General features: G+C 41.5%; 15 protein-coding genes and 1 long non-coding RNA gene across 24 annotated transcripts; 7 read left to right on the top strand and 9 right to left on the bottom strand.

The window, feature by feature from the left end:
- Positions 1 to 1,789: 1,789 nt before the first annotated feature.
- LOC127773913 (uncharacterized) lies at positions 1,790 to 7,590 on the bottom strand. The gene is made up of 13 exons (XM_052300147.1): positions 7,236 to 7,590; positions 6,336 to 6,409; positions 6,089 to 6,172; positions 5,928 to 6,008; positions 5,128 to 5,208; positions 4,917 to 5,009; positions 4,242 to 4,418; positions 4,091 to 4,158; positions 3,912 to 3,963; positions 3,757 to 3,810; positions 3,585 to 3,674; positions 2,592 to 2,658; positions 1,790 to 2,300 (listed from the first exon to the last, which is right to left on the bottom strand). The coding sequence occupies exons 1-13, from the start codon at positions 7,375 to 7,377 to the stop codon at positions 2,209 to 2,211; spliced, it is 1,155 nt and encodes a 384-aa protein (XP_052156107.1). The 5' UTR covers positions 7,378 to 7,590; the 3' UTR covers positions 1,790 to 2,208.
- A 1,270-nt stretch (positions 7,591 to 8,860) lies between these two features.
- LOC127773920 (60S ribosomal protein L30-like) lies at positions 8,861 to 10,681 on the bottom strand. The gene is made up of 5 exons (XM_052300161.1): positions 10,563 to 10,681; positions 10,334 to 10,439; positions 9,392 to 9,493; positions 9,198 to 9,266; positions 8,861 to 9,109 (listed from the first exon to the last, which is right to left on the bottom strand). Exons 1-5 carry the CDS (start codon positions 10,581 to 10,583, stop codon positions 9,069 to 9,071), a joined length of 339 nt encoding a protein of 112 aa, XP_052156121.1. The 5' UTR covers positions 10,584 to 10,681; the 3' UTR covers positions 8,861 to 9,068.
- A 147-nt stretch (positions 10,682 to 10,828) lies between these two features.
- On the top strand, positions 10,829 to 17,525 carry LOC127773921 (uncharacterized). The gene is made up of 8 exons (XM_052300162.1): positions 10,829 to 12,592; positions 14,053 to 14,588; positions 14,671 to 14,725; positions 15,622 to 15,732; positions 15,828 to 16,060; positions 16,502 to 16,709; positions 16,900 to 16,959; positions 17,090 to 17,525. Exons 1-8 carry the CDS (start codon positions 10,904 to 10,906, stop codon positions 17,264 to 17,266), a joined length of 3,069 nt encoding a protein of 1,022 aa, XP_052156122.1. The 5' UTR covers positions 10,829 to 10,903; the 3' UTR covers positions 17,267 to 17,525.
- Positions 17,526 to 18,483: 958 nt separating this feature from the next.
- LOC127773919 (histone H3-like centromeric protein CENH3) lies at positions 18,484 to 20,999 on the top strand. 2 transcript variants are annotated; one of them, XM_052300159.1, is made up of 7 exons: positions 18,484 to 18,689; positions 18,815 to 18,840; positions 18,959 to 18,986; positions 19,525 to 19,658; positions 19,751 to 19,825; positions 20,262 to 20,337; positions 20,695 to 20,999. In XM_052300159.1, the coding sequence occupies exons 1-7, from the start codon at positions 18,584 to 18,586 to the stop codon at positions 20,745 to 20,747; spliced, it is 498 nt and encodes a 165-aa protein (XP_052156119.1). In that variant the 5' UTR covers positions 18,484 to 18,583; the 3' UTR covers positions 20,748 to 20,999. The 2 variants fall into 2 exon arrangements, with proteins under 2 accessions (XP_052156119.1, XP_052156120.1); XM_052300160.1 differs by having other exon boundaries at positions 18,485 to 18,689; positions 19,528 to 19,658.
- A 1,729-nt stretch (positions 21,000 to 22,728) lies between these two features.
- Positions 22,729 to 26,052, bottom strand: LOC127773916 (ABSCISIC ACID-INSENSITIVE 5-like protein 2). 2 transcript variants are annotated; one of them, XM_052300156.1, is made up of 5 exons: positions 25,794 to 26,052; positions 24,615 to 25,604; positions 24,245 to 24,316; positions 23,271 to 23,326; positions 22,729 to 23,170 (listed from the first exon to the last, which is right to left on the bottom strand). In XM_052300156.1, the coding sequence occupies exons 2-5, from the start codon at positions 25,461 to 25,463 to the stop codon at positions 23,152 to 23,154; spliced, it is 996 nt and encodes a 331-aa protein (XP_052156116.1). In that variant the 5' UTR covers positions 25,464 to 25,604; positions 25,794 to 26,052; the 3' UTR covers positions 22,729 to 23,151. The 2 variants fall into 2 exon arrangements, with proteins under 2 accessions (XP_052156116.1, XP_052156115.1); XM_052300155.1 differs by lacking the exon at positions 23,271 to 23,326 and having other exon boundaries at positions 25,794 to 26,046.
- Positions 26,053 to 29,019: 2,967 nt separating this feature from the next.
- LOC127773918 (ADP-ribosylation factor 2) lies at positions 29,020 to 32,244 on the top strand. Its single transcript, XM_052300158.1, has 7 exons — positions 29,020 to 29,198; positions 29,752 to 29,912; positions 30,440 to 30,510; positions 30,837 to 30,956; positions 31,298 to 31,416; positions 31,724 to 31,805; positions 31,929 to 32,244. The coding sequence occupies exons 2-7, from the start codon at positions 29,765 to 29,767 to the stop codon at positions 31,932 to 31,934; spliced, it is 546 nt and encodes a 181-aa protein (XP_052156118.1). The 5' UTR covers positions 29,020 to 29,198; positions 29,752 to 29,764; the 3' UTR covers positions 31,935 to 32,244.
- A 4,271-nt stretch (positions 32,245 to 36,515) lies between these two features.
- LOC127773917 (non-specific lipid transfer protein GPI-anchored 12-like) lies at positions 36,516 to 38,711 on the top strand. The gene is made up of 3 exons (XM_052300157.1): positions 36,516 to 37,002; positions 37,461 to 37,547; positions 38,366 to 38,711. The coding sequence occupies exons 1-3, from the start codon at positions 36,606 to 36,608 to the stop codon at positions 38,512 to 38,514; spliced, it is 633 nt and encodes a 210-aa protein (XP_052156117.1). The 5' UTR covers positions 36,516 to 36,605; the 3' UTR covers positions 38,515 to 38,711.
- Positions 38,712 to 40,245: 1,534 nt separating this feature from the next.
- Positions 40,246 to 50,195, bottom strand: LOC127774263 (uncharacterized). The gene is made up of 19 exons (XM_052300509.1): positions 49,587 to 50,195; positions 49,079 to 49,168; positions 48,819 to 48,894; positions 48,353 to 48,412; positions 48,174 to 48,243; positions 47,959 to 48,063; positions 47,079 to 47,703; positions 46,443 to 46,633; positions 46,241 to 46,349; positions 45,891 to 46,039; positions 45,275 to 45,501; positions 44,878 to 44,933; positions 42,930 to 43,369; positions 42,771 to 42,828; positions 42,530 to 42,634; positions 42,230 to 42,287; positions 41,575 to 41,750; positions 41,335 to 41,404; positions 40,246 to 41,227 (listed from the first exon to the last, which is right to left on the bottom strand). The coding sequence occupies exons 2-19, from the start codon at positions 49,109 to 49,111 to the stop codon at positions 40,932 to 40,934; spliced, it is 2,904 nt and encodes a 967-aa protein (XP_052156469.1). The 5' UTR covers positions 49,112 to 49,168; positions 49,587 to 50,195; the 3' UTR covers positions 40,246 to 40,931.
- A 2,210-nt stretch (positions 50,196 to 52,405) lies between these two features.
- On the bottom strand, positions 52,406 to 55,422 carry LOC127772893 (NADH--cytochrome b5 reductase 1-like). Its single transcript, XM_052298884.1, has 9 exons — positions 55,179 to 55,422; positions 54,813 to 54,954; positions 54,627 to 54,717; positions 54,395 to 54,472; positions 54,183 to 54,263; positions 54,004 to 54,093; positions 53,304 to 53,369; positions 53,040 to 53,126; positions 52,406 to 52,900 (listed from the first exon to the last, which is right to left on the bottom strand). Exons 1-9 carry the CDS (start codon positions 55,297 to 55,299, stop codon positions 52,808 to 52,810), a joined length of 849 nt encoding a protein of 282 aa, XP_052154844.1. The 5' UTR covers positions 55,300 to 55,422; the 3' UTR covers positions 52,406 to 52,807.
- Positions 55,423 to 56,885: 1,463 nt separating this feature from the next.
- On the top strand, positions 56,886 to 59,573 carry LOC127775145 (E3 ubiquitin-protein ligase SIRP1). Its single transcript, XM_052301458.1, has 2 exons — positions 56,886 to 57,157; positions 57,922 to 59,573. The coding sequence occupies exon 2, from the start codon at positions 57,966 to 57,968 to the stop codon at positions 58,935 to 58,937; it is 972 nt and encodes a 323-aa protein (XP_052157418.1). The 5' UTR covers positions 56,886 to 57,157; positions 57,922 to 57,965; the 3' UTR covers positions 58,938 to 59,573.
- A 1,446-nt stretch (positions 59,574 to 61,019) lies between these two features.
- LOC127774143 (uncharacterized) lies at positions 61,020 to 65,245 on the bottom strand. 4 transcript variants are annotated; one of them, XR_008017709.1, is made up of 4 exons: positions 63,864 to 65,245; positions 62,260 to 63,780; positions 62,029 to 62,152; positions 61,020 to 61,895 (listed from the first exon to the last, which is right to left on the bottom strand). It is a non-coding gene; the product is annotated as an uncharacterized LOC127774143 (long non-coding RNA). The 4 variants fall into 4 exon arrangements; XR_008017711.1 differs by having other exon boundaries at positions 61,020 to 62,152; positions 62,260 to 62,571; positions 63,623 to 63,780; XR_008017708.1 differs by having other exon boundaries at positions 61,020 to 62,152.
- A 225-nt stretch (positions 65,246 to 65,470) lies between these two features.
- LOC127774140 (myb-related protein 2-like) lies at positions 65,471 to 68,554 on the top strand. 4 transcript variants are annotated; one of them, XM_052300423.1, is made up of 7 exons: positions 65,471 to 65,612; positions 65,688 to 65,892; positions 65,964 to 66,040; positions 66,121 to 66,178; positions 66,254 to 66,341; positions 66,419 to 66,488; positions 67,038 to 68,554. In XM_052300423.1, exons 2-7 carry the CDS (start codon positions 65,688 to 65,690, stop codon positions 67,773 to 67,775), a joined length of 1,236 nt encoding a protein of 411 aa, XP_052156383.1. In that variant the 5' UTR covers positions 65,471 to 65,612; the 3' UTR covers positions 67,776 to 68,554. The 4 variants fall into 4 exon arrangements, with proteins under 4 accessions (XP_052156383.1, XP_052156386.1, XP_052156382.1 ...); XM_052300426.1 differs by having other exon boundaries at positions 65,685 to 65,892; positions 66,269 to 66,341; XM_052300422.1 differs by having other exon boundaries at positions 65,685 to 65,892.
- Positions 68,555 to 68,592: 38 nt separating this feature from the next.
- On the bottom strand, positions 68,593 to 69,727 carry LOC127774142 (uncharacterized protein At5g19025-like). Its single transcript, XM_052300427.1, has one exon. The coding sequence runs from the start codon at positions 69,681 to 69,683 to the stop codon at positions 68,958 to 68,960; it is 726 nt and encodes a 241-aa protein (XP_052156387.1). The 5' UTR covers positions 69,684 to 69,727; the 3' UTR covers positions 68,593 to 68,957.
- An 11,027-nt stretch (positions 69,728 to 80,754) lies between these two features.
- Positions 80,755 to 83,399, top strand: LOC127772694 (uncharacterized). The gene is made up of 5 exons (XM_052298648.1): positions 80,755 to 80,964; positions 81,528 to 81,674; positions 81,820 to 81,946; positions 82,123 to 82,185; positions 82,361 to 83,399. The coding sequence occupies exons 1-5, from the start codon at positions 80,919 to 80,921 to the stop codon at positions 83,010 to 83,012; spliced, it is 1,035 nt and encodes a 344-aa protein (XP_052154608.1). The 5' UTR covers positions 80,755 to 80,918; the 3' UTR covers positions 83,013 to 83,399.
- A 2,005-nt stretch (positions 83,400 to 85,404) lies between these two features.
- Positions 85,405 to 86,785, bottom strand: LOC127774632 (uncharacterized). The gene is made up of 2 exons (XM_052300913.1): positions 86,521 to 86,785; positions 85,405 to 86,286 (listed from the first exon to the last, which is right to left on the bottom strand). The coding sequence occupies exons 1-2, from the start codon at positions 86,732 to 86,734 to the stop codon at positions 85,973 to 85,975; spliced, it is 528 nt and encodes a 175-aa protein (XP_052156873.1). The 5' UTR covers positions 86,735 to 86,785; the 3' UTR covers positions 85,405 to 85,972.
- Positions 86,786 to 109,225: 22,440 nt separating this feature from the next.
- On the bottom strand, positions 109,226 to 110,442 carry LOC127774337 (uncharacterized). Its single transcript, XM_052300562.1, has 3 exons — positions 110,135 to 110,442; positions 109,956 to 110,017; positions 109,226 to 109,747 (listed from the first exon to the last, which is right to left on the bottom strand). The coding sequence occupies exons 1-3, from the start codon at positions 110,238 to 110,240 to the stop codon at positions 109,613 to 109,615; spliced, it is 303 nt and encodes a 100-aa protein (XP_052156522.1). The 5' UTR covers positions 110,241 to 110,442; the 3' UTR covers positions 109,226 to 109,612.
- Positions 110,443 to 112,783: the final 2,341 nt, after the last annotated feature.

Below are 112,783 nucleotides of genomic sequence, written 5' to 3'. Positions count from 1 at the left end.
GGTGGGCCTCTAAAGTAATTCCTTCTACATTATTTGCATTTGAACTTAGCTGGCATTTGTACTTTCGAATACTAAGCTAAGAACGATTGGGAGTATGGGGAATCTTTGGATAATGTCCATGTTTGCTGTCTCAACTCTAGAGCATGTATTCCTTTAAATAAATTGTACATTTGCGCGTTAACTACTTATACAATTAATGCACTTCAAGTTGCAAATTTTTTTTCTCATGGGCTATTAAATTTGCTAATAGTGATTTGCATGTATGGACTGATGGATTAAGAGGTTCTTCGAAAATAAAACAAATAGCTGGTGTATGATTGATCTGGTATGCTCAGAGTGCGATTTAGTTTATGCAGATTAATGGTGAAATATACATCAACTTGAGCTTTGGAAGTTGAGAGGTTTCTTCCATGTAAGTCCTCACTACTGACCACATGAAACTTGGAAGTTGGAACTGCATGTATTTCCATCTTTGACCAGCAATGGTTAGTCACAAGACAAAGTAGAGATGAAGTTCATGATAATTTTGGATTAACAAATTAGCTACCACATTGCCACTAAATTTCTTGCCAAAACAACCCAGTTACCCAGATGCGTATGCAGAAGCACTTAAATTTCAATTCTGAAAAAAAAAAGTCCCCGGCTAACTATAACTGAAATGTTCTTGGGTCAAATCATAGAATGGTGGGTGTCCTTTTGGGTTGCAGTTTAGTTTACCGTTTGCCCCCTTTGTTTCTTTTGTGATTTTCCGTAAATTAAAATTGAGTATAAAACAAAGCAAATCATTGCATTGTTTGTAAAGTAAATATCATTTTGAACCAAATAGTACATGTAGAAAGCAGCAAGCATGAACTTCCTGAAAAAAAATTATTTATGCAAATCTTTGAGCTTCCAGAAAGCTGCTTTCCAGCAGAAGGTTGGTTCAAACAGCCTAGAATTTAGACCATTCTGTAGGGTAACCCAACCTAGGAAAGGGCTCCCAAAAGATCAAAAGTTTATCTTAGGACTAAATTCGTAGCTTCCTGAAAAGCAAACCTAAAAGACAAACTCACATCACTCTACAATTGCTTTGTTACCCTTCATTCAATGTACTTTTTGTTAAGACATCTTTTTTTTTCTTTTACAGGCACTTGCCTTGGTAGATTAAGTTGGTTTTACTCTCCTGTATATCAGCAGCAAACTGCAGTTCCATGAAGAAAGCTGGAGATTATAGGAGAAACTTCGCCTATGGATCAAATTACTAAAGATTCACCAATTGCAGTGAAATCTTTATATGATAAATATTATGTTGTAACCTCGTGGCCACGCAATCTCTTCATTGACCATTCTGATGAGGGTTCATGTGCAGATCAGTCGATGCGAGTTCTGATTTGTTCTTCTTATCCATTGAACTCTAGAGATTTGGATTGTGCATATGACCTGATGAAAGTACAAGGTGAATCAGATTAACAATAATTTAATCGTAATATACTCCTTAATTCTATCTTCTTACTTAAACTAAGAACATGATAGTTAATTAATCGTGACGTATCTGATCAAGTATGTAGTTTAATAGGAACTAGGTCAACTCACTCGTTGATTAGAGATTCAAATCCTTTGTATATCGAACAACTTGGCAAATAACCACAATATATATATACTATTTAAAAAATGGTTTGTATCTCTACTAATGCTCACAGAGAAGCCAAACTGCAATTTCTAGTTCTTCCTGAATAAATTGCAAGCGTCAAACGATGGCAGAAGGACGTGACACGAAAATGATCAAATTGTCTCTTTGAACACCCTGAAGTTACAAGAAATGGGTTATATCTCTACTAATGCACTCAGATGAAGCAAAAAAAAAGAACAAAAAAAATGTAAGTTCTAGTTCTTCCTGAAAAGAAATACAGAAAACGTCAAACAGTGTTAGATGGCACACGCAGTGGTAAAATTGATTTAATCTATCCATCTCATTTCGCCAGTTTTGGCCACTCAAAAAGAGTCTCACTGAGACATCAAAGCACTCCCCCAGGCCCAACGCTATGATATTGTCTTTTTTTACATGTAAACGAGTTTTTGATCAACTAATGTGCAATATCGTCAATTCTGATGGCCTTAGCAAAACCTTCCAGCAAAGCAACGTCTTCAGGTCTTAAGCAATGGATCCTTTACAAGCCACGGAACTTGGGAACTTGGGGAACATGAGGGCCAGTCCATGTTTCAGGTAAATCATCTGTACTTGCCTAGCTCCATTTTTTTCTTGAGTGCCTTCTGCCCGTGATATATGAACGAGTCAATGATGCCGGAGACGGTGAAAACCCCTGAGGATACAAGGCAGACAAAAGTTTAGTGACTTGCATCCATACTAGGTTTGCTACATTACTTATACACAGGCACATAGATAAACAGAGCCAATTCCTTCAACGGTTCATCACTTAGCAAATAGTAACAAACTAATTATAAACTTTGTCAAATAAGCATTGGAGTTTTCGGTGAAATGTATAAGAATTATAAGAATTTGTTAGTGAAGACTGAAGAGATAACACTCATTCACTACAATAGAATAAAAAAGATTAATCAGTTTGAGAATAAAATAGAGGTAATGCTAATACCTCCCACTATAGCACATAGGTTCGTCAGATAGTGGAGCAGGGAACTATTTTCTTCTGTAAATATTACCTGCAAAAACATAAGGTGGAGAACTAAGATTTTAGTGGGTCACAGAACTAAAGAGTTAAAACTTAAAAGTCCTTTCAATCTGATAAGAGAATATGAGAATTAGTTAATCGTTATATTGATACGAAACTGTATGTTATCCACATGTATAAGTTTTGACTTTTAAGTACTAGCAAAATGCCCAAGCTTTGCTATGGGCAGAAGAAAAACAATATCATAATATGTAAGAAAAATATATATTTTATCAAATATCTTAGTATCAATTGTTTGTTTATTTCATTATCTGCTATTCACTTGTTTGAACCAAATATTGAACTATTCCACAATATTAGAAAAATATCAGGGGACAATTTGTAAAAACTGCAAAAAGCAATAGTGGGGTGGCAAATTCCCTGCCACCACCACTAGAGGCTTTTGAATGAGTATAGACATGCACTGTCAATTTTGTATTCAAAGTGTTACGATGCATATGCAGACATTTTTGGAGCCATTCAGCAAATAATAAAAATAATAAAAGGATAATACCAAATTTTATGCTAGGATACTCCTAACAGATATATCTCATCAATGAACTGATTATTTTAGCTACTGACTAGTATAATAACTAACTTTAGAAACTCTCCATGACCTAAAGCCTACAAATTCCAGTTTGGTCCTGCAGTGTCAGAATAGATAAAGGTGAAACAAAGGTATTGTAGACTTCTCTTGTGTCCAAAGTAATTAAATAGTACTGAATAATAACAGATGGTGAATTTGGAGCATTCTGCATGTGCAGCAAGAATGGTCACACCAACACAGCCAGCCATTCAACAGATGAGCTTGGCAACACATATCCACAGGTTGAGAAGATGAGTAGAGCAAGCTAAGATAGAATCATAAAAGAGAAAAATGAACATGACTACATACGAATTTCTCTCCATTGTTATTACCTTTATGGGTGAGAAATCATAGAAGAAAAATACTCCAGGCTGGGGTTTGGGGCGAATATTCCCATCTCTAAAATGCTCTGTTACTGAGAACTGTGAATGCAAGTAACAATAAGATCACTAGGCTTGGAAAAAAAATATAAAGTATAAACATGATTCAATAAACTTCACCAACTTGGTTGGAATGAATCTTGCGCCCTCTTAGATCAGTGTAAATTGTAGGAACAACCTGGTTAAGCAAAACCCAGTAAGTTTCTTTTCAAATGATGGTTTGTAGCAGAAACAACTGATACAAATGTAAGCACGTAAACATGGATAACAAGAGCTCACTTTTATGAAGTATTGGTATGTCCCATCTGATGCTGGTTGTGTCCACTGAGCACTGACGTTCATGAAATTTGTTAGGACATGAGGGTACAAAGATAAAAATTGAAAAAAGAAATATATAACTAGGAGAATAAGTGCAAGGCTATAATTATATGCTCAATGAGCTAGAGCTATGGACGTACCCATCAAGTGGATTAACAACACCAGGGAATTCTGTCCCAAAAGACAGTTTATTTATTTTGTGTGTGATCTGGTAAAATTATACACAAACATATCAGAAACACTGAATAAAAACACTTTTAAGGAAAAGGAACATTTATTGGACCTACTTACGTTGAAACCATGCTCAAGTGCCGACAGCTCAGGCACATTTATATTTGACTCATAAAATCCTTTGCCTGGAGCAAAGTGGAAGTTCCCTGCAACTTTGCTGACATCTAAAAAGCCATGTACATTACAACCTTCACCTTGTTGAGTTTTAACTCTTTCCACAAAATCTTCTCTGGTGCACTGTCATGCCCAAGGAAAACAAATCAGTAGGGCGGAAGTTCCAGTAAATAGTAGGAGAAATGACGTCGCCTCACTCTTTTCACTCATAAATGAGCCCTGCCTTGCAAAGCAAAAGCATGAAAGAGAGGTGTGCCACACTAGCTTGTCACTAGACACAAGTATACTAGTATAGAAAGGCTAGAGTATACGCGCAACAGGCATCTAACTATACGGTATGCCACTACGTCAGGAGTAGGCCATTTTTGTTGTTCTAATTGGTTAGTGGAGAGAAACAAGGCAGATATGGGACTGAGGAATAAAATCATTTCTCAGGGACTTCCAGTAATAGTGGCTTCTTAAGAGATACTACCTCTATATAGACTATATTAATTATCTTGCAATCTTCAACATTATTTGCCATACATATATTTTCCAAACTTAAACTAAGCCCAAGAGAACTCAACGGAAATCTAAACAATGGATATATCTAGGTAAACCATGCCAAAATAACTAATATACCTGGTCAATCAGATCAGGATTTGTAAGGGCCCATCCTTTCTTCTTATATGCTTCCCTAACTTCTTCACAAGAATTACAGCATTGTTCATCCGACTGAAGTCCAGAAAGCCATCCGGAGTTAGAATGTAACAAAGAACAAGGTAAGTTCAGAAAGCTGAAATAATAAGAGGTATAAACAAAATACATTCCCATTAGAAAAGATTGTGCATACCTCCTCAGCACCATAACACGTGCCACAGTATTCTTCACCTTTGCTGAGTCTTCCTCCATGTTTTTGCAATGGACTCTCTATCTATACAAGGCAGCAAGAAGGAAATGTTTTAAGTGGATACTGGAGTATGTTTTCAGCATATGGACAGTCCACAAACGGTTATATTCTAATCTGTAATATTATACATGCTATGCTCACGTTATGTCCTCATGTAAAAAATAAGGTATTGACAATAAAAATATTCAAGTACTTAAATTTCCACTTGTTTTCCAACAACTACAATGCTGTACATCGTAGGGAAATATACTAGGTCACCAAGAATAATTTGTACAGACGACTCTAGTTCGATATTTTAAATCTATACTTTCTATAAAGTTATAGCTCACTAAGTCTAAAGCTCAACATGCAACAATGTCACATCATCACCCACTAGCAATTATTACATATTTAAGACATGCAAGCATACAACATCATCTGCAATTTATTTAATTCTACAAATCAACATGCAAGCATATCTAATCACCACCCCTCACATCATTTGCACAATAGTTTAACAAATCTATCTATCATTTTTATAATATGTTATGTTTCACATTAAAGCGCGGATATCATTTGTTTGTTTCATGATAAGTACCGATAAACCCTGATGTTTCATTATTTTTTTCCTTTTTACTGCTATCTTGATTGTCGAAAAATATATATTGAGAATTGTTTGGTAATTCCCGCAGCAAAGCGCGGGGAATCACTTAGTTTATTAATGAGCTCAACCTCAAAGTGTAACTAAAGCAGTGATCACCAACCTTTGCTCCACCAATGCCTTCTTTTCTAGCCTCAATGACATTACCATGTGCGTCTAATCGCCTCTTTTCTATATCATGCCTCTACAACAAACAATGGAATAATAAGATGGACAAATCAACACATACAAAGAATTAGAAGATGATATAGCATAAGTGCGTACAATGTCATGATGCTGCTCTCCACTAATATCCATGGTATCAACACTGAGAAGGGTGCAGGGAACACTCGGAAAAGTTACGTCAAACTGCAAAACAGTTTTAGCATTAGAAGTTAACAGGAAATATTCACACCTAGTTCCCAACAGATTGTAAGTGAATAGCATACAAAAGAGTATGCATTTTATACTAGAAACAATAGAAGTACAACATATGACAAGAATCTAGTTTAACAATCAAATAAATACTAACATTAACTCGTAGCCTTTCCCCTCTTGATGTGTCAACCACTAGCTTAGTCTCTGTTGCTGAATAAAAATATGACCCTGCAAAAACATTTTATGAAAGAACCTTCTCACTACCAGAATTTTTTTAAAAAAATAAACACTAACAAATTGCACCAAACAAAAAGAGCATAAAAATTCGACAACTTGTAACCTCTTGTTCTCCAAAGTAATGTAAGGCCATGCTGGCCAAATAAAACAGAACCTTTGCAACAACAGACTTTACTCAAAAGGTAACTTGAAAACGGCATAATCCTTGTGACGACCTAATTTTGCACGCATGATCCAACATGCAGAGCCAACAACACAAAAACTTACCCTTCACGAACCAACAGTGATAGCAGCACATAAATCCAAGTAATAGCAGAAAAAAATAAACTAATTTATCTTCCTCAGAGACGCAGGAACTCAGCCAAAAGCATTCCTGAACTTTTCAGGAATCTCACACCCGAAAAGGAAAAAGAAAAAGAAAAGAAAAATCGCGCGCAGCATACATCACCATTAGCGTCAATGCCCATCGCAACATGCCCATCTTTAGTTCGTTACCCTGACACACCGCAAAACCTGTCTACCTAAAAGGGCACCTTCTTCTAGAAATTACCAAGAGCGCGGTCAGGTGCCCCTGGAAATATTCCAAACATTCAAGCATGCAGCAGCAGCAGGAACACGCCCACCGCATCATTGAATTCAAATCTTACTCTAAATCCCCATCCCCATCGACAACTCGAAATCCGACTTTGACCTTGTTGGCAAGAACCAACTCCTCGAATTCCAAGCCACATCGAGCCATTACGGCCACCGATGGGAGAGTACGCGAACAGCACACAACATCCGCGCGGCGGCGGCTGCTTCGCGCACACACACTTACGGGTCTCGGAGACGAACAGCAGCAGCATGACGACGGAGGCGACGACCGTGACGACGCCGCCGGAGAGCGTCCGCTTGTAGAAGTCCTCGTTCACCTTGGGGTACGCGTCCAGCCCCTTCAGCTTCTGCAGGAACCCCTCCATCTCCCCTCCACCTCCACCTCCCCACCTCCGCCACCGCCGCTAAGTCCACCGCCTCAGCTGCACGCCGAAAACGAGCGAGCGAGCCAAACCCCTAGCCTCCTCCCGAGCCCGATCCGCGCTCCCCTCGCCGGCGAGGAGTGGTTTGACCGGCGCCGCCGCGTCGCCGCCGGGGAAGAGAGAAGAGAAGATGATTACGAGGAGGAGGAGATGTGAAAGCGGCCGCGGTAATGGTGGGATTTAGGACAAATTTCTCGCGCACTCGGGGACACGTGGCGGCGCGGGATTGGGTGGAGGGGGCGGAAATGCGTTGGACTTGGTCCGACGTGGCAGGTCGGGTTCGGGTGGGAAGCGGTTGGGCTGGTCGAACCAACTCCCGCATCACGCACCGGCAATTATGAGAGGAGATTAGGGAGCCGCTATATTTGGGTATTGCGTATTATTATGGCAATTAAACTCGTATATTGGTTGCTCTACTTCATATATTCCATAAATTTTGTCAATTTTTTGTGCTATATTTATGTTTTGGTTTTGGGAATGTGAATTTTGTAGGTAACCAAACCATGTTAATGAAATGGCATAATACTGTGCCAGGTGTGGATTCTGCTGGCCGCTAGAACCTTCCGTGATGGTCAACATTTGTTTCCTTTCTTTGGTCCACGATTTATGGCTTATTCAGTTTGCTACCATTTTCAATCTTACCAAGTTTTGGCACAGTTAAAAAAAAGTTGCTATATTTAGTTTGTTGTCAAATTTTACTAAACACATATAAAATCTTGTCAAAATTTGACAACCTTGCCAAAATTTTGGCAACCTTGCTAAAATTTGACAATACTAAAATTTAGAAAGGTTGAAAATTGTAGCAAAATAAACAGACCCTTAGTTAATAGGGAAGACCACTATGAGCCCATGATACTACCAACTACGGCACACTAGTAGTACAAAATTACTAATCCCGTGATAGCTAATCTGTGTGCCCAATTAGATGGTGTTGACCTGCTCACATCAACTTATCAGTAAACACGTGCCTTGTTCAAACAAAAAATGTTTCACAAAATTAGTTTTGTTAGATGCACTTCTAACACTACAACAATATATAGAAACTCACTTAAATTAACCTAATAAATACACACGTACTCCTAGCATTAAGTACGCTCGTATCACAAACGGATGAACCTTACAATCTGGGAGATAGGCATTATTACGTCACGGAATATAGAAAAGCATAAACAAAACAGCAGCTGCTAAACGGCGATAATCAAATCGACAAGCAAACGTGGAAGCCACACTACGTTTCCAGATTCTCCAGGAGCAGAAACCAAAACGGCAATCAGCGAATCACACCATGGATAAAAAACAAAGCAAGTGATTCGAAGCTTCGAGATAGTTAACAACCATAGTCTAGCTTTTGAACCACATAAGCAAGGAAGCAAACATCTTGGATGATGCTCTTTGCTGATGCTCACATGCTGATGCTCACAGAACAGCAGGAGAATAAACTTGCTCAATATATAAATAGAGATCTCATCAAACAAAACCATAGAAATGCCTTAACAACAATATGGAGTATTATCTGTATGGCAGATCCCAACTCAGCATAGCAAAATTACACAACTAAAGATAACCAAGAAACAGCCATTGGCCATGTAAGCACGTCTGAACCCTACATCTCAACTAAATAGGTAAAAACTTCTTCACTGGGAGGCAGGGGTTGTGTTGATGATGTCCGAGTCACCTGAAACAGGGAAAGAGGCGAATATATTCAGTACTTCTGAGGGTGCCATAGAGGAAAATATATGTAAGTGATGTCGGTAGCGACGAACCAGGGTCGATGATGCTGAGGCAGCACACCCGGTAGTACTTGCCGCAGGCAGTTCCAAGATCAACATTGTCTGAAAGCGAAGGCACAGTAAGACATACAATACCAAACTATATCATGGAAAAACCGTGACATGTAGATGAATACAGATGCTATCACACAAAACATAAATGGTTCGGAAGGATGAAACAAACTTACTTCCATGGAAATGGTGAACGCTAACTTTTCCCAACATGGCGTAATACTCAATCTCAGACTTCCTGAGTGGAGGGCAGTTGTTTGCAAGGATAATCAGCTTCCCTAAACATAAAAAAGATGTGATTGATGTCACAATCAGAAACCACAACACATGAAACCGACAGAGTCAATCTATCTGAAATTTCCTACACGTTATAACTGCAAATTCATTCAACTCGAGAAATTTAAGTTCAAGGGAAGTTTGCATTTAACTTTCTTAACTAATATCAACAAGCAACAAACACAATAACAAGGACCACACATCAAAATACAAATACAACCTGAGTTAAATGCACCGTATTTTACACATATGTACAACAGAAAAAAAGAATATGTCATGTGTAAGCAGGTAACTGAACATATAAAATCGATAAAACCATTTCAGACATCACACTATATAACATGATCTATGCTCCGTAAACAACAAATGTTTCAACCTCCAGTTGTCCCCAGACTAATGGAGATCATGGAGAACTATTAACTAAGAGGTTGGTATTGTTATAGGGTACTGTATTCATCTCTAAGACACCGCAAAAGCAAGCCAAAGAGGTAAACTTCAGTCCCATTCATTCAAGACAACCGCAATGCAACTCAATTCACAACGCATCCCAAATAATTGCAACCACAATCCATCTAAACTTAAATTTACAGCCGATCAACTTCCAAAGGATTTACAACAATTCCACCCATAAATAAACATAAGACAGTCCAATCTACCCGAAAACTATCGCACAAACTAACACGCAGGTCTATAGGCAGACTATGATTAGCTAGCAACGCATCAATCAATCATAACACTCCCACCTACCCTACAATTCGGATTAAGCGAGCAAACTAATCAATCAACATCCACTAACACTACCAGATCGAACAAAACAACAAAAAATCGGGCGGGATCGATACCCTTGGAGTTGCGCAGCGTCTTGAGGACGGTCTTGTAGCCGAGCGTGTACTTGCCGCTCTTCATCACCAGCTGCAGCTTGTTGTTGATGTTGTCCGTGCTCTTCTTCTGCATCATCGCCACAACCCACCAATCAGAAACCAGCAAAAACATCGCAACGAAATGGTGAGATGCGCAGCGGGAGAGCGCGACGAGGAGGGGGAGGGAGGCGCAATCGATCAGGAACCTTACCGCCTTCTTGGTGGGAGCCATCGTGATCGAGCGGCCGCGGCGACGACGACGAGAGCGGCGGAGCGCGGGTGGCTTCTGCGGCGGCGGCGCGAATGGGCGGCTGGTTAGGGTTTAGCTCGACGCGGTGTATATAGGTGCCGCCTCGCTGCCGAAATTACGCATTTGCCCCTGGGCCTCCGTCCTCTTGGGCCGTAAAATTCACAGATGGGCCTTCAGTAAAGGTGGGACCCATATGTCATTTGCCTCCTTTAATATTGGTTTGCTCCTCTCGATTCGCGAAAACCCTAATTACCCCCAGCTTCGCCGCCGCCGTCGTCGCCGTCGCCACCGCAGCGGCAGCCATGAAGCAGAGGAGGGAGGAGGAGAAGAAGAAGAAGGACATCCTCGCGGGCTCCGACGATGAGTCCGATGGAGGCGGCGGCGAGGAGGATCTCTCCAAGATCCAGATCAACGAGGAGTACGCCCGCCGCTTCGAGCACAACAAGCGGCGGGAGGCGCTGCAGCGCCTGGAGGAGCGCAAGAAGAAGGGCCTCGTCCCGCCGGAGGAGGAGGAGGACGACGACGACGACGACGAGTCCTCGTCGGACGACGATGACGCCGCCATCGCGTCCCGCCGCGTCGACCGCCAGATGTTCGAGGTCATCCGCCGCATCCGGCGCGGCGACGCCGCCATCCTCGACGCGAAGGCCAAGATGTATTCCTCCTCGTCGGAGAGTGAACCCGGCGACGAGGAGGGGGAGAAGCCCAAGAAGACGAAGAAGGAGCGGCCCCTGTACCTCAAGGACGTGAACGCTCGCCACCTGCTCGAGGAGGGCCCCGAGTTCGCGGCGCAGGCTAGCCATGGCGGCCACAGCAGCAGCAAGTACGACAAGATCGCCTACGACGAGCAGCAGAGGAAGGGGCTGGAGGCTTTCCTTGCGGCGGAGAAGGCGGCATTAGGCGATGGCGATGGCGGGGAGGATGATGACGATTTGTTCCAAGTGAAGCCGAAGGGTGGAGATGGTGGTGACAAGGAGGATGATGACGAGGAGAAGAAGGAGACTGAGCAGATACTGATTGATATTTTCGGCAAAGACGAGGAGCTGGACGAGAACAGCAAGTTCCTGAAGAAATTCTTCCTCGAGAGGCCGTATCTCGAGACGGGCAGCGAGAAGAAATACTCTCCGGATGATATCCAGGAGGTATCGGACGAAGAGGAGCATCTCATAGAGCAGGAGGATTATGAGACCAGGTATAACTTCCGGCATGAGGAAGCAGCCGCGACTGGTGCGGATGTAATGGACAGGGTGATGGGGCATTCGCGGTTTGTCGAGGGTTCTGTGAGGAAGAAGGAGAGCAGCAGGAAGCAGCAGCGCAAGAACAAGGAGGAGCGGATAGCACGGGCCAAGCAGGAGCAGGCAGAGGAGTTGAAGCATTTGAAGAACTTGAAGAAGAAAGAGATCGCCGAGAAGCTTGAGAGGATCCGGATGATTGCTGGAATTGATAGCGATGCAGCTTGCAAGCTCGGAGCCGATGACTTGGAGGAGGATTTTGATCCTGAGGAGTATGACAGGAAAATGAAGGAGACATTCAATGACAATTACTATGAAGCAGATGATGTTGATCCTGAATTTGGGAGTGGTGAGGAAATTGATTTGGAAAAACTAGACTTTGACAAAGAAGATGAACTGCTTGGGCTACCCAAGGACTGGGCTCTTGATGGGCAAGATGGATCGTCTGCAGCAGCTGAGGGGGCTTCTCAGAAAAAGAAAGGTGGAAAAGATATTGCAAATGGTGAGGGGACAAATCAGAAAATGAAAGGAAAAATTTCTTTGAAGGACAAGGTGGAGCTTGAGAAGGAGATGGAAGAGTACTACAAGTTAGACTATGAGGACACTATTGGAGATCTGAAGACTAGGTTCAAGTATAAGCAAGTTAAGCCGAACAGTTTCGGCCTGAGCACCTATGAGATATTGGCATCAGATGACAAGGATTTGAACCAGTATGTATCCATGAAGAAGATAGCTCCTTACAGGGAGGCAGAATGGAAGGTGACGCATCATAAGAAACTGATCAAGGATTCGATCCTTGGAGGACAGGATAAAGAAGGCAAGAAGGTCAAAAAGAAGAAGTCTAAGTCTGAGGAAGGCCCTGCTTCATCAGAACCAGAGAAGGAGCTGCCGAATGAACAGGAGGAACAGGAGGATGCAGATGGCAAGGCAAAATCAACCAGAAGTGAACGAAGGAAGCGTAGGAGGAGGGAGTTGAAGATGACCACCGAAAGGCAAGCAGCCTATGGAAAGATAAACCCTAAGCGTCACAAGAGCCATTGAGCTTTGGAGATTCGGCATAGTTCATCTAGAAAATTATTATTTTTTTGTTTATGTGATGCATTTTTGTCTGGGCGTTGTCCTTGTGGAAGCATCTGTTTAGGGCATTCATGATATATCTGGAGCTGTGAACCCGTTATTGTCACAGTGGTAACATATGGTTCTATGGAAGTTTTGCTTACATATTGTAATTTCATGAGCCATATAATCTTTTTGTTTTTACATTTGCCTCTGCAATTTTGGTTTCCTTATCGATTTCTATGATGAATGGTTAAGTTGGAAAGAGGAAACTCATGCCAGAGTGAAGATTTGTCAATTTGTATGGCACAAATGTCTATCAAAATGATTCATTTGTTCCTCTCCAGCCGTTTGACCAGACCATACCTGGCCAATTTACATCTTGTGTTAATTTGCATGAGGAGAGCTTACCTTCCATGTTTATGATGTTGTCAGCTACAGTGGAATTGTGCTTACAACTGTGTAAGACAAAGCAGTAAACTACAGTTAGGCCTCACCGAGTGAAGACCAATTCAGAGCAGCTCCAAGCAGTGGCAACCAGGTCAACAAAAACTATTTTGGCCTGTCATCTTCTTCCAATCATCTCATTTCTCTCTTCTTGTCACCTTGTTCTCTGCACAAAAAGAAATCCTTGATAGGGTTTATTCCCTTGTGTTGGTTGTTGCACATGTCCCTTTCTTCCATCGTCACAACCTTCAGTACTCACATTACTCTATATAATGCTCTCTCATATTGTTTTGTTTACTGATCAGGTCTTCAGGAGAAGGAGCTTGCTTTGTACTCCTAACTGCTCCTTCCAGTTTGTGCTCTGCTGTTCCCCAAATTCTCTTTCTCCTACTTCCTGCAGATACCCATATGATTCATTTGTTCTTCCTGTGCTACTGATTACTTCTTTCAGGACACAGCTTTGCTACTGGATTACTGCCAATTGAGTCTTGTTATTCGGTTCCTCAATTTATCAAGTTCTTCAGAGCAGGCAGTCGAAGTCCATAATGTCCAAGACTGAGAGCAGAAAGTTGTCCGATGACTATGAAGTTGTGGATGTTCTTGGCCGGGGCGGGTTCTCAATAGTAAGGAGGGGAGTGAGCAAGTCTGAAGAGAAGACCCAGGTTGCCATCAAGACTCTGAGGAGGCTCGGCCCGGCGATGGCGGGTATGAAGCAGGGGACAAAGCCCGTGCCCGGCTCCGGCCTGCCGATGTGGAAACAGGTATCGATCTCCGACGCGCTGCTGACGAACGAGATACTCGTCATGAGGAGGATAGTGGAGAGCGTTGCGCCACATCCTAATGTCATCAACCTGCATGATGTGTATGAAGATGTGCATGGTGTGCACCTCGTCCTTGAGCTGTGCTCGGGTGGTGAGCTTTTTGATCGGATTGTGGGGCGTGACCGGTACTCGGAGTTCGATGCGGCCTGCGTCATTCGTCAGATTGCTAGCGGGCTGGAGGCTCTTCATAAGGCGAGCATTGTACACAGGGACCTGAAGCCGGAGAATTGTCTGTTCTCTGACAAAGATGAGAAGTCCACACTGAAGATCATGGATTTTGGTTTGAGTTCTGTCGAAGATTTCAGTGACCCGATCGTCGCGCTGTTTGGGTCAATAGATTATGTTTCACCGGAGGCTCTATCCAGGCAGGAGGTTTCAGCTGCTAGTGATATGTGGTCTGTTGGGGTAATTCTGTACATTCTTTTATCTGGGTATGTTGGCCATTTTCTTGTTATAGTTCCCTTGATTAGGATTATTTTCGTAGTTTTAAGCCTGGTAGTTTGTGTATTTCAGATGCCCACCATTTCATGCTGCAACCAATCGAGAAAAGCAGCAAAGGATCCTGCAAGTAAGTTTCCTGAGCTAACTCTGGTCAAATTGTTGCTTCAATGGTGTTCAAAATGGTTTGGAATATTCTGGTTCGCATTTGACGATACCTATTAAACACTTCGGGCAATTTTAGTGGAAGCAGAATCATTATAAGTATTCTGATCAAGATGATTTATAAGTATCTTTGCATTTTCTAATGAAGCACAATTATTATAATTCTGGCCCGTGAATGTGAGGGTGTTTTTCTTGCAAAAAATGGAATTTTGGTGAGAGTTACATGTAGCTGACCTCGAGTGTGAGTCGGCCATACGGTTTTCCAGTCCCAAATTATGTGTTGGGCATTTGATTCACTCTAAAATTTCAGCATGAGTGTGAAGTTGTTAGCCTTTTATCAGTGGGTTTGCAGCAAATGACATTGCATAGTTTGGAGATCTGCCTGCCAATCATTGCTGAAATGTCGTCTTTTGGTAGTTGTTAGCACTTCAGTTTATACCTGCATTGTCCTATATTTTGTCCAGTTCTAGTAGAAAAAGTTGCCCTGAGATGTCAAATCAATAGCAGTTGGCCAGTAGCTAACTAGACCTTACATTTTACTGAAAAGGTGTAAAAGAATGTTCTCTTCCACAAAAGACACATGGATTGGATTGTACATTTTCCAATGAAAAACACGAACTGAGTCAGTATGGATATGGGGCTACTGGGCTAGTCAAATGTTGTTCAGTAAACCACTGAAAAAATAAATAAACTGTGCCGTTTGTTTCTGAAGAACTATGGGTTCCATTATCAATAGTGCCTTTGAATAACATGACTATAAGAGGAGGATTTGTAGTCCTTGTGTTAGGCACCAATTATTCGAAAATGCCTGTATTAATCAGGAACTTGCTCTAATGGCATATAATTTGTGTGCTTCTTCAGGGTGAATTCAGTTTTCAGGACCACACATGGAAAACAATATCTTCATCCGCGAAAGATTTGATTTCGCGCCTTCTTTCTGTTCAACCTTACAAAAGGCCAACAGCAAGTGATGTCTGTCTCATATGCTCCCTTTTCAGCATATTACCATGTTAGCTAAGATACTATAACTGTTCTTAATTTGAATATCATGTGTCATTTGAAACCAGCTTCTGAGGCATCCTTGGGTGATTGGAGACTGCGCCAAGCAAGATCTCATGGATGCAGAGGTCGTCTCAAAACTGCAAAAGTTCAATGCTAGAAGGAAATTGCGGGCAGCTGCGATAGCCAGCGTTTTGAGCTGCAAAGTGGCATTGAGGACTAAAAGGCTGAGAAATCTTTTAGGAACCCATGACCTTACCTCAGAGGAGCTGGATAATCTGCGGCTTCATTTTGGACGAATGTGAGTATCATGACTTGATCAGCCTAAAACCTCTTGTGTAATTACTAGAATTTTGGGACTAGCATTTCTCAGTTAGTAATTTGAGGAACACTACAGTTGCTTTAAGGGGGAGTCATATATCCTTGTCTTCTCTGAAAACAAATGTTTTTTTTTCCAACACTGAAGAAGTCCCAATTTTGCAGGAGTATATTTGCACATATCATATATCATGTGCAGCCCATTTTATTAGGATTCTAGGAGTAGAAGATATGTGCTATGATGAACTGTGAAATTAACACCGAAAAGATTTATAAGCAGAAAGCGGTAGCCTTTTTTTCCTTTGCCAGAGAAGCTTCAGAAGTTCAGATTTCTCGTAAAACCTTCATAGTTTTAGGATTTAAACATGACACATATGATGTTCCAATCGAAAAGTATAACACTAAGCAAGTGCTCTTTATGCAGATGTGCAGATGGAGAAAACGCCACTCTGTCAGAGTTTGAGCAGGTGCTGAGAGCAATGAAAATGGACTCACTGATTCCCCTAGCTCCCCGCGTATTCGATCTGTTCGACAACAACCGTGATGGAACCGTCGACATGAGAGAGATCCTGTGTGGGTTCTCCAGCCTCAGGAACTCACGAGGCGACGATGCTCTTCGCTTGTGCTTCCAGGTAAAAATTTCCAAATGCACTCGACTCAAACTGAAGTGGCAGCCCTTCCAATTTATGTACAGGAATATCAGAAACATTGCATGATATCATATCATACATAACTTCAAATTCAATTAAAATTCATAACAAGAGAGGTGTTTCAGCATCTGATCATGAGCACACAAAAAAAAAACTGCATTTTTCTTTTCAGATGTACGACGCTGATCGGTCAGGCTGCATCAGCAAGGAAGAGCTGGCATCAATGCTCCGAGTAAGAACTCCTAAAAAAGGAAAACCAAATCTTTGCTCTTCTTGAGATGGCTTGTTCATGTCTCTTTTCAAGTTTTGAGTTGAAAATCTGACGAGCTGCTGTTCATCTGAACTTTGGTGATCCTCACAAGGCGTTGCCGGAGGAGTGCCTGCCAGGCGACATAACGGAGCCGGGGAAGCTGGACGAGGTGTTCGACCAGATGGACGCCGACAGCGACGGCAAGGTCACCTTCGACGAGTTCAAGGCCGCCATGAACAAGGACAGCGCCCTCCAGGACGTCCTCCTCTCCTCCCTCCGCCCACAGTAGCAGCAGCAGCAGCAGCAGAAGCTTCTCAGATTGATCGATTTCTTCAGGAAAAAAACTAGTATCTGTACTGCTAATACTTCTGCAGCGAATGGCTGGCTGCCTTATCTGAAATTTTCATCTCTGTCGGCTGCTGAAATGGTAGCAAAACTGTAGCTGTTCTGTTGTTGTCACCTCGTCCGAAAAAATTATGAGCGGTGCGGATTTCACATTTTCACTATATTCTGGGTGAAATTGAATAGCAAGCCGGGTAACATATTTACCTGATTTCCAAAAAAAGAGAAAAAATGGATAGCTACTGCCAAATATGTTGCATGGATTTTGGATAATTGTGTAGGGGTAGGGATCTCGAAGCACGGTTAAGGAGTTAGGCTTCGTTCGTTCCTGGGAGATCTGGGAGATTGAGAGAGAAAAACATCTCGTTTTTCACATGCACGCTTCCCAAACTACTAAACGGTGAACTTTGAAAAATCATATTAATTCATTTTTGAACTTTAAAATAGTTAATGCTCAATTAATCATGAGCCAATGGCTCACCTCGTTTTTGCGTATCTTCCTAATCTCCTCAATCACCTTATCGTCAAACTCACCTTTAGTGATCCATAGGGGTGAGTTCCGTATGTGGAGGTCAAGGTTCGCGTTGGCCGATTTGGTTGAGGTTGCTTCTTAATAAAAAGTCATGTGGGCGGTCTTTCCCCCGTCGGTCGAGTATTATTTCGATGGCATGAACTAACCAATAGATAATCCTTGATCCACCATGACGTGTGAATTTTTGTTCATTTAATTGAACTTGAGTGGTCCAGGGATTAAATGTGGGTCAGGCCATGTCCATCCCTACACCGAGCTTGCCATGCATTCATGTTTAATTATTCCTGCAAAACAAAGGGGAAAGTGCCTGTTTTGAAGGAAAAAAAAAACATTCCTCTTCAATCTTTCATTCGACCGTTGCATTGACATCCTTTTCTTTTTGGTAAATTTTGCATAGTGTTAGTTCAGTCCTGTCAGTGTCAAATAATGTCAAAAAATGACTATTCTGGGATAGAATTCAAGAAACATAACTCCATTTCGCAAAAAAGGAAAAAAAAAAACAAGAAACATAACTCGATCACTCGACCGTTGGACACATACGCGCGCGTGGCGTTGTGGCCTTGTGGGATGTGAAAAACGCAACTGACACAGACTGACCCATAAATAACAACAAAAACAAGGGCCTAACCGCAAAAAGGGATCCCCAACCCAAAACCAAAAGAAACCCTCTCCCATTTGCCTCCACGCCGCTTCAGTTTGAAAACCCACCGCCACGTCGCCGCCGACGCCGAGATGGCTCGCACGAAGCACCCGGCGGTGAGGAAGTCGAAGGCGGAGCCCAAGAAGAAGCTCCAGTTCGAGCGCTCCCCTCGGCCGTCGAAGGCGCAGCGCGCTGGTGGTGAGCGCGCGCTCTCTCCCCCTCTGCGTTTCTTTTTTTTTTTCCTTTTTCTTTCAATGGCGGTGGATGGTGAAGCTTATGCCCCCCCCCCCCCCCTTCCCGCCTCTTGCTTGTCCCCTTTGCAGGCGGCACGGGTACCTCGGCGACCACGGTGCGTGCGGGAGCGGGTCTTTCGTTTGGTGATTTTTTGATTTTGTGGGGGGATATGTTTTTGTTTTGTATCTTGGCTGGATGGATGGCTTGCTCACCACCTGTTTGATGGAATGCAGAGGAGCGCGGCTGGAACATCGGCTTCAGGTGCGTTCTCTTGGGGGGGTTTCTAGGGTTATTCATGGGCTCGTTGGAGCTTTTCCTTTCTGTCTCTTGGATTCCGGGGGACCTGAGGGGCTCAATGTGTCCCTTTTCTTGCTCTGTTCTACCGTGTGCTGTACTTTCCTCATCGTTATTTTCTGAATATATTATAAGAACAGTAGTTGCAGAAAGATCTTCAATTGCTCATCAGTCAAAGCTTTTCTTGTTTTCATTCTGAAATAATAGCAAATCCAGTTTGGTCCATGGAGGGGTTATCTGAAACATTATGACCATAAAACATGGTATTAAGCATTGCTAGCCAAGAAATGTGTGGTTTTTAGACACGATGTTGATAGGTGATTTTTATGCTCATCCATTATTAGTCTTTGCATCGTGGGAACTGATTTAGTAAACTTTCTTTAGTGTCATGGTTCAAATAGCGTCTGTTCTACCTAGATGATAGGTATCCATATGGAAGTCTTGGCTTTGGAATTGCTCTCCTTTTGTTCTCCTGTGATTAAATAACTTTAACATGTGTGTGAAGCAGGGACGCCTAGGCAGCAAACGAAGCAGAGGAAGCCACACCGCTTCCGTCCAGGCACAGTGGCACTGCGGGAGATCAGGAAATTTCAGAAAACCACTGAACTGCTGATCCCGTTTGCACCATTTTCTCGGCTGGTGGGTACATCCTGAACCTGCCTTCTCTCTATCAAATATTTCGTAGTGCAAACTTGTGTGATGGAAGCTTTTTGTGCCGATAAAATTTGCAGGTCAGGGAGATCACTGATTTCTATTCAAAGGATGTGTCACGGTGGACCCTTGAAGCTCTCCTTGCATTGCAAGAGGTCAGTGGTCAAACCTGTTTATTATAAGTTTACAACTGAAGGCTTAGTTAGGGAAGGGTCAGACTGAATTATACTGTTAAATTCCATTCTGCTTCAAGACTCAAGTCACGGCTCAAGAGTGTAACTGAAAAATGTACAAATCTTCCATGATCAATAAAATGAATATCTCTGTGTGTTGATTTATGAGTCAGATTGCTAAATTATTATCCTTTTTCAGTAGAACACCTATATACTACAAATATGCAACCTCCCTATTTTGTTGTGTCTGTTCAAGATTGCTATCATAGAGTATACCAATTTCAGTTCCTTCTTTCCAGCCATGTCTGTTTCTGCATAACCAGGAAAAGGAACAAAGAGCTGACTTAATTCTCACAAAATAAATTATGTTATTTACTTGCTGTCCTGCAAATTTCCTGTGGTTTTCCCTCTCCTGCAGGCAGCAGAATACCACTTAGTGGACATATTTGAAGTGTCAAATCTCTGCGCCATCCATGCTAAGCGTGTTACCATCAGTAAGTTGTCATTCTGAATGAACTTTTCTCTTTCTTTTTCTCCCTTTATATTATTATGCTAAATGGATATCATATATGCCACAGCCTACATGATATCATATACGCATCCACTTCAAAAGCATTCTATTTTTTTATAGGAATAACATTCTAATTGCAGGATGATTCTTAATACATGTGTTTATATTTAATGTCATATCTAGTTTTCATACTCTTAAATTTGTCATGATTATTGATTAAACATAGGGAGAATTAGTTGGTTTGTGAGTTTTGAGGTGTGAAATATGCTGCTTGCTATTCCCTGTAAAGCTTATCAGCGTTGTCATTGTGTGGTTTAACAAATAAACGTTTGTTCTGCAGTGCAAAAGGACATGCAACTTGCCAGGCGTATCGGTGGGCGGAGGCCATGGTGAAAATTTGTTTGCGAGCCATGCAGCATGATGGACAAGGAGCAACATGTGTCGTTGATTAACATTTTAGAAAGTAGTGTAGATGTATCTTCACATAGGGATCAACTTACCCTTCGTTCCCATTCTAATTCAGTTGATGTTAGTATTTACCTTTTGCTCCATTCGGATTGGTCGAATTCAGGATTTCATCAAACAGTCGATTGTGAAATGTGAACCAGGAATTGTTGTGTTGATTGCAATAATGGGTTCCTCTCACCTGCTTCTTCCATCAGATATTTGAACAGCTGTTTTCAAGAACCCTGTGCTCAAGGAACACAGGCAGTTGTTGAGTGCAGAGGACCTTGAAATATTTCCTCCAACCCCATATATTGCACTCATGATTTGTTATTCAGACAATGTTACAAAGTTACTGGATCTAGATGGAAACAAGTGGCAAGATGGAAAAAATGGCAGGATCTACACGGAAGCCAAATTACAGGAACAATGAGCAAAACCAAACTAATCATCAGGAACTAGAAGCTATCATCAAAATTCAAAGGTCTCCAAAGGAGGCAGAAGCAATCAAGACAGCAACATAAAAGAAGGGAACTCGCCTATTCAGATCCTCTGATTTTGTAAGCAACTACACTATCACTGGTGATGAACTGATGATGATGTTGATGGTGAACACTCTACTTGCAAAGGGAAAACGAGGAAGAACTAAAATTCCACATCAAAATTCCTATGTACATTTCTACAGCCACATCTCGGAAGAGCTCCATGTGAGCGTGTGTCGTCTACTGATAGTAGCTTAGCTTCTAATTCTGCCTGGGATTCGACTTGCTCGACGGCTTCTGCTTCCCCAGGCTCGCATTGACCTCGACCTCCACGGCGGCGGCGGCGGAGCGCGACGGCGGTGACCTCGCCGCCGGCGCATTCTGCAGCAGCTTCCTCGGCCGGATCAGGCCTTCTCCCCCTGACGCTGAAGCTGCAGCATCGCCAAGATCCACTGCACTGATGCTGGCAAAGCATTGCAGGATCATGAGAATGCAAATGCAGAGGACACAAATGGTGGCAGATCTCATGGCTTTGGTGACCTGCTTGCGGCTCACTTTGCTGGACAGTATGAATGTAGGCTGTTGCAGTGAAGTGTTCAGCTTATATGAGCTTAATTAAGCTCACACGGCTTCCATGTGAGTAATGAAGTGGAGGTGATTAGGAGTGGATGGGCGTGATGATGGGCATGTGGTGAGAGGCTGCGAGTTGGATTAGTCCATTTGACAGCCAGCCTGCATGCGCTTGCCATGCCATGGCTAATTGCATTCCGTTCGTCAGATCAGATTCAGAGCGTGCCCTCCTGAGCTATGCACGCCACATGCGATGCGAAGCAGAGCAGCCTAACACAGCCTAGCCTCCTGCTGCTTTCGGCTCTCCTTCCTCCTTGTACTAGCACCAGTAGTCTATAGGACTCATGAGTCATGACGCATGGATGGATGCATGATTCCGGGCCAAACTGTCCGAATGATTGGACGTGCAGGAAAGCACGGTGAAATGATGAGATGCGAGCCCCAGAAACACGGAATTATCTCGTGAAATTCATTCGAAATTCGACACAAACCACGAGATTTGGAGCTCCAATGATCGGAGGAGCTTCTGTCTGCTACAGCTATTTCTGGAATCTCCAACACTCTCAAACATTCTAACTTTCCATCCAGATTACGAGAAACAGACTACCACGCGAGAGTTTGTTTAGAGAAGCTTCTAACAACTGCAGCTATTCCTAAAATCTCCAGCTTTCTCGATCAATCCAACTTCCATTCTAAGAAACTGTAGTTACAAAATTCAGAAAATAAATTAAACCCAAAAAGCTCTAGATTCCCATCAGCTACTTCTCACAATCTAAAACTCTGCTCCCCCAGACAGGCATACGATATGTGTTGCATGGGTGAGCCGTCAACTTATCACCCATCGTTATCTTAGCCGAAACAGGGGAACTGATGTTGATCAGGCCATAACAAAAGTCTCCACAGTACACTGATCACAACCAAGTACTAAGTATCAACCAACCACAAGAAACAGGCAAAGGGCCCAATCATGTATAACCAAGAAGCTCTGAGAACTTAACAGCGACATGTGCCTTGGAGAATTTACATACTGACAAGTGACAAAGCCTCCGAAGAGATCAGCAGCTGGGGCGACATGGCTAGGGCTCTGCTGGTGCTGGTGTTTACAAGCTCTAAACCACCACCGGCTGGAGGGGGAAGATGGAATCTCAAGCTATATCGATTGTTCCTACCGCCAAAGGATGCGAAATATGTGGGCAGACCCCATATAATCTACAAAATTTACTATGGACATCGTCACCATCAGAAGGCGGCCGAGCTTGTTCGCCTGAGTTGATACTTGGGTTCCGGGGGAGGCGCAGAGTTCAGTATCTCATCCAACTCCTGGAAACAGCGGGGGACAAAATCATCTCATAAGGGACATCAACATGAATGAACAGTAACAAGATGCTATAAGCTAAATGGCATTGCCGGTCTTGCTTACCCAATCTCAAGAACAAGGGCAGCATGATTCACTTCGTTTCTAAACTGTAAGAAATACTATAATGGAATGTCATAAAACCGTTTGTCAAATATCAACGGGCCATCAATTCTATTATGCTAATAGTACAGAGAGATGTTTGTGACTTTGTTCAGCATCAAGTCTCTGTTCAAGGGGAAAAGGCCCAAAGTTAAGGGCATGGGAATCAAGCATCTTGGTGAATTACTATGGAATTGCAGCACATGTATAACCCGTAAAGCTCTACAGATATACAGAGTAGTTTCATATGCAAAAATCTTAGAAAAGGCATGTTTGGTTGATAAATCATTACCATGATTGATAAATAAAAGGCAACCAAAAAAAGGAGGCCCACCTAAGTGTTCAGTGATTTAATGTATGCAACATTGCAACATTTAAAATTTACGCTTTAAAAGATTGCAATGATGCGCAAAATTGGTGATGACAATACTAGTGTTTCACATATTTAATGCTGATATATAGGAGTATAATGTAGCATGATAAGTTGATTAAAATCCTCAAGAACTTCATATAGGTCTCCTTAGAAAGTCAAAGGCACTTGCATATATAGCAAGTCAAAATCAAAGCCTCATTTGATTGTTTCATAGTTCAAATATAGTAGTAACTACATCTGGTACATTTGCCATTTATAAGGAGAACATAGCATAATCCTTAAGTAAACAGATCAAATAGAAATTACTAACACAATTACAAAAGTATATAGCACTTATCTAGTTATCTGTTACCACTTTGGACCTGTTGGTGTAACAACTGTGGCAAATGGATAGCGAGAGAAAAAAATAACTAGCTAAAATAAAACAGGAATTGTCGACTGTGCAACAACAGTATTTCAAAGCCATATCAACATAGTAACACAGGGAGTAGTCCTTAGTGGAATATCATTTGTCTAAAGGAATGACAAAATAGAAACAGTACAATGGTAACAGCAGAGAAAGTACCTTCTGCTTCTTTAGCCTCTCATTCTCCTCTTCTAGACGAAGAACTTTGTTTTCAAGCTCATTAGTGTAAGCCTGCCAGTTAGAATGCACACAACGGTGAAATAAATATACATGGTCCATAAAAGAAGGGGAAAATGGCATTCCAATGCTACTGCAACTGGTATGTTCTTACAGCTTTGGAAAGATATAACATATATATTGATATATTAGACTAAATACTGTATGAGTAAGAGAAATGCCAACTTAATACATCCAGAGATTAAAAAAAAAGAATCCATGAGGCCTTTATGTTTGAAAGCAGTAAATTATAATAAGCAAAGTAAGAGCATACAATATATAGAAAATTCTAAGTAGGAAGGATTAATCATACCTGCTTCCTCGCTCTTGACCTGGCAGCTGATTCCCTGTTTTTTATCATCCTCTTCTGCCTTCTTTCTACTAGCTTATCTGCAATCTCCCCTGTGGCACAGCGTTTGCGCCCAGGTGTCTGAGGATCAGAAAGAGCCCCGAGCATTGGCGAAGTGATCTGGCCATCGGAGTAAATTGGATCCAAAACAGCACCTGTAGCAACAGCTAATGGCTGAGGTGCCAGGTGAGTTGCCATGTAAGGAGCACCTATGCTTGGATGCTGGGGCTCCAAAGCCTGCTGGTGATACTGCTGTAGCCACTGTGCTCCGGCGTTCAAATCAGACGTACCAGCTGCAGCCGCAGCAGCGCCCCCTACCACATCCATGTTTCCTGGCAAATCGTTCGGATCCGTGACAACCCCAGCTTTGACCAGGAAATCCTCAAGCGTCATCTCCCCCAGGGTCGGCTGCCTCTCCCGCCTCCGCCGGCCACCCTCCTCAGCACCCCTCTTCGGCACATCCTGGATGCCCTTCCACACCTCATCCACCGTCTTCTTGCTCAGCTCCGGAGGCATCGTGATGCTCCCCTGGCGCTGCAGCCCCAGGGCCGGCTGAGACTGGCCCGTGATGCCGCCACCGCCACCGTCAAGGTCCGCGCCATCAGGAAACACGCTTTTAAGGAGCTCATCAAGGTTCATACTAAGCAACGGCTCCCCCAACTGGCTCTGAACCTCATTGAGTGTAAGCCCATACAGCGACCCTTGCCTCGCCAACCCCTGCATCGGCCCGCGCTGCGCCGAGCCGGCATCCCGGCCACTTCCACCGCCGCCGCCACCACTACCTCCAGCATGCGAAGCCATTGCCTGAATCATGAATCGGCGCTCTCAATTACACCAAATCAGCCCCCGAGGATTCCACCCTACCCCTCTCCAAGTAACCTCAGCAGCCGCAATACCCAGCGAGGCTGACCTAACCTGGGGGCATTAGGGTTCAACTGAACCCCAGATTTTCCTCTGCAAAAACTAACATCCATCAGTACCAGACGCATCACAGAAATCTAGAACAAACTGGACGGGGGGCTAATTGGGAAGGAGAAGAAAATCCAACCCAACCCAATCCAACCCGCGAACAGATTCCCCTACCTACGCGACCCCGAGCCATCAATCCAAGCGGCCCGCGGAGGAGAAGAGCGAGGAGAATACCTTTGGATTCGATTCGATTCGATTTGACCCGAGACGGTGGCCGGCTGGCGGGGCCGCGCGCGGGAAGAGGCGGAGGGGGTCAGCGCCGCCGCGGCGGGCTTCTCGCCGGCGGTGGCCGCGGCCGCGCGAGGAAGGTGGGGGGGGGGGGGGGGGGGGGGAGGAGACCTACCGGAGTAGCAGTGCAGATCGCAGCGAGCGAGAGAGGAGAGAGGGGGGAGAGTGAGATGGAGTCGAGATGCGTGAAAGAGAGGAAATAGGAGGGGTGGAAATGGGGCATGTCACTTGGTCATTGGGCCATTTTATTTATTTTACTAGTACTCCAGCTTGTTTTTGTTTGAAATTAAAAAAAAAATCTTGGCACTGTTCAAAATCATGATAGAGAAAAAAACTGTTTGGGATATGAAAAACAATAATTGAATAGTCTCTTGCTTAATTCCATGTCACCGTAGAACTTCAATACTCCCTCTATTCAATAATATAAGGCACAACGTTTTTTTTATTTAAAGTTATTTCATAATATAAGGCAGACATGCATGCATGTTATTAACTAGCACTCTTTTCACTGGAATATTACATCCTCCGTTTTACAATGTAAGTCATTCTAGCATTTCCCACATTCATATTGATGTATCTAGATTCATGTATCTAGATTCATTAATATCAATATGAACGTGGAAAATGCTAGAATGACTTACATTGTGAAACGAAGGAAGTATTATTTAAATCCTACACCATCAAGATCTCTAATTTTATTAGGCGCATGCATTCTATTTATTAGGATAACCCAATCTAATTTTATTGCGTGCATGCATTCTATTCATTAGGATAACCCAATCTATAAGGTGATAATAATTATTTCTTGGTCTTTGGGTTAAGAGTAGTTGTGCCTTATATTTAGGAATGGATGGAGTACATTTTTGAAATATTAAATCTCTTATTTTGAATAGTCTCTCACTTATTATAAATGTAGTTCCTGTTAGAACTTCTTGCAACTGTTTGTTTTTCTATTTCCCTTAATGAACGAATGCTACGCGTCAAAAAAAACTAAATAGATATATAAAGAAACTAAATAAATGCTACTACTGTTCTCATGGATAAATGGTTTGTATGTTTCAATGCATCGTAAATGAAGGGCAATTATGTTATTTGAATTGTTTTCATAACTACCCGTAGTATAAGTTGATAATTGAAATCCATTTAATACTATATATAAATGTTATGTGGTAAAATAGTGCATGATCCCGAATCTTACCTTATGTAAATTATTGTTGGGAAAAAATACCATAGCTTAGCATGCATTATAAAATAGAGTTATATACTGCAGTTTTCTTTCATGCCTCTATCTCAGTCTCACCGAGCTACATGAAGAGCCACTCTTTTATGTCCCCTTCGCCATGTCTCGGTGCACTACCGGTAACCTCATCAGCTGTCCTCGAAGCTTCACCATCATTATCTTTATGCCACGTTACCTAGTTATCATCATCCTAGTTATGCGTCGTATCTACTTTATCGCTGTAGCACGAAAGGAGGAGGAGGCTGAGCTGCTATGGCGATAGAAGCGGGAGGTGGCAGCAATATGGGCGGCTCTGGAGCTCGCATAGAGCAACAAAATTGACAGTCTCATCCCATTTAAACCCCTTATTGAGGTTGCCCTCGAGGTAATCCCAGAAAGGCGAGGAACAAGAGAAGAGGTGGAGCTCAAAGGTCCATTTTTAAGGTCAGGCTTAGAGTGCAAAGAAGAATGGCAAACTAAGGTAGGCACGGACTCAGGCATGACCATGATTTCGTGGTCAAAGTTGGAATCGAGGAACCGAAGGTCTTGGAAAAGGAGATGTTATTAGGCCTCTTTGAGTCCACCTAGTTCGTGGTGCCTCTTGTCAGCAACATAGGTTCCAATCACGCGCTACCGCTCTTTAGCTGTTGGCACAATGGAGGAAGATGAAGGAGGAGGCAGGCCAACACTGGAGCCACCAGAAAAAGCACACAGATGATAGGTTCACGTGAGGCCGAGGCATAGTTAAATGGATAAATGACATCCTATTTGTATAATCTTAGTGGATAAGCTTAATCGCAAAAATGTCACTTCAACAGAAAGAAACTCGTTTTTGATGGTGGTATAATCCCCATTTTTTCACATACACAGTACACTATTGATAGATAATTTGAAACAAGCCCTAATTTCACAATACTTATACAGCATAATTATTTCAGGCACACTCACGGCATGGTTGGAAATTTCGGTGGGTCCCGATAGTAAGTGAGCTCCGGTCAAATATTTCAGCCAAAAAAGATCGACAGGAATTTCTCACCAAACCCTAAAATCGGCGTTCTCTCTCCCCCTCTGCCTCCCCTCATTGCGCTGCATGCAGAAACCGCATCCAGATCAAAAATAAAAAATCACCGCCGCCTCCAAGTCGCTAGTCGCCGCCTCCGTGCCTCGACGTCGGTCGCCGCCTCGACGCAGTCCACCGCCGGCACTGCACGCCCTCCTCCAAGCCATCGCCCCCCAGCCGCCCCAGCCGTCGCCCGCTTCTCGGTGCCCCCAGTCGTCGCTCGCTAGTCGGCATCGCCCCTAGCCGTCGCCCGCTGCTCGGCGCCCCCAGCCGTCGCCCGCGCGCGGGCGCCGCTACGCACGGGTGGCGGTATGCCAAGCTGCCACGCTTCGGGTGACGGCGGCTTTCCGAGGTTCGTTATTATCCCTCTTTTCACATTTGTTTGTTCTCACTATATTGTTCGCCTGATGTGTTGATGTGCTGCTGTTCAGACTTTGAACCTACATTTTATCATCTGTGAGTGGGTTTTGTTTGGCTGTATTTTGTGATTTTGTGTTGCAGTAGTTGCAGCTTGTATGCTTGCCGAACAGAGATTTTGTTGCTATCTATTTTTTTTTCATTTTTCAGAAATTTCGCCCGCAATTTTCAAATTTGTATTCAAATTTTTTCAAAAAAATTCGTCCAAAATTTCCACAATATTTCTAAAATTTCTGAAATTCTAGAATTTCGGTGACCCCAAACAAATCAGTAAACCCACGGGTCGAACCCTGCACTCCGGGAGGGTATATGTAATCGCAAAATTCCTAGTGACCACCGACGCGTACCGCACATTTCCGGGGCCCACCTACCAGCAGGGCCCTCCAACCTGCCCCTCCACGCCCTCACCACAAACCCACGTGGGCCCCACCTGCCGGTGACCCAGCCCCTCCCCCTCCTATATAACCTCCTCCCTTGCGCGATTTCAACGACCTCTCTCTCTCCATCTATCTCCTCTCCCTCTCCGCCCATTTCTCCTCTCCACCTGCGATCCATCCGCGCCCGCGAGGAGGAGGGAGCCGGACGACGCCGCGGGGAGAGCAGGGGAGAGAAGGAGAGGAGGAGATCGCCGTCGCCGTCGCCGTCGCCGATCTCGGTAACCACCGCCCCCGCGAAATTCCCCCGCTGGTCGTGTTCGATCTCGCTGGTTTTGAGTGGAATTCTGCGTCTGCTTCCGATCCGATCGGTTCGGCAGCAGCTGGTTTGGTTTGATTTTGATTTGATCGGTAGATTTGGGTGTGTGTGTGTGTGTGCTTGTTTTGTGCGATTTTTGGGGGTGGGTTTGTATGGGTTGGGGTGATCTGAAGGAGATTTGATTGGTTAGGTTTTCTCGCTAGATTCGATAGGTTTGGGGGGGATTTGAATTGATTCGGGGGGAAGTTTGACCCGGTTTGACCGGCTCCGCTCGATCTAGCTTCGTTCCCACGCTTGGTGTTGGGAGGAATCTGGGTGGGCGCGGGGAATCGCTTCGGTTGGCCGCGAATCCGATCCGATGCCGCGCTTTCTGCGTGCCCTTGCTCGCAGATCTGCGGGCTGCGGGCTTCAGATCTCGCGGATCTAGCTGCGGTTGCTTTGATTCCGCTCGTTTTTCTATCGAGACCCTGTGGATCTACGGGACTGACTTTTTTTTGTCTTCATTTCGTTTTCAGAGCGGGAGCGGAGATGGGGCTCACGTTCACGAAGCTGTTCAGCCGCCTCTTCGCCAAGAAGGAGATGAGGATCCTCATGGTCGGTCTCGATGCGGCCGGTAAAACCACCATCCTCTACAAGCTCAAGCTCGGCGAGATCGTCACCACTATCCCCACCATCGGTGCGTTTCCAATCCACATCCTATGCTGTGCACGTATTGTTACGATGTGTTCAGTAATTCAGCTTATAGTGGTATGGTAGATGCACGGTCTCCATTTGTCCCATCGCATTAAGTTAGGCTGTGTGCGCATAATTAACATTCCAGCTTGCGTTGCTCAGCAATAGATCAAAGGTCAGAATTAGGTCCTTTTTAGTCAGACAAGAATTTTTTGGGCTGGCTTAATGATAAGAACTGTTTAGCAATGGGATTAGTTTTAGCTGATCTCAAATTGATTATTTGGCTCAAGTGTGTTTACACTCCACTTCACGTATAATGTTTACTCCTATATGCTAGGTGGACTTAAATAAATTACTGAGATGTCTCCTTCAATGTGTTTCATCTTACTGGATTTAAAACCTGAATACTCTCTTTCAGAGTTCAGCCAATGTTGTAGGATGGTAGAATTATATGGTTTTAGGAAGTTAAAACACTGGAAAAACAATCTGCTAGCATTTACATTGATCCAAACTTGCTGTCTATAACTGCAGGTTTTAATGTCGAAACTGTTGAGTACAAGAACATTAGCTTCACCGTTTGGGATGTTGGTGGTCAGGACAAGGTAAGAAATTGCCTTCGATCAGCTATTATTTCTCAATTATTTTTTTTGTGCATATTATATAGTTTAACATTGTCAATTACCTGTTATTAACATGCTTGCATAATCAGAAACCACGCATGCAAACTGCAGTATATATTACCTTACACTAAGCTCTGATGGATCTGTTTTATTGAATTTTATGAAAAAAAAAGAATTTAGATTTGGTTAACTTCCTTTGTCAAACATATCAATTTATCATTTCAATTGTTTATAGCTTCATTCTCTCATCTATTTTGTCTTGGCATGTTCTTGTGATCTGATATTTTCTGTGTGTTTTATTAATACAGATCAGGCCCCTGTGGAGGCACTATTTCCAGAACACCCAGGGCCTCATTTTTGTTGTGGACAGCAATGACAGAGAGCGTGTTGTTGAGGCCAGGGATGAGCTCCACCGTATGCTGAATGAGGTACTATCAATATCAGAGTTCAAAGTATTAGTCTACCTTTAGACTCTTGTTGGGAAACAATTCATAAATTGCATGTGGTTTGCCATATTCTGTTGTTGAGAATCATAATTCATAAATACGTGTGATTTGTAAGATTCTTTGCCCATGATTCCCTCTTTCCCTTTTTTCCTCTAGCCATCAGGAAGATCTGCCATTGGTAATATACGCATAAGATGTGGTTCCAAAGCTATTTGAAATTTCTAAAGAGCCCAACATGGATGAAACAACTTATACATGCTATCATGCTTATCATGTGATGTTCTAGAAGCTATAGTTTTAATGTTGGCATGTTGTGGCTACAGGATGAGCTACGTGATGCTGTGCTGCTGGTGTTTGCAAACAAACAAGATCTTCCTAATGCCATGAACGCTGCTGAGATCACCGACAAGCTTGGTCTGCACTCCTTGCGCCAGCGGCACTGGTATGGTTTCCTTTCCTCTTAAAAGTTTATGGCCTGCTCACACAGGGCTTTTTAGATTGATCAGCAATAGTGTGTATTTATATGCTTTCAGCATACTATGTGCTGCTCGCATAATGGTGCTCCTGTATTCTACTTAAGTACTAAATCCTTGTCCTAAACCAAGTAAAACCATTCATGCATTAGCAAATTGTGAACCAAGTAATAGCATTCAGTGTGCATTATCCAACTGTGTTGACAATACCCAATATTAGTGTTTTAAAGTTAAACTTTCTATGCAATCTGAATTATTTGTCTTATGTTCTCATAGGTACATCCAGAGCACATGTGCTACCTCTGGTGAGGGGTTGTACGAGGGGCTTGACTGGCTTTCCAACAACATTGCCAACAAGGTACGACAATGGCATATTTGCTGCTGTAGAACATCCACAGTAGCGCTTTAACCGCGCGTTATCATATCTTACCTAAAATGTTTGTAGGCAACTAACCACCTGCCTTTTATATCCTAAAAACAGGCTTGAAGCATCTTGGCCGGGCTTAAATGAAAGGAAGACATGGCGGATATCCCTGAGTGAACGCTGCCTTTTTACGTATCGAAACTATATAGTCATGACAGATAATGATGTGGATGTTTTGGGAAGATAAAGCTCTTTAGGTTCCACCACCAAAGGAGCTAGCTATCAGATTGTTTTTCGTGGGGTGTTAAAAAATCGTGCGTGTTTCAGTTTGGTTTTTAATCGAAAGGCTTACGGTGCCTGACTTTTGTACCTCTGTACTCGCCACAGATGTTGTAGTATTGACTTGTCTTGGGCATAGCGTATTGTTACGTAATCCTGTTCTGTGCAGCCACCCCCAATATCCTTACCAGTTTATCCCCCGTTGCCTTCCTGACCAGCATTCTGCTGCCTTTCTTCTTGGATGGCACTTCATTCCGTTTCAGTAGCTTTCCGTATGTTTTCATTGAAGTAAGCGCGTTGTAACGTCAGCCTGAAAATTGCAAACCGATCATTTCCTGTGGGCTGTAAGGGTTTCTTGGAACATAAGAATTTTACAGGAATGGGTTTTGATCTCAATGAAATCCGTTTGGTCGTATCAAATTTCAAAGGAGGCGTAAGGCTGTGATTGGCAGCACAAACATTTGGACGAATACTTTCGCGCACATTTCCCAAATTAAAGGTATGTTTTTTTAAAAATAAATTCTACTATCTCCGTCCCATATTACTTGTCGCTTTGACTTTTTCTTCCAACGTTTGACCATTCGTTTTATTTAAAAAATTAATGCAAATATGAAAAAAACAAGACATACTTAAAAATACATTTGATAATAAAACAAGTCACAGACAAAATAAATAATAATTTCAAAAAAAATTTTGAATAAGACGAATGATCAAATATTACTACCTCCATCCTAAAATATAGCCACTTTTAGCTATGAATCTGGATACACAGTTGTCTAAATTCATAGCTAAAAATGCTTATATTTTAAAATGGAGGGAGTACAAACAACAACTCAAACCGACGAGTAATATGGGATGGAGGTAGTATATAAAAATTGTTTCAAAATACAATATTAATTCATTTTTAAATTTAAAATAATTAATTAATAATTAATTAAATATTAATTATACACTAATAACTTATCTCGTTTACCTATCTTTTCAAACGTTTTCTTTTCTCTACTCTTAAACAGAATCTAAGTTTGTGTCGGATGGTGAATTCCCCACCCCCACCCCTATCCCCGCAAAACAAAACTTTCCCGTTCCCGTCCTCGTGAAATACGAAGGGGAAATTTTGCTCCCATCCCAGTCCGCACGGGGAATAAATTCCTATGGGGTCTTTGTCCCTATTTAAAATAATATATACATGTCAAATTATATAAGCAATTCAACATATATTCACACCCAGGGAAATCGGAGTCCCATTACCCATCTCTAGTGTCGGTCGGAGCAATATATCCAGGCAGCTACGATGTGCCTATGTGGAGTCCTGGACAAACGAATATTTTGGTGGCATCCCAAAGTTTCTGTACCCGTCATGTTCAACGGAGCAAACGAAAGAGACCGGCAGGCAAGCAAGCGGTCGAGTGGCCATTGTACACCTGAGAGCTGAGCTGGGATGGCTACAATTCCGTTGCTTTCTTTTCCCACATGAAACCAAGCCGGTAAACATGTTCGTTGCCTTGTGTATTGGGTTAACCAACCCAGAGACACCCGAAAAATGAAACCGTGACAGCTGCACGCAGCAGAGCCACAGTAACAGTAGCACAGAGAGAAAGGGGACGGTGATCATGCCTGTACCATGAATGCAAGAATGAATGCCAGCTAGCTAGATACTCCTACAGTACATCACTTCCCCAACCGTCCGTGCGCTAACATCCGACGTGACGTGACGGTCCTACTATTTACTCCGATTCTATCGCCGTGTTTAGTTCCAAAATATTTCTTCAAACATCAAATTTTTTTGTCACATTAAAACTTTCCTACACACATAAATTTTCAATTTTTCCATTACATCGTTCCAGTTTCAACCAAACTTTTAATTTTAACGTGAACTAACACAGCCATATATGTGAGGAAGGCACTTGACAAGCTTTGCTTGCTTATTCGTATTTTCTTCGATTCCAAAATAAACAAATTTAATATAGAGATAATCTATTATATGCCACTGAGTTTGTCATAGGTCTATGATTTGCCATTGACTTTGTCACGTTCTATAATATGCCATCGATTTTTGCTTAACTTCTATGATTTACCATTGCCGTCCGGTTAGTCTCCGTTAGTACTGTACACTTTCATCCAAATGACCAAAATATCCCTGAGACAAAAACTTTCAAATTTTGGATAAAAATTCTGAAATGTCAGACTTTAAGTTTTTGGACAAATTTTGAATGTTTACAATCTTATGTTTATAATATGGTATTTCGGAATTTTTGTCCACATTTTGGAAGTTTTATCACAGGGGTATTTTGGTCATTTGGATAAAATTGTACAGTACTAACGGAGACTAACTGGACGGCGATGGTAAATCATAGAAGTTAAGTAAAAGTCGATGGTATATTATAGAACGTGACAAAGTCAGTGGCAAATTGTAAAGCTATGACAAATTCAGTGGCATATAATGGATTGTCTCTTTAATATAAGGTCTATTTTATATGTAGATTTGTAGTATTAAAATATATTACATATCACGTGTTTATTTATTTTTGAGACAGAGGGAGAATTATGTTTGATCCAATCAATGCAAAAGACTGGCACCTCATGATCGATCGATCATCGGATCATGCATATGAACCGAAGAACAGAACAGCTCGCCGTAATCATATTATTCGATCATGCAACGCGAGGGTCGGCCCGGGCGGCCGGCGTGTGTGAACTGCGCAGATCGATCGATCGGTTTGAAATTCGACCTGATGGACAGTGAATCGAGCTGAAGATGGACGGCAGGATTTAATCCCTGCCGCGAGAACCGGAGCCGCAATGCATGCGTGTCGACTGTATAGATACAGGATTTAATCACGGGCAGTTTCTTGTTTCACATGTACTCTGTTCAATAAAAAACCAACCTAGTAATAATAGATGTACCATATCATATTACTACGAATCTAGACATATATATATTCAGATTTATCATACTAGAATATATGTCACATCCGGTTCTAAATTTGTTTTTTATCGGACGGAGGGTGTACGCATCCTACACATTTTTCTTTCTTTTTTTTTATTTTTTTAAGAACTACGCATCCTACTCCTACAACAAGGTGCATTAATGTGAGCTAGCTAGCTAGATAGCCACAACTCATATCCTTCATGCGGCATGCATGCATATGCCATCATCCTTGAATTGCGTTCGATATATTATTGCTGTTTTCTTGAAGACTTATACTCCATATATATTATTGTTGTTGTAGATAGACATGGATAAAATGCTCTTGCACCAAACGTCATGGCTCGGGATACATATAGTGCTCAAATATGAATTTCGCAAGATGTATAGATTTATTTATTTCTTCAACAAAAACTGGACCAAAGTTTGGATATCCGTGACATGCTTTTTAAAAATTACTAAACGATATGTTTCGTGCGAAAACTTCCTATATAAAAGTTGCTCTAAAGTTTGGTATTTTACAAAATAAATAACTAAAACTCAATTAATCATACGTTGATACCATATCGTTTTGCGTAAAACACTTAAGCCGTGTTTAGATGCTGTAAAAAATTGGCCAATTTTTTTTACGTATACGGACATACATTTGAAGTATTAATAATGTAGACTAATAACAAAACAAATTACAGGTTCCGATTGTAAACTGCGAGACGAATCTTTTTAGCCTATGTGCTAATCATGACGTAATTAGGCTCAAAAGATTCATCTCGTGATTTACAGCCGGACTGTGCAATTAGTTTTTGTTTTTGTCCACATTTGATGCTCCATACATGTGTCCGAACATTTGATGTGACTGAAAAATTAAAAATTTGACGAAAAAAAGGTTAGAATCTATACACAACCTTAATCTTAATCTTCGTCCTTATCTATATGAATTTCAAACACTACCATGGTGTTCGAATATGAATTTCGCAAGATATATAGATTTTATTTATGACGTACTACTTGTACGTTCGTTGAGCGTGTATTAAAACCCGTTTAGTTCCCAAAATTTTTTCCAAAAACATCATATCGAATCTTTGGATACATGTATGAAGTATTAGATGTAGATAAATGAAAAAACTAATTATACAGTTAGGGAGAAAATCGCGAGACGAATCTTTTAAGTCTAATTAGTCCATGATTAGCTATAAATGCTACAGTAACTCACATGTGCTAATGATGGGTTAATTAGGCTCAAAATATTCGTCTCGCGGTTTTCAGACGAGTTATGAAATTAGTTTTTTTATTCGTGTCCGAAAACCCCTTCCGAAATCCAGTCAAACGTCCGATATGACACCTAAAATTTTTCATTTCCTGAACTAAACACACCCTAAATAAACACATTTATACTGGCAAGGTGGACGCGGTGGTGTGTAACCTGAATTTTCTTTTAGAAAAAAAGACGCATCACTCTATATATACGTGTGTACCCTGCAGGACAAGCCAGTGTCACACGACGCCTCCGAATTCATTTTCGATTCCTCTCCTCTCCTCTCCTTCCACCGCCTAACGAACCACTCGCCATCAAAGCCCCCAGAGAGCGCGCCATGGCGGCGCAGCGGCGGTGGCCGACGTCGACGCTGGCGGCGGTGGCAGTCGCCGTAGTAGTACTACTGGCGGCGTCGGCGGCGACGACGGCGGAGGCGCAGTCGGCGCCGGCGGCGGCGCCGGGGCCGGCGGGGCCGGTGCTGGACCAGGCGTGCCTGACGGCGCTGCTGAACATGTCGGACTGCCTGACGTACGTGCAGAACGGGAGCAGGGCGCGGCGGCCGGACAAGCCGTGCTGCCCGGAGCTGGCCGGGCTGGTGGAGTCCAACCCGGTGTGCCTCTGCAAGCTCCTCTCCGGCGCCGGCGACTCCTACGGCATCGCCGTCGACTACTCCCGCGCCCTCGCCCTCCCCGCCATCTGCCGCGTCTCCACCCCTCCCGTCTCCACCTGCGCAGGCAATCAATCACCTCCCTAATCTTAATCTTATTAATCTCCCCCAATTATCACTTTAATCACTTCTAGTAGCAGTAGCAGCAGCACTCTCTCCATAAAAAAAAAAGTTAAACTAGTTTCATATCTTAATTACTTATTATTGGTTGCATATAGAGATATGTTTCTTTGTTTTTGTTATATGCATACTAATATACTACTATATTAGGTAAAATGGTTTCAGATTTATTATTTGATTTCGATGCTACTCATCTTTTGGCATATGCATATTGAGCATACGAGTGAAATTGATTTGACAGAATCGAGCAAATGATTGCTAGAATTGGTTTGGTTTTTGTTATATGCAGGATATATAGGTCTTAGTGATAAAAGTAATGGCTCTACACTTTTGGTGAGGGTATTTGCTTTTGATTAGTAAGCATATTATGGGCTAATTAAGTTTGGGAAATAATTAATTTTGCAGCCTTTGGATTCAATGTTCCAATGGGCCCAACGCCGTCGCCTTCGCCGGCAGCCGTCTCGCCCTCCGGTGAGGGCCCACAGTTCCCTGGTAAGCATGTACTTGCTCTCACTAATTATGTTGTTCGTTTTGTACTTTTAAGAAAACTGGAGTTATTAATTAGCTTGATCATTCGCCATAGCTTTTGTTGAGTAGAATTGTAGAAATATGAAATATCCGTAGTTTAATTTTGATTGTTTGTCAGTGATGGCTAAGGCAGGAGGTTCACAATTTTGAAATGAAGTATTAGGAATTTAATGTATGAGGAGCCTCCGGCTATAGATATTTTAGTTTGATTTAGTTTGGCAAAGATATTGTTCTAGTTCAGTAAATCAGTCCCTTTTAGCGTTTGAAATATCTGAAATTGCCCACCTTTTTTTTTTTTTTTGAAATTCCAACATATAAAAGCTGAGTAATACACACGTCACATACCAGCAAAGATTTAGGGAAGCATCTAATTTTAACCAGAGATTTGTGTTTCCAGCCGGATTTTTTTTTTCAAATAATCTTTTTCACGCTGTATAAAAAAGATGCTGATGAACACATCACTACTAATGCATACTACACCAGTAAATACGTCTCCTAACTCACATTGTCTAATATGCTTTGCCTTATACACGCAAAAAAAAGAAAAGAAAAAAGAAGAGGGAATCGTTATGGTTGTTGTTCATACAATTTGTGATGATGCTATCATAGAGGAATAAACATTTAATCGGCTACATGTACAAAAGCATCATATACAGTTTATGATGGCAATTATTGCTCGACAGTAAACACTGACGTGCCGTACCGTTAGGTTCATGTGCCTGTCACGTATTTATACGGCCGCTAAATTCGAGTTCATGTGACCTTAATAACTTCATCTGCAGGGACCTCACCGTTCGCCTCGCCGCCGTCGACGGCGACGCCGTCCACCAACGCCGCCGCCGCCGGCCGCTCCGGCGACCACCTCGTCGCCGTCGGCGTCGCCATTGCCGCCGCCGCCGTCGTCGTCGCCGGGATGTTTAGAATCGTTTGATTGATCCGCTCAACTAGCTATCATTTTCTGGGGGTGATGTGGCTGTTTGTTTGTATGGTCCTTGCTGATCATAATCAAATTCCTTTTTATTTAAAGACGTATTAAGTAACTATAAAATTCCTTTTGATGTAAAACTTGCTGGATTCCATGACATTTGTCCTTGCAAGGACGTATATACTTATCTTGTTCATATGTTTGATGTGATGACTCACAAGTCGTCATGTAACCACCTAGTGTGGTATGTGAGAAATACTAGTACTTTTTCTGGTTTTATGTTGTCACAAGAACAGCATGAGCAAAGTTCAAAAAAAAAAAAAAGAGAACAGCATGATGATAAGAAAGTTCTTCCTTGGTGCAGCATATCTACTATACTTCCTTTAGTTACATTTCAAGATAATCCAAGAAATACCATTAATAAACGTCCAAATCTAAGAAATACCATCGACAAGTATAAAATCTAAGAAATATCATCTTACAAACGACTTTGTTCTAAAATTACCATCATCATTAGGGTTTCGTCTATTCCGTACCGTTAAGTGCTATAGGATGAACAATATATTCAATGGCGCGGAATGGACGGAACCCTAACGGCGATGATATTTTTGGGGATTTTGTTCCAAAATTACCATCACCGTTAGGTTTTCGTCCATTCCATATTTGGGATAAAACTGTTTGTACGATGTTTTTTTTTGGAACTCACACTTTTCGATGACATTTTTTAGATTTGGACACTTGTCAATGACATTCCTTGAATTAAAAACTGTACGTTGAGAGAACTGAATATCCATTCAAATTTGTTTGACGTTAGAAGAACAGAGTTTAGTTTTTCCAACATCAACTTCTTTTTACTAGAGTGAGTACTGTTTATAGCTGCAGATTATCTGTTCATGGTTGCAAAGTTACAGGTGACACAATTCACGGCAAAAAAGAAAAATCTCACAGCAAAGTAGTTAAAACAGAATGACAAATGCCTTTGCCAGCATGATGCACATAGAAGTGAATGAATGAATGAATGAAGGCGGTTGTGAATGTGGACACAACGCACCGACCGACTGCACATCTTGTACAGTACTCCAAGATAGCAGCAATGAATGAAGATGGCAAGCAACAGCATCATCAAATTCAATTCCCAACTGTCCATCCATTTGTGAGTTTTTTCTGTTCCCATGTGAGCTGGGCTGCAAAACTGCAAGCTCATCAGGGTTCTCACTTCTGCTACAATTGCTGCCACATTATGGGCAAGCACCCAAAAGGATCTTGTGTGCTTGTGCAGGGCTTCTCGCAGTTGGACGGCGTCATGTCGTGAGAAAGGAACAGGAGATGTCATGACTAATGAGGGCAAATATGACTACCACCTCTAAATTTGTCTATTTTATTCACTTATGAAATAAGAGACACCCTTCTCGCACTCTTTTTGAAATTTGTGTGGAGATTGCCTCTTAATTTAGGGGTGACTCATCATCAATCTTCTCACTTTTCTTTTTCACCTTATCACTCAATCCAATGTGGCACTTTTAGAGGCAACATATGAGACATTATAGTACTTGCCCTGAGATGGTTCAGAGTTCAGACTCAAAAGGTTCAGGACCAGTTTTTGGGGAGGTTTGGCGGTTATAGTTTCTCCCAGAATCTCCGGTTCTTCCAAACAGCTTCAATTCTTATCAATATTCTGAGGATCAGAAGCTATAGAATCCATAAAATGAAATAGTGGTTTCCAAAAGCTAGAAAACACAGATTATCACTAGCTGGCTACTTATCGGCTATTTCTCAGAATCTTCGGCTTCCCAAACATGGCCGTAGTTCTGGCTCTCCTGAAGCTTTGTTCATCATCATTGGTCAGTAAAAAGCTCTTGAGTTGCACACAGATAGCAGGCAATTGAACATATTCCAGTACAGAATGCAGAATTAGAGTGATAAAGAGATTTGATTAATGAATTCAAAAATCACTGAAGCTATATACCACAAATGAGAAGGATTACAGGTATGAAAACCAGGCCAGATGTTTGTAAATTCTGGCAGGATCTAACCATGACCTAGTAGGTTCAAGTCGACAACTCAAGGATTACAGATGAAAACCAGACCAGATGTTTGTAAATTCTGGCAGAATCCAACCATAACCTAGTAGGCTCAAGTCGACAACTCTATGAAATAAAAACAAAAACCTGCTCTCCAAAGAAATTGCACTGATAAAGTGCATCTCCATCTAGCATAAATTATGGATACTAACAATGAGTTGCTTTCTAATTCCTGCCAGTTACCATTGAAGAATGGTAACAAAAACCAAGTTGTCATCAGGAAGTAACCAAAACTGGTAGAATTTGTGCCAAAAACCTCATGAACCTACTTATTTTAACCCATTCCTGTATAAATCAGACTGCCGACAAAGCAGTTACCGTTGATTATTTACAATCGGATCGCTAACATATGTTGCAACTCTTCCTGCAGTAACCTGGTAATGCTGCTGTTCCAATCATGTATTCTGGGTTCTTTATGCACTCTCCCAAGGCAGCCCATTTTTCACAACTCTCATTGTCGTCAGTGCAATTGCCTTGTGTGTGATAAACCTTGTCGAATGAGGCTACACGAATCCACTTTGTAGCAGACCATTTCTCACCCTTTATGACTGGGCATCCAGCGTGGAGGCTCAATGAATCTTTTGAAGCATCTGGGCTAAGGTTGAAGAACAGAAGTGCATCCCCTTTTCGTGGTTTCACTGAGGTAGCAGTAGTATATCAATTGAGAAATGCATAAGATATATTACAAAAATCATGGGAATCATAATTACAAACAAAAAAAAGGAACATCGGTAGAAATTTATACCTGCAACACCTTTTTTAGCACATTCTGACAAGGTTGAATCTTCATTGTTTGTGCCACTTTCTGTAAACTCCTGTTTGACAAATGTGTGTAGAGAAAATGATGCAATAAGAGATCCCAAAACAAATTCACAAAACCGCTGAGAAAGTAAAGGAGCCCATGCTTGGTTGTGGCCTGTTGGCTCAGATTTCTCTCCTTTTCTTTTAAAAAAACACCGTGGAGACAATGGAGTAAAGAAATTACCTCAGCTAGAGGGAAAACTGTTTCTCCACCTTCTGCAACATCTGTTAAGTACATAAGAACAGTAGCTATGCGATGACCACCACGGAGAGTGTTAACATTGTCGCTGAAGTAATCATAGTGCCGTTCATACTTCTCGCCGTGCTTATACCTTAACACTTGGATATCCTCACCATTCTCTGATTATTATCACATAATATGTACAAGAAAAAAAATAAAAACACATAAAGTCAACATAAATTTGGATTATGTAAGAAGGAAGACAACATGAGGACACATAAAAAAGAATCCCTACTATCAATCCCCACCCAAAAAGAAAAAGGAAAAAAAACAATTATTGAGCGGGGTTTTCAATGACATACTGCTTGAAACTAACCTTTGGATGAATTAGCCCCAAAGTCAGGTAAGGAGGCTTAACATTAAAGGCTTTACTTTGTTTATTTTAGAAATGAAATGCCAAGTGGAGCATAACTATTTTAGAGGCTTTCACTTCAAGACTGCCCATAGGTACAGGAACGAAAACAAAGGCCCAGAGGGAGGTTGATTATTAGGTGTAAAATGACAATATCTCACATGTGTAAGTTATGAATTATATAGAACATCTAAGAATTGCATGAATAGTAAAGTGCATTGTTATTGTCTTAATGGAGTCAAATACCTTTAGGAAGAAATGTCCACGCAGCAATTTTTTCCTCTATACCAGCAACAATTGGATCCTACAAATATGGACATGATTGTTCATTACATAAGAATTATGTAAATTTAAAGGAAAATTCTCAAAATTGGGAGGAAGAATCCTCTCATTTAGCCAAGAACTACTTTAAGTTATATTGCACATCTATCTTCATACACTAAAAGACCCCCTTTATTCAAAGATACTTTTCAATAAAAAAGATGAACTCACACTCCGGATGAACAAATAATTCAAAGAAAAAAAAAACGTTAATCAAGACCTAACCTGGCTCTTGCGGATGAAGGTGCCGGAGCTGGTGCGGGCGTCGCTGAGCTCGCTCTTGCCGGACAGGTTATCAGCCACCGCTGACCTCTTGAGCTCCGCTCTCGCCTAAAAAAAAAACATAAATCCTCTAAAAACTCAATGAATCCTGGGCATACAGAGTTCAAGCATCCACAAGAACTCCCGATTCATGCAGAGAAAAGAAATGAACATTTGTTGGATTGGGGAGGTGGTGGGCACTGACGAGGGAGACGAGGTGGTTGGCCTCGTCGTCGCTGAGGAAATGCTGGTAGAGGAACACCCTGCCATGGATCACGCATCAGTCAGTCCATCCAATGTCGAGATCGAGACGAAACCAAGAACCAACCGATGGCGGCGCCCGCGCGAGCGAGAGAAAGTGAACCTGGGCTTCCAGGAGATCTGGCGGGAGTGGTGCGGGTACACCACGGGCGCCGGGTACACCGAGCTCCCCTTCCCGCCTCCACCTCCGCCTCCACCCCCGGCAGCAACGCCACCGCCTCCGCCGCCGCCGCAGATGAGGAGGAGGACAAGAAGCAGCAGGGCGCCGGAAGTGGGAGCCCCGAGCCGCACCGGAGCCATGGCAGCGGAGAATTCGCCGTCTCCCTCTCGCCCAACGGAGGCGAGGAGGAGGTGGAGGAGGAGGCGGCGGCGGCGGCGAGCTGGAGGTGGAAGTGGTCGCCGCGACGGTGGTCGCCACGCTTCGCGGCGGAGAGGGACCGAGTCAGTGATGAGGAGGAGGAGGGAGGAGATCTGAGCCGTCGAAATCCCGCGCCGAGGAGATCGGACGGCCAGGGCGCACCGGGAAATCGTGCAAGCAGCGAACTACTAGTAACGAACGGGTAGGTGAGGTGAGCAACGCCAACGCACATAAAAGGGGTTAGGAGTTAGGACCATTGTATCCTTGGAAATCACGATGTTTTGCTTCAAAATTACTCTGTGTTTTTTCATATATAACGGACGTTTTTTTTACTGAGAAGTGAGAAACGCACTATTAAACATATGCGTCCTCAGCGCGCGTACACTCACACCCTACACATACGAACACCTCTAAAAGACTAGGCGTACATCGGCTACCACTGAAATAATAATTAGCCATAAATACAAGTACTCGTGTCAAATCTAAGATTTGAATTCGGGTGGACCGGTTCCATCACGAGAAACCTAACCAGTCGTATAAAAGTCATATAAAAATGGAGCCTCAATTACTCCTCAGTTTTAAGCCATATTTGTTTTAAAGTTATTTACAAAATATTAAGATTAAAAAAGTTCTCTTTTAATCATACTAATAGTCAAATTTTAGATTATTTATAATTGTACCATAAAATATGATTAGCCAGAAATGTATGGATTTTTATTTATTGGAATCAGTGCTCCATAAGTTATTTAGACTATGGTATATAAGTGCTATAAATATTTATATTTATTTAGACTACCTTTTACATTCTGTCTTGCAAATGAAAAAGAAAAAACAAAACAAATGGGGAGTCTGTTCCAAGCTAGTGGCTTCCTGACTCCACAAGAAAGTAGTTTAGTCATCAGACTCGGTAGACAATGGTTTTTCAGCGGTTGTTGCTTGTCTCTTGGACCACAGTAGCTACTTCTACTTGGATTAAAACAGGGGCATCAAGTTCATCATGCTGTCTCATGTTAACACATCATTCCCTCGCATAACATTGTCAAAACAGTAGTTGAGGAAAGAAAGGACAACATATTTTCTACTACTAGCTGATTTTGTTCAGTGATAAGAAACAAATCAGGTAACAGATAAGGCTAATTGCTGAAGCCAAATAAAGATGTGGTGATGTACAGTTCCTCTGCAGAATAAGCTTCGTGCACTAACAACTGCACTCATTTGTCAGGGAAGCCAGAAATGCTGACCTTTCTTGTTAAGTTTGCATTTCTGGCTTCCAGTTGCAGAACCCTCTAAGGCTCTACCGTTGAACTTCAAGGTGAGCAGAATTCAGATATAAAATAGGTTTGCATAAATGTTCTTAATGTGATTGAAGGAATGAAATTCAGCTGAAAATCACAAAAGTTTGTACTCATTCGTGAGAAAGAAGTCGATCGAAGCCAGACAAGAAGACCATGGTGCACTTGGCCAGGTGACCAAAACTATACTGAACAAAAAGGAAAATTTACAGACGTAGCTCAGGTGAAACATCCATTGTACATTGTAATCATACTTTATTTGTGTTTATCCATGAGATAGTCACATAATAATCGGCAAATCAAAGACAATGATGAGATAGATAACATAATGTACATTTTGGAATAATGCCTCGTTCTCAGTACAATTTTGTTACAGAAAAGTTCAAACTGATCAGACAGACACAATAATACAAGGGGGTCAATGGATTCTGGATAGCTATGCATAGGCACACTTGTTCTACCCAAAAGAACAAAAAGAATGTGGAAAATTGTTCAAGTATAATATAATCACCTTTCCCTTTGGAAAGTATATATGCACTACATTTTCTGTACGACTTGGTAATCACCTTTCCCCTGTCACAAAAAAATAATCTGCTTTGGAATAAATACCTACAGGTGCCGATGGAAATATTCTTCAGTATCTTAGTACAAGTTGCTGTTGCTACCAATTTAATTTCCAATAGGGTTTAGGTCCCAGAACCTGTGCAATGCCCATACAAATTAGTTTTGTCCATGCATATACTGGAAATTATGTTGTTTTTATGGTAAATTTAAATCAAGAGTCAAGAAGCTGCATACCTTTATTGCCCTTATTTTTATTAGCCTTACTCTTACTAGTTGGTAAGAGTTCTTCAGCACCTATTCTGATGTTGGTATTAGATGATCGCCTCTTTGATCTGCTCTCTTGTATTTCAACATCAACAATAAATGTTCCACAGACAGGACGGTGATCCGAAAATTTGGACTCCCCACGGAAGTAGGACAACTGCACAATGCCATCTCCATGCCATAGTATTCTGTCACACCTGAACAAGTTGAAACTATTAACATTTGAAATGCAAAATGTGCAGCAGTAGTGCAATGCACACAGCCAGTACACCAAGCCATTTGTCTGATATATATTTGTTAGCATGATGCAATATTTGTTCATGTGAATGATTTCATCGTTTTCTATTTCTACGACTTCAACCAACATTTGTCCAAATGCGCACTGTTTCACGTCAAGAAACCCAAAAGATGTTCCTCTTCTTATGCTAATATAAGATGATAATGTTGGATTACTGAAGTTGCACACAAGCATGTGGACAAATTATAATGATAATTAAATGGTACTAACTTACCAATAAAGTTGTAACCTGACACAGTGGGAATACATTTTTATAGTAAAACTAACTAATATGAACACGGTACATACCAGGCGGGGGTTCTCCTCTTTTTCTTTGATGTTGCAGTCTCTCCAGCATAAGAATCTGAGTTACTAGAATACTTGTATGTGGGAGCAAAATATATCTTCTCCTCACTCCAACCCTTGAACACCCTTCCAGACTTGCGCTCGATGTTAAGCTGAAAAAGAGAAGGCAACCATGCATGTTAACCAAAATTTCACAAGATATAAGTAGATTATAGCCTGGCTAGATATAATTAGAACATAGAGCACACATACACAGTAGAAGTTCTTGAAAGTTTGGTTTTATCGTTTATTACTTTAGTCCTTTCCTTCTGAGAGGAAGTTTCAAAAAACAGTGCATCTTTTGAGAAGTTTACCTGGTCCTTTTCAAAAAGGGCATCCCAGTTATTTTCAGTAAGAAGTTTCTTGGTATCTTCATAGCTCAAGGAAATACGGTAGTTTAGATCTCCCAGCCATATCACTCGACTAACAAAATAAGAGAAATCACAATAATTAGTATATGATGATTGACAATGAACAAATCCTTTGCAGCATCTGTAGCATGAGTGCATGACTTACTCGTGGTCAAGAATTTTCTCAGGAATTCTTCGCCCAGCTCTACAAATCCTTTGAAATTGCGTGAGTCTCAGTATCTCTAAAACATCTAAATTCCGCCTCAGCTCATCACCCTCTTTCTCACCTGAAGCCAAATGGCTACAGATGAAGCAGAAACTTGTCTGGTGCACCGTCATGCTCACTGATATACATCCCTGAAGCCAAAAGCAAGTGTGGCATAAATATGTAATCTACACATGAGAATTGTGAAGAACCCTCATTACTATGTCACACTAAAAAGAATGGAAGGAGCTGAAATGTTTGCTTTAGCATCTGTGTTGCTCTGTTAGTCTGTCTGGTGTAATTCTGAAGGTCAGGAGTAGTCTGAGACTTTGTGTGTAAGTTGGAACCTGGAATGCTTGTAGAACTACTATCATTTCATTAATGAAATGGGAGAGGTCCCCCTCTCTTTCTCCAAAAAAAAAAAAAAAAAGAAAGAACAGAAGGATGACTTCCGGCTATTAAACATTATCAAAAAACATGTCAGGCTAAATCTGTACTTATTAATATAATTGTGACCATTGTAATGCTTTAATTAACAATGACATCCCATTACAAGGTTATGAAGATAATACTTCTGAACTTTGATTTAGTTCTTACCTTGTTTCCCAGATAGCCCATTATTCCACGACCTATACAAGACGTTCTCACATGGCCTATATGATGCACAAGTTCTTTCTTTGCCCACACCGTGATAAAAATCCCAACCATTCGTTTGCACGATACGAGGTTGTATTTTAGCTGATCCCTGGAGGCAGAGGCAGCAGAATTCATTCCATCAACTATATAACCACAAGGATCATTCGATCTATCATCTGTATCATCTTCTGAAGAGTCCGTCTCATTAGCATATGCTTGTGGACATCCAAAGCAAGCATCTTTGTAGGACTTCCTAGTCATCTCAACTGAGCAATTGCAGAGTTTGAGCAGTTTTCTCTGGGTTGGCATGTAAGGCTTCCTGATAGACTTCAAGGAGGACTTCTGGAAGATTGCAGAACTACCACTAGCTGTTCTTGTGCGGCTGGAGAATGAGGCATCAAGGTTTGATGAAGACAGAGACGAGGTTGAATCAAGGGAAGAAGATGGCTTGTGCTGGAAGATATCAGCATTACTGTCAACTGGTTTGTTTAGCGTTCGGTTTATAAGAGCAAGCCACCTTGCAGCTGGTTCATTGTCTTCTACGACAAGCACATTACCAGCATTGAGAGGGACAATTTCCTGAAAACTGCATAATATCATAAGAGAATGTGTCAAAAAAAAAGAAAAGAAAAGAGACAGATGGAAACAGCGTCTTCGGTTCACTGAATGAAACAAATGAACACTAAGGAAAATTAGCTCATCGTGGCAAAGCAAGCAAGTTAGTAACATCCTGAAATCACTAGGAAACAAATTAAAAGGAGCTATTTTTATTTTTCATATCACTCACTAACTGAAATATGAAAAATATGTAAGATGGTGAAAAATTGGTGAAATAACTTACCCTAAAACATAAATATCTGAATTGTCATCAGCAGGAAGGAAGTCATCCAGGTTTAATTCAGCAGTAGGCGTGTTTCCTCCGACATTCCATGTAGATACAAATATCCTATATAATGAATTAAAAAATTAAAGACGACCTAGTCCGATCTAAGAATGTAAAGTATGACAAACTGACGGCATAAAGTATGACTCAACATGCAAGTTTAGCTGTTTGACCTGAAAGGTTCAGTTTTAGTAGTACTTGAAGAGTGACCAAGTAAATGGCTGAGGCGTATGCTCCTAACTTCTGCAAAAACTTCCTTTCAGTCCAAAGAACCAAAAAATAATCCAATCAAAACAAATCAGCACATGAATAGAGTGAGGCAATGTGGCAAAAATGCTAAACAGAAGGCCACCTGTAAGTGTTCTGAAGGGGGAAGAAGATTGTGACTTTGAGGAACTTGGCCCGGACTTAACTGCATTTGACAGGAAAACATGGAAACATTTAGTTGCTATTACGCTATATTATTGTCATTAGGCCAAATCAACGTATTTGTATTGAAGCAATTCGGGCAAAATGTGAAATTTCTGACACGAAGTTATCAAGTATGAAACTAGAGAATAAATGAATCCTAGCATCTTCTTAAACATATTTGAACTGGCTGTCTCCTCATATATTTCTCATTATACACAATGAAACGAGGTTCAGTTGACCTTATGAATGTAGTTGGCTGATTGCCCAACTGACTTGAGCAATTCCCCTGATTCAACTAGATGAGCTGAAATTTGATAAATTATGCTCATCTTCGTTTCAATTTATCACTATCCTACAAGACACCAATTCAGTCTAGATGCACAATTCAAAAAGAAAGAAAAACTAACCTGCAGAACAGCTTTGGTAATCTGCCCTCTTCACAACTTTCTTATCTTTTGTTCCAAAAAGTTTTGGCCGGCAACCCTATAGTATACAACCAATTACAAAGTAAATACTTTGATTTAAGTTCAGTATGAAAAAAAAAATATTAGGGCCAAAACATGCAAATAGAGCACAGTGGATCTGAGAATAGAATTATGCTGCTATGTTTTATTTTTGCAAGTGTATTGTAATGTTATATGAATGATGTAAAGCGAAAAGCACAAACCTTCATCTTTTCATCATCATCTGGGAAGGCCATCCCCTTTCAAGTCAGAGAAAAAAAAAATGGAAGCTTCTCCTTTTTCCAGTATCAAGCCTGAACAAAAATTTAACAGAATTAAGTATCGTCAACTATTCATCATAATTATACTAAAATTATGACAGTGCCATTTCGAGCAACAGTTGACGTACAAAAATCCACTACCTAGTAAGTCTCATGAAATATTATCAATGCGGTCTCTCATGAATTACATGCCTGTAAATACTGTAAGAGATTCCAAGTAATAAATCAAACATTTCCCGCGCCACAACGCCAACAAATACCAAAAGAAAAAGTAGTTTTCATGCCAAAAATCTCCTTTCTCACAACTCATTATCCTTCTCAAACCCAAGAATTCTTCCACCATAATTTCTACAAGTTGCGAACAGGAACAAAGAGAAATCGAGCATATGGAATCAGAAAACAAAAATTCAATTCTACAGATTTCCAGCAGCAGGATGAAACAGGAACCCACCCGCTCGGGCGACGAATCAAAATCCGGCCAACCCCCGCAAGAAACCCTCCACCCCCACGATCTTCCTCCTCCTCCAAGAGCAAGCAAGCAAGCCAGCCTAGGATCCCTAAAACCCCAGCAGCGAAGAACCCAACGGCTCCCCAACCACTCCCCCAACCCGAGAAGGCGGCGGCGGCCTCAGCCAGCAACCGCGAGCGCGGCGCGGAGCTGCTCCCCCCTCAAACCCGGGTCGCGGTCTGCACTGCGAGCCAAACGAGGAGGAGGACCCGGCCATTAGCCAGCCCAATCCCCTCCTCCTCCCCCTCCTCCTCACCACCACCACCAAGGACTTCAAGATTAAACTAATCCGCCATGCCAACTGCTAGCGAGCGAATTTTCTATTGCCCCCCCGCATTCCTCCGCGACTCCGCCGAAGGGTGGGGGTGGTTGACCGTGCCGCGGCGGCGGCAATGGAGAGGAGGTGGAGGCGCACGTGCGGCGGCGGCGGCGGAGGAGGGGGTGGGAATTTGGCGCGGTGGGGAGGGAAGTGGAGACGGTTGGGTGGATTGGCCCGTCTGTCGTGGTGTGGTGGTGGTGGTGGTGGTCAACTCAACTAATCCATGATGAGTCGAAGGCTTGAAGCACCATCTTTCTCAAGGCAACATCCTTCTCAAGAGTCAAGACTATTTTGCTTGATGGCAGACAGCCAGACAGAATAATGCAATGATAAATATGGAAACATCTTTTTAAGTAAATTTCATAAAACTACAAATTTAAAATCTTATATCACAAAACTACATGTTGAATGGAGTGTCACAAAAAAAAAGGTTAAGTAGCAAATATATCACAAAACTACAGTGCTAATTTATCATAGAACTACAACATTTATATAGCTCTAATATAACGTTAGTACTAGGGATTTAGACTCTAGAATTTGCGGTTTTGTGATAACTTCAATATTAATTATGTAGTTTTGTGATAACTTCAATATATAATATGTAGTTTTATAGTAAATTTATCGCTAAATTTGTAGTTTTGCGATAGATTAGTCGGAATATCCGTAGTTCTGTGAAATTTACTTTACTGTTTTTGTTGATTGAACTGATTTTGGTAAAGTTCTTACTAAATTTAACATGGTTTCAAACTATACCAGTGTAGATTGGTCGATATGGTTGATATGAAACACATAAAAATGTAAAATCTAAGAGCGTAAGACCGGTATATCAGATGTAATTCTACTTTTTTTAATTTACTGTATACAAATTACAACCGTACGTAGGGAGATACTCCTATATGTTAATATTAATTCTATTACCAGTTTTATATAAAAAACATAATCGTATATGAAATCCAATCCAATTGTACTTTTTATGTAGCTTTGCACGGGGAAATCCACTTTTTCATCTTTAAACCTCGACAACTCATTTTCATTAGAGAAACAATTACTTACGGATGTATTGCATCCTAAACATAATCATAACGCTTCCGCACATCCTAGCCTAACCATTTAACGGTATTTTGCGGTCAAAATAAAGCAATAATAATCGCCACTAACAATTACTTAAAAACATAGATAGTACTAGTGAAATTTTTACTAGACAAACTTTAGACAAGTTTAAATATAATCATATATGTTTGCATTTAAATTCATTCCAAATCCAGTTGTTTTAACCAATGAAAAAAATAGACGAACAATAATTAATTCATTTATAGTTTGACAAATAAATCCGAGTAAGAAATGACGTGGTCCATAAAAAAGAAGATATGATTTGGTCATGAGGCCACGAGCTCGTGGGAGGGATGATGTGGGATCATCATCTCCATCATTAAAACTAGACCCCTCAAGAGAATTAGTGGGGTGCCATGATGGGCATTTAAAACTGATCATGACAGCGATTTTCGCCCTCCATGAGAGATCTAGAGAGGGAGGGGCAATCAAGAGAAGAAAGTCATATATGTGCAACCCAAAGAAATAAGTAGAAGTAGGGAGAGGCCTACTACATAATAACCTTTAAGGTACACATCAAAGCTTGGTCTTATCTGAAAACAATGTCCCCCTTCTTCTACTTTAGCCACATTTAGCTTGAGATAACTTAACCTCGAAGATTCTAATTATAGCACCAGCTCAGTGCTTCTCCCCAAATTACAGCTCTCTGTTGATCACTGCCATCATTTGTTGTGAGCTGGGAAAATGTTTTGACAAAAGTATTAATCCATCCGGTGAAAAAGTACTTAACATTCAGGGCAAGATTCGGTCGAATTTGTAAAATCTCAACCAGCTATTTTATATTAAAATAAGTTTAGAAAATATAATAAGTATACAATATTATTATAGTTTCTTTTCATGGAAAATTTGTGTATACCATTTCTTTTATACATTAAACATTTGAAAAGTTCTTTATGGTTGAAATTTTGAAAATATTTGGCTGAATCAGCTTGTCCTACGCATAAATATTTTTTGATGGGAATGCATATGTATTTGAATTTATTTTGGTATATATAATAATTTGTCGTTTGCATTTTTCTTTTTTTTTCTCAAAAAAAAAATTGCCCCTGATTGCCTGTGTGCCATGCAGGAAACGTAATCTCCTCGCTGATGTCTCCTAGGAAGCCAGCACATACGTACAGTAACGTACAAGACATAATGCATTTTTGTATGTACGTAATACCAAATCAATTGGAGCTGCTGAAAAGAAAAGGCGATTGCTTTGCTGTCAAAGATTTGCAATCTTGTGCATAAACAAGCGGATGAATTGATGCACTGTTTTGGCTGTACAGGACAGGAGCTGGAAAAGAACAGACAACAGCTTCGCTGTCACAGGTTTTTGCATCTATGGACAGACATAAATGGCACGTACAGTAGTTGTTTTTCTTCTCATAATCAAATGGTACAAGTTGGTCATTCTTTAATCACCTGAGCAACGAGTTAGCTGGAGCAATGAACGTTCCAACCTTGTGTCCAAAATTCTGATTGAAAAAAAAATAATTAGTTTCATTCTGTCTGTCTGGAATTGAACAGCATTGGCACAAAAATTATGGGCTACAGGAACTTCTGACCCCAACTCAAGTAGGTGTTGTTTTTTGCTTTCACTCAAAATATGCTGACCTGATATTCTACTTTTATCGGGTTTAAAGTTCGCCTATATCTTGATTAAATGGCACTAGGGTCAGACAATTTCTACTGAAGGTGAACGAAAATGTTGTCCATCGCTGTTATTTCGGTATTGTTCCACTGTGGAGGCTTAGAATTGGAACTGCATTTCCTTCGTGTAGCCAAGATTCTCCAGGTGTTCAGCCATGGCTTTGTTCATGGGAGGAGGTCCGCATCTCAATATCTGAAAGGAGCAACCATACATTGTCACACAGATGTCCTGCGTGGTAGATGGAATACACTTCAACTATTCTCTTAGCAATTGTCGGTTCCAAGTTCCAGAAGGCACGCTACCACAGAAGACATCACAATGTGACACCTACCTGAATGTCAGCAGCAGGTGCTGGGCAATGGGTTTGGATCATTTCCATTGACACAAACCCAACACCACCACTCCAGATTTCTGGAGGCTGCTCATGAAAACAAAGCTGATGGTGTAAGGTGCACGGTAGGAATTTAATGCAAGCCATAATATAGTAGTATTAGCAGTAAGTAGTAGAAGATGGCACTACCAAAGTAGACAGTTCAGGCATGAAATTATTGCACACCACAGTACAAAGTACTAGACCTCAGAACAGAAAACAAACCTGATTTAATACATAGTATATCTTGAAGCGATCGGGATAGGTTTCAACCATACTATCCAATTCTTCCTGCATAAATCAAAGCGACAAGTAAATGAGCAGCAGCAATTAGCAAACATCAGCTTTCAAGCACAACATCGTACTACATATTGAACCACGTTCATCTTACAGAAACTATGCAGTAGTTTCATTCAGTTATCGAAAAGCACATATGAAGCATTACTTCAACAATGGAACCTTACTTTTCTCCAACAGGTCTAAAGAGAAAGGACTCTACATAGCAAAACAAGCTACAATAAAAGGTTGATTGTGTTCATGGTTAGGCCACTGAGAGATAGTTTGCATATCATCTTTGACTTTCAATTAAAAAGTGGGCTGTTACCAGATTATTAAGGAAGAAGATTATCGAGACGACATATATGGAATTCTGGTTATCTGGTAACAAAGTACATGTCCTGTATGATATTTTCAAGGTTTCTGTGGTATAACCTGCTAACTTTGCACTACAACTAGACAAACTACCCTTTATTCAAAAACCAGACATACCAGATTCTTATTCTTAATATCATAAGCTGAACGGATAGAGCATATAGTATCCAAGTCTAATAGGCACCCATGAATTGAAGCGACTTTAAATATAACAAACACCAGTAAGGTTAATCACTGGTGGAGAACTACAGCAATTCTTTCAACAAGATCATACCTTTAGAAGAATGTCATCATATGTGACATTGGCATAGATTAAGTGCACTTTCGTATTGTCACTTGGGTTTTCAAGAATTGCTCTTGTGACCTACAGTAAGGGAGGACAATGAATTGAAGAACACAGGTGTCTCACATATTAAATGCCATAAAAAAAATTGGTGTTGGAAAGGGTCTTACTTGGAACATTGGGGTAATGCCTGATCCTCCAGCTAACATTCCAAATGCTCTTACTTGCCCAGGTTGGTATTTGAAGCGACCCTAAGTCACAGACAAATTTATACAGGCACAAAGATTTATAACCAAGTCAGAGAAAAAATTATACATCACAAGAATGGCCAAATACAGCATGGGAAATTTCTGTATTACTTACAACAGAAATAAAGCCATACCTTAGGTCCTCTCACAGATAAATAGTCACCAACTTTCATCTCACGAAAATGATGAGACATTCTTCCTTGGGGATACATCTTCAAAATGAGAAGGAAAAATTAGGGGGGAAACCAGGAAAGGGGGATGAATTGACATAATTGCATTTCTGACGGACTATAGCTTTACATTACGCACAAAGCTAGCGAGACAAGACTAACAAATTCAAAATGGAACATATTTGTGAAATTTTACCTTAATAACAAGCTCAAACCGTCCAAGATCAGAATCCAGCGTAGTTGGAGTATAAGGCTTGATTACTTCCTCGCCAGTAGCATCCTGCCCTCTGCAAGAACAGGAGATAACATTTAACACAATTCTTTGTAAAAGAGAAACAAAAGATATGAGAGAAGCAAGAAGACATATGATATAACCCCCAACCTGCAACTGATATGTTGGCCAATTGGAAGCCCCAGCACAGAAGCAGGGGTTGGTAGAGCAAATCTGAACTTGGCCACATTATGACTGATCTGCCTCTTCTCCACAAGCTTAAACTCCTTGAAGTTCTCAGGGTCCAAGCAGCCTAATGGAACAAATCACAGCACAACCATTCAGGATGAGCTATGAACCAAAGATGCAAGCAAAACCATTCTCTAAATGCTGCAGAACAGATGCAAGCAACCGATGGCTAAGGCCGAAGACATCGCTAGGTAAATGACCACTAAATCAGTGTCGGTGTATCACAGTGGTCAGTGGCAGTGGAAGCTGCAGCGTCGTCGAGTGAAGAGAGATCTCGCGGGTGCATACCCTTGGGCTTCTTGCTGCTGCGGAGGAGGAGGAGGAGGAAGGCGGCGCCGGCGGCCACGGCGACGACGGCCACCGCCACGGCCACGGCGGTCTCCGTGCTCTGCCCCTGCAGGAACTCCATGCCCCCACCACCTCGTGCCACAGGTCCTTCCCCTCACGGCTCCCGCCTTCGGCAGATGCGGCGGCGGCGGCGGCGGCGGCGAGGTGGAGGGGAGGGAGGAGGTGGATTGGCTTTTCCGCCATGGCTGACGTCACCCTTGCTCTCATCTCCGATCATTCATGGGCCGGGCCGTGTAGTGTGGGCCGCAGTATCCGGCCTGGTTCACACGGACCTGTATGGACCGGGTTCCGGCCCATGTATGGCCCATTTAGGCCCAAAAAGTGCAGGTGGCACGTTGACATCGGCGAGTAGACCACCAGATCGTCGGTCCGGATTTAACATTTCTTTATCTTCTAGAAGTACCAGCTTGTGAATATTCTATGAGAAAAAAATGGGATCTTTCTGAGGAGAAAATTTGGTTCTGACTAGGAGTAATTAGATAGGTCCAGTTCCAAAATAAGTATAGTAAGTAGGAGTACTAATCAGGTGTAAAGTATGACATTGACAGGCAGGTGGAGTACGTCGTGATTAAGTTACCCAATTACGGTAGAGGTTAATTAACCTTTTGGAAGCAGATTTAGGTTGACCAAGTAAACCATATGGTTGCCTTTGCCCCTCTTAGCATTTCTATATTTTTTTAACCTTTTAATTTTTTGTTTTTCAAAAATAAACTATCTAAAAATTATTTGAACCTTTTAAAAATGGCACTCCGTTTGGCGTAACAAAACATGTGATAAACATTGGACATGGCACTGCTGTCAAGGTTTAGATTTAGTAATAAGTTTGGGATGGTTTATTTTTAAAAAATTTAAAAGGTTAAAATATTTTTTAAAAAAGAAATCCTAACGGTTCTTGTATTTGAAACACTAAGTGGTTTAAAAGAAGAAAATTGTGCTCTTTTGCCCCATAAATGAGTGATTAGTGTTCATTTGCTACACCTGGGAAATCATCACCAAAGCCACATGTCATACACATGGCATATATGAAAAAAAGAAGAAGTAAACAACATCTACTCATGTTTGGCCAAATTACAAATCTCCTTTTAAAGAAACGATTTTTTTAGACAGGATCATTTAGCAAGGCCTGAACAGTGCTGTTAACCTGCAGGAATAAGCAAAATAACATATTTGCAAACGAAAGTAATTTGTGAATAAAACTTTATATGTGTTCTTAGCGATCTAAGTGCAAAGCTAAAAAATAAACTTCGATAAAAAAAATCTTAAAATTGGCTTCAAATTTAATGTTAAAAGTTTAATCTTTGGCTGATAAATATAAGTATAAGTGAAAAGATAAGGCCCTCGCTGCCTAGCTGAAAAGTATCAGAAATACCATCGTCGACAGTTTCGCTGAAAAGTATCAGCAACAAATATTTTGACAAAATCATTTATATCTTTGATATTTGATATCTTATTATTTCGTGAAAAAAAAAGATTATAACAAGATTTTTCTAATAAATTGAAAATGGTTTATAGAAATTAACACGCCAATAATACAAGGGAGAAGCCAACAGCATACTAGTCTGGTAGGTAGTTTTGCTTTTGGATGAAAACGAGTTCTTATCAGCCAAACTCCAATTTACAGATATTAAAAAATCTCCCAAGATGATCAGCGGATTTGCGTGATTTGTATGCTTAGTCATAACAAAACTTTATTGGTTGGAGATTTGCGCCAGGATCATATAAAAAAAACTTTATCTTATTCAAGAACGAGAGAAAAAAAATTGGTAGTAGTACGATAACCTCTAGGGATGGAGTAAAGTATCCAGCTTTGCAGCCACCTGCCCTCTGAACTTCTTGTTCTTCGTCTCACACTTCGCCCGAAGCAAACGAGAACAAGACGACCGCCTCTATCCAATCCAATATCCCAGTCCAATCGAAAGGTTAGTCACTTCTTGATTTGAATTTTCCTTCTGCTTAGTTTGATACAAAAGGGGATTCTTTTTATTTTCGTTCCAGTGTTCGAAATCATGGAGACGATTTCTATCTTCCCCCCTTTGATCGCTTGTATGTTAATCTAGAGATTTTTCTCTTTAAAAAAAGAGGAAATTTTGGTGGGGGAAGATGAGTCCTGCGACGAAATTATACGGGGTGCAATGGCGTGAATCTTGAGCAGTGCCGGAATCCGGTTTCTTGTTCTTCTAACCCCCAAACCAAAGACTTCTGCTGCGTTTTTATTCCTCTTTCGGGGGGGATAGCATCGTGTTCTCTGAAAGAATTGGAATTGAGCACCTGATTCTTGGAGAGGGAATCTTGGCTCTTGATCTCTGCCTTCCCCTTCGCAAAGATCTATCTGTCAGTGCTGTGCCTCATCCCCCCCAAGTGGGTCTTTTCTCTGGGACAGCTTGCTGCCCCTGTTGATGAAGAACCCAAAAAAGGCTAATTTATTTCGTGTGTTGGATGCAAAGCTAACCCTTGTTCTTTGTTTTTGATGCTGATCTGTTGTGAGATCTGTATGCCAGCAATTGTCTTTGTGAAATCCAGTCACGGATGGATGCCGTAGTGTTCGTCTTGTTCCAGTTCTTCTTGATTAAACTTCTGGCAAGATGCTGGACTCTCTCGTGTAGATGATAAAAAATGTGTATGTCGTGGTTGTTTGCTTGGGAATCTTACGGATTATTAACTTATTATGGTGCCCGGTTCACAGATTTGCGTTTTGATCGTGGTGCCGTCAACCGAAGGATTTGCAAGATGGCAGAAGCTGCAATCACAAGGTACTGGTGCCATGAATGCGAGCAGGCCATTGAGGAGGCCATGGTGGATGAGATCAAGTGCCCATCCTGTGGTGGCGGGTTCGTTGAAGAGATGACCGATGAGGAGATTGAGAGACTGACCAACAGGCAGCCAGAGCCGGGTTTCTCGCAATGGAACCCTATTGAGCATCCAGGAGAAACGATGGACAGCGACGATGAAGATAATGATTTAGGTCGTGAGTTTGAGGGTTTTATCAGGAGGCATCGACGGGCATCAACTCTACGACGCGTGCTTGACAGCATCCATGATGACCTTGCAGATGACCAAGAAAGGGACAGTTCCATTCTGATCAACGCCTTCAACCAAGCCCTCGCTCTGCAAGGCTCAGTGCTTGATCCTGATGAGGGCCAAGGTGACCAAGGCGGTTCAACAAATGATGATGGCTTACTGGAGGAGTATGTCCTCGGAGCAGGTCTGAGCCTGCTGCTTCAACATTTGGCTGAGAGCGACCCAAGTCGGAATGGTACCCCTCCTGCAAAGAAAGAGGCGGTTGAAGCGCTGCCCACTGTGAAAATCGAAGAGGTTGTCAGCTGTTCAGTCTGCCTTGATGATCTTGAGGTGGGGTCCCAGGCTAAACAAATGCCATGTGAACATAAGTTTCATTCTTCTTGTATCCTGCCATGGCTTGAATTACATAGTTCCTGCCCGGTTTGCCGGTTTGAGCTGCCTTCTGAGGAGACAAAAGACTTGAACGAGCCTAGCAACATTGGTAGAGTGGAGGACAGCCATGAGGAAGTCAGAGCTGATGGCCCTGGAAACGTCAGCGAGAGCAGTAACAGACCCTGGGCTATTGTTCCTTGGTTGAATGAGCTATTCTCAACTCGTGAGGCACAGAATGCTGGAGGTGTTTCTACGGATCAACAATCACCGCACACTTCTGGAACCAACCCAAATGCAGGGCACAGTTGATTTCTGCTGCTGTTGCGATTTGTGAATAATGATAGTACATCTGAGAATAGCGAAGTGACCCAGATTGGTAGAACTGTTGTTTTCCATACCTATCATCTCCCTTGGATGGATCACAGCATAGAAAGCTTGCCAGGCATTGTCATATCATCTGTGCTCATTTGCTTTGCTTCAGTTTACTGCAGCTAAAGTCGGTTCTGCATGTTGGGACATTGATTTCGTCTTGGCTCTGAGAATGGCACACCACTCATGTGTCATGATTGGCATATTCAGGAAGTGATGGTGTTAGCTAATTGCCAACCATCAGCCATAAATCAACTTCATTATTTATTACAAACAAGGCGTTACGGATTCTTGTAAAAATTCATGAGTAGGGAAGTGCAGCTAAGACTGAGTTTTTGAAGCAGTTGAAGTGTTGCCGAAATTTAAACATGTGGGTAAAAAGTCTACAGCTCTGGTAGTTTTACAACGTTGTTTTGATGGAATTTCTTCTATATATGGAGCTACTTCATGCTAAGATTATGTAAATTGTGATAATCTGCCATGGCTAACACTACTTATCCTTTCTTCGAAAGTGATTAAATTTCCTGAGATGTTGAGATGAACCTTTGTGGACTGGAATAATTTGTTTTTCTGCTTCATGAGATGTTCTGTTTGTCTGCTTACTTGTAACAACAGCCGCAAGTTTATTAATAATCTATCATCTAGCCCCTGGTTTATTAGGCGGTTTATATATAAATGATACGACATCTTAGGAGATCGCATCTAAATCCGGTTCAACTTTTACCATGCAGCAATCCTTAATTGAACTCTGGACTTGGCAATGGTCCGTGGTTGTGATCAAAAGAACCGAGTTTAGTGCCTCTGGGATCAATGCTGGCTTTGCATTATTCATCCTGTTATTATTCGTTACGAATGTACGAGGTGCTCAGGCATAGTTTGATATAAATTAATTGGTATTGGTATGGGTATTAATTTAGAGAAGATAATGTAGATTATTTTGATTCTTGGATGATTGGCAAGAGCTCCTACCTTTCTTTAAGCTCGTTTGGTACAGAGAAGTCTTTGATCATCATGATTGAGAGTTTTCGGGTTTTCATGTACAGAGAACTCTATTCATCTTTTGGTTGAAAGTTATGGGATCCGAACTGAACTTTTTTTTTTCACCGAAGGAGGTCATCCAATATTATTAAGATAAAGAGAAAATGTTACAAGAAAAGTTTTACATCGACAACTAGCTGTCGAGGAAGGATGTGCACCAGAGCACACGTCCCGAACCACGTGCCAACCGCCCAAACACACGCCACAGAGAGGGAAGTCGAGCACCGAACCGGTCATCGCTATGCGAGACCGATCGCCATCGAGCCAACAACACTACCACGGAGCGGAGACTCTAAAAAACAACGCCCTCACGAAGGTCGCGACGCCGAATGACGCCGTCGTCGTCCATCCAAAGACTGGACAAGGTTTTCACCTAGAACTCCTTGCCGAGGGAGGAGGGATACCTCAATAGTGCCCTCAGGAGGATTACCACGCCTGAAAGCGTAGTCACTGTTGGCCCAAAGAAACCTGGTCTACATTTTTAGTCCAAATAAGTTTGAGCTGAAAGTTATACTTTTGGTTATAACTCATCGTAATACATCAAAGCTACGATGAGTTATAAAGTTCAGTTTTCCACGTGGATCAAAGTTACTCAGTTTTCAGCACAAAAACTGAGTATGTATTACGATGAGCGAGTTTTTGTGTTGAAATTTGATCCACGTGGAGTAGAAAGCGAGAAATCTCAGTTCAAATAATCTACGGTAAGATTTAAAACCAACCCATACAGAAGTTGAAACTTGGGAAGGAATGTTTTCTCCGAAGAAAGATATGCACCGGAAAAACCAATAGGGAAGTTGTGAAAACTGAACTAATTGTAACAGCGGTACTGAGGGGCTCTGCCGATAGTCAGAAAGCTCAAACATATATGGGTGTGTTTAGTTCATGCCAAAATTAGAAGTTTGGTTGAAATTGGAACGATGTGATGGAAAAGTTAGAAGTTTATGTGTGTAGGAAAGTTTTGATGTGATGGAAAAGTTAGAAGTTTGAAGAAAAAGTTTAGAACTAAACAAGGCCTATATATGTTTTCACAAGAAGGCTTACCCGTCAATATGTTAGAAGAACATTCAATTTTGAAATATGTTACTGTAGTTAACTATAATTGTTGGCCGTTAGAAAACACACATTTTTACAATAGGGAATTTAGCTTTCCAAAAGAAGAAAAAAAACAAGAGATAGAGCCTCAGCTCCAGCTCCACATCTCCTGGAGCTAGAACCCAGCCAAACAGTTTCAGCTCCACCTAAAATGGGAGTGGAGCTGGATGAAACTCTCTCACAAAATGAACTAGAGAAGTGGAGCTGGGTTTAGGCAGCTCCACAACTCCACTCCAGACCCAACTCCTAAAGTTAAATTTAAAAGTTGGAACTCTACCAAACAGGCCCTTAGCTGCTTTATACCACTGCAAAAACGAAAGCTTCAGGATTTGCCCCCTCCAATGCTTCATGCAAATGTGGCTCTTAATTAGGTGCACGTATCAATGGGCTCCTGGGGATTCAGATGGCCGGAGCTCATCAAATAAAGCCACGATGAAGGCAACTGCAAAACTGATGATCGTGCGAAGCAAAAGACAGACGCACGGCCACGCACCAACGCGTCGCCAACTCGCCATCCACGACCGCGACGAGCTGACGATGCCATTGCATTTGCACACGACTTTCGGTTAGCCCAGCCAGACAGCTTATCAGCTTCTTCAGTAGATGCGCGCATTGACAATGAATGAATTGAGCCGTGGAGCAGACCGGGTTCGGCCGATCGCTTTCCACCGTATCCCGCACCGGGGATTTGCACCGTCAGTCAGGTCGGCGGCAAAAGATTCGGCTGCCCCTCTCCAGCAACCGGCTCACCAGCGCAAAAAAATCATCCTGCGAAGAAGATTTGAGTTGCATAAGTGTGATACTGTTTAGTTTACAAGAATGTGGTGGTTTTCTCAGTGGATCATATCAAATGGTCACTTGATCAGAGATGGAATGGGAAGGCAAAGAAAGCATTCCTTACTGAGACCTCTTGACTTTGCTCCACCAGCATCATCTGGGACTGGAATCCTGGATGGCTTGAGTCCATTCTTCAGTTCAATTGATGAAAACGGCTGCAAAAAGTTGTCCATAGGCCACAAGCTATGCTGTTAATACAAGTACAGTGAAACAAATGAGGCAGAAGGACTAAGCATATGACACAAGGTTCGATCTAATTACGACTGTTGACTGATGAAATTTCTGCCACCCGTACCAAGTGATTTGCACATTTGCAATGTGGCGAAATAGCACAAACGAAGTTTTCAGCAGGTGGTTGGTAACATGGAGAGAGTGCACCTCCAATCCTGCGATAAACCAGGAAGCGAAATGTGGCACAACTGCTCACATTCTAAGAGGAATATTTCTCATGACAACGACTAATGCTAATCTGATCATTGGAATATGAAAAAGTGAGGAAGCCCAAAAGCACTGACCAGGAGTAGAAATTCCATATGCTCCAACGATACTCCCAAGGAAGAAATATCAAAGATGCCCCCCTCATTGCCTCAGTGTAATCTTATATAACCTTAGATTACGTTCAAACAAATCTAGCTATTACCACATGGCATCAGAGAACATTACTACACCCGCAGTCATAAACAAGGTAAAACATATAGAGTGCAAATTTGGCATTAGATACCATATCAGGAATGAATCCTTCAGGTGCTTCCCCAAACCCCCAGTGCCCATGAACTACAAGAGCATCACATAACCACTAGACCAGACTAGTTGATCAAGAAAGCATCCCTGAACAGTAACTATCACTAAGCGCAAGATAGTCGTCGCTACGATAGTTTATTTGCACGCTCAGGCAGCATATATTCTGTGAAAGCTACTGAAAGCTTCTGTGCTGCGCAAGGAATATTGAGATTAGGATGCCGGCAAGGCGCATCAGAAAAAAGACGAGAACTGCGCATCTAAGAGCATTGATGAGAAAGAAAATTGTATTGTGCAGGGCTGCAGGGCAACTTGAAGATGAACACAGATGCCAAGGACAACAAGAAAGAATTGATGCTGAGGAGATTGCTTGAGCACAAGAATCCCTTCATTCACTAAGCTCATGGTGCCTGGACAAAGAACCTACATTTACGAGATAAGTAACCCATGCAACTGGGATGGCTTGGTTCCAACCGGATTTGTACTTTGCTTTGTATGGTACCAATGACCAATTTACAAAGGATGATCAAGAAGATTGGAAAAGGAACTCTTCTCAGCAAAAAGGGTCAGAAAATTAAAAGGGTCCAATATTATTGACAATTGAAAGATTCTAAAACTAAAACTGTTTCCTTATTTACCACAAAAAATTAATAGAAGAAAAAAAAACATCCATCTTACATAAACAAACAAAAAAAAAAGAACAACAAGAAACTCTTATCCCTTTTTTTCTATTGACCTGATCATAATAACAATTAAGAGACACCTATACCCTGGGGTGTTGACTCTGCATTGTTAGCTCATACAAACAACTCACTGCAATCCTACTGTTGAACAGGCAAGGCATGCTTGCAGATGCAGAGGCAACTCAATTGAAGAGGTTGAAAGATAGATCAGAAAGTTCCAGGTCATATGCAACTTACAATTCTAGAACTGCTACCAGGATCAGTCTTTACAACTGCCTGCGCTCCCACAAGTGATGCCACTTTGCAAAAGATGATCAGCATGGGATAATGCTTTAGATTCTCTATTGATAACTTCTTTATATGTCGAAAGCACGACAGCCCACCCTCCAGTACAACTACAAACAGCAACAACATGTAATATCTGTTAGGTAGATACGTCAGAAAAATAAACTATGGTAAGTAGAAAGAGAAATATAACCTGTCGTATCATGCTCCATACCCATCACTTATCAGCACTAACACAGCAGTAGATGCAACAGCTTTATGACTGGTAAAATGAGTGTCATAAACATCATATAACAAAGATAAAATAATCTCGTATCGCCCATCTACCCTAAATCTCATGAGGTTCTTACTTCCGGAAAAAGAAACATAGCACAGTAGCATGTAATGGTGAGCAATACCAGTGGCCATCACAGAAAGCTCTTAATGGGAGTTAAGTGCAACATCACCAGTGACAGTGAAACAAAAAGAGAGATATATTCCTGATAGTTCATTTCATTGATTAAAGAACACCATTAAATTGTGACAGGTGAAAGCTCTTACTAGTGGTCCCAGGTGTCGACATATGCCATTGGCACACTTCTAATGAGGCACCTCTTCAATCAACCGAATCACAGAAAAGAGCAATGGTGCAAAAGTACAGTAGGTGAACACCCTTAATAAATTGCATATAAGGCAAAATGATAACATGTAAAGAACTCTGACAGACTTGGTTACAGGAGAGCAACAAAACTAAGATCAGAGTATCTACAGTACAGGCATCCTTAAGAGCCAAGCAAGAAGCGCTATAATTAGTATTGTGCTACTGTTTTAGAAACAAACGAAGGGGGAAAGGGAGGGGCTAGACCTGCATACATTTCCAAACAGCTCACATCTAGCTTTTCATGTCGAACTTAGATAAGAAGCACGATGGAACAAACTATCTGCCTCTACTGGCAAAAGTACTGAAATGATGATAGTTGTGAAACATATACAGAAACATAGTACCTAAGTACTGTTTCTTTGACTGGTGATGATTACAATCAAAGAGATCTGGTTCAAAAGGAGCTTATCTCACATAAAAAGCATAAGCCTCTTGGTCCACAGTTCTCTGGACTGAAATGTGAATATGTACCAATCTTAGGAAAGGACGCTGATGGAACTTATGCTTGTTCATATTCCATATGCTTTAAAGTAGTAAAGGACAGAATAAAATTGACAGAATTTATGTTTATGTAGGATGTCCTTACCCACAAGGAATCTACTACCATAACATTAAGTGTCCTTTTTTTCATTTAAACAAAATATACACATACCAAGTACCACCCAGCTATAAACAACTAAACATTAAACAGGTAAAACAAAACAAAATGCAACAGTTTCAAAATACTAACTAAATAACAATCCATCAGCTATGATCATAGAGTACTCAAATAATTTCATCTAGTGATTATCTTTCACACTCCAAATAGATCAGATAGCAGAATGATATGCCAGAAAGCAACATTCAAAACAATAATTTGTTCCAATTGTGAGTCCTTATCACTATAGTATATACATACTTTCAGTGATTTATTCATAAAAAGCATGAAGAGGAAGAGAAAAATGGTTTATTCATAAAAAAGCATGAAGAGGAAGAGAAAAGGTTAGTGCATTTTTAAAGACTTTTTTTTTTGTTTTTGGGGGGGGGGGGGGGGTGGTTAATTTCAGAGGTAACTATAAGGACAGCACCTTATGTTAGTTGGCATAAAAAATATTCGATCATTGTTTCCAAGATGCTAGATTCTATGTTGCCCCATATAAGGAACCCCTCACAACAAACTGCTTATCAACCTGAGAAGACCAAAAGAGTATCAATAGACCTAGGCTTGGAGAAGAGTGCTGGCTTTGGCACTGCCAAAAGAGAAGCACTCATAACAGTTTCGACGTGTGATAGCAAAGAGAAGAAACAGACTGGATAACACAAGTAAGAAAGGATAGTGTAAATGCTTGCCTCTTTATGTTTCCATTCTTCTAAAAGTGTGTATTAATTTTGCAGCAGATGTATCACCAACATCAGGGTCGGAGTGACCTCTTCACTACTAGGACTTCCTTTCCAATGGAGCGGCATCTGTTTCTGCATGGAGGAAATACACAAGGAGATTCTGGGCTGGTTCTCTCAACTGACGCTAAACCTAGGTTGAAATGGACACCTGAGTTGCATCAGCGATTTGTAGATGCAGTTAATCAATTAGGTGGAGCAGAGAGTAAGTATAAGATTCTTATCTTCTCAATGCACTAGAATAGCTGAGTTCTAACATTCATTTTAATCACTCAGAAGCTACTCCAAAAACAGTCATGAGGCTCATGGGCATTCCAGGACTCACCTTATACCATCTGAAAAGCCATCTCCAGGTACCTGACAACCAGGAATCTCCCATTTAAAATAGTACTAAAAAATTTCAGTGCAATTCATAATTTCTTGAATGTTTCAGAAATACAGGCTCAGTAAGAATCTCCAAGGTCAAGCTAATGTTGGGACAACAAAGAATGGTAAAAACAAGTTTAATTTCCATTGTTACCACTACAATAGCCACATAGCAACTCATGGATGATGACAATTTGCAGCCCTTGGATGTACAGGTGTTGCTGATAGGATTCCTGGAACAAGTGCATTAGCGATGGCCAGTGCAAGCGCCATTCCACAGGCAGAGAAGTAAGAAATTTCCCATGTACTTTATAATTGTAATCCATCTGAATAGTGAAGTAATAGTCCCTTTTACTGGGTGCAAGAACTATTCAAATCGGTGAAGCACTACAGATGCAAATTGAGGTGCAGAGGCAGCTAAATGAACAACTTGAGGTGAGGTACTGACCCTGTTTGCATAATAAGATCTTAACCCACGATAGGCCCATAGAGTAGATGGACATGACATAAGATAAAAAAAAATTCGAGCATCCAGTCAGCATGCCCACATACCAACTAAGAGCATAAGAAAACTGCTATGAATGCTGTATCATCTTTTTTGTATCCTTCACAACAGTGATTCCCACCAGGAATGACCCCCAAGATAACTTTCTCCCTATAGTAAAAGTTAAGCGATGTTCAGAATACATCCAGCCAAACCTTTAGAATTCGGTACCAGTATCTTTATGAATAAGATTGGATATATGTAATTGATCGGGTAGATCTACCCCAAAAATTCCTTTCATAACACTATTTTCTAACTATATTCTCAAATCATTGTACAATAGAATAGACAGTATTATGTAAAGATTAGAGAACTTGGATACTCTCCTCCAGTTTGGCAGCAAACTATTTTTAGAAAACAGCTAAGATTAATATAATGCATATAGTATCAACAATATGAATTGGCTCAATGGTTCTAACCTGAAGCTAATTTGGTATCAGGTACAACGGCATCTACAGCTGCGGATAGAAGCCCAAGGGAAGTATCTGCAGGCAGTTCTTGAGCAAGCTCAAGAGACCCTTGGGAAGCAGAACTTGGGCCCTGCAAGCCTGGAAGATGCAAAAATAAAAATATCAGAACTGGTCTCACAAGTTTCAAATGAATGTCTCAGCAACGCAATTACAGAAATAAGAGAAAGTTCAAGTATACACAGACTAGAGCCAAGGCAAATCCAGTTTGTTGAAAGTTCAGCCAATAACTGTTTGACTGCAGCTGAAGGATTCAAGGAGCAAAGGCTACAAAACCACGGGGTACTCAAAGCATATGATGATAGTACATTATTTTGCCGAAAACAGTCCCAAGATCAAGAATCTCAATATTCCCTTAACAGAAGCTTAAGTGAGCGTAGAATGGGTCATCTGTATAGCGGTAAACAGTATCACAAATCAGAGGGAAGTGACAGTGATACAGAAGTTCTACATGAGTATATCACGCCTCAAAAGAATGGTGGAGGCAGCACAACCAGTTCAACATCAGGAAGCAAAGAAATAAATGTAGAGAAGCTATATCTTGATGAACCAAGCTGCAAAAGACAAACAGTTGACTATCAAAGAGAAAGCAAGCTACTAGATTTTGATCAACAAAGTTCAGGGAAGAATCTTGATCTAAATACTCACAATATAGATGATAACGATCAAGGTTATAGACATTTTGACTTGAACGGCTTCAGCTGGAGTTGATTAGCTGACAATATGTAATACAATCAAGGAGAAGAAATGAGCTTACAAATAATTTCTTCCAAAGTTATAACTACTTTAATTCTGTAAATACATTATGTAGGCCGGGAAAGATTGTAGCTATCTAGAGTTGTACCATAGGTTATAAATAATTCAATGATGTATGAACAAGCTATTGCAAATGTTGAGTTGTACCACAGGATAACTAACGGAAGACAGCATATTAATTATGGCACTCTCAATATGAATACAACGGAAAGCACGCGGATATATTAGAGAACAGAAATGCAACAAGATAAGCATAGAAAAGTACAATTAACAAACTGAGAACTACCCATTCACATAAAAGAGGCAGATTTGATGATGTGCCACTCTTCAGATTGAAGCTTGCCACCCCATGGCAATTACATGTGGGGTCCTCTGAGTCAATGATGTGTGCGCCAATATGGCAAATCATCAAAACAGAAATCTAAAGAGTGGAAAATTATCAAATCTCACCAGAACCTAAGCAGTAAGGGGGGGAAAACACCAGAAACCTTACCGTCTAAATAACACCATCACCTCAATTTAATAACATAACGTAGAAGTTATTCATGCCACCATGAAGCTGACATTTCAGGTTTAGTGGTCAGCACCAACATATCAGGTTTAGAGCTTAGGGCTGCTTGAAACAAAAAAGAATGAAAAAAGGACAAAAGGGAATAACTCATATATTGGTGGACTATTGCAAATACTGTTAGCAAACATTTTTCAAAATGTAAGTGCAACAGCAATGGGATTGCTTCCTCCAGAAAACCATCCATGTTACATAGTACTCCATAGCACAAATAACAGCCAGAGTATAAATTGACAGGTCTGGTCATCAACAAGGTATATACGAGTTATCAGATAGAAGTCTATCCACCACGCTTATTTATATACCCAAGAGGAAATGGCCACTTATTGCATAATAATCCAATTAACAGCTGCCAACCAAGGAGCAGGCTACTTTTGATTTGGCGACCGATCATAATAAGTTCATAAGACATGTATCTACCACTTTTATTTCTCTCCTTATGCTCAATTATACTAGCTACAAGAGCAGAGCACTGTGATAGTATTGCTATGTATGTAACAGCAAGTTCTTATGATGAAGCAGTAACAGCAATAGCCAAACAGTTCATGGCCATGGGAGTAAGCGGCTGCCTACTTCTTGATCCGGCGCACCTTCTTGGCGCCCCAGACCTCCATCCTCCCCTTGGGGCACCCGCACGGCGAGCGGAAGATGAGCACGGTGCGGCCGTTGGGCGGCGCCATCTTCCTGAGCTCCGCCTCGAGCTCGCGGTGCGCGTCGCCGAGCTGGACGGGGCGCGCCCCGGCGGCCGCGAGAAGCGCGGCGCGTCCCCCGGGGAGCGGGAGCAGGCGCTGCTGCTGGCCGCGGACGCACTCCTCCGTCTCGAGCTGGATGTCGAACTCCACCGCCTTGCGCAGCCCGCGGCACCGGGGCTTCCCGCACCTCCGCGCCCGGTGCCCCACGGCGTCCCACGCCACCACACCCGCCACGGCCGCGATCGCCGCCCCGGCGCCCGCCGCGGCGAACGGCGCGTAGTACGACGACGCCACCCCCGCCGCGTCGAGGTCGGACACCAGGCCCCCGACCTCGGCCGCCACCATCCTGACGTAGGGCGTGACGAGGAACGCGAGCGCGGAGACGACGGCCAGCAGCGCCACCGCGTCGACCGCCGCCATCGCGGAGTGGTCGCAGAGGGACGTGAACAGCCTCCGCCTCCCCCTCCGCGGCGACGACCCGCGGCGGGGGCGGGCGGGCGCGGTGCCGCAGGCGGCGGAGTCCGTGGAGGCGGCGGCGGCGTGGTGGCGGTGGCGGTGCTCGAAGGCGCGGAGGAACTCGATGAGGCTGCGGCAATCCGCCATGGCGAGGAGGAGGAGGAGGGGAGGGCGTGGCGGCCTGGCGGGTGGTATCGAATTGGGAATTGGGGTGGAGGAATCGATCGGTATCTTGATCAGATGGGTCGGTGGGTGGTGTGGGGTGGTGCGGTGGCCGCCTGCGACCGCGAGCCGGTCGGTCGGTCGGTCGGTTGGGATGGGGGTGCGGGCCGCGTGCGTGGTGGGTTTCACGTTGGTCGCCTCATGTTTTCGGTTAAATGAAGTACTCCATCAATATGAATTAAAACAACGCATGATTTCATTTTTTTTCTTTGTTACATTTTGGATGACTGGATGGAAGTGTTTGGGCAAAATCTCCACCCAAAACCGCTAAACTGTTTGTATGTCGAATGCAGGCTGGTATCAGATAACATGTCCTGAGTGTGCGGTCTAGTGCTTCAAAGCAATACTTATGATTAACATGAGATTCATCCCAAACAATGAGAGATGTTTTTGCATCATGTAACATCCTCAAATTTTAAACTAAAATTTGACTGCATCATGCTAGCTTTTGATTAAATTTGTTTGGTTCAAAAATCTATTTGATTTTTTATTTAAAATTGGTTCAAGTATTAGAGCCCAACCAATTTACTCTAACTTATTCCCTTTATTCTAAACCCTAGTGAATTTGAGCAATTTCTCTCAAATTCAAACCATAGATTATTTCCTTAGCTTATCCCAATATTAGTGGAGATTTACTATACTCTAAACCCTAGTGAAACCTTTCCAAACTCTTAGTTTGAATTCAAATCTTTTCTAGGGAAATATTCAAAAATTCTGATTTTTACTGTTCATTGTACTCAAGGTGCTCGACAAAATGCCCAGCCCAACTGGAGCAGCCCACCTTCAACCCAATCTTGTGCAAAGTCTAGGTTTGGTCCTAGGGGACCACAACCCACTCAAAAACCGTGGTTTAGTTGGCCTTCTCCTCCCCTTCGCGCGCGCTCTCTGGCAGCCGACCTTGCCGCGCGCTGAGCCGCCGCGCGTCGGTCTCGGGATCGATCGCGCGTGCCCGACCGCCTTGGCGCGCCGTCGCCCGTCCGACGCCCTCAGCCCACCGCCGCCGCACCAATCTCGACGACGACAAAGCCGGGACGACAACCGCCGCACGAAATCACCGCTCGACGCCGTGCGCACCTGTCCAAGCCGCCACCGAGTGCGATTTCGCTTCTACCCGGGGTGAATCGCGCCAATTCTTGCCGCACGGTTGGATTGGAGATAGACGGTGGTATCCCCTCTCACAATTCAAACCATTCACCCCTGAGCCGGCCGTTTTCACCCTCGCCGCTGCCGCGCGTCGCGCTCGGATTGGCGCCAACACGTCGCCAGCCGAATCCACACGCGGTCAAGCCAATCCTTCGCCGGTAAGTATTCAAACGTGGCCTCCCACCACTCAAATCGATCTTGCCCGCCCTCTCTTAGCCTCTGCCACCTTTGCCTCATCCAAATCCCGAGCTCATCCATGGCGATAACTGTGCCCGAGCTCATCCACTCCTCCTAGCCCTATAAATAGGACCCCAATTCCTTCCCTGTCCATCATCGATCATCAACAACCATAGCCCCATAACCCCGAAGCTCTGCTTCACTAATCCATCTCATCAACCACTCTCGCCCGTCGGTCGAACACTTTGTGCGTGATCGACTCCACCCCTCTCCATCCATCCTCCGCCCTAAATAACCCTTAGAACACCTATATCATACCATGTTCTAGTATACTAAGCCCTAACCAAAGCCCTGCGTCGAGTTTTACCTCGCCGCACCAAGCCGAGCACCGCCGCCCCCGCGCTGCTCTGTTCTTCGCCGCCGCAAAGTTTTTCCGGTCGCAATCCGTCGTTTCAACCGATCTCGGTGAGTTCTTCCGTTTCAACCATTTACATATTACCTAGATTCCATTTTAGCAATCCCTTTGCACTATCATGTCACCCTCTGAGCTGCCGACGTGAGCACGGCCGCCGCCTATGGAGGCGCTCGTCGGCAACTATGTTCCGCACCTTGCCAAAGGTTGGCAAGCTGCCAGAATCCCTCTAGATACCTCGTAGATTCTCTAGAACCCCTCCCCTAACCATGTCTAACTCTCATCACTCCGGTCGCCATCACAACCTAACCGTGCCACCGCCGCCCTAGTCGCTAGGCCGTCCACGCATCAAATTAACTCCTCTGCCGCCGCTCGCCGTCGCCGGAGATCCCTAGCTCCCTCCCCTCCTCGGCCGCAACCACTTTCTCCCTCTAGCGTTGCCGCAATCGCCAACCCTAGCGCCGCCGGCTTGAAATGGGGAACGGCTGGAGGTAGAAGAAGAGAAGAGAGACAGAGACTGACAGATGGGACCCACACACAGTACCATTTCACTTTTATTCGATTTTCAAACTTTAGAAGCCCATATCTTTTAAAATATAGATCCAATTTCAGTAAAACTTGGACCAATATTATTCTAAAATCATCCTCTATCTATTGGGCCCCTTTTTGCTATTTTTGCATTTTATTTAAACTCCTTTTTGAATTTGAATTTTATATGTCTAACCCTAGGTCTTGAGGATTCCTCTGACACTCTAGATAATATCAATCAATCTCAGGACATCGAGCAAGGCAAGTTACCATATACCTGTTGATCATTTAAGCCTATATTTTACAAATTATTTATTTATTTATAGCCTTCTATTCAATATTCTATTTTCTATGCATAAATTAATCATAGAAACCCAGATAATTTAGTATTGCTTATTTTGCTTACAATCTGGTTAAAATACCCTATACTTAGATTGGGACAATACATAAGATTTGGATGATTTCCGGGTGGCTAGTATTGTCTCAATCGATATAAGTTTTACCAGGTACTTATGTCGAACGAACGGGTACGACCGCAGTTTCTAGAATAGGGACAAACCTAGTTATTATGTTAATTAGCAATATGGCACCTATGTATAGTGGTTCTTATTTTTAAGTCCTCGCGCAGGAGGCAACTATAGCCGCGAAGGGCAACTTTAACCATTACCATGTACAGGTAAATGGTTTGTGATACTCGGGTATATACTATATGGTATATTTCTAAACCCTGATCGAGATGACGTGGTGTCATACGATCAGTTCCCCTTAAATACCTCGGGAACGCCAGAACTCCTCTTGCTGCTGTTAACATTACGTTCAGAGCATATGAGGATATAAGTTCATGGAACAGGTGCCATAATTGTTATTGACTTAATACTGGGCCATGACTAAAGCCGATGATTATCAGCAAGTCGTGGACTGCGGGTAAAGCGTACATCTGCTGCAGTAGAATATCTTTGAAACTATTCGAATAGCCGTACTCATGGAGTTGAGTATCGGGACTCATATGGTACCTTGGTTAGAAATCTAAAGTTTATATGTTTTATAAATTCTGCTATAACTTTTCCAGATTGTCCAATACCGCTTTTTGCAAAGAACCCTATTATATGTCAATGCATAACATATTTCCATGATAATTTGCTGAGTATTGTGAATACTCATCCTTGCTCTTATAACCCCTTTTTCAGATCTGGGTCAAGAGGAGGACCCTTATAACTATTACTACGAAGACCCTGATAATTTAGAAAATCCCTAAAGGTTATACTTCACTAGTCAGAATGTATAGAAACTTCCGTTGTGTATTAATTAGCTTAGGTGAGTACCTATTATTGTAAAACCCTTAGTATTGTAAGACTTTAACGTATGCAATGAAGAACCAGTTATATTGTATGTATCAATTTTTACTGATCCAGGGATTGATACATTAATCTCAGTCGGATCCAAGTTGTTAGTTTTGGGCTCCGACAGGACTGGTATCAGAGCATATGTTTGACTATAGGATGAACCTTAAGGACTATTAACTAAGCTAAGTTTGAATTTATTTCAAGCTTACCTTTTAAGGGGGGTAGATTTAATCCATGAGCATGTATTATAATATCATTTGTGTATGTCAGGATAATGGCAGAAGAGCATGAGCAAGAACTCATAGAAACTGCAATTACTATCCATGATAATGACTGCACTGATCAACTAATCAATTTGATGACTAAACTGAAGATAAATGAGAAGCCGGAATTCTATTCACATGCTTATCAACGGGGAGAACGTTGGGAATATGATATGACCGTAAAGATCAATCCTCCACGAGGTGAACGTGATATGTATTACTTCCGAACACGTCATAGGCGGGATACCGTGCGAGCTGCACTATATGATGTGTCCAGGGAGGCTTTTCTACGTCTCAATCATATTTACCAAGACAGGTTGCAACACTCTCGCTATTCTTATCATCCTATGCGAGAGCCGGGTGAAGACTATTGCACCCTCCAGAATGTGGATTATCATGAACAACCAGTAAAAGCAACTATGTCTATCTGGATGGAAGCCGCGGATGACATGTATGAAGAAGCTCTGGAACATATGGACGTACAACGTAAACATCTGGAAGAAGCTGAACGCAGAGAAAATGTTCTTAAACACAAATATCGTATACTTCATGAATTATATGAGGAAAGAGAAAAACAAAATTCTATCCTCAATATTTGTGTTGCAGGAGCAGCCTTTTGTCTTCATCAAATCCCAAATATGGGTAGTGATGACGATGATGATGATGATGGTATAGAAGGACATATCTCACCAGTACGTGAAGGTGAACCACATGGGCCAAATCCTCATGATAATGGTGAGGGAGTTTTACAAGGTTTACCACCATCACCACCACCGTTGTATCCTATTCATTCTGATGATGAAGCAGAAGAAATGCATTCAGCTATGGATATCAGTGAGCCTAGTCAAGAACCAGAAATACTCAGGCCAAATCGGGTGTTTCATATCAATGAGTTAAATACTGCCCCAATCTGGACTGAATCTCCAGAGGAAGAGGAAGATCCGGAAGAACGAGAGCTTGAGACACAAGAACATCTTTCTATACATACCAATGATCAAGAAAATAATGAAGACCCTACTCATGCTCTGCTCCCAATATTACTGCATCAACTTCTGCATCTCCTCATGAATTTTCACACTTCGCACCTGCATCATTGTTTACTAATCCCGCAGAAGGCAGTGGTGGATGGCTAGATAAATAGAAGTTATAGATAGTTAGAGGTCTTAAGTGTAGAATAGATAGTTATCCTACTCCTCTCTAACTTCTATGTGTGATTACCTCTTTCTTTGTGGTTATGGTTTTCTTTGGTTTGTTTCTTTGTAGCATACATCATGTACAACTTGTCCATAAATAAAAGCTATGTTTAATTATGGATGTTGACTCCCCTTTGAGAAGATATCAATTACCCCATTTTCTAGATGAGTACGGGCAATGGCAGTACGGGTGAAAGAGAAACAGGAGAAATCCCTTCACCAAATCCTACCACTTTGGCAGAAGTAATGGCAAGACAAACTCAATTATTACAAGCCATAGCACAAAATCAAGGAAGTAAAGGTTACAGCGCACATGCAGAATTTATGAGAATTAAACCACCAGTCTTTTCTAAATCTGAAGAACCTATGGATGCTGAAGACTGGCTAAGGGCTATTGAAAAGAAATTAACCTTGGTCCGAACAAGCGAACAAGAGAAGGTAACCTTTGTAACCCATCAACTAGAAGGACCAGCCAATGAGTGGTGGGAAGCATATCAAGCTTCTATAGAAGATCCTACACATATTATTACATGGATGGAATTTACTACAGCTTTTAGAGATGCTTTTATACCTACAGCTGTGATTAGAATGAAAAAGAATGAATTTCGAAGATTGAGGCAAGGCTTTATGACAGTACAAGAATATTTGAATAAATTTACGCAACTTGCTCGATATGCTGCCTCAGATATTCAAGATGAAAAGGAAAAGATTGAAAGGTTTATAGAAGGACTACGTGATGAACTTCGAGGACCAATGATTAGTCAAGATCATGAAAATTTTCAAAGCCTAGTCAATAAAGTGGTTAGTCTAGAAAATGATCGTAGAATGGTCGAAGGACTTCGTAAGAGAAGAATGAATTTACAACGACAATCACCAACTAGGGGTTCACTACAAGTTCGGAGGCCTTATCCATTTAAGCCATCTTTACCCAATGCAAGACCAGGCATGCCACCAATACTACCAAGACCTGGATTAAAAATGGAAGACTCTCCATGTTATGTTTGTGGGAAAATTGGACATTTTGCAAGACTTTGCCCTAATCGTCAAAATATGGGTGGCCAAATTTCTTATCAGAAACCATCTGCTATAGGTTTTATAAAGAAAAATCCTCCAATTATTAAGAGTGGACCTAATCTTGGACATGGTCAAGTACATCATATTAAAGCAGAAGAAGCGCAACAAGATCCTAATATATTGATGGGTATGTTTACCATAAACTCTAAACCAATTACTGTTTTATTTGATTCTGGTGCCTCTCATTCCTTTTTATCTGCAAAAGCCAGTTGGAATCAGTCTTTACCTAAAGATAATTTAGATAAAGCTATGCTAATACATTCACCTGGAAGAACTGTATTAGTATCATCTATTTGTAGAAATGTTCCGATTAAATTAGGAGATCAAGTATTTTTAATCGATTTGATGATACTACCTACCCAAACCATAGATATTATTCTGGGAATGAGGCGTGCGGCCACCTGGAAGTAACAAGGATACAATTCCCGATGATGCAACAGTCAATGCTATCTTGCCTTGCCTTCTTATAGAATCGTGCGCGAGGGATGGGGGAAGCAGCATGGCGAGGGGGAGGCGACCGCGACCACGTCTTCGGTCATTTCATTGTTTGAAAAGTAAAGACTGAATTTCAATGTAAAAATGTCAGGATAGACAAATTCGATCTCGATCTCGGTCCTGACCGAAATTCAACAACATTTTCATATTTGCAAAGAAATAATGGAAATTTTTAACACAAAAATCACCAAAAAAAATCGTGAACACGTAGAAGTAAAGACTCTTATTATGTTGCATGCCTAGAAGAAGTAGGGAAGTGAAAATTAGAGTTTAATCCTATTGAACTTAGTGGATTGTAGATTGCATTTAGACATTTTTTTAATTCGGTCATTTGGTCTATTCGATTAATTCGATTAACCGAGTAAACTAAGTGAATTTTGACCGAACAAAATTTGGTCTTTCATTACATAGGACCAAATTAATGATTGAATTTCTTAGTGTCGATTTTTTTGGTTCGGTCTTTTTCTACCTACCCTACCAGCGGCGGCGGCTGTGAGCGATGCGATCCAGATGGGGAAGGAGAAAAAACCCTAGAAAGAGACGTGGGCTGACTCGTGTGCGCTGTTCAGATTCAGATCGAATGGTTGAGGATTAGACAGTGACGTGGCTTAATTCCTAAGAGCAGGTATAAGCCACCTATAACCACGTATCGAGAAGAAAAAATAAGAGAGAGAAAAAAGCGGGCTGCAGATTTGTAGCCAGCTGCAACACGGACTCCAATACATTACGTGTGTATGGGACCGGGTATTAATAGTGTAGTATACTTTTATAGTTAACTATTGTATGAATGGGCTATTAGATTAGGCCAGTCCCAACCCAAGACACTAGACATAGTTTCTATAAACTCCACATCATTAAGGAACTAGGACTAGACACTACTCTTTCATCAATGCAAACACCACTCTTCCATACTTAAATTTAATGCTACTTATCTCACATGATGTCTTGTATGTTGTGTAGAAACCATGTCTTATGCAAGACCTGATTTCCTTCGTTTTCCTTATTTATTCATTTACCACATCATCTTTCATCTTAGGTGGTAGTTTATTTAATGTTATGGACACCATCCTAATCATTGGGTTGGGGTTGGGAATGGCCTTAGAGCAAGTTTAATAGTATAGCCAACTACTAGCTCCAATTCATCTATATCCAATCTAATAGCTTATTCATACAATAGTTACACACTACACTATTAATACATGGTCCCACCTGTCATACATACACTTCATCTTTGCAGTTCGTGCTACAGCTGGCTACAAATATGTAGCCCGCTGCTTCTCTCTCTCCTCATTTATTTTCTTAAAATATGTTTGCAGCTAGTTTATAGCCTGCTATTGTACCTGCTCTTAGCTATAGATGATTTGGAGCCAGTAGTTGGCTATACTATTAAACTTGCTCTAATAGGGATCCAGGCGATTAAGGCCCTGTTTGTTTCAGCTTAAGATTAGTGTAATCTAAATTATAGAACTAGATTACTATAAGCTGGATTATAATAAGCCAACATAGAATAAGATGCTAGCTGTTTGTTTCTCTGGATTATTATCTGTTTGTTAGTTGTTAGCCACCCAATAATCTTAAAAAACACATTTATAGTGGCTTACCAGATTATAGTAATCTGGCTTATCTATAACTAATATAAATATTCGTATATTTCCGGTCGTCACCTCATAGGTGCGGTGATTTTTCGTCCCCCTCGCCTCCCCCCAAATCCCAGTCGGAATTCCATCACCACCACCCAAAAAAAAAAATTCCTAATTAGAATTCAATCAATCACACAAATAAAATAAAATAGGAGGAAATATTATACACACAAATATATCACAAAAAAAAATCGAAGAGGAAGTCGCCGTCGAACCGCCGCCGCCATCGTAGGGACGCCAGGCCGCCACAGCTCCCCTCCCGCTGGATCCGACGGAGGGGAGGGGCGCCACCGCCGTTGGGACGCTGGCGGGCCGCCGACGCCTCCCCGGGCGCCGCCGCTGGTGGTGGGGGAGGACGTCGCCGCGCTGCCGATGGTAAGGGAGGACACAGTCGTACCGCTGGTGATGGGGGAGCCGCCGTCGCCGCTGGCGGGGGGAGGGCGCTGCCGCTGCCGCTTGGGCTCGGCGAGAGAGGCGTCGTCGCCGCCGCCGCTGCTCGAGGGGAGGGCGCCGCCGCTGCTTGGGCTCGGGGGGAGAGGCGCCGCCGCCGCCGCAGTCGCCACTGCTCGCGGCAGGAGGGGCGCCGTCGCCGCTGCTCGTGGGGTACCGCCGCCGCCGCCGCTCGGAGGCGCTAAGTGGAGGGCGGCGAAGAGAGAGATAGGAGGGAAGGAAATAGGCTAGGGTTTCGGCGGCTGAGGGGGTTTTGTTTCCCCGATCTCGAGGCTCGGCCGTCCGGTCAAAACCCTAGAGATTGGACGGACGGCGTCGACCGGGTCGATTTCGGCCCAAAATGGGATCGAGAGCGAGACCACTTTTCCGGCCCAAGCCAAGGTTGTGGCCTGGGGAGGGGAAGTGCACCCGCGCATGCGCAAAAGGCCGTGGGCCGACCGGCAAGGGCTGGGAAGAAGTCTATTTTAGGTCCCTCGGGCCGAAGAAAAAGAGAAGTAGTTCATTTTTAGTGCTTCTTTTTTTAGAAGCATTTACAATTATAGTTATTGAATGTGTTTATTTCGAATCAAACCTAAAATAAAGGATTTTCTTTCTTTTTACAATTAAACAATTTGTTAAATGATGTTTGTATTATTAAAATTAGCAATTAAGCTATGAAAATTCCAATAAAATTCTAAAGAGTGTAACTAATCATGGAGAATTTAATAAAATTAAATTTAACCATGTTATTTTATTTCTCGCATTTGCTTTACTTGTAAATTTATTTAATTATACACATACCTACTTAAAAATACCAAAAATTTCAACGAATTTGTATTTTAAATAATTGCATATTTTTTGATCTGTACGCTTCCCGTTGCAACGCACGGACACTTTTGCTAGTATATTATATTAATCTATCATAATAAGCTATATGTTTGTTTCAGCTTACTTCTAATAATCCAAATTATAATAATTCTAAACTGAATTAAACAGAGCCTAAATTCATTTCCTTGCTTGGTACGGAGTATAAACCTCGATATTAGCGGGGCTCATAAATTATTTTCCTGGTTATTACTTATTAGCGCCTAACGCTTCGGATAATGGAGCGTCGTAAATTATTTTTTCTGATTATTAGCGCTTATTAAGAAACCCTAATAGATAGCTATAAAAACCCACTCTTCTCTCCCACCGTTCCAGCCTCCAGCGACCGTCCGCCAGGCTCATTCCCGACGATGCCGGAGCGCTTCGATCCTGCCGGCCGCCGGCGCAGGGGCATTCTCCCGCCGCCCGTCGGCGCAGGGGCATCGACGGGCCTCCGACGCCGGCCTCCTGACGTCCATATCGCCGGCACAGGCGCATCGGCGGAACGGTCGGAGCCCGCGCTGTCGCCTCCTGACCGACAGATCGAGGTCCGACCGCCGGCGTCCGACGTCTCATCGGTGTGCCGGCACAGGCGCATCGACGGAACAGTCGGAGCCCGCGCCGTCGCCTCCTGACCGACAGATCGGGGTTCGGCCGCCGGCGTCAGACGCCTCATCGGTGTGCGGCCGGGCTGGGCCTTGGCCTGTTAGATGGGACTAGGCCCAGCTAAGTTTAGCCGTTGCCCGCCCACATATTCGTCTCGCGCCCCAAACCCTCCTCCTCTCGCCTCTTCTCAAATCCGGGAAGGCGGCGCATCCCCAGCGACGAGGGGAAGGCGTCGCATCTCCGGCGATTGGAAGCTGATCGGGCCACGGACCTCACGGTACTTCCTCCCCTTCTCTCCTCCCATGTGAAGCTAATGGCGCTGGATTTCTCGAAAATTAGGGTTTCTATTTACTTTTACTTATGTTGATGCATTCTTCCCCTCCCCCAACTCTCCCAAATCCCCAACTAAATCCACTAATTGCTGCTGCTTTCGTTATTGCGTAGGTCTTGCTTCCCTCGCCCCATCTCGACTCTTGGAAGGCGGCGGCGCATCCGCCGCGACGAGGGGAAGGCGTACAACAGGTAGAGCTAGCTGCTGCTCGGATCACGACCTCACGGTACTTCCTCCCCTTCTCTCCTCCCTCTCCCTCCTCATCCTCCTTCCCATGTGAAGAATGGCGCTGGATTTCTCGAAAATTAGGGTTTCGATTTACTTTACTGATGTTGATGCATTCGTGTTCCCATCCCCTCCACTCTCCCAAATCCCCAACTAAATCCACTAATTCTTCCGTGCTGATTCGATTTATCGTACTAGTTTGACCCCTCCACTCTCCCAATCCCCCCAAATAATTGTATAATTGTGTCACCACATGCAGGGAAATGAGTTGGTTTTCACGGTTTGGGCTTCTGCGCTTGAAGCATTCTGCTACCAATCCTCGGGCCTTTACACAAAAAACCAAAGACACTTGCTGGGATAGTGCCCCTCTGGTTACTGGTATGGATGGTTCAAGGTGGCGGCAGGATGTTAGTGGTTGTGCAGTTTGAAAAGCTTGAATGGAAAACTCGGGCTGTGCGGGTTCGAGTTTGACCATATTCATCCGTACGCGGCAGATAATTTGTTCCAGTCCATTTCCATTTCCATTTAGAAATTTATATGTATACTGGCGAATTTCTGTTGAAGTAATCATTTCTGTTTGAAGTATTGTTAATTTGACCATTGCAGTTTACATTGTGCTTAGAAAGTATTCCAACTTAGACCTTCAAAATAACACCCCAACTCCAGCTGTGCATGCAACTTATTAATCAAGAGAAGTCATCCTTTTGCATTATTCCACCACCACACTGTGACTCCAATTTTTTCATGGTTCATACTGCTTTTGAGAGGGTTTTACACATATTGGTGTCAAGTCTGTTACATGTTTACATCAACGTTCTCATGAGCATGTACACATGGTAAAATAACATTATGGCCTTGTTTGTGATGCAAGCATGACACAATTTCTCATTGTTAGTAGATAAAGGGATTGAATTGAGGCGCTATAAATGTTAATTTCAATGTTCAATGATATACGACTTAATTAACTAGTTTTGTGGTATGAATAGGATAGATAGTCCCATTTTGTATGTTTTGTTAATCTTATTTATATATTTTTGTTTATATAGGTGGTCTTAACACTCCAGAAAATTGTGCTATAATTCAAGGTAGAGCTAACAGAAATTGTGCTATAATTCAAAGTAGAGCTAACAGAAGGGATGATATTCTAGACGAGATGGAAGTTGCTGCTATAGCTTCTAGAATCAATTGGACAGGTATGCATTTTATATTGATGAAATTCTGGATGAGATGGAAGTTGCTGCTTTATCTTGTAGAATTAATTGGACAGGTATGCATTTTATATTGATGAAATCTGAACTAATTATAAATTTACATTTCATTATTTTTTTGTTTATTTAGAGTATCAATTAGCTTCAATTGAAGCTGCTGTGATTGGTAACATAATTAGGGATGGAAAGGTCATTGAAATTGCTCCAAACTCGAAAGGAGGACCTCTACAGGATGTGCTGAGAAGTTTGCTTGAAAAGTAAGTGTATTTACTAAACTTGTTTCATACATATTTAACAGAATAACAAATTTGTAGTGCTTTTTAGCTGATTTTTTTCTGCAGTTATATGATCACTATTCGTTGGTCACAGATTGCAATGTTGTTGATGTGTTATCCACTAAAAATTGTGCTTTTGCTCATATTTATGTCCTCAGAAATGAATTGATGATAAATAAACTGTGTGATGAGGATGCTCCACTGGAAAGTACCGCTTCAAGGTAGTTATTTTTAGATCTACTGCATCTCATTTGATTTCGTGATGTTTTAAACATCAGCATTTGATGCAATTCTCCTTAGATATAGGAGATCCTTTACTGACTATTTTGTGATGATTTAAACATCTAGTGTCATTTTGTAGCTCTTCCTTTAAATTTTTCTCTCACCGCTGTGCAGGCCGCTCTCAGGCTTCTTTTTCAACACATTATGTAAGGAGCCTGGGTATCTCGCATTTGACACCATACGCTGTGGCAAGCTTCTTTACCCTGAGTCACGCTTTGCTGCATTACCAGAGCCCGTATCTGTCCTTGCATCCACGCGTGGCCTTGTCTGCGTCTGTGGAAAGACAACAGGCTTGTACTATGTAACCAACACGACCACCTTCAAGTGGGTTCAGCCACCACGCCACCGTTGTGATCATGGAGAACCAGCAGTTGTCATCACATTCGAGGAACCCCTGACATCCTGCTTCGACGGTGCTGTTGAGCATTATCATGTCGTCGCTGCCCTCCACCTCAAGGGCAGCGTCTGGACATCTGAGTCATACTCCTCCAGGACTGGGAGGTGGACTATTGCTAAAGATGCCCCTCCTGCTGTGGAGGTGAAGGCGGAGTCTGGTGTTGGTACACTGGGCTGCGCCTTCTGGCGCACTTCCCTTGGGTCTATCCTCTGCTATGACCCGGGGAAGGACCTCCTTAAAGTCATCCCTGCCCCTCGAGTGGTAAACCAAGATACCGTATGGGAGCTTGGGGAAATGGAGGGAGATCTTACTGTGACATCCTTCAAGGATGTTGACGTGCTTTTACTTGTTCTTCCATTCTTTCTGTAGGAGTACTTTTTACCATGTTCCTGTTGTTTTCTTTGCTTTTTCTGGAATAAACTACCCAGTAATTTTCTGTCATGTAATTGTAATTGTTTGCGTGCATGTCTTAATACGGCAAGCTAATCACATCTCGTCTCCGACAAGTTATGCTAGATCCTCCGTGGCAAAATTTGGGAGTTCAGTGTGTTCTTTTTTGTCAAAGTTCCTCACTCAATGTATGCCGGTTTATTATAACGGTCACGCGGAATAAGGTGTGTCTAGTTCGTTTGAAAAAAAAGTTAAAAATTTACGTGTATAAAAAAGTTTTGGATATGATGTGATGTGATGGAAAGTTAGGGGTATTTGGGATGTAACTAAACACGGCCATAAGAGTGACACTTCATAGGCAGTCCCCCTGCAACCCTCGAGAAAGGTGGCAAAGGGGCCTATAGCCAGGTAAAGAGCAAGTATAACTATTGGCTTCACCTAGCACTCCACGTAATCATAGATCAATGTGTTAATTTATAAGCATTAAGCAGAAACATCGCAAGACCAAGTTTAGACACCGATTTGCCTTTCCAAGTTCCTGCCAACTGTAATAAAATAATTACTTTACTGCCTCATTTTCAGCACCAAAGTTAAATTCAGTAAAGTTAGATTCGATAAAGCGAAGTACATAAGAGCAGGTACAATAGCAGGCTATAAGCCAGCTGCAAACATATTTTAAGAAGATAAATTAGGAGAGAGGAGAGCAGCGGGCTACAGATTAATAGCCAGCTATAGCACGGACTTCAAGACGCAGCGTGTCTATGACAGGTGGGACTAGGTATTAATAGTGTAGTATATAACTATTGTATGAATGAGCTATTAAATTGGCTATAGATAAATTAAAGCTAGTAGTAGTTGGCTATACTATTGAACTTGCTCTAATGGCAAACATAACCTGGGGTATGCATTTTTTAAACACTGAAATACATGACACATGGATCAAGCTGTCAGTGAACATGCCTCTCATCAGAATAACTTTTAGGATATGGAGACATGCAAAAGTCTTAGATGCTGCAACATTACTCTTCAGTTTGCTGGAGTTATCAACTGTTTATTGCAGACAGTAAGAGAATAATAAGAGCTTAATTGTTCCAAACAAAAAAGAAAAAGAAAAACTTTTATTCATAAACTTGAAACTGACCTTCAAACTCTCCATGCACAGCAATAACGACCTGTCACCAGTAAAATAAACAGGAAATCCAATCTAGCGCACAATGGTCTGTTTCAGCAATTTTCAAGTTTTATATGATCTATATTTGCACCCACTTCACAAGTTGTTCTTGTGGCGGCAATTCAGTCTTTACTTAAAAACAAAATGAACCAAACAACAATATGTTCATCTGAAGTCCAAACGGCCAGACTAAAATGGATTTACATCTCGATGAGGTCTACAAATCCACGGTCTCCAATCGCTCGTCCATCCGAGCTACGGTTCAAACAATCAACCTTTCAGTCCCTACTCAAAGCGCCCAGTCAATGCCAAGCACACATGTAGTAACATAGGCTAGCTCACCAATCCATGGTGTTTATATATACAATATGCCATACAAGGCAAATGGTTGCATCGAGAAAATAGTACAAGTACAACAGACCAGTTACTGACCATTTATACAACAGACCAATTAAAGTTGAGACTTAAGAGAGAGTATGCTCAAAGTTAATGCCTCTAACTATATTATTTGTTTTTGTTTTGTGGGCTTATTCTCCTATACTGGTTATGTTATTTTCTTTGTACACAAGCATATATATATATTCCTTCTTTTGGTCTATATGAATTGAATCTAGTTGATGTGCACAAATCTAGATCAGAAAGAATGTGTCTTGTTGTCCTGGATTATATGTTCGTTTATATATACAACTTGATGAAGTTCTTTACATTGCAAAAGAATCATAGGAAAGAGTCTGAACATTGAAGTTATTCAGGATATATTACAAAATTTTGTCTAGATTTCTGCATTTAACATGGTGCCTTGAGGCAGCGCAACTACTGTACATGTAACTAGAGATCAAGGCTGCGCACCTAGAGCTTGCTCATTGGGTTGCCAAACAATGCAAGCACCAAACAAGTAGGTTGCAAAAATATTTTCTAGATAAACTGAATTAACAGCCACATGATCAATCTAAGTAATTTTTCACATAGGTAGTTAACAGCCGTTCGTTTGTCCAATGTGCCAACTAATCCAAATAACAAATTTTAGTTCCATCACTGGATATATATTCAAGTAAGATTCATGTGTTATTAGTTAATAAAGGTCCTACCACTGGATATAATTGATATTGTATACATCAATGAACGAACAATGAGTAAATGATAACGGTTAAACTGTTGAATTTTTTGAGACATAACAATATATACTAACCTTTAGTTTCGTCATAATAAATGCTCAACAAATTAATGTGCACAAACAGCTGCATACATTACCAGAATCATCTTGGTCTGCTAGAAAACTTGTGCTTGTAAACCAAAAAGGCTAAAAAAAAAAGACACGCACACACTCCCATACGTGGAACCATATGCAAGATATCATGACCTCTTAGATAATTAAGTAGATGGTACACAAGCGTAACTTAGGGTGTGTTTGAGGAGAAGGGGATTGATGAGATTAGGAAGATACGCAAAACGAGGTGAGCCATTAACTCATGATTAATTGAGTATTAACTATTTTAAATTCCAAAAATGGATTAATATGATTTTTAAAGCAACTTTCATATAGAAAATTTTTGCAAAAAATACACCGTTTAGTAGTTTGGGAAGCGTGCGTGTGGAAAACGATGTGCATTCTCACTCCCTATCACCCAAACGAACGCAGCCTTAGTAAGAAACACGGAACGTAAAAGGACAACTAGTTATTACAGTGAAGTGATTTGGGGAGCAAACTGCTCTTACTGCAGTAACATGTGGAGTGATGCAGGACACACCAGCAGCAGATGGTTTTCCATCAAAATTTCCGCCAATTTTCAGTAAGTGGCTCCCCCCCATCGTCGTATTCGCCTAACTCTTTTTGTAGGTACCAAGAGTCGACAGGTAGTCCTAAATCCCTATCCTTTTGGGCGCGAGCTAATTCCTTTACGTCTTTATGAAGATACTGGTTCCAGCAATATGTTCTCTTTGCATTGAACTTGAATATACGGAAGCGGCGAACCATCTGAGCATGATCATACTTCCTGTTGTATGACTTGCAATAGCGCTCAAATAAGGCCCACACGGCTTCGTCCGACTCAAGGTCCTCTTTTGTCACGCACTTTCCATCATCTATATATCACAAACAAATCAACAATTTTGCAAACATTACATCAGTAAAAGTGCTCAAGAAAACAGTGAATTGTACGAATAGCATGCAACAATTGAATGAATTTAATACAGACCAGAGATGGATGTATTCCTCCTAAATCCTAATCCCCCTGCCTGCCTATCTAGACTATGCTAAATTGGAGAGCTGCACCATGAGGACAGGGAGGGATCAGGGAGGGATTGGTTATGATTTACCTGGAGGTTCACTGCTGTAGCGGAAGGAGAGGCGGGCAGCGTCGTCCAGTGGGGGACGAGGCTTCAAGCGGGCGGCGCGAGATGCGGCCGCCGCAGCTAAGCCGGCGGAGCGAGATGCGGCCGCCGCGTCATGGCGCGCCACCGCAGCTAAGCGGGTGGCGCGAGATGTGGCCGCCGCTTGACGGGCGACCGCCGTCACGAGCTTCGACGCCATTGTTAGGGTTCTTCGGTCGGGCTTTGTCTGTTGCACATCTCAAACAAAATATCGATGATAGTAGTGTGTATGTTGCGTTTTTCCCCCTTTTTTGAGTTTTTTTATGTTGAGTATTTTTGCAAAAAAAACTCCTCGCTTTTCACGGTATATATCCTCGAACCGACTGACACCCTGTTATGTTTTATTTGGAAAACCCCTCGGTTTGAATAGAAATACAATATGAATGCCAAGTTTAGTTCCAAACTATTTCTTTAAACTTTCAACTTTTCCATCACATCAAAACTTTTCTACACATAAACTTTCAACTTTTCCATAACATCGTTCCAATTTCAACCAAATTTACAATTTTAGCGTGAACTAAACACACCCGATGAAAAGAAAATTCTGTTTATAGGGGTAATGCTATAAACATGAAAAAGACACGGGCTTTCCTGAAAAGCAGTCATATCTACCCCAAAGGCCCAAGGGTTAATTAGATCCATGCCACTGCATATTAAAAAAATACCACTACTATTTGCGATATCGGCTATGTGCCACTGGAATTTAGGGAAATTGGAACTATGCCAATTCCGTCCAGTTTTTTGTCAACCTCCGTCATCTCTCTCCCTCTTCCTTTCTTCGGTTCAGGAGCAGAAAGCAAGCGCGCCGGGAGGAGGTTGGTAGCTGCAGCAACGAGTGTTGGGGACGGCGGTGCGGCGGTGGGCGGGGTGGCGACCGGCACGGGGGCGATGGCCGGGGACCTCGCCCGGGGAGTGGGCGACGACGATGCTGGCGCAGCCCTGCCCGCCGGTTCCGAGACGAGGCGCTCCATGTTCAGCTGGGATGACAAGTTCGTCAGAGCGCAAGCATTGGTCACCAAGGCACTAAAACCTATCCTCCTCCTGATTCGATCTTGTTCATGTGAATCCAAATTTCTGCTTAATTTGGATTGTGGATGTTAACATTATACAATTAATCTTGCATTCCTGCCGCTTTCCTCCAAGGGAAGCTCCCGGCCGATGGTAGCCACGCCGAGATGAAGACCAACCTAGACCAGTTCATCTGCAACCTCATGCAGCACTCCGGCGGCAATCGAAAGATGGGGCAGAGAACGAAGATGTACATTTGATAAGAGCAATCGAAAACAACACATATCGTATTAATAGTTTATTCGCATAATTGCCTTAATCTGTTGGGTGTTTACACCTTGTTATACATTTTAATGTTCCATGACTACTATAAGGAGGTAAGAAGGTCTAGAGGTTGTGGGGTGACACGTATCGTAGCTGAGTCGGTCGACCCACCCTGCCTAATGGGTAGATCCGCCCCTGACGTGACCCTGGCGTCCCTCGTCCTCGCCGTGCACGTCGACCACCTGATGGCGGCGAGGGCGGCCTCGCTCCAGTGCGGTGGCGGCGGCCGCCGCCGGCGCAGCTCACCGCGTCCGCTCGGTCACAGGTGGACTACATCCTCGGCGCTTGACGACGACGACGACGCAGGCGCAGCCGGATCTCCCTCATACGATGATGGCGACACCTCCTGCTGCATCTACGGTGGAGGAGAGAGAGGAAGGGGAAAGAGAAGAGAGGGGAGGGATGTGGGGCCCACGTGCAGTTTGGGGCTAACGGGGATTTTTGATGGAAAATGTGATGCAGTGGCATGGTTCTAATTTCCCTGATTTCAGTGGTACGTAGCCGATATGACGAATAGTAGTGGCATTGCTTTGATATGCCATATTTGCACTTTTGCAGTGGCATGGATCCAATTAACCAAGGCCCAAACCCTACCCGGCCGTCTCCCCATCTCCTCCCTACCGCGCCCCGCACCGGCGGCGGGGACCTGTCTCCGCCGTTCGTCCTCCCCACGATGCCGTCGTCCGCTCTCCCCCCGCCGCCACCTTCCGCCCTCCCCCTGCCGCCTCTGTGCGCCATCCCACGTGCAGTTTGGGGCTAACGGAGATTTTTGACCTAGCTTTGACCTATCCAACTAGCTTTGACCTAGTTGGATAGGTTAAGAAATAGAATATTGGCAATACAATATATCATGCAATTTTCTAAACATAGCTTCACAAAAATATGGTTCATTTTATTCCTCACAGAAGAAAAGTGTTCTTCATTTTACAGTGAATATTCCTTGAGGCATTGAAGTTAGTTGTTATTGTGCCAATGTTGAAATGTTCAGTATATTTGGTGAATTGATGCTATATTTCTTTGCAAACCATGATTTCTGAATTCTTCTCAGTTGCTACTTTGGTCATGACAGGTTAAATGTGTTATAGGAGTACTTCAGCTTTTACTGTTTCATGAGTTCAAAATATAAATTGATCATTGAGGAATGAAAAGCAAATGTTCTCTTCAGCTATCTTTCTGAAGTACAAATGTGTCCTTTGATTGAATTAATCTTCTGTAACATTTTGAAACCTCCAGACTAGCATCATCATCTCTCAATACTATCGACATTAATTCAGTATCCATTTTATTAATCCAGTTTCACATTTTACTTTGATGTTCTTAATAATCTTCAGCGGAAAGAGATGTTCTACAGCTCTGCACTTTATCTCTGCCTGTTAGTAGCACTCTGAAGAACAGCCTAAGCTTATCACCCATCATTTCCTCTCTCTCCTTTTCTACTGTCTTCATTGATGCTGCTATATTGAAATTGCATTTTGATATTGGTTCTTTGACAACTGTGGAGCAGCTTGCCAAGACAAAGGCAGCTCATCTGCTGAAGTATCCTGATGCGAAGATACTGTGGATCGGTGGCCCTACATATCTTTGCATTGTTGCTCTTAATATAACAAACGCCAGTCGTGTAGCTTCAGATTATTTATATTGCAGTATATCAAGAACATAGCTATACGATGTTTGGTTAGAGATATCAACTAGCTTTATGATAAGCAGCTTTCAATCCATTTGTCATAGATGGGCTAGCAGGCAGCCAGTCACTATGTCTGTGCACATACACAAAGTGAGAACATTGAGATTCTTAGCTCAAATGCAAAGAATCTGATATTGTCCTCCTCTTATCCACATGATAAAAGCTAGAGCTAAAGTGTACTAATTCAAGTCAAAGGTCACATTGACTATGAAGTGAAATAATATACATGTTTGTAACCAGGAAAAATAGTATGGACAAGACCAAGTAAAGACGAGAAATTATTTCCCTCTGTTTGGAACTCGTCTTGCTTTGATCCAAGCTCCATATACTTTATCTTGACACACCAAATATAACCTCAATTTGTCACCTTTCCTCCTCCTCTCTTAGTCTTAAAAAGAGCGAAAACTTAGCTTTACACTGCACTGCAACCATGTTACACATATATATGCATGTATATAACTTTAGGTTCACAGATAGTGTTACCACATCAACCGAAAAAAATATATTTCTTTCAATATTTGGTTAACAACTTCTTATAAAAGAAAACACTAGTATCAGCAAAGAACATGGATCATGTGATCTGATCATCTGAGTAACTGATACAATTATCTTGATGTAGTATTTGCTAAAAAAAACATTAGGTATGCATAATCAAGAAGCATCGTCTGACTTTTGCCCTTCTTTTTTTTTTTCATAGATTTGCTCTTTCATTGTGAGACTAATGGTATATCAAGTCCTACCGTTTTACTTTATTTTTCTCTCATTTTGCTTTGTCTGTGAACATAACAATATATCAAGTTATAACTGCTTTACTCAATTTGTTTTCTAGAAAAAGTTCGTTTATTTACTGTGAGCATTGAGACATAAAGATTATGCATCTACATGGCAGGCTGTATCAGGGGTGCTGCAAGAAAATATTTTGAGGGAACGTTACTACGAACATATCATGTACACTAAAGTCCGTATCAATGCATACAATTGCTATGCCGTTATGATGTGCACTCTATATCAGGAATGGATTTATTTTGATCCCAAAATGGACGCTAAGATTGCTGAGATGAATCCGATGAATGAGAATGAGGTTGATTGGGCTATGGTTTATTGGTTTTATCAAAGTTGGTACGACAAGATATGGTGCAATTCTTCTATGTGCCTCAACGATGACTTGTATAGTTATACTTATTGTCTTTTGTTATAAGCTTTTTTTTTTTAAATGGAAGCATCATACACATGTGAGCTGTGTAATTTAATATTTTCAAACATTTTAATGAACATCAGATATTGGAGTATTTTCGGAAACGAAATGCATTACCATGTAACTGTGTATGCACATAATTTCCTGATTTAAGGCCACTCTGCAAGAACACTAGGCCAATCACTGTGAGGGCGCGGCAAAGCTGCGCCAAGTTTTCTAGTTTGAGCTGAAAGAAATGCTCAAGTTATACCTCAACTTCCTATATTTCATTTTGCTATTTCTGCTGTAAAACAGCTGGATGCTACTATGTACTAAAATTAGTCTCATCACCAGGAGTTTCAAAGAACACAAGTAGCCCCTGTGACGTTTATCGTCTCAATTTGTTTTCCTTATACAAGGGACGAGGAAATTACTGCTATTTGTAGTAGGTAACAATTGTGTATGACCATATCCTATTTCCCGAGCTAGAAGAACTTATTTCTATATGAATTATCCTGCTTTTCCCCTTTAACAAATAAGCAATAAGCTCTGTGCATTTTATCCTATTGAGAGAAAACAGCTGCCTGAATCCAGTGTAGTTGCCTGAACTTTTGCAGTGGCACAGGTATTTAGTTTGGTCATAGTCCATACCGCTTTGTCTCTTGCTTCTTTGTTTTTAGCCTTTATAAGTATCACAGTTGGATGCTTAGGTTGAGGTCTCAGATATCAAATTGCCAACTTGTGAAGCTCTCTTATATGCTTGACAAAAGTTAACTCTTAGGCCATCCACAACAAAGAAATAAACATACAAACCCTTTGGTTGGCAAAAGTCATGTGTGTGTCTGAGAACTTAACCCCAACGTCATACGAGACCCTCCATTGACCAGCAAGTGTATATTCAGCAAGTCCTAATGACATCCTACTCACTAGTAGTGATGTTGATTGGAGACGAAAAAGTTTTGTCCTTGAATTTCGATATGAAAGATCTTGGTAAAGTCTCATTTGTTCTAAGAATAGAGATTCACCGAGATAGAAGAAAAGGGGTTAGGATTATCGCAAAAGGAATGTCTATGCATGCGAGTAAGCCTACATCTGCTCCCATAGTCAAGGGCGATAGTTTTGGGAAATTTCAATGTCCCAGGAACCAGTATGAGCTCGATCAAAAGAAAGCGGTTCCATATGCTTCAGCTGTCGGAAACTTACAGTATGCTCAAGTATGTACGTGCCCTGACTTAGCATTTGTTACCGGGATACTTGGCACATATAAAGGAAATTCAGGATTAGGCCACTGAAGAATGGTAAAGAAAGCTTGTGCAAGGCACAAAAGGCCTCATGCTAACGTACAGAAGATCTGATTCCCTAGAGATAGAAGGGTATTCAGATGCAGATTTTGCAGGAGATGTAGATGATAGAAAGTTCACATCATGCTACATATTCACTCTCGCAAAAGGGGCTATTTCGTGGAAAAGCTCCAAGCAAACCGTCATAGCATCATCGACGATGTATGCCGAGTTTGTAGCTAGTTATGAGGCCACGGGGCAGGCAAAAAATGGTTAAAGAAGTTTCTTCCCGAGTTGAAAGTGGTCAACAGCATTCAAAGGCCATTCAAGATGTACTCACAACAATAAGTCAAGTGGTGCTGCCAAACACATTGACAGTAAGTTTTATGTTGTGAAAATGAAAATCCAGGATCAGACAATTAGTCTTGAGCATATAAGAACAAAGGAAATGTTAGCAGATCTGCATGCAAAGGCTTACCGCCCAGTGTGTTCAGAGAACACTTGGCAGGCATGGGTTTTTACAGGAAAGCCTATTATCCTTAGATTACAAAAGAAAGGGCCTAGTGTTTATTTCGAGATGGAGAGGTGCATTGTAGTCGATGCGTCTGATGGTTCAATGGTGACTGTCATGATGAAGCGTACTCTATGCGTCAATCCATTGAGAAGTAAATGTTGAGTAAGAGAAGTAAGAAAGGCGGAGATCGAATGGGAGAATATTAGTTGCGATCCTCAGGGGAATCGGGAAAACGATTCCCCACTCCGCCTACGCTCCCTGATCGGGGGCGCTAGCCAATCTATTGGCAGTGGGCCTCTCTCACGCAGCGCTAATATATAAAGAGAGGGAGCCGGCGGACGCGTGAACCAAGGTTGGTCGCCGCACACACGGACTCCCCACAAACCCTACAAGTCCCTCCGATCTGGGAAGCGCTGAAGTGAGGGGAAGCCCGCCGCCGGGTGTCGCCACCACCATCACTGACACCGACACCGTCGTCCTCACCGACGCCCTCACATCACCGCACCATCGCCATGGCTGTGTCAAGCTCTAAGACCGGCAAAGGTATGGGTTCTCTCTCTCTCTTTCTCTACCGTTCACTCTCTAAGGCAATCACCCATTATTCCTATAAGCTAGAGTTGAACCCCTAGATCTCACATAGCAATCCTAAGAATCTAACACATGCCTCAGTCAGATTTGAGTGGTAGCAGAGGAGCGCCGGCGAGCTCCATCTCTCCCAGGTGGCCGCCATCCCCGGCGCTGTGAGGTGGCCACCACTGAGGTGGAGGCCGAAGCTGCGGTCCGCTGGCGCGCGCCGGCCGTCGTTGGCCAAAGACAACCCCCATCGGTCGACTTCCTCCACGACGCCGACCCCATCTCACCGAGCGCTGCCTCGCCATTGTCGACTCCTCCACTTCGGGGACCGCCGCTCCAGCTAGCTCCTACGTCAGCTCCCGCCGCCGCCCGTCACCACCACTCCGGCCCATGCCCGCCGCCGGCTGAAGGGGACAGAGAGAAAGAAAGAGAGAAGGGAGGAAGAGGGGAGGAAGAAGAAAGAGAGAGGATGACATGTGGGGCCCACATGTCAGTGGGACCCACAATTTTTTATGTGTGTGAATGACTAACGGGTCCCGCATATATGGCTTTAATTCAAATGCCACCTAAGCGCCATGTCAACCCCATAGACTGGTCAACACCGCTACGTCAGCGCCACGTCAGCAAAACCGCTCTAAAAATCACCAAGGGAATCAAATTGTACCGATTTAAATAGTTCGGGGGTCAAGATATCCGGTTTTAGGGTTAGGGTCATGGATTAGATTCGGGTCACTTATCAGGAAGTCAAAGTGGACTTATTCCACCAAATTTGTACCGGCACTCCACTCTCTGGTCCGTGTGGTGGCCCATGGCATATGGCCGCCCAACCCATTCGCAAGAAGAAGAAGTGCCACTGGCACTGGGCCGAACACTGGTTTACAGGCCTGGGCCTACAAGGCGAACAGCAGCGACAGCAATCTTTAGTGACCAAACCGCGGGGCATCATCCCCATCCAACCCCGCCGCGGATTGGGATCAGGTGCAGTCTCTATATCGACTGTAACTTTAGCAGTCGCGTCATCCATAGCGTCCAAATTGAATCAAACGGTGTTCACTGAAAAGAGGTTCGTCATGGCTCCACTTGAGCACAAAGGGGCTGATCTGGCCGGCAGTAGCGCGCCGGCGAACGGCGGTCGGGTAAAGGCTGGTGAACAAAAAAATGAGTAGCCCAGCTCTTGAGGATCCCGTGCATGGTGAAATGAAAGAGGTATGTAATATATATGTTCCTTAATCCGGGCAGCACTGGGTTCTTACTACGGATCCGTCCGCTCTCAATCGAGATAGTAATGCATCTGTGAGGTTGGAGATCGATCGATCGATGGAGATGACGAAGATGAAAGGCGAATTTAATAAGCTGCTAATTAATTGAGGCTGTGTTCTGCTTCAATTTTATTTTTAAGGAATGGTGAGCTTCTACTTCACGCACGCATATCAGCATATGTTCAAGGTCTGCTTGATGGGGAGATGAATATATAGTTGATGACGGAAGCGGGCAAGCGGGTGCTTGGGGTTGGCATGTTGAGGAGCGGCTAGCTAGCAGCATGCTCAGGCGCGCGCCGGCCGCAAGGTCCGGTAGCACAGCGCCGTCGCGTCGACATGCTCTGGCCTCTTGGCTTTGGTGTGTTGGTGTTGGGCTGAGGTAGATGACGATGTGCAGGGTTGCCTTAACGTTTGGCCGTTAGATTAATTTTGTACGTGGTGGATCACGCGACTGCTAAAGTTGCAGTCAATATAGCAACTTCCCGGCGCTGGCCGCTGCCGCCCACAGAGCACTCGCAGCCGCAGCGGGCAACAGAAAAATCGACGTCGACTCGTCGTCGGCGCCGTCACCATCGTCGCGCGCGGAGACCCCATCGACCCCTAGCCAGAACGGCAGAAACGATGTGTAACACAACGAGAGCGAGAGGAGGCCGAGGCCCCGCAGCTTAAGTTGGTGTTCGGATCTGTGACTAAATCTCTTACTATCGAAATCCATGCAAGTTATCGAGCGATTAGCGATGCCACGTGGCACAGCGTGGTTCGTGCGTGAGCTCCAAAACTCGAAAAGGACTAAAATATAAAAGACAATCTTACGTTGGAGTATAATGAAAAAGTGCAAAGCCACCTGATTTCTCCGGAAGGGCCACGACTCTTCGTCTTCCTTGATTGACTCTTCTTCTTCTCTGTATATATATTCATTCTCCATCATTCCTCTTTCCTCTCGTCATTGTCTCACATTCCTTCTTGCCGTTCCACCATCCACATTCACCGGCACCAAACACCACCATCAACATCCACCGGCAATACATCTGATCCACCGAGGGATAAAGAAGCAACGACCTCCAGCCGGTACCTCTGCGGCAAGCACATCCTGCGCCGTGCGCGACAACACAACGACGAGGAGGAGCCTCCGAGGCGGTGGCCTCCGGCCGGTAGCTCTGCGGCGAGCAGGTCCGGCGACACCAGGACGAGGTCAGTGAACTGAATCACATGTATTAGTGAACACGAGGACGAGGTCAGGTACACGATCGCCTGCATTACCTTGCACGATCACGAAAGCCCCCAAATTAGCCCAGATCCAGTAGTATTTTGCATTTTGATCGATTGATTTATACCGAATCAAAGAACATCAACACCAGCCTACTGCAACTTGCCCTGATCCTGATGATGTGCACGATGGACAACAAGATATACTATATCTGTTACTTCTCTGACACTATATAGGAGTATTAGACTATTTGTTATAATATAAGTCACTGGGAACGGAAGCAATCGGAAAGAAATCTTACGTCCAGCCACGTCTTATTCTGTCACCTAAATCTCCAATGACAACTTAGTAGAGAGGACATATGGATGTGTTCCTTTTGATTTCTGTTTGATCTTTGCTAACAAGTCAAGCTTTCGTGTACTCCTAATAAATTAACTCATAGTATATTACGATGACCACCATTCCAAACTAACTGTTTTCAATTAAACTTTTTAAAAGTTATTCAAAATACATTGATTTATATAGTGGTACTATACAATGTAGCTGTAGCCTCCACTTCTGATCCAAACAAACCCTTAATTGACAAACCTAGGTACTTACATGTAATTATACTAACTTCAATCCCGTAAATCAATTAGTCACAAAGTCTAATCTTTTCCTCTAAATAATTTGCAGCAAGTTACAGCAAATTTTACTTTCTATTTAGAAAAGCTATAGCACAACCAATCAGCTGTGAATAACATTTCGTGTAGTATGGATATTTACCAGAAAAAAAACATTGTCTATTCTTTTTAGTATTTTTCATCATTGTACATTGATCATCTGCAATGATATTAATAAATGTTTATTTTACAGGGGATAAAAGAATAAGGAAAAGAAAAGGAGATAAACAGGAGCAAGACACTGAAGCTAGGAAGTACAAAAAGGTAAAAAACAATAACGAGCTGGAAAATTATATATAAATATATATATATTTATATATATATATATATTTATTTATTTATTGTACTGGATGTGTTGTACCAATGACCAAAAAATTATATTATGCTGGATGCGTAGACATACCAAGATCCTACTACAACCCTTCTGGAAAATCAATGTTCCTATGGAGAATTGGAGAATTGTAGCAACATCAGTGAAGACAGAAAAAATACTTGCACTAGAACCAGTGCAAAAGCTTCACATTTTTTTTGTATTTATTTATTTTTATTTCCATAAGATATTGTTTTACCAATAAATCAGCACATCCATTTTATCTATAGCCACAAATGCACTGAATTTTAGTATGGAACTAATTAAAAACAATAACCAATCAGAAATATATATAAAAATATCAACACTATCTATTGAAATTTGAAAATTTTGTGCGATGGTTGTAAGAAACTGTAATACAAATGGAATGGATGTACTGTACAAAAGATGTACGCTAGGAATTATTAGAGAATGGCAATAGAATAGCTCTATTGCCCCATTGTATGTATGATCAATAATTGTAGCTTCTATTAATCTTTGTCGTCATAAATATTGAAGTGTTTGTATTAGCTAACACTTTTTTTACTATTCATGTGTAATTTTCTGATTATATATAGCTGTTGAAATGAATGATTAAGTTTTGTATTGATTCAACCAATATCTTTAATTATTCATATTTAATTTTATGCTTATATTCATTTCTGACTTTGGCTATTTTTTGTGCTTATATAATCAGAAGTGTTAATATGCCATCAAAGAGAAAGCAAGATCCAATAAATATAGCAGAATATGATAAATCAGATTGCAAGAAAAGAAGATATATCAGACTACAAATTCTAAGAGAGAAAAAGCGAAAAAGAGAAGAAGAAAAAAATATGGTGCATAATAACAATAAAAAATGTAAGAAAGATGAAGAAGAAACATCAAAAAATAGTAATATAAGAGATATAATATATACAGAAAAGAAAAAAAATATTAAAAATAAAAGAAAAATACAATATAATTTAGATTATCTAGAAAAAATTGCAAAAAAGAAATGTTTAGAGATAGACCATATATCTTCATATTTATCAACTTCACATGGCATGGTGTCCTTTACCCCAGAATACATTAAATATCTAAAAGAATCATATCAAAACAAATCATTTATAGGTATGCCAGAGTATAAATGTAAACATTGCAATGCTATATTTTGGTTTGAAGAAAGAAATATAAGAGAGACAAAGAAAAGAAAAGGTGAAATTATATATTCAAATTGCTGTAAAAATAACAAAATAAAAATACCACCATTCCAGAACCCACCAGAAACACTTGCTAGGTTACTTAATAATAAAGAAGATAATCTATCAAAACATTTTATGCAGAAGATTAGACAATATAATAGTTTATTTTCTTTTACTTCAATGGGTGGCACAATAGATAAAAATATAAATAATGGCGATGGACCATATGTGTTTCGTGTAAATGGACAAATACATCATCGTATTGGATGTCTCCTACCTAAGCCTAATGAAATTCCAAAGTTTGCAGAACTATATATTTTTGATACTAAAAATGAAATAGAAAATAGAATACATGCTTTAAATAAAGAAGAAATGGGAAGTACAGATATCAATTCGTATATAGTTGAACAATTAAAAAAAATGTTTGATGAATATAATCCATTGGTAAAAACATTTCGCTATGCTCGCGATCTATTTGAAGAACATAAAGGTGTTGATTTTAGTATTCGAATAATAGGGGCTGATAAAGGTGATCCAATACAATATGAAATGCCACATACAGAAGATTTAGCAATTTTAATAGTTGGAGAATTAAATCTAGAAAATTATAAAAGAGATATTATTGTTCAAAATAAAAATAATGGATTACAACGCATATCTATATTCCATCCAGCCTATATGGCTTTACAATACCCTTTATTATTTCCTTATGGAGAAAGAGGATTTCAACTTGGCATACCATATTATAATAGTAATACAAATAAAAAGAGTAAAAAAACAAGATCAACAATTACAGTACATGAATACTACAAATATCATATGCATTATCGACCAAATCAACCAAATCCTTATTTATGTTATGGTAGATTATCAGAACAAGCAATAGTTGATGCCCGTGCAATAGAAGATGAAGATAGACTAATGTTTATTGCTAAAAATCAAAACAAATTACGAGCTGAATGTTTACAAGGAATATTTGATGCAGTACAAAAAGGTTTAACGGAAGGAAACCAAATAGGAAAAAAAATAATATTACCATCAAGCCATGTTGGTTCTAAACGATATACAATGCAAAACTATTACGATGGCATAGCAATATGTCGTGTATATGGACCTCCACATTTATTTATAACATTTACATGTAATCCTAGGTGGCCTGAAATTACTATGACAATCTTAGAAAACGAACAACCCAATGATAGACCTGATATTATAGTTCGAGTATTTCATATAAAGCTAGAACAATTAATAGAAGATATACAATCCGGCACAATATTTGGACCTACAACAGCTATTTTATACTCGGTAGAATTCCAAAAAAGAGGTTTACCACATGTACATATCTTAGTTTGGTTAGATAAAAAGCCAAGTGAAATAACGATTGAAATGATAGATAAATGGATATCAACTGAAATACCAGATCCTAGAGAAGATCCTCTAGGATACATCCTTATAGCTGAACATATGATGCATGGACCATGTGGAGCCAAGAATGAAAATTGTCCATGCATGAAAAAAGGCAAATGTTCAAAATTTTACCCTAAAGAATTCAATGATCAAACTAATTTTACTGAAAATGGATTTGCACAATATAAACGTAGAAATACTAATATATACATACGTAAAGATAACCATAACTTGGACAATAGATGGGTTGTTCCACACAATTTATTCCTATTAAAAAGATATCAAGCCCATTTAAATGTTGAGTTTGTTAATCAAAGCAGAATGTTAAAATATTTATGTAAATATGTAAACAAAGGAGGGGATAAAGCTAAAATAATTTTCCAACGTATCAAACAAGGAATAGATCATTCTGAAAATGAGCAAACAGAAAAAATAGATGAAATAGAAGAATATTTAGAATGTAGATATATTTGTGATCAAGATGGTATGTGGAGATTACTTGGATATGAAATACATTATCATTGGCCACCAGTGGAAAGAATGCCTGTTCATCTTCCCTTAATGAATATGGTCAAATTAACTAAGGATACAAAACTAAAAAATATTATAGAAAATCCAGATAATCAAAGAACGATGCTTACAGAATGGTTTATGGCAAATCAGTTACATGAAGAAGCAAGAAACTTGACATACTGTGAATTCCCACAAAAATGGAAATGGGATAAAAAAGAAAGGAAATGGGTCAAACGACAACATGGTTTTAAAATAGCCCGTTTATATTATGTCAAACCAACTGAAGGAGAACGTTTCTATCTACGTATGCTATTAATGATAGTTAAAGGAGCAAAAAACTATAAAGATATTAGAACATACAATGGTATTACTTATAAAACTTTTAAAGAAACATGTGCAGCACGTGGATTATTAATGGATGATAATGAATGGTATAAAACATTTGACGAAGCTGCAAGTTGGGCAACATCTCCACAACTACGATCTTTATTTATAATCCTACTATTGTATTGCAATTTAGAAGATGAAAGGAAATTTTTTGAGACAAATTGGGCAAAAATGGTAGATGATATAAAATTTCAATTAATATCAAAATATCACCCAATTAAGTACAACCCGACTGATATAGAATTAAAAGATATTCTAATTGAACAAATAGAATATTTATTATCCAAAAGTGGTATAAGTATAGACAAATTTAATCTTCCTCAGATGACAGTAAGATACAAATTAGATTCAACTAATACACTAATTCAAGATGAATTAAATTATAATGCAAATGATTTAGAAGAGCAAGCTAACAAATTGTACTTACAGCTAAACGATGACCAAAAGAAAGCATTTCATCTTATAGTAAATAGTGTAATAAATAAAGAAAGTAATTTTTTCTTTGTATCTGGCCATGGAGGAACTGGCAAAACATTTTTATGGAATACTATTGTATCATTTTTGAGAGCTAAAAAAGAAATTGTTCTAACAGTCGCATCGTCTGGAGTAGCATCATTATTACTACCAAATGGTCGAACAGCCCATTCAAGATTTCGAATACCAGTTGATATAGATGAACTATCATTATGTGATATTAAACGTGGAACAAAATTAGCTGAATTACTAATAGAAACTTCTCTTATAATATGGGACGAAGCATTAATGACAAATCGCCAATGCTTTGAGGCTCTTGATAGAACATTAAGAGATATATTATCAGAAAAATATATTAATGCTATCGATAAACCATTTGGAGGTAAAGTTGTTGTTCTAGGAGGAGACCCTAAACAAATCTTACCAGTTATAGAAAATGCATCAAAACTGGAAATTATTAATGCATCAATCGTAAAGTCATATCTTTGGGGGTATGTTAAAAAAATATTTCTATTTGAAAATATGCGATTACAAAAAACCAAATCTAATACTTTAGAATATAAAGAAATCAATGACTTTAATAATTGGATTCTGGATATAGGCAATGGTAAAATAAATACCAAACAAAGTACTGCTCAAAATGAAGACACAGATACAACCATTATACAAGTGCCGGAAAATTTATTAATAAACACAGGAGAAAACAAATTAGAAGAGTTGGTAAAGTTTACATACCCAGATTTCAAAAATAGTTTCTTTAATCCAGATTATTTGAAAAATAGAGCAATTCTAGCTACAACTAATGAGATTGTTGATGAAGTGAACAACTATATACTTAGCTTAGTACCTAATCAAGAGAAGGAATATTATAGTGCTGACACACTATCTCAATGGATGGATACAACTAATGATGCGGACATATTATATCCTGTCGAATATTTAAATTCTCTAAATGCCAATAATTTTCCAACTCATGTACTTAAGCTGAAAGTTGGAGTTCCTATAATTTTGCTAAGAAATCTAAACCAAAATTTAGGATTGTGTAATGGAACAAGATTGATAATAACAAATTTAGGAGACAATATTATAGAAGGTATAATAATAACAGGAACTCATATAGGAGAAAAAGCATATATACCCAGAATAAACTTAACAACCCGAGGAAATCAATGGCCGTTTACCTTGTGTCGACGACAGTTCCCAATAAAAGTGTGCTATTCTATGACTATAAATAAAAGCCAAGGACAAACTTTATCTAATATTGGTTTATATCTAAAAAAACCAGTCTTTACACATGGCCAATTATATGTCGCAATCTCACGAGTAAGCAATAGTAAAGGTTTAAAAATTCTAATAGAAAATGAAGATGGGACATGTGCAACACAAACAAAAAATATAGTATATAGAGAAATTTTAGATTCATTTAGATCTTAATGTATACTATATTTTTCTCTATATACTATATAAACACAAACACAGTACTAACATTTTCCATTGCTTATAATTTGCAGATGAATATCACTCCAATTGCAGAGCTGCGCCCAGGGCGATATGACTACATGATATGCGTCCGAATATCCAGGATATGGGAATTTAGAGGAACTAATGAAGATGATAACATCAAACATTTAGATCTGGTTTTACTTGATCAAAAGGTAATACTATATCCTTTATTTATATTTTCTCCTAACATATATTTATCATTAAATATATATTCTTTTATTAAAATTGCATGGCCATTGCAGGGAGATGCTATCTATGCTGAGATCCCACCTGATGCTATACCTTTATTGAACCAATATTTACAGGAAGGAAATATCGTCTACATCAGCAAGATAACAGTTAACAATGCTAAGCCCAGTTATAGAGCAGTTGGTAATCCATATATGATCAAACTAAACAAAAGAACTTGTATCATTGAAGCCAAAGATCAACCTATGGATTTTCCAAAGTATACATTTGACTTGGTGTCATTTGATAAACTTCATGATTTCACAAGCAAGACTGATCGTTTTCTAGGTACTAAATTAACTTTTATTTCATTACACGTAACCATAATATTCTATATGCAATGTTATAATCAAATACTTTATTCTATCTTTGCAGATGTTATTGGAAAAATCATTGCTGTTTCTAATGCAGCAATGATTTCTACAAGTTCATCAGATTATAGGATGAGAAGAATAGTCAAACTACAAGATTTAAGGTAATTTATGCCAATATCAGCTATATTTCCCCATCTGAACACTAACACTAATCTGAAACTACTTGATACTGACTTTATTGTTTCTTCAAAGTGGAAAAACCATCGACCTCTCATTATCAGGAAAAAGAGCTGTTGAGTTTGATGGAGAGACAATACTGGAAGTTGGTCAAAATAACCATATAATAGCAATATTTGTTGGTACATCAATGAAAATCCTTAAGGGAACATATGAATTTCTAAGTGGAACAACAGCTTGTCGTTGGTATATCAACGAAAATGACATCCCTGAAATCAAGATGTTTCAGAAATGGTAAGTACAATTTAATCCCCTGCATATCTTCTTTTACTTTATGGAATTTCCTATTTCTAACATCTTATATATGCAGCCTTCCACCACATGCTGATCCTATACAAAAGCTATACTTGCAAAGTGATGAAGATATGCAACGGAGCATTGAACACAAAACACTTGCAGAATTGAAGGAAATTGATCCTTTTGTTGACAAGGTTAGACTTATGTACCTAAATTAATATACTATTAAATTCTTTCATTGAACTACAACTTAAACCTTTCATTTATACATTTACATAGGATGAAAAATACCAGTGCACTGCTACTATCATTGGAATTCAGGAAAGAAAAACTTGGTGTTATCAAGCCTGTAAATTGTGCAATTGCAAGATGATATGGGATGGTTCTATATTAAAATGCAAGAAAGAGAACTGCCCATGTAGGCAGTATGAGTACAAGTGAGTATTTCTTTTTCCAATCATACTATTAAGTGTGAATATATATAACTATAATTTTCAAATAACTCTGCACTTGAACAGGTACAAAATACCATTCATTGCAAATGATGGCACAGCTAGCCTTGAACTTGTGCTATTTGAAAAGAAAGGTACAGAACTTATTGGTAGGACTGCTGAAACTATGAAAAGGCAATATGATATCAATCAAACACCTCCAGAAATAAAAGCATGGATAGGACATAAATTCACATTCATAGTGAAGGTTTTGCCGAACATAACTATCAACGCTGATGAACCTTCATTTGAGGTGCTGACAATTAAAAAAAGATTTGGAAGGCAACATTCCAGCCAAGGCTTTAAGGCAACTAAGAATCTTCCCATCAGTTCAAGTTCATCTCAACAACTACATAATTTACCTCCACTGGTGCCTATACTATCCAAGAAAATACAACATGAGGTAAAAGAGTAGTACTCTTTCTTTTATTCATTTTTGTCGGTGCTACATAATCTCTTACTATTTCCTTTCTTTTCTTTCTTATTTACTGCTCATCATCCCAGATAGAACCACCCCAAGATATTCAAAGCATGGAAGTTGAACCATATAATTTAGAGACAAGCACTTTGTCAGGAAAAAGAGCTTATGAAGATCCAAACAGTACAGATCAGGTAAACAACTGATCATATTTAAATTCATTTGTTTTTCATTCTTCAATCATACAATTAACCTACTAACTGTACTGTGCACAAGCTTGGCACCATTTCAAGCAAGTGTATTTTTTTAGATAATGGAATGAAATATTCAAGCAAGTGTATACCCTGTGGTCAACAACTATTCTCTATTTACATGTACTATTCACATATATGGCTGACACTAGGGGTCTCATACTTGCCAAACCTACTGCCTGCATTGTGCTAAGTATTGCATGAGAAAGAATTGCTGGTTCCTTAGTAATATACTTTGATAAGGATTTTGTTTTTCTTTTTTAGGAAAATGATGAAGAAGAAAGCACTGACTATGGCTTCATTCAGACAAAGGGCAAAAAGAAGCGTTCTACCTGATAACTTCTCCAATCAAGACAGCCTACTTTTGCTATCTATAGTCCAAGATGGACACTTTTGTTATCCTCTCATCTACTAGCCAAATTACTTTTGGTGTATCTAGCTCTGACTAAGAACCTAGACTGATCTACTAGCCAGTTACTCTAATACAAAGTTGACATGGAGCTTTATTAAAATCTTTCATTATTTAAGCTCTAGATCAAATCTCTATAATATGTCAATACTCTTCAAATGTCTGTCACAAATAGCCACTGTGTTTTGTTCAGATTATACAGTCTATATCACACTATATGTCACAAAAATCTTCTAAATTTTGTAGTCTACTACAGCAATCATGATTGTGCACTGTAGTATCATGCTATAACTTGCGCTTTTTTTTTTTAGATAATACTTGCATTGTTGTTAAACTGATTATTCTGTCTCATTAGGGTCAAATAGCATGGCCTATCCAGTATTGCACGCGGCAAAGCCGCGTGTTTTTTTCTAGTTTTATTCTATATCACATCGGATGTTTGACACTAATTAGAAGTATTAAACGTAAACTAACAATAAAACTAATTGCATAAATAAAAGCTAATTCACAAGACAAATTTTCTAAGCCTAATTAATTTATAATTAGTACATGTGTACTGTAGCATCACATAGGTTAATTATAGATTAATTAGGCTCAATAGATTTGTCTTGCAAATTAGTCTAAGATTATAGATTGTGTTTTATTATTAGTCTATATTTAATACTTTTAATTAGTGTCCAAATATCAAATATCCGATCTAACGTAGAGCAGATGCCTTTTTTATACACCACGTCGCCAACGCGGCGTACGTACGTACGTCGAGCTGGAAAGCGATGGGAGGAAGCAGCCACGATGATACTCGCGCTCCGCGCGCGCCGGCGTTGCTGCTGCCGCCGCTCGCGGAGTGCACGGCTCCTCTGGAATCCGGTGCTCTAAAGGCATCGAATCATCCAACACTTTTTTTTACTGGCTAAGCACGCATAATATTAATAAAATAAGGTAATAATCCATATTAATTTGCATGGGGGTAGAGGCCAATCGTACTCACACACGGCCGTCCATGGCTTCTGCCGCACGTGCGTGTGATTAATTAACTAACTATATCCATGGAATTGGATAACAAGATAGCCTTACATACATCCACAGTTCTGCCCACCACTATGGACGGAACCATATGATATGAAGAAATCGGAGGATTAATTAATAAGAGCAAAACGAGGAAATCGTGCAGAAATTGACATGGATATTAGTCTTCTCCAGTGCGTAGCGGTGTGTGGTTTCGTCGTTTCGATGTGGAAGTCGCAGGGGAATCTAGTCTTTGTGTCAAAGTCGGGCGATCGATCGCCGCCCATCGACAAGCCAGACAGCGGCGGTTTTGTACGCACGCACGCGCGCACGCTTGCTGCTGCGCTCGCGCCGGCGAGCGGTGGCCCGTGACACGCGTACTGTGCGTGCGTAACTATCGTGACAAAACATTGTACTGTACCCACCTAATGATAGGGGTTCCAATAGTGGGGTAACTGTTCTTAATTAGCCATTAGTTTCCATTGTCACGGATTGTTGAATCGACGTTGGTTTCGAATTTTGGAAATTTTTGTTGAACGAACAGTATCAATCCACCGCGGGAGGCAATAATCAAGGAGGGGAAAAAAAAGCACCATTGTGTGCTGACAACTCCTATACACTCTCACAGGGAAAGGAATGGACACCAATCAAGTCGATGCTATGTGAGATTGGATACCGCTAGCCCAATAAAGGAGACATATGGGCTCTCGGCCATCACCATGTAGAAAGAATTGTCGAGGGAGGGGACGAGAGATGAGAAGTTCCGCTTCTCTCTCGAATAGATCCGATGGTAACATCCAAGATGTCGCCGAAAATTGAATTGATCGAAGATGGAACAGGCAAGAAAAGCAGGATCTCCTAGATGACGTCTCCAAGGAGATCCCACTGCTTGTCAAACTTGGACTCATACCGCCAGAGAGAGAAGGAGGCATCTCAACAACGTACGCTCTCAAGAGGGATCGCATTACCTAGAGCACCACCGTTGTCAGCCCAAACATGAAATGTCATCAAGGCTTTCGCCTATAACATACCTCTCATTGTTGTTGTAACCTCGACGTTGCACCACAAACCGAATTCTGCCATATGCCCTTCTCTGCCACACCGATGCTACTCCACCTGCTATCTCCCATCGGACAAGGAGCTCCACTGCATCGATGACCCTTCGTCGGCTCCTTTGCAGCACCCCTCCTCCCGCGGCCCCCTCATCCCAAAAGTCTAGGCCACCCTTTCTGTAGACACGAAGCAACGAGCACCACTGTCTCCTACATTAATATTGCTACGCCACCACAGGGTCACATCCACCATGTCTCCGAGCCGCCGCAAGGCCCCTCTCCTCTCATGCCGTGTCACCACGCCATCGCAGGCCCTTGCTCACCGCATCCACCCTTCCCCTGCTGCGGATACAACGACCCTTGCTCGGCGGCACCCCGTTGCCTCGTTTCTGGTCCCAATGCACATCATCTCCATCGTCGGTCCACGTTCGCAACAGCCCGGGAGGCTTTAGATCCAGACAGCGAGAGGGCATTGGAACTACCCAAGAGGCATCAGATCTAGTGGCTCTGGCCCTCTCCGGCTCTCCCTCATTGCCTCCTCCGTGTCTGAACTCTACCGTGTGCCACTCCATCGCACACTGCCACCACGTCCTCTACTACGCCGGCCTCCTGATGTCCATCAGTCTCCTCATCAGTACCGGTCGAGGAGAGGCCGGATCTAGGCAACACCAACTCCCGAGCCGCCTCGGTGCCCCAGCTGTTGTGGCATAGTTGGGGGAGGAACAGAGTGCCATGAAACCATCGTGGTTGCGGAAACTGTATATGTGGACATCACATCCATGAGTAAAATTATTACTTGGATAACGTGAATAAATCTTAAAAGTTCATTATTTTTTTAATCTAATAATAATTTTAGGTTTTCACTGTATAAGTGATTTATCGTACATAATTTTCCATGGTTGCCTGGCACCAGTTGCCACCCGCGGTGTCATACTGAGATGATGCATGAGACTGCAACCGGCCGGAAGTGTTCCTTCCTGGCTTCCTCTTCTACCGGGACGCGTCAGATGAAGCACTGGCCACGTCACTTTCGGTGCAGCCATTGTTGTTGTCAGCGTACTAGCGATCATTTATTCCTCGGCGCATATAGGGGTACAAACAAAGTCAAAGGGCTCCATCGAAACTGCGTAATGCGTGCCGGTAAGAGCCTCTCCTGCAATTGCCCGCTGCTAGCAAATGTTGTGCGGATTCTTCCTCATCCAAATGCAGCAAATGGATTCTATATAGCAACGAAATGCTAAATCTCAGCCACCTCTTAACGGCAAGACCTGTTTCAGAATAGAAAAATGCTAAAGCAATCTTACTTGAATTCAGCTGCGTTCGCTTCTAAAACTAAAACTTTAGACGATAACTTTCTTGTTTTTCGTTAGTTTTTCTAAACCGTAAAATGATGTGTTTTTTTAAAAGGTTTTTTTCTAAACCGTATAACAATTAATACTTGATTAATTATATGTTATTGGATTATTTTATTTTACATGTCACTGAAAAGCTAAACCGAATTACATATTCGAAATATGTACTCCCTCCGTTTTTTAATAGATGACGCCGTTGACTTTTTCTCACACGTTTGACCATTCGTCTTATTAAAAAAATTATGTAATTATAATTTATTTTGCTATGAGATGTTTTATCACTCATAGTACTTTAAGTGTGATTTATATCTTATACATTTGCATAAAATTTTTGAATAAGACGAATGGTCAAACATGTGAGAAAAAGTCAATGGCATCATCTATTAAAAAACGGAGGTAGTAATTCGAAATATGTCTGAATCACTCTTGTAAATTTACTACTCCACATTCGAAAGGAACCTCTAGAATTGCTTCGAGATTGAGTAAAAGAATATGATCCCTCGGTCTTCTAACTCCGTTCCCTCTTACTTGTTGCTATCTCTATTATCACATCTATCTTACCCATTGATTTTTCGGTTTCAAAAGGTGTCTAAAGCACTAGAAAACATTTTTTTCGTCTATTATAAATTTTTATTTTTTGCTTCATTTATTTTTTTTCACTTAATTGTAGAGCAAACAATGGAAGCACATAGGATTTTGGAAAGACATAACACATTCTAGTGTTACGAATCTGGATAGGCCCTCTATCCAAATCCGTTGTATTAGGATATGTTATATCCCTCCAAAATTACTTGTATTATGGGATTGAGGGAGTACCTCTTAAAACATGCCCCTGTGTTGTGGCATCCGAGGGGAATATCTCAACAGGTTATTTCCAGAAATTAAACAACAATATTACTAGTTCGAGAAAACGGCAGACGCATATGCAGCGTGAGGTTAGTCAGAGGGAGCAATGATTATAGTACACCAATGATCGACGCAGCGTTAATCAGTGTGCTAACTGATTGGAGTGGCCGTAGTCGCAGTAGCAGTGATCAGCTTGGGATCGCGACGAGATTATATATTTTCCTTTAATCACTCACTCATCACTTGATTTTGAATTGAATCGTTCGACACGACGGTCTCGACAGTGAGAGGAGGAAGAAGCTTCCAATATCTGATTAACCGATTAATTAATCCTGTATTATATTGACATCCCAACGTGATGTGCTCATGTGCATATGCATGTCGACAAAATCACTGATTAATTAATTTACTAGTTTACTTACTATACTACTGCTGCAAAGAGGAGGCCCAAGCTAGCAAAAGCTTTACAGTCTTCATCCCTGAATATTTTCTCAATTCGATCTGCAGTTGTAACTTGCTAGCTATCTGCTCTCTACTAATTACACCCCAAATCACACATACAGCCTCTCGACTTATGTAATTAGACGCTGGATTAATTATGTGAATTTGCTAATAGCTAGCAGGGATATGAAACTACTACAAGCTGTTCCAGCAGCAGCAGCAGCAGCAGCAGCAGCAGCTTCAGCTTGACTGAATTCATGCTCTCCCAGGACCTTTGGGAGGGTCATGGCGGTTGTTGGGTCCTGACCCGGGGTAGTCGTTCACCTCCACGTCCATCCTCGCCGCCGGCCTCCTGCCGAGCCCTCTCGCCGCCGCCGCCGCCGCCATCTCCTGCAAGAACGGTCACAAGCCATGGTCAGAGTTGCTGTCACTAACACTATTAGTTTGACTCAGAATTTGGCTTCGTTTCAGAACTGGTTTGAGCACTGTGCTGCCCGTATTCTGAATTGTGTTTGTGATTTTGCAGCAACAAAGTCGACGAACTTAAATTGGAGGGGGAAAAATTCAGAGATTGCAGGGGATGAGAAAGATTAATTACATCTGGAGAGAGGTTCAGAGACGGCGGGTGTTGCTGCTGCTGGCTGCTCAAGTGCAGGCTTCCTGCAAAAGCAAGAACGAATCAACACACAAATCACAATCAAGAAACAGTTAAGCACAGAGATCAAGAACTCGAGGGAGAAGAATAAAGGAAACAGCTACCCATCAACGAAAGCTTACTCGACATGGGCACCGAGGAGACGAGCAGTGGGAGGAGGAGGAGGAGGCAGGACAGAGCCAGGACGGCGACGAGGTGACGAGGCCTCCTCTCCATTGCGCGGCGCATGCAGGAGCAAAAGCAGAAGCAAACCGAGCCAGACAAAGCCAAGAACGGCCGCGAGGGCGAAGAGCTCGCCGCTAGGTGTTCTTGGTGTGTGTGTGATCTGTGGTAGGATGAGACGATGGATGGATGGATGGTGGACTGATGGTGTTAATTGCTGGCTGCTGCTGCCGCCTTGGGGTTTTATAGTTGGACCATGCTAGCTAGGCAGGCAATGGCTCTTTCCATTTTGTTCTTCTTCTCTCTCTTAAAAGGTCAACTTCACATCAGTAGTACTCCATCTAGTTATGACTTATGAGGAGGAAAAAAAAAAAGGTGTACTCCATCCTAGCCGAATGGCTTTAATTAGAAGAATATGGTGACGGATGCAATGTGTGGTCATGACTCGTGGACTCTGGTGGAGGCTATAGAGCATTCGCAACACGCCTATGTGGCGAGTGGCTTTAACCGGCCACGTTGGAGCTGCAAGTTTAGCTCGAGTCAAATTGTGTCCCCGTAGAGCTACTTCTGGCTTGCAGAGAGCACATGCGTCTTGTTTGACGAGGGCAATCATGTGTTTGAAGCTACGTCTCACCGATCGTGTTGGATGAGCCCATGTCTCTGAGCTACGAGAGGTAGGGCCTTGATTTAGAGCCGGGAGGAGGCGGTGGAGGCTAGAAAGAAGACAATGGTAACCACTGGTGGTGAGGGAAGAGAGGGCAAGGAGGATGGCTAATGACTAGGGAGAAGAAGGGCCCACCTACTACGGATGATGCCACTAAATGCTCCACTACCCTAATCCGATCTGCCGTTGGGGAGCCTGCCGCCCTATTTTGCTCTATGCAACCCCGACATGTGCAACTGCCGAGGAGCTCGTTGACCACATGCGTCGCCAAGGTGCTTGTTAGTCAGATGCACTGCCACAAGGGAGGTGATGGCCATCTTCTTCACCGGTGAAGAGATCAATGGAGGTGGCGGCGACGGCAATGGAATGGCGAAGGTTCAGATGAGGATGACCTTCGCATGGCCAGGTCTGTTTGCGCACGCTTGTCCTACTTGCTAGGAGGGAAGAGGCAGTGGCGGTGGTGGAAGTAGGGATGAAAATGGAGCGAATATAGACGGATAATGCTCATATCATATTTGTTTTCATTTTTTTTGCTAGATATGAAAACGAATACGAATAGCTCGGATACGAAAATAAATATGAATTATCTTGAATACAAATAACGATTGAATATGATCGGACACGAATACGGAAATATTTTTTTTCTTGGAACATGAAAACCACCTTAACTTCTAATAAAAACAAATATCATCATATATAATTAGCTTGTTTTATATAAAATATAGTATAATTTATAAAAAATATTTAAAAGTTTAAATAATATTAATAGTGTGTACTAGTATTAAGAGATGAGCTACTATTAAAATCTAAAAGGTAGATTGAAGGTCGTAGAGTTATAAAGAAATGGTGTATGTCTCACGACTTCAGTAGATATCCGAATAGCATTGGTCATCGAATATCCTTATCTGTCGGAAACCCCGATACCATATCTGTCAGCGGAATAGGTCGTGACTACAGTATTTGCATAGTATGATGATCGTTGGGACCAATATATACACGATATTGAGATAAAGAGATGGATAAAAGAATTTTTATACAAGTTCGGACCTCTTAACTGACAGGTAATAGCTCTACTTCTGTTGGCTAAAGCCAATGATGCTCTTATATATCTGTATCATATCTTTACTATTATAAAATTTGAAGATGCTTTTGTCGAGATTTTAGTTCGTTATCCGTATTTGAGTGAGTTTTTAGTCGCTTAACCATTTGGTCCGTTTATATCGCTGAAAATTAATTAACCATTTGTATCAAATACGAATACGGTGTGGTGTCGTGGACGTCGAATTTGTTTATGCCGATGAGGTCACATACACGTATATATGTACGACAGTTTGGAGTTTGAGTCTTACATTTTCTTGGTACGTGCCGATCGATCGAGCTGTCCAGCAGCCATGGACGTACTTCGTTTTTCAGATTTGCAACGTGAATTATATAGTAGTATATCTCTATCTCTTCTCTACTGATATTTTCACCGGGATTTTAGTATTTCATCCGTGTTTAAATTAGTTTTTAAGTTGGTTTTCTAATCTTCATTTTTTTATTATATTTATTGTCTCTATGTCTTCTCTACCTCTACTTCTCTATCTCTATCTCTATCTTTATCTATATCTCTTCTCTATTATTACCTCCGTTTTTTAATAGATGACGTCGTTGACTTTTTCTCACATGTTTGACCATTCATCTTATTAAAAAAATTACGTAATTATAATTTATTTTGTTATGAGTTGTTTTATCACTCATAGTACTTTAAGTGTAATTTATATCTTATACATTTGCATAAAATTTTTAAATAAAATGAATGGTCAAACATGTAAGGAAAAATCAACGATGTTATATATTAAAAAACGGAGGGAGTATTATAAAAGTTGAAGATGTTCTATAGCTTTGATACGTCGGGTATCACCGATTCAAAGATTGCCGACATGAATCCAAACGCTTCCGTTGC

This window comes from Oryza glaberrima, chromosome 5 (assembly GCF_000147395.1).
Source record: "Oryza glaberrima chromosome 5, OglaRS2, whole genome shotgun sequence".
NCBI lineage: Eukaryota > Viridiplantae > Streptophyta > Magnoliopsida > Poales > Poaceae > Oryza > Oryza glaberrima.
Note: the sequence above shows the minus strand (reverse complement) of the source record. Positions and strands in the feature narration are given on the sequence as shown.

Bases quoted from the DNA above. Each gene is read 5' to 3' on its own strand.
- LOC127773913 (XM_052300147.1), bottom strand. From the start codon at position 7,377: ATGGAGGGGTTCCTGCAGAAGCTGAAGGGGCTGGACGCGTACCCCAAG. The intron at 5,209-5,927 runs GTTGGTGATCAC...TGCCTTGTATAG, and splicing joins AAGGCATTGGTGGAGCAAAG to ATAGAGAGTCCATTGCAAAA. The intron at 3,964-4,090 runs GTACGTCCATAG...CATGAACGTCAG, and splicing joins GTTGTTAATCCACTTGATGG to TGCTCAGTGGACACAACCAG.
- LOC127773920 (XM_052300161.1), bottom strand. From the start codon at position 10,583: ATGGCTCCCACCAAGAAGGCG. The intron at 10,440-10,562 runs GTAAGGTTCCTG...GCGATGATGCAG, and splicing joins TGGCTCCCACCAAGAAGGCG to AAGAAGAGCACGGACAACAT. The intron at 9,110-9,197 runs GTTCGTCGCTAC...TCCCTGTTTCAG, and splicing joins CCTCAGCATCATCGACCCTG to GTGACTCGGACATCATCAAC.
- LOC127773921 (XM_052300162.1), top strand. From the start codon at position 10,904: ATGAAGCAGAGGAGGGAGGAGGAGAAGAAGAAGAAGGACATCCTCGCG. The intron at 14,589-14,670 runs GTATGTTGGCCA...TGTGTATTTCAG, and splicing joins CTGTACATTCTTTTATCTGG to ATGCCCACCATTTCATGCTG. The intron at 15,733-15,827 runs GTCTGTCTCATA...ATTTGAAACCAG, and splicing joins AAAGGCCAACAGCAAGTGAT to CTTCTGAGGCATCCTTGGGT.
- LOC127773919 (XM_052300159.1), top strand. From the start codon at position 18,584: ATGGCTCGCACGAAGCACCCGGCGGTGAGGAAGTCGAAGGCGGAGCCC. The intron at 18,841-18,958 runs GTGCGTGCGGGA...GATGGAATGCAG, and splicing joins CGGGTACCTCGGCGACCACG to AGGAGCGCGGCTGGAACATC. The intron at 20,338-20,694 runs GTAAGTTGTCAT...TTTGTTCTGCAG, and splicing joins TGCTAAGCGTGTTACCATCA to TGCAAAAGGACATGCAACTT.
- LOC127773916 (XM_052300155.1), bottom strand. From the start codon at position 25,463: ATGATTCAGGCAATGGCTTCGCATGCTGGAGGTAGTGGTGGCGGCGGC. The intron at 24,317-24,614 runs GTATGATTAATC...TCTAACTGGCAG, and splicing joins GGTCAAGAGCGAGGAAGCAG to GCTTACACTAATGAGCTTGA. The intron at 23,171-24,244 runs GTACTTTCTCTG...CGCTGTTTCCAG, and splicing joins AGAGGCTAAAGAAGCAGAAG to GAGTTGGATGAGATACTGAA.
- LOC127773918 (XM_052300158.1), top strand. From the start codon at position 29,765: ATGGGGCTCACGTTCACGAAGCTGTTCAGCCGCCTCTTCGCCAAGAAG. The intron at 29,913-30,439 runs GTGCGTTTCCAA...CTATAACTGCAG, and splicing joins CACCACTATCCCCACCATCG to GTTTTAATGTCGAAACTGTT. The intron at 31,417-31,723 runs GTATGGTTTCCT...ATGTTCTCATAG, and splicing joins TCCTTGCGCCAGCGGCACTG to GTACATCCAGAGCACATGTG.
- LOC127773917 (XM_052300157.1), top strand. From the start codon at position 36,606: ATGGCGGCGCAGCGGCGGTGGCCGACGTCGACGCTGGCGGCGGTGGCA. The intron at 37,003-37,460 runs GCAATCAATCAC...TTAATTTTGCAG, and splicing joins TCCCGTCTCCACCTGCGCAG to CCTTTGGATTCAATGTTCCA. The intron at 37,548-38,365 runs GTAAGCATGTAC...CTTCATCTGCAG, and splicing joins TGAGGGCCCACAGTTCCCTG to GGACCTCACCGTTCGCCTCG.
- LOC127774263 (XM_052300509.1), bottom strand. From the start codon at position 49,111: ATGGCCTTCCCAGATGATGATGAAAAGATGAAG. The intron at 48,064-48,173 runs GTCAAACAGCTA...TTCATTATATAG, and splicing joins ACTAAAACTGAACCTTTCAG to GATATTTGTATCTACATGGA. The intron at 41,751-42,229 runs GTATTTGACTCC...GATAATAATCAG, and splicing joins GTGGACATTTCTTCCTAAAG to AGAATGGTGAGGATATCCAA.
- LOC127772893 (XM_052298884.1), bottom strand. From the start codon at position 55,299: ATGGAGTTCCTGCAGGGGCAGAGCACGGAGACCGCCGTGGCCGTGGCG. The intron at 54,718-54,812 runs GTTGGGGGTTAT...CTGTTCTTGCAG, and splicing joins GGCCAACATATCAGTTGCAG to AGGGCAGGATGCTACTGGCG. The intron at 54,264-54,394 runs GTATGGCTTTAT...TCTGTGACTTAG, and splicing joins TATCTGTGAGAGGACCTAAG to GGTCGCTTCAAATACCAACC.
- LOC127775145 (XM_052301458.1), top strand. From the start codon at position 57,966: ATGGCAGAAGCTGCAATCACAAGGTACTGGTGCCATGAATGCGAGCAG.
- LOC127774140 (XM_052300423.1), top strand. From the start codon at position 65,688: ATGTATCACCAACATCAGGGTCGGAGTGACCTCTTCACTACTAGGACT. The intron at 65,893-65,963 runs GTAAGTATAAGA...TTAATCACTCAG, and splicing joins TCAATTAGGTGGAGCAGAGA to AAGCTACTCCAAAAACAGTC. The intron at 66,179-66,253 runs GTAAAAACAAGT...GACAATTTGCAG, and splicing joins TGTTGGGACAACAAAGAATG to CCCTTGGATGTACAGGTGTT.
- LOC127774142 (XM_052300427.1), bottom strand. From the start codon at position 69,683: ATGGCGGATTGCCGCAGCCTCATCGAGTTCCTCCGCGCCTTCGAGCAC.
- LOC127772694 (XM_052298648.1), top strand. From the start codon at position 80,919: ATGGAAAACTCGGGCTGTGCGGGTTCGAGTTTGACCATATTCATCC. The intron at 80,965-81,527 runs GTACGCGGCAGA...TTGTTTATATAG, and splicing joins GAGTTTGACCATATTCATCC to GTGGTCTTAACACTCCAGAA. The intron at 81,947-82,122 runs GTAAGTGTATTT...TTATGTCCTCAG, and splicing joins CTGAGAAGTTTGCTTGAAAA to AAATGAATTGATGATAAATA.
- LOC127774632 (XM_052300913.1), bottom strand. From the start codon at position 86,734: ATGGCGTCGAAGCTCGTGACGGCGGTCGCCCGTCAAGCGGCGGCCACA. The intron at 86,287-86,520 runs GTAAATCATAAC...TGTGATATATAG, and splicing joins CTACAGCAGTGAACCTCCAG to ATGATGGAAAGTGCGTGACA.
- LOC127774337 (XM_052300562.1), bottom strand. From the start codon at position 110,240: ATGCGCCGCGCAATGGAGAGGAGGCCTCGTCACCTCGTCGCCGTCCTG. The intron at 110,018-110,134 runs GTAAGCTTTCGT...TTGCTTTTGCAG, and splicing joins CTCCTCGGTGCCCATGTCGA to GAAGCCTGCACTTGAGCAGC. The intron at 109,748-109,955 runs GTAATTAATCTT...CCGTTCTTGCAG, and splicing joins CTCTGAACCTCTCTCCAGAT to GAGATGGCGGCGGCGGCGGC.